The 121,158-nt window shown below is 49.7% G+C and overlaps 2 protein-coding genes across 3 annotated transcripts in view; one reads left to right on the forward strand and one right to left on the reverse strand.

The window, feature by feature from the left end:
* LOC119957684 (THAP domain-containing protein 5-like) overlaps window positions 1–8,252 on the reverse strand; it is a 23,215-nt gene extending 14,963 nt beyond the window's left edge. Inside the window, 4 exon segments of the mRNA XM_038785760.1 lie at window positions 3,924–4,068; window positions 4,257–4,286; window positions 4,288–4,302; window positions 8,170–8,252. Coding sequence (XP_038641688.1) covers window positions 3,924–4,068; window positions 4,257–4,286; window positions 4,288–4,302; window positions 8,170–8,252 — 273 coding nt within the window.
* Window positions 8,253–42,708: 34,456 nt separating this feature from the next.
* On the forward strand, window positions 42,709–85,758 carry LOC119957968 (galectin-9B-like). 2 transcript variants are annotated; one of them, XM_038786210.1, is made up of 11 exons: window positions 42,709–42,899; window positions 47,849–47,937; window positions 61,469–61,676; window positions 68,615–68,734; window positions 70,752–70,802; window positions 73,352–73,414; window positions 75,770–75,814; window positions 77,407–77,439; window positions 79,491–79,576; window positions 80,415–80,580; window positions 85,581–85,758. In XM_038786210.1, the coding sequence occupies exons 1-11, from the start codon at window positions 42,870–42,872 to the stop codon at window positions 85,725–85,727; spliced, it is 1,038 nt and encodes a 345-aa protein (XP_038642138.1). In that variant the 5' UTR covers window positions 42,709–42,869; the 3' UTR covers window positions 85,728–85,758. The 2 variants fall into 2 exon arrangements, with proteins under 2 accessions (XP_038642138.1, XP_038642139.1); XM_038786211.1 differs by lacking the exon at window positions 75,770–75,814 and having other exon boundaries at window positions 42,710–42,899.
* Window positions 85,759–121,158: the final 35,400 nt, after the last annotated feature.

The following is a 121,158-nucleotide window of genomic DNA, read 5'->3' on the forward strand; positions in this document are numbered from 1 at the left end:
AAAGAGCACCCTACCCAAGCCCAAACCTCCATCCTATCCCCGTAACCCAGTAAACCCACCCAACCCTTTTGGACACTAAGAGCAATTTTGCATGACCAATTCACCTAACCCGCACATCTTTGGACTGTGGGAGGAAACCGGAGCACCCGGAGGAAACCCACGCACGCACAGGGAGAAGGTGTAGGCTCTGCACAGACAGTGACCCAAGCCGGGAATCGAAACCGGACCCTGAAGCTGTGAAGCAACTGTGCTAACCACTGTGCTACCGTGCTGCTCACATTCATTATGATCATGGCAGGTCATCCAACTCAATAGCCTAATCCCACTTACCCCCCACCCCCTCCCCATATCCTTTGATCCTGTTCACCCTAAGTGCTATATCTAACTGTTTCTTGAAAACATACAATGTTTTGCCCTCAACTACTTCCTCTGGTAACGAATTCCACAGCCTCACCAATCCTATGGGTGAAGAAATGTCTCCTGATCTCAATCCTAAATGGTCTACCCCGTATCCTCAGACTGTGACCCGTGGTTATGGAATCCCCCACCATCAGGAACATCCTTGCTGCATCTACCCTGTCCAGCTCTGTTAATATTTTACACGTTTCTATGAGACCCCCCCCCACCCCATCATTCTTCTAAATTCCAGCCGATATAATCCTAACTGACCCAATGTATCCTCATGTATCAGTCCTGCCATCCCAAGAATCAGTCTGGTAAACCTTTTCTGCACTTCCTCGAGAGCAAGAACATCCTTCCTCAGATAAGCAGACCAAAACTGCATACAATATTCCAGGTGTGGCCTCACCAAGGCCCTGCGCAACTGCAGCAAGACATGGCGAGATAGTGGCTAGCACTGCTGCCTCTCAGCACCAGGGACCTGGGTTCAATTCCGGCCTTGGGTAACGGTGTGCGTGGAGTTTGTACATTCTCCCCATGTCTGTATGGTTTCCTCTAGGTGTGCTCCCACAGTCCAAAGATGTGCAGGTTAGGTGGATTGACTATAATAAAATTGCCCTTTAGTGGCCAGGGATGTACAGATTAGGTGGGGTTACAGGGATAGGGCGGGGGAATGGGCCATGGTAGAGTGTTCTTTCAGGGGGTCGGTGCAGACTTGATGGGCTGAATGATCTCATTCTGCATTGTAGAGATTCTATCCCAGCTCCTGTTCTTGAATCCTCGTGGCACAGTGGCTAACACTGCTGCCTCACAGCACCCAAATGTGTGCAGGATAGGTGGATTGGCCACGCTAAATTGCCTCTTAATTGGAAAAAAAAATTAATTGGGTACTTTAAATTACAAAAGAAAAACTTTGTCAGCAACACGATTAAGGGCGGCTCTGTGGCGTGGTGGTTAACACTGCTGCCTACGGTACTGAGGACCCGGGTTCGATCCCGGCCCCAGGGTCATTGTCTGAGTGGCGTTTGTACATTCTCCCGGTGTCTGCATGGGTCTCACCCACACAACCCAAAGATGTGCAGGGTGGGTGGATTGGCCATGCTAAATTGCCCCTTAATTGGAAAAAAATAATTGGCCACTCTAAATTTATTTTAAAAAGCACTGCTGCCTCACCGCCAGGGACCTGAGTTCAATTCCGGCCTTGAGTGACTGCCTGTGTGGGGTTTGCACTTTCTCCCTGTGTCTGCGTGGGTTTCCCCCGGGTGCTCCGGTTTCCTCCCACAGTCCAAAGATGCAGAGTTTAGGTGGATTGGCCGTGCTAACCAGACGTAGAGGGATAGGGTGGGGAGTGGGCCTGGTAGGGTGCTCATTCAGAGGTTCGATGCAGACCCAATGGACCAAATGGCCTCCTTCTGCACTGTAGAGATTCTGTGATTCTCTCACTATGAAAGCCAACATTCCATTTGTCTTCTTCACCGCCTGTTGCACCTGCATGCTTACCTTCAGTGACTGCTGTACAAGGACACATTCCCCTCGCCCAATCTATAGCCATTTAGATACGAATCTGCCTTCCTGTTTTTGCTACATTTTCCCAAATTATACTGCATCTACTATGCATTTGCACACGCACTCAACTTGTCCAAATCGGATTGAAGCACCTCTGTATTCTCCTCACAACCCACCCTCGCACCCAGATTTGTTTTATCTGCATAGTTGGAGATATTACATTTAGTTCCCTTATCTACATTATGAATAGCTGGTATCCGAATTAGTCTCTTGAATAAAGACCAGTTTATTGCTCCTCTTTTGTTTCCTTTCTGCCAACCAATTTTCGATCGATTCCAATACACTACCCCAATCCCATGCGCTTTGATTTCACATGAGCAATGAACCAAATATAATGTTAGGGTGAAGCCTTTCCACTCATTACAAAGCTTCAGCATGACTTATTTTTGACCAGCTTGGTGTAGTAAAGTAGCTCAGAGCTTTCACTTAAGTTTTGCATTCAGTTTAAAGAAAATATGAAATCGTCCTTCCCACAACCAAAACATCAAAGGAGCTTGGATAATCTCAACGTGCATGCAACTCGACAGCAATTCATTTGTTTCGCCCATCCCTTCTTTTCATGGCTCCACATGACATCTTACATCAGAACTCTGGGATATGATAGGATAAAGGTGTCATATAAAAGGTGGGGATAAATAGGCGGGTAGTGTCTATGGGAGACGAGCGGGTATGTGCATTATGGTTTGATTGAAGTATTGGTTTTACATTGATGTTTGCATATTTCTGTAAGCTCTAACTATTTACAATGCCAGAAAATACCTCAATAAAATTGTTTGTTGAAAAAAAGAGGTTAGTCGTGAATAATTGGAAGAGCCGAAAGGATGGCTCGTTTTTAAAAAAAAAAGAGAATTAGGGTTGGACAACAAATGCTGGCCTAACCAGCAATGCCCACATCCTGTAAATGATTTGTTTTAAAGCCTAATGCAGGGAGCAGGCAGTCACGTGACATTAGGTTAATTAAATCGTAAGGTCAAAGCAGAGGGAAATTAATATTGCATCGAACCGGGCAGCCTTGTTGCCGCACGGCGCCGAGGTCCCAGGTTCGATCCTGGCTCTGGGTCACTGTTCGTGTGCAGTTTGCACATTCTCCCCGTCTTTGCGTGGGTTTCGCCCCCACAACCCAAAACATGTGCAGAGTAGGTGAATTGGCCACGCTAAATTGCTCCTCAATTGAAAAAAAAATGAATTGGGTACTCTAAATGTATTTTTAAAAACATAGCATCCAACTGATATTTTCCCTAACTTTGATGTTCTGGATGCTTCTTGTTATAGAAATCCTTGAATGAAAAGGCTCAATAATAATAATCTTTATTAGTGTCACATGTAGGCTTACATTAACACTGCAATGAAGTTACTGTGCAAAGTCCCTAGCCGCCACGTTCCGGCGCCTGTTCGGGTACACTGAGGGAGAATTCAGAATGTCCAAATTACCGAGCAGCAGGTCTTTTGGGACTTGTGGGGGGAAACCGGAGCACCCGGAGGAAACCCACGCAGGCACGGGGAGAACATGCAGATTCCACACAGACAGTGACCCAAGCCGGGAATCGAACCTGGGACCCTGGAGCTATGAAAGCAACAGTGCTAACCATTGTGCTACCGTGCTGCCCATAAATCATCCCTCTTCCAGTCCCCCCCCCATCCAGCCCAAAAATACAGATAAATGTCCAAATTGGGAGCTCCTCCGGTTTAAAATATAAATTCCTCAGAATTTATGTTTGCTTCATTTAGTGATTATGCTCATCCCTAAAACTGAGACATGTTAAGTCAGAGAGAAGTTAAGAGTTAACCACATTAATGTGGGCCTGGAGTCACATTCAGCCATCTCTTCAGGCCACTGGAGTCTTATTTCCTGTTGCCCTCATGAAGCAATTTCAGGCCGGTTTCTAGCAATATTCCTGAGATTGGGGGGATAAAAGCATACATGGAGGAATATACAAATCATTTGAGGGCTAACATACCGTGGGCTGCTCCGGAAAAGAAAAGATTGTAGATACAGCATCTGCCTGCAAGTCTTGTGCCCCCCACCTCCATTCAAAGCTGTCAGGAGTAAAATGCTCACTGCAGATGCACTGGTACTCAGGTGGAACCCATTCCTCCCTTTTCCTGGTTTAGCACAAGGCAAAATTGCTGGCTTTGAAAGCAGACCAAGGCAGGCCAGCAGCACAGTTCAAGTCCCGTACCAGCCTCCCCGACCAGGCGCCGGAATGTGGCGACTAGGGGCTTTTCACAGTAACTTTATTTGAAGCCTACTTGTGACAATAAGCAATTTTCATTTCATTTCATTCATTTTCATATTGGAAAGCCACTGTGCGAGTCTCTCTGTCATTCGATGGAAACCTCAATCAAAACCGGCTCAAGGTACCGGCAACCTGGGCAGTCGCCCGGGGCGCCATGTGCTAGGGGCGCCGCGTAAAAGACTCGGGTCCCGCCCTCACAGGCTGCGCCGATCCAGATCCTTTATCTAAACCTGTCTCCTATTTTCCAAGGTCTACTTCCCTCTGTTGCCGCCCGTTCATATATCTGTCCAGATGCATCTTAGGGCAGCAGGGTAGCATGGTGGTTAGCATCAATGCTTCACAGCTCCAGTGGTCCCAGGTTCGATTCCCGGCTGGGTCACTGTCTGTGTGGAGTCTGCACGTCCTCCCCGTGTGTGCGTGGGTTTCCTCCGGGTGCTCCGGTTTCCTCCCACAGTCCAAAGATGTGCGGGTTAGGTGGATTGGCCATGCTAAATTGCCCGTAGTGTAAGGTTAATGGGGGTATTGTTGGGTTACGGGTATACGGGTTACGTGGGTTTAAGTAGGGTGATCATTGCTCGGCACAACATCGAGGGCCGAAGGGCCTGTTCTGTGCTGTACTGTTCTATGTTCTAAAACACAAAGTTGGTTCTGTGAGACTTAAGAAAAAACAAGGGGCTACTCCTGAAGCTGTAGATAACAGTCTGCCCATAGTTTAATAGAGCCATACAGCACAGAAAGGCCCATAGCCTAGTCTGCCCTGGGATCACAATAAACCAGCTAACTATTCTAATCCCATATTCCAGCACTTGGCCCATAGCCTAGTCTGCCCTGGGATCACAAGTGCACATCGAAATACTTCTTAAATGATCTGAGGGTCTCTGCCACCATCACCCTTTCAGGCAGCAAGTTCCAAATGCCCACCACCCTCTGACTGAAGACACTTTGCCTCACATCCCCTCTAAACCTCTTCCCCCCTTTGCTTAAATCTATGCCCCCTGGTCATCGATCCGTCCACCAAGGGTGCTAATCTTTAAAGTCATTTTCACAACAGTTCTACCACTCACACCTTCCAGAGCACTCAATTACATTTGTTTTTAGCCAGGAAATTAGATTTCCTCTGCTACAAAAATGCAGCAGTCCATCAACCATCTTGTACCAAGATCGAAAGAATACTGTAACTTAAAAGAAGTTGTGATGGTTTTTGTAGAGGGAACAAAAGGACAATTTATTTTGGTTGCGGAGCCAGTGGAAAAGGAATCAAATTTCAGTTTACAGAAAGTTCACCCGATTGAGTCATGGGATGAATGGGGTTATCTTAACAGCTCCAGGGTCCCAGGTTTGATTCCGGCTTGGGTCACTGTCTGTGCGGAGTCTGCACATCCTCCCCGTGTGTGCGTGGGTTTCCTCCGGGTACTCCGGTTTCCTCCCACAGTCCAAAGATGTACAGGTTAGGTGGATTGGCCATAATAAATTGCCCTTAGTGTCCAAAATTGCCTTTAGTGTTGGGTGGGGTTACTGGGTTATGGGGTTTAGGTGTTAACCTTGGGTAGGATGCTCTTTGCAAGAGCCGGTACAGACTCGATGGGCTGAATGGCCTCCTTCTGCACTGTAAATTCTATGAAAGATTGGGACTTGATCCGTTTGAGTTCAGAAGAACGAGGTGTGATTTTACTGAAACATACAATATCCTGAGGGAGAATTGGCCAGGACGGATGCCAAGAGGATGTTTCCTCTCGTGAGGGAGACTAGAACCCGGAACATGGTTTAAAAACAAAGGGTCCCACATTTAAGACGGAAGTGAGGGGAAATTCTCTGTCACTGGACATTCGCTGGTGGATGGAATTCCCTTCCCCAGAGAGCGATGGACGGTGGGGGACCGAGTTAAACAGCCCCTTGATCGACGAGGGAGTGAAGGGGCCAGGAAGTTGGGATGAAGAGCAGGTTGCCATCGCCCTGTCGTGAGGGTAAAAGTCAACTCTTCGCAACGTCAAGCCGCCCCGTAGAGCTCAGCGAGGCTATTTTTTTCAAAACATTTAGAACACCCAATTAATTTTTTCCAATTATGGGGCAATTTAGCGTCGCAAATCCACCTACACTGCCCATCTTTGTGTTGTGGGGGCGAAACCCACGCAAACACGGGGAGAATGTGCAAACTCCACACGGACAGTGACCCAGAGACGGGATCAAACCTGGGATCAGTGCTAACCACTGCGCCAGCGTGCTGCCCCGCGAGGTAATTTTTTTTAAGCGCTGAGGTCCGGTCACCATCAAGAGGCAGCTAATGAGATAGAAACTGAGGCCGTGACAGCAGCAACCCGGGAGGGGAGGGGAGGGCGGGAGGGAGGGGAGGGCGGGAGGGAGGGGAGGGCGGGAGGGAGGGGAGGGGAGAGGGCGGGGGGAGAGGGGGGGGGAGAGGGCGGGGGGAGAGGGGGGGGGAGAGGGCGGGGGGAGAGGGGGGGGGAGAGGGGGGGGGAGAGGGGGGGGGAGAGGGCGGGGGGAGAGGGGGGGGGAGAGGGGGGGGAGAGGGGGGGAGAGGGGGGGGGAGAGGGGGGGGAGAAGGGGGGGGAGGGAGAGGGGGGGGGGAAGGGGGGGGGAGAGGGGGGGGGAAGGGGGGGGGAGAGGGGGGGGGAAGGGGGGGGGAGAGGGGGGGGAAGGGGGGGGGGAGAGGGGGGGGGGAAGGGGGGGGGGGGGGGACAAAGACGAAGGAAGTATGGTAGCGGTGGTGGCACGGGCAAGGCCTGCCCGAGGACGCTGCTAGAAATGATAAGTTGGTCTGACTGTCGGTTCGCCGGCGGGGGGGTGGGGGGGACGCGCGAGTAGGGGGGGGGGGGGGGGGACTTTTTTTTTTTTTTTTTGTTAAGTAGGGGGGTTTGACTTTTTTTTTTTTTAATTTAAATGTAAATGTAGGGGGGGTTAAATGTTTGTATTTTGAAAAATTTCTTCAATAAAAATTATTTAAAAAAAAAAAGAGGCAGCTAATAGGTCACAGCAAGATCCCGCAGGCACTGCCACGTGATATCCGGGGAAGCTCTTGGCTGGAAAAGTTCACCCGCCTGAAGCAAAACATACAAGTCTGTGGGCGGGATTCACCGGCTGCTCACGCCCGGTGGGGAATTCCGGTCCCAACGCCGACGCAGCGGTTTTCTCGGAGGCAAGGGGTGCAGCTAACGGGAAATCCCCTTGGCAACGGCGGGGCTGGCCAATCCCGCTGATGGGGCTGGAGAATCCCGCTGACGGGGCTGGCGGATCCCGCTGACGGGGCTGGAGAATCCCGCTGACGGGGCTGGAGAATCCCGCTGACGGGGCTGGCCAATCACGCTGACGGGGCTGGCCAATCCCGCTGACGGGGCTGGAGAATCCCGCTGACGGGGCTGGCCGATCCCGCTGACGGGGCTGGCGGATCCCGCTGACGGGGCTGGCCGATCCCGCTGACGGGGCGGGCCGATCCCGGGGATCCCGCTGACGGGGCGGGCGGATCCCGCTGACGGGGCGGGCGGATCCCGCTGACGGGGCGGGCGGATCCCGCTGACGGGGCTGGCCGATCCCGCTGACGGGGCTGGAGAATCCCGCTGACGGGGCTGGAGAATCCCGCTGACGGGGCTGGTGAATCACGCAGGCAGGGCTGGCGGATCCCGCTGACGGGGCTGGCCAATCCCGCCGACGGGGCTGGCCATTCCCGCCGACGGGGCTGGCCATTCCCGCCGACGGGGCTGGCCATTCCCGCCGACGGGGCTGGCCAATCCCGCTGACGGGCTGGAGAATCCCACCAGTGGGGCTGGTGAATAACTCACAGCGGGTTTTCTCTCTCTCCACAGATGCTGCCTGACCTCCTGGACATTCCCAGGTTTGTGTGTTGTTTTGTTAATGTGTGTTGGGGTGGGGCTCTCACCGAATGTGCTAGGCTGGACAGGGAAGGCCTGAATGGCCTCTTCCCTCAGCCTAGCTGAACAAAAGGCTGCGCACTCACTTGTCGAAGCTGATCTTGCGGTTGTCGGCCGCCAGCTGACCCGCATGCCGGCAGCAATCGGTCACCCTGCAGCTTCTGGGCATGGCGGCGGGAGCCGCCTTCAAAACCAACGGACAGCCTCCGCCGCCCGCGCGGGGGAGGGGAGGAGAACGCCACCACACGTGACTTCCAACCCCACCTCCACCGCTGGCGTCCGAGCCAGTATCAAACATGGCGTCGCTTTCCCCTGCCCCCGGCCGGCGTTCGCCATCTTTGTTACTGGCGTCCCCTCCCCACCATTCCCAGGTCTGGACAAAGGACTCTCCATTGTCACAGTGATCTTTAAACCACCACCGTTATTTTGTGACCCCCCCCCCCCCCCATGCATTGGGTTTGCTAAACAAGGCCAGGTATAAAATAAAGGCGAATTGCTGGGAATCTGAAACAGAAAAAGAAAATGCTGGACAATCTCATGAGGTTTTTTCATAATCTTTATTGTCACGAGTAGGCTTACATTAACACTGCAATGAAGTTATGGTGAAAATCCCCTAGTCGCCACAATCCGGCGCCTGTTCAGGTACACGGAGGAAGAATACAGAATGTCCAAATTATCTAACAGCACGTCTTTCAGGACTTGTGGGAGGAAACCGGAGCGCCCCGAGGAAACCCACGTAGACACGGGGAGAACATGCAGACTCCGCACAGGCAGTGATCCAAGCCGGGGATCGATCCTGGGACCCTGAAGCGGTGAAGCCACAGTGCTAACCACTGTGCTACCGTGTCGCCCCAAGTGGATCTCACGTGGATTCTCATGGGTGCATGTGCCATGGCTCAGACGATGATTATTGCTTCGCATTTCAATCAAACTTTGAAGCCTGAACAGTTTGCCTGACATTTTTTTTCATAAATTTCGAGCACCCAATTCTTTTTACAATTAAGGGGCAATTTAGCGCGGCCAATCCACCCACCCTGCACACCTTTGGGATCGAAACCGGGTCCTCAGCGCCGGTGCTAACCACTGTGCCACCGTGCCGCCCTGCCTGATCTTTCTTTTATTCGTTCCTGGTGTCGCTGGCTGTGCCAGCATTTATTGTCCATCCCTAATTGTCCGTGAGGGGGCGGTTAAGAGTCAACCACATTGCTGTGAGTCTGGAGTCACATGCAGGCCAGACCAGGTACGGACGGTAGATTTTCTTCCCTGAGCGAACATCAATGAACCAGATGGGTTTTAACAACAATCGACAATGGTTTCATGTTCAACATTAAACTTTAATTCTAGATTTTTATTGAATTCAAATTTCACCATCTGCAGTGGCGGGATTTGAACCTGGGTCCCAAGAGCATTACTCTGGGTCTCTGATTTACTCATCCAGTGACAAACCACCAAGCCACCGTCGTCTCCTTCCAGAAGTGTCAGCCCCTTAGAGGCAGCAGCCAACAATCAAACATGCAAGAGCTGGGCTCTGGAGATATCCTCGCGACTAAGTTCCAAGTACTAATCAAAGCTCTAAGTTCATCTGCCTTACCTGTAATACTTCTTGCATTAAAACATATGCACTTCAGGCCACCAGATTCGCTGTGTTCAGCAACATCTCCCCTTCTGCTCTGCCTCAGAGCCATACTGGCCCTATTCCCTAGTTCTCCCTCAATGCTTTCACCTGGTCATTCCCCTTGAGGTCATTCCCCTTAACAGTATCTGTTCTGCAGGGGAATGGCCACAGGAGATTCCTGCCTACCTGCCTAGCTCTCTTGCTCTGTCAGGTGGTCACCCATTCTCTTTCTGCCTGAGGAGTCGGAGCCTGTGGTGTAACCACCTCTCTATACGTGCTATCCACGATACTCTCCGCCTCACAGATGCTCCACAGTGTCTCCAGCCACTTCTCTAGCGCTGAAACCTGAGCTTCCAGGAGCTGTAACTGGAGACACTTCCTGCACACCCTCTGGTCCTGGAAAGTGGAAATGTTCCTGGTCTCGGTTATGTAAAACAGTTATGTGAATTTATGTTACAATTAGAACCATAGAACCCCTACAGTCCAGAAGGAGGCTATTTGACCCATCAAGTTTGCACTGACCCTTTCTGAAGGAGCACCCTGCCTAGACCCACTCCTCTATCTCTATCCCTGTAAATCTGTAACCCCAGGACATAACCACAATAAGTGACAAATTAGCATGGCCAGTCCACCTAACCTGCACACCTTTGGATTTACCATGTGAAGATGTTATGTGAAGGTATGTTATTGTTATGTGAGGTTATGTTACAGTTATGAGAGGTTATGTTATAGTTACGGGAGGTTATGTTAGTTACGGGAGGTTATGTTTCAGTTACGGGAGGTTATGTTTCAGTTACGGGAGGTTAAGTTACAGTTACGGGAGGTTATGTTATAGTTATGTGAGGTTATGTTACAGTTACGTGAGGTTACGTTACAGTTAAGTGAGGCTGTGTTACAGTTACGGGAGGTTATGTTACAGGTACAGAAGGTTATGTTACAGTTACGGGAGGTTATGTTGTAGTTACGGGAGGTTATGTTGCAGTTACGGGAGGTTATGTTACAGGTACAGAAGGTTATGTTACAGTTACGGGAGGTTATGTTACAGTTACGGGAGGTTATGTTATAGTTAAGGGAGGTTATGTTTCAATTCCGGGAGGTTATGTTACAGTTACGTGAGGTTATGTTTTAGTTACGGGAGGTTATGTTACAGTTACGGGAGGTTATGTTACAGTTACGGGAGGTTATGTCATAGTTAAGGGAGGTTATGTTTCAATTCCGGGAGGTTATGTTACAGTTACGGGAGGTTATGTTACAGTTACGGGAGGGTATGTTACAGTTACAGAAGGGTATGTTACAGTTACAGAAGGTTATGTTACAATCACGGGAGGTTATGTTACAGTTACGAGAGGTTATGTTACAATCACGGGAGGTTATGTTACAGTTATGGGAGGTTACGTTACAGTTACGTGAGGTTACGTTACAGTTACGTGAGGTTATGTTACAGTTACGGGAGGGTATGTTATAGATACAGGAGGTTATGTTTCAGTTACGGGAGGTTATGTTTCAGTTATGGGAGGTTATGTTACAGTTACGGGAGTTTATGTTACAGTTACAGAAGGTTATGTTATAGTTACAGGAGGTTATGTTACAGTTACGTGAAGCTTTGATTGGACCCCATTTCATTCAGCTCTCGACACTGTACCACAGGAAAGATACACCTTCCTTGGAGGGTGATACAAAGCAGATTCACCAGAACGATATGGGGCAAAAAGTGTTCAATTATGAGGCCTTTAGGGCGGCATGTGGCGCAGTGGCTAGCACTGGGACTGCGGTGCTGAGGACCCAGGTTCGAATCCCGGCCTTGGGTCACTGTCCGTGTGGAGTTTGCACATTCTCCCCATGTTTGTGTGGGTTTCACCCCAACAACCCAAAGATGTGCTGGTTAGGTGGATTGGACACGCTAAATTGCCCCTTAATTGGGAAAAGAAAAATAATTGGCTACTCCAAATTTAAAAAAAACTATGAGACCTTTTACACAAATTGGCTGCAGGGTTTTGTCACAGACAAAAGTGAGCAGGATTTGAAAGTAATCTGTTGGCTGTGATGTCTCTTGGAAAGTGTTGCATTTGTGCACTGTTTAGTATAACGGCAAGTCCATTTTTCCTTTCAGTAGCTGTACTCTAACAAAAAAGAATGGTTTTAGACAAATGTGTACGGTGTCAAGACCCGGCTAACCCCACCCACATGTTCAGGTCTTGCCCCAGACTTGTTTTTTTTTAATATAGAGAACCCAATTCATTTTTTCCAATTAAGGGGCAATTTAGCTTGGCCAATCCACCTCACCTGCACATCTTTGGGCTATGGGGGTGAAACCCACGCAAACATGGGGAGAATGTGCAAACTCCACACGGACAGTGACCCAGAGCCGGGATCAAACCTGCGACCTCGGCGCCGTGAGGCCGCAGTGCTAACCACTGCGCCACCGTGCTGCCCGACTTGTTGGTTTTGAGGCAATGTCCAAGGTGGTGGGGATGAGAATGGAGCCATGCCCGAGTGTGGCAATCTTCAGGGTATCAAACCAGCCAGATCACTTCATGGGGAGGAGGGTGGACGCCCTTGCCTTTACGTCCCTGATCGCCCGCTGGAGAATCCTGCTCGGTTGGCGATCAGCAGCACCACCCACAGCTGCAGACTGGCTGTCTGACCCACCAGAATTTCTCCAAACGGAGAAAATCAAATTCACCATCCGTGGGTCGGAAGAGGGCTTCCACAAAACGTGGGAGCCATTCACCCAATTGTTCCAAGACCTGTTTGTAGCCAACAGCCAAAGGAAGGGAGAGCGTAGTCACGGTATAACAGTGAGGGGGGGAGGAGGGGGGGGGGGGGGGATAAGGCGTCATGGAGCCCAACCATGCCCAGAAAATTACAAAATACACAGCATCACGCCAACCCCACAGGAACAGCACATAAGAGGTGACATGGGAAGAAGGCCTGCCAGAAGGGGAGGGGGGGCCAGGAAAAAAGGGGGGGAGAGGGGAGCAGGGAACCCAACTTGAACCAAACGCCTACCGAAAAATGAAACACAATAAGCTGTAAACATTGGAAATAACTAAAGGTAACAGATATAAATAACAGAAGACACCGGTGTATATATATATTTCTCTTTATTTTTCTTTTCAATGTATGTCCACATTTTCCTTTGTTCTGTAAATTACAAAAAATCCTCAGTAAAAACATTTAAAAATAATAGTAATTTTAAGGATGGAATGTATAACGAGCTCGCATTGATGAGGTCCTGCCATCAGAGGGCAGACATCTGTCCCCATACAAGGCCAGTGACACGCAGGGACCAGCCGTGATACCTGCTGGAAACGCAACCGACACAAGGCAAAGAGAAAGATAGCCACGTGTTACATTAATAAATAACTAATGTTGGAACTTTGGTCAAATGTCACAGACTCAGGGCAGTAGAGTGGTTAGCACAATTGCTTCGCAGATCCAGGGTCCCAGGTTCGATTCCCGGCTTGGGTCACTGTCTGTGCGGCGTTTGCACGTTCTCCCCGTGTCTGCGTGGGTTTCCTCCAGGTGCTCTGGTTTCCTCCCACAGTCCAAAGATGTGCAGGTTAGGGTGGATTGACCACGATAAATTGCCCTTAGTACTGTGTTATGGGGATAGGGTGGAGGTGTGGGCTTGGGTAGGGTGCTCTTTCCAAGAGCCGGTGCAGACTCGATGGGCCGAATGGCCTCCTTCTGCACTGTAAATTCTATAACTCTCTGGGCTTCCGGTGGGTGTTCGACCTTTGAATGTCAATTAAGAATGTGCTGGTTCTGCAAAGCAACTTTAGCCCAGAGCTAACTATTTCGAAACCGCCTCTACTGGTTCAGTTGGGTTGGGTGACTATTGTGGAACCTGGGATTTGAAGGAAAGGCTTGGTACACAGCTGTACCAAGGTGCTTTACAACCAATTAAGGGCTTTCAAAGTCCAATCGCTGTTGTAAAGTAGGAAAATGCGGCAGCCAATTTGTGCACAGTTATCTCCCACAGACAGCCATGTGATAATGGTCAGATAATCCTGTAATCTACACTTCCTAGGTCCGTATCCCTCTATTCCCATCCTATTCATGTATTTGTCAAGATGCCCGTTAAATGTCACTATCGTCCTTGCTTCCACCACCTCCTCTGGCAGTGAGTTCCAGGCACCCACTACCCTCTGTGTAAAAAACATGCCTCGTCCATCTACTCTAAACCTTGCCCCTCGCACCTTAAACCTATGCCCCCTAGAAATTTACCCCTCTACCCTGGGAAAAAGCCTCTGACGATCCACTCTGTCTATGCCCCTCATAATTTTGTAGACCTCTATCAGGTCAGCCCTCAACCTCCGTCGTTCCAGTGAGAACAAAACAAGTTTATTCAACCTCTCCTGATAGCTAATGCCCTCCATACCAGGCATCATCCTGGTAAATCTCTTCTGCACCCTCTCTAAAGCCTCCACATCCTTCTGGTAATGTGGTGACCAGAATTGAACACTATACTCCAAGTGTGGCCTAACTAAGGCTTTATACAGCTGCAACATGACTTGCCAATTCTTATACTCAATGCCCCGGCCAATGAAGGCAAGCATGCCGTATGCCTTCTTGACTACCTTCTCCACCTGTGTTGCCCCTTTCAGTGACCTGTGGACCTGTACACCTAGTTCTCTCTGACTTTCAATACTTTTTAGGGTTCTACCATTCACTGTGTATTCCCTACCTGCATTAGACCTTCCAAAATGCATTACCTCACATTTGTCCGGATTAACTCCATCTGCCATCTCCCCGCCCAAGTCTCCAAACGATCTAAATCCTGCTGTATCCTCTGACAGTCCTCATCGCTGTCCACAATTCCACCAACCTTTGTGTCATCTGCAAACTTACTAATCAGACCAGTTACATTTTCCTCCAAATCATTTATATATGCTACGAACAGTAAAGGTCCCAGCACTGATCCCTGCGGAACACCACTAGTCACAGCCCTCCAATTAGAAAAACACCCTTCCATTGCTACTCTCTGCCTTCTATGACCTAGCCAGTTATGTATCCACCTTGCCAGCTCACCCCTGATCCCGTGTGACTTCACCTTTTGTACCAGTCTGCCATGAGGGACCTTGTCAAAGGCCTTTCTGAAGTCCATATAGACAACACCCACTGCCCTACCTGCATCAATCATCTTTGTGACCTCTTCGAAAATCTCTATCAAGTTAGTGAGACACGACCTCCCCTTCACAAAACCGTGCTGTCTCTCACTAATACGTCCATTTGCTTCCAAATGGGAGTAGATCCTGTCTCGAAGAATTCTCTCCAGTAATTTCCCTGCCACTGACCTAAGGCTCACCGGCCTGTAGTTCCCTGGATTATCCTTGCTACCCTTCTTAAACAAAGGAACAACATTGGCTATTCTCCAGTCCTCCGGGACATCACCTGAAGACAGTGAGGATCCAAAGATTTCTGTCAAGGCCTCAGCAATTTCCTCTCCTGCCTCCTTCAGTATTCTGGGGTAGATCCCATCAGGCCCTGGGGACTTATCTACCTTTATATTTTTCAAGACGCCCAACACATCGTCTTTTTGGATCTCAATGTGACCCAGGCTATCTACACATCCTTCTCCAGACTCAACATCCACCAATTCCTTCTCTTTGGTGAATACTGATGCAAAGTATTCATTTAGTACCTCGCCCATTTCCTCTGGCTCCACACATAGATTCCCTTGCCTATCCTTCAGTGGGCCAACCCTTTCCCTGGCTACCCTCTTGCTTTTTATGTACGTGTAAAAAGCCTTGGGATTTTCCTTAACCCTATTTGCCAATGACTTCATGACCCCTTCTAGCCCTCCTGACTCCTTGCTTAAGTTCCTTCCTACTTTCCTTATATTCCACACAGGCTTCGTCTGTTCCCAGCCTTCTAGCCCTGACAAATGCCTCCTTTTTCTTTTTGACGAGGCCTACAATATCTCTCGTTATCCAAGGTTCCTGAAATTTGCCGGATTTATCCTTCTTCCTCACAAGAACATGCCGGTCCTGAATTCCTTTCAACTGACATTTGAAAGCCTCCCACATGTCAGATGTTGATTTACCCTCAAACATCCGCCCCCAATCTGGGTTCTTCAGTTCCCACCTAATATTGGTATAATTAGCCTTCCCCCAATGCAGGGGCTGTTTAGCTCACTGGGCTAAATCGCTGGCTTTGACAGAAGACCAGGGCAAGCCAGCAGAACAGTTCGATTCCTGTAACAGCCTCCCCGAACAGGCGCCGGAATGTGGTGACTAGGGGCTTTTCAAAGTAACTTCATTTGAAGCCTACTCGTGACAATAAGCGATTTTCATTTTCATATTTCATTTAGCACATTCATCCTAGGACCACTCTTATCCTTGTCCACCAGCAGTTTAAAACTTACTGAATTGTTACTGTTCCCGAAATGCTCCCCTACTGAAACTTCTGCCACCTGGCCGGGCTCATTCCCCAACACCAGGTCCAGTACAGCCCCTTCCCTAGTTGGACTGATACATATTGTTTTAAGAAGCCCTCCTGGATGCTCCTTACAAACTCTGCCCCATCTAAGCCCCTAGCACTAAGTGAGTCCCAGTCAATATTGGGGAAGTTGAAGTTTCCCATCACAACAACCCTGTTGTTTTTACCCTTTTCCAAACTCTGTCTCCCTATCTGCTCCTCTATCTCCAGCTGCCTGTTGGGAGGCCTGTAGTAAACCCCCAACATGGTGACTGCTCCCTTCTTATTCCTGATCTCTACGCATACAGCCTCTCTGCCCTCTGAGGTGTCCTCCCGCAGTACAGCTGTCATATTCTCCCGAACCAGTAGCGCAACTCCTCCACCCCTTTTACATCCCGCTCTGTCCCGCCTGAAACATCTAAATCCTGGAATGTTTAGCTGCCAATCCTGTCCTTCCCTCAACCAGGTCTCTGTAATGGCAACAGCATCATAGTTCCAAGTACTAATCCAAGCTCTAAGTTCATCTGCCTTACCCGTAATACCTCTTGCATTAAAACATATGCACTTCAGGCCACCAGACCCGCTGTGTTCAGCAACATCTCCCCTTCTGCTCTGCCTCAGAGCCATACTGGCCCTATTCCCTAGTTCTCCCTCAATGCTTTCACCTGGTCATTCCCCTTGAGGTCATTCCCCTTAACAGTATCTGTTCTGCAGGGGAATGGCCACAGGAGATTCCTGCCTACCTGCTAAGTCTCTTGCTCTGTCAGGTGGTCACCCATTCTCTTCCTGCCTGAGGAGTCGGAGCCTGTGGTGTAACCACCTCTCTATACATGCTATCCACGATACTCTCTGCCTCACAGATGCTCCACAGTGTCTCCAGCCACTTCTCTAGCGCTGAAACCTGAGCTTCCAGGAGCTGTAACTGGAGACACTTCCTGCACACCCTCTGGTCCTGGAAAGTGGAAACGTTCCTGGTCTCGGTTATGTAAAACAGTTATGTGAATTTATGTTACAATTAGAACCATAGAACCCCTACAGTCCAGAAGGAGGCTATTTGACCCATCGAGTTTGCACTGGCCCTTTCTGAAAGAGCACCCTGCCTAGACCCACTCCTCTATCTCTATCCCTGTAAATCTGTAACCCCAGGACATAACCACAATAAGTGACAAATTAGCATGGCCAGTCCACCTAACCTGCACACCTTTGGATTTACCATGTGAAGATGTTATGTGAAGGTATGTTATCGATATGTGAGGTTATGTTACAGTTACGGGAGGTTATGTTACAGTTACGGGAGGTTATGTTGCAGTTACAGGAGGTTATGTTATAGTTACGGGTGGTTATGTTACGGGAGGTTATGTTACAGTTACAGGAGGTTATGTTGCAGTTACGGGTGGTTATGTTACGGGAGGTTATGTTATAGATACAGGAGGTTATGTTTCAGTTACGGGTGGTTATGTTACAGTTACGGGAGGTTATGTTATAGTTACGGGAGGTTATGTTACGGGAGGTTATGTTACAGTTACAGGAGGTTATGTTGCAGTTACGGGAGGTTATGTTACAGTTACAGAAGGTTATGTTACAGTTACGGGAGGTTATGTTACAGTTACAGAAGGTTATGTTAAAGTTACGGGAGGTAATGTTACAGTTACAGAAGGTTATGTTAAAGTTACGGGAGGTAATGTTATAGTTATGTAAGGTTATGTTACAGTTACGGGAGGTTATGTCATAGTTAATGGAGGTTATGTTTCAATTCCGGGAGGTTATGTTACAGTTACGTGAGGTTATGTTTTAGTTACGGGATGGTGTCAAGACCCAGCTAACCCCACCCACATGTTCTGGTCTTGCCCCAGACTTGTTTTTTTTTTAATATAGAGAACCCAATTCATTTTTTCCAATTAAGGGGCAATTTCGCTTGGCCAATCCACCTCACCTGCACATCTTTAGGCTATGGGGGTGAAACCCACGCAAACATGGGGAGAATGTGCAAACTCCACACGGACAGTGACCCAGAGCCGGGATCAAACCTGGGACCTCGGCGCCGTGAGGCCGCAGTGCTAACCACTGCGCCACCGTGCTGCCCGACTTGTTGGTTTTGAGGCAATGTCCAAGGTGGTGGGGATGAGAGTGGAGCCATGCCCGAGTGTGGCAATCTTCAGGGTATCAAACCAGCCAGATCACTTCATGGGGAGGAGGGCGGACGCCCTTGCCTTTACGTCCCTGATCGCCCGCTGGAGAATCCTGCTCGGTTGGCGATCAGCAGCACCACCCACAGCTGCAGACTGGCCGTCCGACCTACCAGAATTTCCCGAAACGGAGAAAATCAAATTCACCATCCGTGGGTCGGAAGAGGGCTTCCACAAAACGTTGGAGCCATTCACCCAATTGTTCCAAGACCTGTTTGTAGCCAACAGCCAAAGGAAGGGAGAGGGTAGTCACGGTATAACAGTGAGGGGGGGAGGAGGGTGGGGGGGGGGGGGGGGGGGGGGGGATAAGGCGTCATGGAGCCCAACCATGCCCAGAAAATTACAAAATACACAGCATCACGCCAACCCCACAGGAACAGCACATAAGAGGTGACGTGGGAAGAAGGCCTGCCAGAAGGGGAGGGGGGGCCAGGAAAAAAGGGGGGGGAGAGGGGAGCAGGGAACCCAACTTGAACCAAACGCCTACCGAAAAATGAAACACAATAAGCTGTAAACATTGGAAATAACTAAAGGTAACAGATATAAATAACAGAAGACACCGGTGTATATATATATTTCTCTCTATTTTTCTTTTCAATGTATGTCCACATTTACCTTTGTTCTGTAAATTACAAAAAATCCTCAGTAAAAACATTTTTAAAATAATAGTAATTTTAGGGGTGGAATGTATAACGAGCTCGCATTGAAGAGGTCCTGCCATCAGAGGGCAGGCCTCTGTCCCCATACAAGGCCAGTGACACGCAGGAACCAGCCGTGATACCTGCTGGAAACGCAACCGACACAAGGCAAAGAGAAAGATAGCCACGTGTTACATTAATAAATAACTAATGTTGGAACTTTGGTCAAATGTCACAGACTCAGGGCAGCATGGTAGCATCGTGGTTAGCACAATTGCTTCGCAGCTCCAGGGTCCCAGGTTCGATTCCCGGCTTGGGTCACTGTCTGTGCAGCGTTTGCATGTTCTCCCCTGTCTGCGCGGATTTCCTCCGGGTGCTCCGGTTTCCTCCCACAGTCCAAAGATGTGCAGGTTAGGCGAATTGGCCACGATAAATTGCCTTTAGTACTGTGTTATGGGAATAGGGTGGAGGTGTGGGCTTGGGTAGGGTGCTCTTTCCAAGAGCCGGTGCAGACTCGATGGGCCGAATGGCCTCCTTCTGCACTGTAAATTCTATAACTCTCTGGGCTTCCGGTGGGTGTTCGACCTTGTGAATGTCAATTAAGAATGTGCCGGTTCTGCAAAGCAACTTTAGCCCAGAGCTAACTATTTCGAAACCGCCTCTACTGGTTCAGTTGGGTTGGGTGACTATTGTGGAACCTGGGATTTGAAGGAAAGGCTTGGTACACAGCTGTACCAAGGTGCTTTACAACCAATTAAGGGCTTTCAAAGTCCAATCGCTGTTGTAAAGTAGGAAAATGCGGCAGCCAATTTGTGCACAGTTATCTCCCACAGACAGCCATGTGATAATGGTCAGATAATCCTGTAATGATGTTGGTGGAGGGGTAGGTATTGGATAAGACACTAGGGATAACGCCCCAGCTATTCTTCGACACAGTGTCAAGGCGCACTTCACCTGAGAGAACAGGTGCAGCCTCGCTTCAATATCTCAAACTGAAAATGGCACTTCGATAGGTTCCATAACAGTGGAAGGCCCTACAGAGTCAGGATGTCTCAACTGTAAGGCATCTTGAACAGTGAAGCTGGGGAGGGGGTTAACCCCCAAAAGGGCTCAGGGCCCCAGTTGCTCCTTTCCCCAATCCCACAGGCCACTGCTGGGCCTGGAGGAAGGCTGAGTCCAGGGTCTCATGACTTATGGGGTGGCACAGTGGTTAGCACTGCTGCATCACAGTGCCAGGGATCCGGCTTCGATCCCCGGCTTGGCTAACTGTCTGTGTGGAGTCTGCACGCTCGCCCCGTGTCGGCGTGGGTTTCCTCCGGGTGCTCCGGTTTCCTCCCACAGTCCAAAATGTGCAAGTTGTGGGATTGGCCGTGATAAATTGCCTCTTTGTGTCCAAAGGTGAATTGGGGTTGCGGGGATGGGGCGGTGGAGTGGGCTTGGGTATGGTGCTCTTTCAGAGGGTCAGTCCAGACTCGAAGGGCCGAATAGCCTCCTTCTGCCCTGCTGGGATTCTATGATTAAACAAACTAAGGTTGTATTCTCTGGAGGTTAGAAGGTTATGGGGTGATTCATAAGAACTAGGAGCAGGAGTAGGCCATCTGGCCCCTCGAGCCTGCTCCGCCATTCAATGAGATCCTGGCTGATCTTTTGTGGACTCAGCTCCACTTTCCAGCCCGAACACCATATCCCTTAATCCCTTTTTTCTTCAAAAAAAATCTATCTTTACCTTAAAAACATTTAATGAAGGAGCCTCAACTGCTTCACTGGGCAAGGAATTCCATAGATTCACAACCCTTTGGGTGAAGAAGTTCCTCCTAAACTCAGTCCTAAATCTACTTCCCCTTATTTAGAGGCTATGCCCCCTAGTTCTGCTTTCACCCGCCAGTGGAAACAACCTGCCCGCATCTATCCTATCTATTCCCTTCATAATTTTAAATGTTTCGATAAGATCCCCCCTCATCCTTCTAAATTCCAACGAGTACAGTCCCAGTCTACTCAACCTCTCCTCGTAATCCAACCCCTTCAGCTCTGGGATTAACCTCGTGAATCTCCTCCGCACATCCTCCACTGCCAGTATGTCCTTTCTCAAGTAAGGAGACCAAAACTGAACACAATACTCCAGGTGTGGCCTCACTAACACCTTATACAATTGCAGCATAACCTCCCTAGTCTTAAACTCCATCCCTCTAGCAATGAAGGACAAAATTCCATTTGCCTTCTTAATCACCTGTTGCACCTGTAAACCAACTTTCTGTGACTCATGCACTAGCACACCCAGGTCTCTCTGCACAGCAGCATGCTTTAATATTTTATTGTTTAAATAATAATCCCGTTTGCTGTTATTCCTACCAAAATGGATAACCTCACATTTTTCATCATTGTATTCCATTTGCCAGACCCTAGCCCATTCACTTAACCTATCCAAATCCCTCTGCAGACTTCCAGTATCCTCTGCACTTTTCACTTTACCACTCATCTTAGTGTCATCTGCAAACTTGGACACATTGCCCTTGGTCCCCAACTCCAAATCATCTATGTAGATTGTGAACAATTGTGGGCCCAACACGGATCCCTGAGGGACACCACTAGCTACTGATCGCCAACCAGAGAAGCACCCATTAATCCCCACTCTTTGCTTTCTATTAATTAATCAATCCTCTATCCATGCTACTACATTACCCTTAATGCCATGCATCTTTATCTTATGCAGCAGCCTTTTGTGTGGCACCTTGTCAAAAGCTTTCTGGAAATCCAGATAGACCACATCCATTGGCTCCCCGTTATCCACTGCACTGGTAATGTCCTCAAAAAATTCCACTAAATTAGTTAGGCACGACCTGCCCTTTATGAACCCATGCTGCGTCTGCCCAATGGGACAATTTCTATCCAGATGCCTCGCTATTTCTTCCTTGATGATACATTCCAGCATCTTCCCTACCACCGAAGTTAAGCTCACTGGCCTATAATTTCCTGCTCTCTGCCTCCTTGTTTTTTAAACATTGGTGTCACGTTTGCTAATTTCCAATCCATCGGGACCACCCCAGTATAGACAGGATAGGGTCAAGAGAGAATATCTCCTGGTTGAGGCAACTAGGGCTCAGGAACAAAATCAACAAACAGAGCCAATACTTCTTCACACAAAAGCTGGTAAAAATCTGGAACATTCCTCTGCATTTGATAGATTTTGGTTAACGACAGGCATTAAGGAAGAGGGGGCAAATTTGGATATGTGGAGCTAAATCACAGATGATCTCATTGAAACAGCTTGAGAAGTTAAACGGAGCTTTCACTGTACGGGTTGCTACTGGCAGGTACCTCCTCTGGGGAGTGGTTGGTCCCCTACTGCCCCCTAAAATGGTACCCCCCCCCCCCCAATTTCACCATTGCCCCTCCTGCCCTCTTGAATCTGGCCGGGATTCTCCAACCCCCCCCGCCGGGTCGGAGAATCTCTGGGGGGAGGTGCGAAACCCGCCTCGCCACCCCAACGCCAGCTGCCCTATTCTCCAGCGCTGTTTTTCGGCCGCGGCGAGATTCTCACCACTCCGGTCAGGGGCCGTCGACAGCGGCCCCACTGGCGATTCTCCGGGTCCCGATGGGCCGAGTGGCCGTCCAGTTTTGGACAGTCCCGTCGGCATGAATTACTCATCATGCGCACAGCGGGACCTGGCAGGTGAATATGCGGGGGCGGTCCTCGTGGGGGGGGGGGTGATCCGACCCCGGGATGGGCGTACACGGTGGCCTGGCACGCAATCGGGGCCTACCGATCAGCGGGTGGGCTTGTTCCGTGGGGGGACTTATTTCCTCCACGGCGGGCCTCAGTAGGGCTCCGCCATATTGCCCGGGGCCCGGTGCGGACTAGAGAACCCCCGCGCATGCGCGGAAATGCGCCGGCCGGTCTGCGCATGCGCAAGATCACGTCGGCCATTCTGCGCATGCATGAACTCGCGCTGTTCCTCCGCCGCCGGCTGGAGCGGCGCCAACCCTTCCAGCATCCACCTAGTTTGGTGAATTGCTTACTTTCGGGGGCTGTTGACGCCGGAGTGGTTGACGCCAGCTTTCCCGCCGGTGTGGGGATTTAGTCACCAGAACGGAGAATCCTGGCCCTGAACTCTCACCCTCCCATTTTACACTGCGGTCTGCCAATCATGCCTGTCCGAAATCGCTGGACCCGACCTCAGCCCAAGACTTTACTGGGACCTACTTGTAATTCCATCTGTGGCCACCACTCTCTTCTGGCACTGTTGGGCCTCCAATTGCTGGCCAATCAGATTGGCTGGCAACTCTCTAGGGCGGGGCTTCCTGTTCCTGAGGGACAGGAGTCTGTTCTGACCCAATTATGCCACCTCTCCCCCGTGTATTACTTGTTTAATTTTTAAAAACAAATTTAGAATACCCAATTCATTTTTTCCAATTAAGGGGCAATTTAGCGTGGCCAATCTACCTAGCTTACACAGTTTTGGATTGTGGGGGCGAAAGCCACGCAAACATGGGGAGAATGTGCAAACTCCACACGGAAAAGTGACCCAGAGACATGATCGAACCTGGGACCTCGGCGCCATGAGGCAGCAGGGCTAACCCACTGCGCCATTATTTGTTGATGTGATTGAATGTAAATCATGTGGACGTGCAGGTCGTATGTCTTCATTTAGACTGAGATGTCAACACCAGATATGAAGCTAAATATGGTTTTATTTGATTAAAGATTACTTTTGCTGCAACTGACTTTGCAGACCTATTCATGCATAAGATTAACATGATCACTTAAACCCCGACAAGGGCATTTGACAGAGAAGTTGAAACGAAAGAAAGACTTTCATTGAATACTGTAGACAATAGAGCGGCACGGCGGTGCAGTGGTTAGCACTGTTGCCTCACCCGCCTAGGATCCACGCTTGATCCTGGCTCCGGGTCATTGTCCGTATGAAGTCGGGCAGCACAGTAGCATAGTGGTAGGCACAGTTGCTCCATAGCTCCAGGGTCCCAAGTTTAATTCCCGGCTTGGGTTACTGTCTTTACAGAGTCTGCACGTTCTCCCCGTGTCTGTGTGGGTTTCCTCCGGGTGCTCCTGTTTCCTCCCACAGTCCAAAGACATGCACGTTAGGTGGATTGGCCATGCTAAATTGCCCTTAGTGTCCAAAAGGTTTGGGTGGGGTTACTGTGCTACGGGGATAGGGTGAAGGTGTGGGCTTGGGTAGGATGCTCTTTCCAAGGGCCGGTGCAGACTCGATGGGCTGAATGGCCTCCTTCTGCACTGTAAATTCTATGAGTTTGCACATTCTCCCTGTGTCTGCGTGGATTTCACCACCACAACCCAAAGATGTGTAGGATAGGTGGATTGGCCACGCTAAATTGCCCCTTAATTGGAAAAAAAGAATCGGGTACTCTAAATTGAAAAAGAAATACTGTACTCAATGTTCCAGATGTGGACTGATTTTCAGTCGAAAGATGTACAGGTTAGGTGGATTGGCCATGCAAAATTGCCCCTGAGGGTCCAAAAGTTAATTGGGGTTGCATGGTTACGGTGATAGGGAGGGAGAATGGGACTGGACAGGGTGCTCTTGATGGGCCAGACTTGAGGGGCCGAATGGCCTCCTTCTGCCCTGTAGGGATTCCCTGATTAAACAAACTAAGGTTGTATTCTCTGGAGGTTAGAAGGTTAAGGGGTGATTCGATCAATGTTTAGACAGTCAAGGGACGATAGAGCTCTCCTGGTTGAGGCTCAGAAACAAAATCAAAAAATAGAGCCAATACTTGTTGATACAAAAGCTGGGAGAAATCTGGAACGTTCCCTTGTAAATTAAAATCGAAGATAGAACAATTGTTAATCTTATATTCGAGTTGATTGTTTTTGGTTAACGACAGGTATTAAGGAACAGGGGGCAAATTTGGGTGGGTGGAGCTCAATCACAGATTATCTAATTGAAGGGGGGACCAGTTTGAGGAGTTAAACAGCCTCCTCCTGTTCCTATGTTTCACACACTCCTCTCAGTTTTGCATTCTGTGCCTCTATTAATAAAGGTTTGGATCCTAACTGCTTCCTTAACAACCGCCCCAACATATCCTGCAACGTTCAACATTTTGTGTACATCCATCCCCGGGTATCTCTGTTCCTGCTATCTCTTTGGAATTGTATCTCTGATACCCTCGTTTTTCCCGCCAACTTGTATCACTTTGCACTTCTCCGCATTCAGTTTCATCGGGCATGTGTCGGCCCACCTCACCAGTCTGGACATAACGTCAGGTAGCAGGGCGGCACAATAGTTGGCACTGCTGCTTTCACACCGCCAGGAACCCGGCTTTGGGTGACTGTGTGGAGTTTCCATGTTCTCGCCGTGTCTGCGTAGGTTTCCTCCGGGTGCTCCGGTTTCCTCCCGCAGTCCAAAGATATGCAGGTTAGGGTGAGGGATTGGGCCTGTGTAAAGTGTTCTTTCAGGGGGTCAGTGCAGACTCCCTGGGCTGAATGGCCTCCTTTTGCACAGTAGAGATTCTATGGTTCTATTGTTAAGGAATCTTGTGTTGTGCCTTAACCACGATGTGTCTTTAACCCGTATACAATGGACAAACGACCACAAGTTTATTTGGTACAATAATACACTTTATTTCACACACACTTTAGTTAATATTCTTTTTTTTAAAATTTAAATTATTTTTTCCAATTAAGGGGCAATTTAGTGTGGCCAATCCACCTACTCTGCACATCTTTGGGTTGTGGGTGCGAAACCCACGCAAACACAGGGAGAATGTGCAAACTCCACACGGACAGTGACCCAGAGCCGTGATCGAACCTGGGACCTCAGCGCCGTGAAGCATCTGTGTAACCACTAGGCCACCGTGCTGCCCTCACAATAGTTAATACAGTATTAATCAATCACACACACATGCAAGTTGAACTCTAAGCTAATACACATAAGAAAGACCTTAACTTAACTTAGAGGTGACTGGCAAGTACAGAACAAATATGGCCTTATCTGATATCCGTTGTCTGGTAGTGCTGGAAGAACGTTGCTGGTCGTTGACGTGTTAATCACACCGAGATAACACAGCTGCAACTGAATGCAGCTATAACTGAAATAGACTCCAGACCTTGAACTTAGTTCAATTTGATTTATTGAACCTGTCACACAGTTAGCACAGTTCTCTGTGAGCTCACTCTCTGCTAACCTAAGTGTATCTCTCTGTCTGACTGAACCAGACTGGCTCTTAGCCACGTGCTGTATGCGTTACGTGATATGAACACCGGACTCACTCTGTAGATGTCCCCAGTGGAAAGAGGCGGAGTGTGAGTGCCTTGTGCCTTTTATAGTGGGAAACCACCCCCAAGTGTTCTGCCTGCTGATTGGTTATGTCCTGTTCTCTGCGTTCATCAGCTGCCCGTCTGTATCTCACCATGTGCATGTCTGCAGTCGTCTGTGTCCTGGGCTCTGGTCCCTCTGGCGATGGCGTGGATGGTCTTCCTCTTGGCCGGTGAAAGGGTCACCGTTGGTGTTGGCTGTGGAAAGCTACAGTCCAGAGAGCGACTGGTGGGCTGCGCAGCACCTTTTATCCCTGAAAGTTAACTGATGCCACCAAGTCTGCCACTTATTGTCTACATAGAACATAGAAAAATACAGCACAGAACAGGCCCTTCGGCCCACGATGTTGTGCCTAACTTTTGTCCGAGATTAAGAACAAATTAATTAACACCCCATCATTCTACCGTAATCCATGTACCTATCCAATAGCCGCTTGAAGGTCCCCAATGTTTCAGACTCAACTACTTCCACAGGCAGTGCATTCCATGCCCCCACTACTCTCTGGGTAAAGAACCTACCTCTGACATCCCCCCTATATCTTCCACCATTCACCTTAAATCTATGTCCCCTTGTAATGGTTTGTTCCACCAGGGGAAAAAGTCTCTGACTGTCTACTCTATCTATTCCCTGATCATCTTATAAACCTCTATCAAGTCGCCCTCATCATTCTCCGTACTAATGAGAAAAGGCCTCGCACCCTCAACCTTTCCTCGTAAGACCGACTCTCCATTCCAGGCAACATCCTGGTAAATCTCCTTTGCACCTTTTCCAAAGCTTCCACATCCTTCCTAATATGAGGCGACCAGAACTGCACACAGTACTCCAAATGTGGCCTGACCAAGGTTTTGTACAGCTGCATCATTACCTCACGGCTCTTAAATTCAATCCCTCTGCTTATGAACGCTAGCACACCATAGGCCTTCTTCACAGCTCTATCCAAGATCTCTCTGCTCCTCTACATTGCCAAGAACCCGACCGTTAATCCTGTATTCCGCATTCATATTTGTCCTTCCAAAATGGACAACCTCACACTTTTCAGGGTTAAACTCCATCTGCCATTTCTCAGCCCAGCTCTGCATCCTATCTATGTCTCTTTGCAACCGACAACAGCCCTCTTCACTATCCACAGCACCACCAATCTTCGTATTGTCTGCAAATTTACTGACCCACCCTTCAACTCCCTTATCCAAGTCATTAATGAAAATCACAAACAGCAGAGGACCCAGAACTGATCCCTGCGGTACGCCACAGGTAACTGGGCTCCAGGCTGAATAATTGCCAACCACCATCACTCTCTGACTTCTATTGGTTAGCCAGTTCGTTATTCAACTGGCCAAATTTCCCACTATCCCATGCCTCCTTACTTTCTGCATAAGCCTACCATGGGGAACCTTATCAAATGCCTTACAAAAATCCATGTACACCACATCCACTGCTTTACCTTGATCCACATGCTTGGTCACCTCCTCAAAGAATTCAATAAGACTTGTGAGGCAAGATCTACCCCCCACAAATCCGTGCTGACTATCCCTAATCAAGCAGCGTCTTTCCAGATGCTCAGAAATCCTATCCCTCAGTACCCTTTCCATTTCTTTCCCTACCACTGAAGTAGGACTACCTGGCCTATAATTCCCAGGGATATCCCTATTCCCTTTTCTGAACAGGGGCATGACATTCGCCACTCTCCAATCCCCTGTTACCACCCCTGTTGACAGTGAGGACGAAAAGATCATTGCCAACGGCTCTGCAATTTCATCTCTTACTTCCCATAGAATCCTTGGATATATCCCGTCAGTCCCGGGGGACTTGTCTATCCTCAAGTTTTTCAAAATGCCCAACACATCTTCCTTCCTAACAAGTATCTCCTCAAGCTTACCAGTCTGTTTCACACTGTCTTCTCTAACAATATGGCCCCTCTCATTCGTAAATACTGAAGAAAAGTACTCGTTCAAGACCTCTCCTATCTCTTCAGGCTCAATGCACAATCTCCAGCTACTGTCCTTGATCGGACCCACCCTTGCTCTCGTCATTCTCATATTTCTCACATATGTGTAAAAGGCATTGGGGCTTCCCTGGATCCTACCCACCAAAGATTTTTCATGCCCTCTCTTAGCTTTCCTAATCAGCGCCGGCCCTAGGGTTGCTGGCGCCCCGGGCAAGCTGAACTTCAGCGCCCTTCGGGGGGGGGGGGGGGGGGGGGGGGGCCGAGGGGGGGCGGGGCCGAGGGGGGGGCGGGTCGGGCCGAGGCGGCGGGGGGGCGGGGGCGGGTCGGGCCGAGGCGGCGGGGGGGTGGGGCCGAGGGGTGGGTGGGGCCGAGGGGCAGGCGGGGCCGAGGAGCGGACCGCCCTGGGGAGGGCGGCCACCGCGCATGCGCTGGTTGGCACCGGCCCAACTGCGCATGCGCGGGACCCGAGTCTCTGGCGCCCCCTAGCACATGGCGCCCCGGGCGACTGCCCGAGTTGCCGGTACCTTGGTCCGGCCCTGCTCCTAATCCCTTTCTTCAGTTCCCTCCTGGCTATCTTGTATCCCTCCAGAGCCCTGTCTGAACCTTGTTTCCTCAGCCTTACATAAGTATCCTTCTTCCTCTTAACAAGACATTCAACCTCTCTTGTCAACCATGGTTCCCTCACTCGACCATCTCTTCCCTGCCTGACAGGGACATACATATCAAGGACACGTAGTATCTGTTCCTTGAACAAGTTCCACATTTCAATTGTGTCCTTCCCTTTGTCCCGGGATAACCTTTCCATGGCCTTTTCCATGCTACTTTTGCAAAGTCTGGGCTGCAGCCTTTTGTGTATCTACAAGCTGCAGCCTGTCTGTACCTGACTTTGACCATTTCTCCCAGCGCCCTTTGCAGGCGACCATTTTAGATGGCCACATATCCCTCCTCTTGATCCTGAACGCAAAGGGTGGTGGATCACAGACTCGAACCAATACCTGCCCAGCATCCCCAGTCACCTGTCGGTCAAGTAAGGTCCTAACACCAGCACACAGTTACACCGTACATATTACATAAAGGTAAATAAAATAAAACATCATACAGAGGTAGTCAAGAAGGCATACGGCATGCTTGCCTTCATTGGCCAGGGCATTGAGTATAAAAATTGGCAAGTCATGTTGCAGCTGTATAGAACCTTAGTTAGGCCACACTTGGAGTATAGTGTTCAATTCTGGTCGCCACACTACCAGAAGGACGTGGAGCTGTTCCTGTGCTGTACTCTTCTTTGTTCGAATTAACACAGTCACATAAATGACCAATGTCCTTATCAAATCCAAACAGGTAAACTAAACAAAGGTAACAGTTACAAGCAAAAATAAAGAAAATGTCATTAATAATTTACAAATAGGTAAAACAAATACAAATACAGAGTTCCAGCAAAATTTGTTACCGAGTGCAAAAACAAGCATGAGTCCCAGGGGATCTTCTAATTTGGTTATATCAAAGGGGCCTGTGTCGCAAACATGCGTCCCAAGTCCGGACGTCTGGTTATCTTAGCTTTCCACCTAGGGAATTGGTGGCCATATATGGCATGAACTGAGATACTAAGAGAATAAGGATTGATAACTAAAAATGGTACGAACTGCAAAACTAAGAGAATTGATTGGCTGTATGTAAATAAGAATGCAAACTAATTCTGCTTTGAAAGTGTAAGCCACAGCTCAGAGAGAACGTGTGCTGGCAAGCTGCAGAATCTCAGACCTTTCTCCCAGAGCTCTGTGAACAGTTAATTGCTTCTTTTGCTCACGTTAAGGTCTCTTTGTGAAATATTTTCACCCAACACTTTGTTGATTGAATTTAGGGTCTGTTTAACCTGGCGGGTCAGGAGTCTGCGTTTATTGTCCAAATCAAGGGGGTTAATTGTCAAGACTCCTGCCCCATAAGCTGTGGCTGCGACATATAACAGTCCCCTCTTTACCCTGTCCTGCTTCTCACCTATCGCTACCTTGTGTCCTAGTAGCCTGCAGGTCAAGTGCAGCTATAATCGTTTCAGTTGGGGAGAGCACCACTCTGGTAGTTGGGTCCCAGCTATATCTATCCACCACACAGGTGCCAATTCGTGGTGGATTTTGTCGTATAGGATTTTCCCTGTGCGTTTTAGTACTAATCCATTTTGTGGTCCAGGGGTGGCTTCAGGGCAAATGGATTGGGGTGTGTTTGGGGTTGGCTTTGCTCCTGTACTGATATCGTACAGGGCGAAGTTGCCCTCTATGAGTGTCCCAGGGCATCTTTGCCCAAGTTCCAATCCTTTCTCGGGGCTATTAGCTAAACATCCAATTTCGGGACACCCGTTGTTTGAAAATCCCCACCAGTCCCCTTTCACTGTGACATTCATGTAACATTCAGGTGAGGTCCCGTTGGGCTTTTCGTATATGACCCTTTGATTATTACCCGAACATAATACTTTTATTGGGATTGGATTGGATTGGATTTGTTTATTGTCACGTGTACCGAGGTACAGTGAAAAGTTTTTTTTCTGCAAGCAGCTCAACAGATCATTAAGTACATGGGCAGCACGGTAGCACAAGTGGATAGCACTGTGGCTTCACAGCGCCAGGGTCCCAGGTTCGATTCCCCGCTGGGTCACTGTCTGTGCGGAGTTTGCACGTTCTCCCCGTGACTGCGTGGGTTTCCTCCGGGTGCTCCGGTTTCCTCCCACAGTCCAAAGACTTGCAGGTTCAAAGGGTTCACACAACAGAGAGTCTGTCTGTGACTCTAGCTTGGTTTGATATTCTGTCTTGGCATCTCGGATGGCTTTGCGGAGGTCGTACCTGGATTTCTTTTATAGGTCAGGGTTGTCTGCCTTGAACACCTCAGATGTATCCAAAGCACACCATCCTCACATTCCATAATACCATAAGACCATAAGACATAGCAGCAGAATTCGGCCAATCGGCCCATCAAGTCTGTTCCGCCATTCAATCATGCCTGATATTTTTCTTATCCCCATTCTCCTGCCTTCTCCCCATAACCCCTGATCCCCTTATTAATCAAGAACCTATCTATCTCTGTCTGAAAGACACTCAGTGGGAGCGGCACGTGGCACAGTGGTTCGCACTGGGACTACGGCGCTGAGGACCTGGGTTCGATCCCAGCCCTGGGTCCCTGTTAGGGATGCATGAGTGCCAGACACACCACGCAATATAGTGTGCCGGTCTGTGATGGGTGTGAATGCCAGAGATGAGGGCAGATATAGAACTCTTCCCCTCTGTGCCCATCGCCTGATATTCCATAGGTCTGCCAGTGGGAACCGTTCTCTTGGCCTTCTGGGACATGACCAACCTCGTCATCTCGCCTTCCAGTGAGGCACTCTGCTCTTCCTGGTCCGGGGAGGCGTTTTCTAGGTCCCGTACCGTTGCCTCCTGGGTCCCCAGCCTCCGCTCCACTTTGTCCATTGCCTCCTTTGGGGGGGGGCAGTGTTCAGTTCCTGGCTGCCATGCAGGTCTCCCTGTTCAGAGGTGGCGGTTTTCCTCTCCCTGGTCTTACAGCCTCTGCGGCCTAATTGCTGGCTCGCAGCATCCTTGTTGATAGAGCAGTCGATGTGGGGTTAATCTGGGGAACTTTATGCACTTTTGGTGCCTATTTGGCGAGGTTGAAAGGTCTAGTAGAGTCTAATATGAAGTTGCTAGGAGAGAGTCACCAACGTGCGATTGCTCAGCTCATTGTCGCCAACCGAAATCGGATCTTGCCTGTTTCTTGTGTACAGGACACACCTGGACAATTTTCCACATTGCTGGGTAGATGCCAGTGTTGTAGCTGTACTGGAACAGCTTGGCTAGGGGTGCAGCAAGTTCTGGAACACAAGCCTTCAGTACTATTGCCGGGATATTGTCAGGGCCCATAGCCTGTGCCGTATCCAGTGCCTTCAATTTCTTTTTTTTTCCAATGTTTTTTAAAAATTTAGAGTACCCAATTAATTTTTTCCAATTAAGGGGCAATTTAGCATGCCCAATCCACCTATCCTGCACATCTTTGGGTTGTGGGGGCGAAACCCACGTAGACACGGGGAGAATGTGCAAACTCCACACGGATAGTGACCCAGAGCCTGGATCGAACCTGGGACCTGGGTGTCGTGAGGCAACAGGGCTAACCCACTGCGCCACCGTGCTGCCCTACCCTCTTCAGTTTTTTGATGTCACGCAGAGTGAATCGTATTGGCTGAAGACTGACATCTGTGATGCTGGAACCTCTGGAGGAGACCGAGATGGACCATCCACTCGATACTTCTGGCTGGATTGTTGCGAATGCCTCAGGCTTGTCTATTGCACAGATGTGCTGGGCTCCTCCATCATTGGGGATGGGGATATTTGTGGAGCCTCCTCCTCCAGTGAGTTATTTAATTGTCCACCACCATTCACGGTTGAATATGGCAGGACTGCAGGACTTAGATCTGATGTGTTTGTTGTGGAACCGCTTAGCTCTAATATAGGTGGGAAATATACAATAAATGGCAGAACCCTTCAGAGTGTTGACGGGCAGAGGGATCTGGGTGTACAGGTCCACAGGTCATTGAAAGTGGCAATGCAGGTGGAGAAGGTGGTCAAGAAGGCAGACGGCATACTTGCCTTCATCGGCCAGGACATTGAGTATAAAAATTGGCAAGTCATGCTGCACCTGTATAGAACCTTAGTTAGGCCACACTTGGAATGTAGTGTTCAATTCTGATAGCCACACTTACCAGAAGGATGTGGAGGCTTTGGAGAGGCTGCAGAAGAGATTTCCCAGGATGTTGCCTGGTATGGAGGGCGTTAGCTATGAGGAGAGGTTGGATAAACTCGATTTGTTCTCGCTGGAACGACAGAGGTTGAAGGGCGACCTGATAGAAGTCTGCAAGATTATGAGGGGCATGGACAGAGTGGATAGTCAGAAGCTTTTTCCCAGGGTGGAAGAGTCAGTTACTAGGGGACATAGGTTTAAGGCACGAAGGGCAAAGTTCAACGGAGATGTGCGAGGGAAGTTTTTAACACAGAGGGTAGTGGGTGCCTGGAACTCGCTGCAGGAGGAGGTATTGGAAGCAGATACGATAGTGACATTTTAGGGGCGTCTTGACAAATACATGAATAGGATGGGAATAGAGGGATACGGACCCCGGAAGTGTGGAAGGTTTTAGTTTAGACGGGCAGCATGGTCGGCACAGCCAAAGGGCCTGTTCTTGTGCTGTACTTTTCTTAGCTCTGTCTATTACTTGCTGCTTATGCTGTTTGGCGCACAAGTAGTCCTGTATTGTAGCTTCACTAGGTTGAACCTCATTTTTCTGTCTGCCGGGTGTTGGTCCTGGCATGCTCTCCTGCACTCTTCATTTCTCTTTTCATTTGGAATAGATTTGGACAACTTTAAGTCTTCATCCGCTAGTGATGGCAAAGATGTTTTGATTGGTGGGTGGAGATTTTCTGGGAATGGGTGGGCCGTATTTAGTTATTCTATTTATTCAAAGGTTTATTTATTCAAAATCAACTTTCATTGTGGCCAAGTGCTGAACTGAGGTACGTTTTACAAACAGTCATTTTTCAAAGTGAAATATAAAAATACAAAATATACAGAAAAAGAGAATAAAGTAACATATTCGCCATTCGATTGGGACTCACGGTGCAAGGGACCCGGGTTATCACAGCCGTCTCACAGTGCCAGGGACCCAGTTTAGCACTGCTGTCTCACGGTGCCAGGGACCCGGGTTATCACAGCCGTCTCACAGTGCCAGGGACCCAGGTTAACACTGCTGACTCACAGTGCGAGGGACCTGGGTTAACACTGCTGCCTCCCAGAGCCAGGGACCTGGGTTAACACTGCTATTACTTTGTCCATTGCCTCCTTTGGGGGGGCCAGTGTTCAGTTCCTGGCTGCCATGCAGGTCTCCCTGTTCAGAGGTGGCGGTTTTCCTCTCCCTGGTCTTACAGCCTCTGCGGCCTAATTGCTGGCTCGCAGCATCCTTGTTGATAGAGCAGTCGATGTGGGGTTAATCTGGGGAACTTTATGCACTTTTGGTGCCTATTTGGCGAGGTTGAAAGGTCTAGTAGAGTCTAATATGAAGTTGCTAGGAGAGAGTCACCAACGTGCGATTGCTCAGCTCATTGTCGCCAACCGAAATCGGATCTTGCCTGTTTCTTGTGTACAGGACACACCTGGACAATTTTCCACATTGCTGGGTAGATGCCAGTGTTGTAGCTGTACTGGAACAGCTTGGCTAGGGGGTGCGGCAGGTTCTGGAGCACAAGCCTTCAGTATTATTGCCGGGATATTGTCAGGGCCCATAGCCTGTGCCGTATCCAGTGCCTTCTGTTTCTTTTTTTTTCCAATGTTTTAAAAAAATTTAGAGTACCCAATTAATTTTTTCCAATTAAGGGGCAATTTAGCATGCCCAATCCACCTATCCTGCACATCTTTGGGTTGTGGGGGCAAAACCCACGTAGACACGGGGAGAATGTGCAAACTCCACACGGATAGTGACCCAGAGCCAGGATCGAACCTGGGACCTGGGTGCCGTGAGGCAACAGGGCTAACCCTGTTGCCACCATGCTGCCCTACCCTCTTCAGTTTTTTGATGTTACGCAGAGTGAATCGTATTGGCTGAAGACTGACATCTGTGATGCTGGAACCTCTGGAGGAGACCGAGATGGACCATCCACTCGATACTTCTGGCTGGATTGTTGCGAATGCCTCAGGCTTGTCTTTTGCACAGATGTGCTGGGCTCCTCCATCATTGGGGATGGGGATATTTGTGGAGCCTCCTCCTCCAGTGAGTTATTTAATTGTCCACCACCATTCACGGTTGAATGTGGCAGGACTGCAGGGCTTAGATCTGATGTGTTTGTTGTGGAACCGCTTAGCTCTAATATAGGTGGGAAATATACAATAAATGGCAGAACCCTTCAGAGTGTTGACGGGCAGAGGGATCTGGGTGTACAGGTCCACAGGTCATTGAAAGTGGCAATGCAGGTGGAGAAGGTAGTCAAGAAGGCAGACGGCATGCTTGCCTTCATCGGCCAGGACATTGAGTATAAAAATTGGCAAGTCATGTTGCAGCTGTATAGATCCTTCGTTCGGCCACACTTGGAATGTAGTGTTCAATTCTGGTCGCCACACTACCAGAAGGATGTGGAGGCTTTGGAGAGGGCACAGAAGAGGTTTATCAGGATGTTGCCTGGCATGGAGGGCGTTAGCTATGAGGAGAGGTTGGATAAACTCGATTTGTTCTCGCTGGAACGACAGAGGTTGAAGGGCGACCTGATAGAAGTCTGCAAGACTATGAGGGGCATGGACAGAGTGGATAGTCAGAAGCTTTTTCCCAAGGTGGAAGAGTCAGTTACTAGGGGACATAGGTTTAAGGCACGAAGGGCAAAGTTCAACGGAGATGTGCGAGGGAAGTTTTTAACACAGAGGGTAGTGGGTGCCTGGAACTCGCTGCAGGAGGAGGTATTGGAAGCAGGGACGATAGTGACATTTTAGGGCGTCTTGACAAATACATGAATAGGATGGGAATAGAGGGATACGGACCCCGGAAGTGTGGAAGATTTTAGTTTAGACGGGCAGCATGGTCGGCACAGCCAAAGGGCCTGTTCTTGTGCTGTACTTTTCTTAGCTCTGTCGATTACTTGCTGCTTATGCTGTTTGGCGCACAAGTAGTCCTGTATTGTAGCTTCACTAGGTTGAACCTCATTTTTCTGTCTGCCGGGTGTTGGTCCTGGCATGCTCTCCTGCACTCTTCATTTCTCTTTTCATTTGGAATAGATTTGGACAACTTTAAGTCTTCATCCGCTAGTGATGGCAAAGATGCTTCGGTTGGTGGGTGGAGATTTTCTGGGAATGGGTGGGCCGTATTTAGTTATTCTATTTATTCAAAGGTTTATTTATTCAAAATCAACTTTCATTGTGGCCAAGTGCTGAACTGAGGTACGTTTTACAAACAGTCATTTTTCAAAGTGAAATATAAAAATACAAAATATACAGAAAAAGAGAATAAAGTAACATATTCGCCATTCGATTGGGACTCACGGTGCAAGGGACCCGGGTTATCACAGCCGTCTCACAGTGCCAGGGACCCAGTTTAGCACTGCTGTCTCACGGTGCCAGGGACCCGGGTTATCACAGCCGTCTCACAGTGCCAGGGACCCAGTTTAGCACTGCTGTCTCACAGTGCCAGGGACACGGGTGATCACAGCCGTCTCACAGTGCCAGGGTCCTGGGTTAACACTGCTGCCTCCCAGAGCCAGGGACCTGGGTTAACACTGCTATCTCACAGTGCCAGGGACCCGGGTTAACACTGCTGACTCACAGTGCGATAGACCTGGGTTAACACTGCTGCCTCCCAGAGCCAGGGACCTGGGTTAACACTGCTATCTCACAGTGCCAGGGACCTGGGTTAACACTACTGTCAAAGAGTGCCAGGGACCTGGGTTACCACTGCTGTCTCACAGTTCCAGGAATCTGGGTTAACACTGCTGTCTCACAGTGCCAGGGGCCCAGTTAGCACTGCTGCCTCACAGTGCCAGGGCCCCGGGTTATCACTGCTGTCTCAAAGTGCCAGGGACACGGGTGATCACAGCCGTCTCACAGTGCCAGGGTCCTGGGTTAACACTGCTGCCTCCCAGAGCCAGGGACCTGGGTTAACACTGCTGACTCACAGTGCGAGGGACCTGGGTTAACACTGCTGTCTCACAGTGCCAGGGACCCGGGTTAGCACTGCTGTCAAACAGTGCCAGGGACCCGGGTTAACACTGCTGTCTCACAGTGCCAGGGATCTGGGTTAACACTGCTGTCTCACAGTGCCAGGGACCCGGGTTAACACTGCTGACTCACAGTTCCATGAATCTGGGATAACAATGCTGACTCACAGTGTGAGAGACCTGGGTTAACACTGCTGTCTCACAGTGCCAGGGACCCAGGTTAGCACTGTTGCCTCACAGTGCCAGGGTCCTGGGTTACCACTGCTGACTCACAGTGCCAGGGACTCGGGTTAACACTGCTGCCTCACAGTGCCAGGGATCTGGGTTAACACTGCTGTCTCACAGTGCCAGGGACCCGGGTTAACACTGCTGTCTCACAGTGCCAGGGACCCGGGTTAACACTGCTGACTCACAGTGCCAGGGACCCAGGTTAACACTGCTGTCTCACAGTGCCAGGGACCCGGGTTAGCACTGCTGTCTCACAGTGCCAGGAATCTGGGTTAACACTGCTGTCTCACAGTGCCAGGGATCCGGGTTAACACTGCTGACTCACAGTTCCATGAATCTGGGATAACAATGCTGACTCACAGTGCGAGAGACCTGGGTTAACACTGCTGTCTCACAGTGCCAGGGACTCGGGTTAACACTGCTGCCTCACAGTGCCAGGGACCTGGGTTACCACTGCTGACTCACAGTGCCAGGGACCCGGGTTAACACTGCTGTCTCACAGTGCCAGGGACCCAGGTTAACACTGCTGACTCATAGTGCCAGGGACACAGGTTAACACTGCTGTCTCACAGTGCCAGGGACCCAGGTTAACACTGCTGACTCATAGTGCCAGGGACCCAGGTTAACACTGCTGACTCACAGTGCCAGGGACCCGGGTTAACACTGCTGTCTCACAGTGCCAGGGACCCGGGTTAACACTGCTGCCTCACAGTGCCAGGGACCCGGGTTAACACTGCTGTTTCACAGTGCCAGGGAGTCGGGTTAACACTGCTGCCTCACAGTGCCAGGGACCTGGGTTACCACTGCTGCCTCACAGTGCCAGGGACCCGGGTTAACACTGCTGTCTCACAGTGCCAGGGACCCAGGTTAACACTGCTGACTCATAGTGCCAGGGACCCAGGTTAACACTGCTGACTCACAGTGCCAGGGACCCGGGTTAACACTGCTGTCTCACAGTGCCAGGGACCCGGGTTAACACTGCTGCCTCACAGCGCCAGGGACCCGGGTTAACACTGCTGTCCCACAGTGCCAGTGACCCAGGTTAGCACTGCTGCCTCACAGCACCAGGGACTCGGGTTAGCACTGCTGCCTCACAGTACCAGGGACCTGGGTTAACACTGCTGCCTCACAGTGCCAGGGACCCGGGTTAACACTGCTGCCTCACAGTGCCAGGGACCCGGGTTGACACTGCTGCCTCACAGTGCCAGGGACTCGGGTTAGCACTGCTGCCTCACAGTGCCAGGGACCCGGGTTAGCAGTGCTGTTTCACAGTGCCAGGGACCAGGGTTAACACTGCTGCCTTACAGTGCCAGGGACCCGGGTTAGCACTGCTGTCTCACAGTGCCAGGAATCTGGGTTAACACTGCTGTCTCACAGTGCCAGGGATCCGGGTTAACACTGCTGACTCACAGTTCCATGAATCTGGGATAACAATGCTGACTCACAGTGCGAGAGACCTGGGTTAACACTGCTGTCTCACAGTGCCAGGGACTCGGGTTAACACTGCTGCCTCACAGTGCCAGGGACCTGGGTTACCACTGATGACTCACAGTGCCAGGGACCCGGGTTAACACTGCTGTCTCACAGTGCCAGGGACCCAGGTTAACACTGCTGACTCATAGTGCCAGGGACACAGGTTAACACTGCTGTCTCACAGTGCCAGGGACCCAGGTTAACACTGCTGACTCATAGTGCCAGGGACCCAGGTTAACACTGCTGACTCACAGTGCCAGGGACCCGGGTTAACACTGCTGTCTCACAGTGCCAGGGACCCGGGTTAACACTGCTGCCTCACAGTGCCAGGGACCCGGGTTAACACTGCTGTTTCACAGTGCCAGGGAGTCGGGTTAACACTGCTGCCTCACAGTGCCAGGGACCTGGGTTACCACTGCTGCCTCACAGTGCCAGGGACCCGGGTTAACACTGCTGTCTCACAGTGCCAGGGACCCAGGTTAACACTGCTGACTCATAGTGCCAGGGACCCAGGTTAACACTGCTGACTCACAGTGCCAGGGACCCGGGTTAACACTGCTGTCTCACAGTGCCAGGGACCCGGGTTAACACTGCTGCCTCACAGCGCCAGGGACCCGGGTTAACACTGCTGTCCCACAGTGCCAGTGACCCAGGTTAGCACTGCTGCCTCACAGCACCAGGGACTCGGGTTAGCACTGCTGCCTCACAGTACCAGGGACCTGGGTTAACACTGCTGCCTCACAGTGCCAGGGACCCGGGTTAACACTGCTGCCTCACAGTGCCAGGGACCCGGGTTGACACTGCTGCCTCACAGTGCCAGGGACTCGGGTTAGCACTGCTGCCTCACAGTGCCAGGGACCCGGGTTAGCAGTGCTGTTTCACAGTGCCAGGGACCAGGGTTAACACTGCTGCCTTACAGTGCCAGGGACCCGGGTTAACACTGCTGTCTCACAGTGCCAGGGACCAGGGTTAACACTGCTGCCTTACAGTGCCAGGGACCCGGGTTAACACTGCTGCCTCACAGTGCCAGGGACCCGGGTTAACACTGCTGCCTCACAGTGCCAGGGACCCGGGTTAACACTGCTGCCTCACAGTGCCAGGGACCCGGGTTAGCACTGCTGTTTCCCAGTGCCAGGGACCCGGGTTAACACTGCTGCCTTACAGTGCCAGGGACCCGGGTTAACACTGCTGTCTCACAATGCCAGGGACCCGGGTTAACACTGCTGTATCACAGTGCCAGGGACCCAGGTTAGCACTGCTGTATCACAGTGCCAGGGACCCAGGTTAACACTGCTGTATCACAGTGCCAGGGACCCAGGTTAACACTGCTGTATCACAGTGCCAGGGACCCAGGTTAGCACTGCTGTATCACAGTGCCAGGGACCCAGGTTAACACTGCTGTATCACAGTGCCAGGGACCCAGGTTAGCACTGCTGTATCACAGTGCCAGGGACCCAGGTTAACACTGCTGTCTCACAATGCCAGGGACCCGGGTTAACACTGCTGTCTCGCAGCTCCTGGCCCTCGGATGACTGTCTTTGTGCAGTTTGCACTTTCTGCCCGTGTCCGCGTGGGTTTCGTCCGGGTGCTCCGGTTTCCTCCCACAGTGTAAAGATGTGTAGGTTAGGAGGGGGAACAGGGATATGGTGGGTATGTGGGCCTAGGCGGGGTGCTCTTTCAGAGGGTTGGTGCATTCTTGATGGGCTGAATGGCAATTAGGACCATATATTTCCTACAGTGCAGAAGGAGGCCGTGGGTTCATGGCCAGTTTAGCTCAGTTGGTTGAACAGCTAGTTTGTGATGCAGAGCGAGGCCAGCAGCGCTGGTTCAATTCCTGTAATGGCTGAGGCTATTCAACCTTGCCCCTCGCCTCAGTTTAAACTGCCACCAGTCATCTGTGCCCCTCAAAGCCTCTGGTCATCAGGGACTGTGGCGACTTAACCTTGGGTGGAGGATTCTCAGTCCCACCAAAGACTAATTCCCATTGTGGGCAGTCCCACATGTAGTTTTTACCTCACCACTTTCCTTAGAATTCCCCCTGTACCAACAAGGGTCGGTTTATTCTAGATGGTGAGCAGGGATTCTCACTCCCTGACTCCTATGCAGACTTTGGCGGGTGCTATTCAGGTCAAACTAGTATTTCAAGTTATCCCCCCCCGGTATAACCTGTATCTTCGTAGAATAATTTTATTTACTTCCCACGGGTCCAGCTTGCCAAGTGAAGTAAAGTAAACTTTTTAAAGAAAATAATAATAACCACTCTTTCAGGTTATCAATTTGAACTTAACTTTATTTTCAAGTTAAAAGAGAATAACTACTTTTACAGAAAGGTAAAAAGATCTTTTCTTGTTCGGACCAGTTGCAGACTTTCAAGTCTCTCTTTGACAATCAGTTTTCTTTAACTTTTGGTCTTCTGTTCGCTTCTCTGGGCTGCTCGGTCTGTCGATGTTGCTTGTCCCATCACCGAGCAAGATTGTTCCTCTCTGCTCATTTTGCCCAATTTTTATAGCAATTTGGGGACCCTTAACCTCTGCACCTGGCACCCTTCAGACTGCCTGCTTGACAGTTTGAAAGCTAAGTTTTATCGGTTTAGAAGTGTGGAGCTACTTTAACCGCGACAGTGCAGCTTCATCCTCACCAGCTCGCCATTCCTGACTGTAACTTTCTCGCTTTGCTTGACATGTAATTAATATGTCTGAGTCTTAGCACTTTTTTGGATTTATGTCTTTTTTAATGAGTTTTCTCAGATTCGACCCGGGTCGTCTTTGGGTTAAGCTAATGGCATGTTAGGGTTATCCCCTCTGACTCTAACTTTATCTGCCTTGTTCATCTTCTAAAAGGTTTTAACTTGAAAATGATATAAGCTATAGTGTGAGCTTGTCACCTTTTAATTTTCTTAATTTGTAAATCAGTTGTTTCACTTTATTACCGGTATCAGCAACTTTTCACACTCAACAGTTGTTCCTTATCTCACACTTTAGATTCTGGCTGCCTTTCTTAATTGTTCAATAAAATCCATTGCTTAAAGATTTGTGAAATACTGTTTCCTTTCATATAACTTTTAAGACTTTAAGTCAATCAAAGGACTTTTCTAATTTGTAGATTATAATGAAGCTCCTGTCTGTTTTCTTCCCTGTCTGTGAAATTGTCTGTTTTCAAAACAGGTTGCTGCTGTTAACCCCTTATGGCACTTCTCCCTTTGATTCATAAAGCCTCAGGCACTCTCAGGGTTACTTTCATGTTTCAAATGTCATATTCTTCCGGGTTTTCACAACACACGCCGTCGGGAAATCCCTGGGCGCAACGAAGTATCCCGACAGTGCAGAAGGGGGCCATTCAGCCCATTGAGCCTGCACTGGTTATTGCTCCGATAAAGCACCCTACCTCGACCCAATCCCTGACTCCTGGCCCCGTAACCCCACCTAATTTATGGGCAATTTAGCGTGGCCAATTCACCTAACCTGCACATCTTTGGACTGTGAGAGGAATCCGAAGCACCCGGAGGAAACCCACGCAGACACGGGGAGAATGTAGAAGTCCCACAAAGTCACCCGACGCCGGAATTGAACCCGGGTTCCTGGCGCTGTGAGGCAGTAGTGCCACTCGTGGCCGCCCGGGTCCAGGCCCTTTCCTCTATTGAGCAGAAACGGAAAGATTCCGACATGCCAATGAGATCAAGGGCTGTGTGGGGGGTAGTTGGAGAAAATGTTGCAGAGTTAGACAATCAGCCCTGATCAGTTTGAATGGTGGAAAAGGCTTGACGGGCCGAATGGCCTTCTTTCCCCATTCCTCACAGTTTTATTCAGTTGTTTTGAGGTCTATCCCAATGATCCCGTTCCCATTGAAATACTTTGATAAAATAACACGAATGTATTTGCATTTCCGGCGCCACATTCCGGCGCCTGTTCCCGTACCAGCCTCCCCGAACAGGCGCCGGAATGTGGCTACTAGGAGCTTTTCACAGTAACTTCATTTGAAGCCTCCTCGTGACAATAAGCGATTTCCATTTCATTTGAACAGGAAACCAATTACATTAAAACAAAGTTGTTTTGCTGTTTCTCCTGATGGCAGGAAACCCGATTGACGACGTCTCTGAGCAGAAATGAAACTAAAGCAGAGTTTCGTTTCTGTGTGTAGGTGGAGTCAGCTCCGGATGATCTGGGTTGGCCCTGGGGTGAGATAGCGGAGCTGATCCATTTCACAGTGAAACTCACATCTGTGGATCGTGTTCGAGGTTTGAGAGCTCGGATACAACAGCCGGAGTGAAAGATGGTGGAACAACTGCCCATTTATAACCCGGTAGGTACCCCCTTTTCAACCCCCAGTGCTGCCTCTCTCTAACCCAGTGTGTCCCCCTCTCCCAGTCTCGGGAGCTGCCTCTCAGACCAAGCGCTGAAATAACAAGACTCCGCAGATGTCGTCAATGTTGCATTAAATTCGAGGAATGGCAGATGGAGAGGAAGCGTGCGAGGGAGAAAGGAAGAGTGAGAGAGCCTTGAGGAGTGTGGGAGAATGTGAGGAATCTTTGAAGTGTAAGGGAGACTGGAGGGTGAGGGAGGGTGGGAGGATTGAGTGGGATTTGGAGGAGTGAGGGAGACTGGAGGGTGAGGGAGGGTGGGAGGAGTGAGTGTGATTTGGAGGGGTGAGGGAGACTGGAGGGTGAGGGAGGGTGGGAGGAGTGAGTGTGATTTGGAGGGGTGAGGGAGAATGGAGGAGTGAGAGAGCCTTGAGGAGTGAGGGAGACTGGAGGAGTGAGTGAGATTTGGAGGGGTGAGGGAGAATGTGAGGGAGATTGGAGGGTAAGGTAGGGTGGGAGGAGTGAAGGAGATTTGGAGGGGTGAAGGAGAGTGGGAGGGGGAATGGATGATGCGTTGGCTCTGATGCGTTGAAACTGGACCTTATAGAGACTGAACTTTGCAGCAGCCTATTAATCATAATGATATGTTCACGCACGTTTCACCCCAAATTCTCTAACTCCTCCTTTAACTGACCCGTAACTCTGAGGAGCTACTTCCACAACCAGGAAATCCACCCTGCGCCATTGGCACAGACATCGTCATGCTGCCCTGTGGTTACGGAAAAATAAAGCTGTTGTAATATTTCCCTGGAAAGTTGGGTCGGCGCCAGCTTCAGTTTGAGGAGCTGGAGGCTCAAGCAGATGTAGAGCAAATTGACAGAAGAATTTGCCCAAATTGAAAAACTAAATCTAAATTGATTTAGATCCTCAATTTCACAGACACTAATTAGGCAGAATTCTTGTTATTCTTTCAAAGTCTTTGAGTATTTTACAGAGATGTGCGGGGTTTATTAAACCTGCTGCCCCCAATTTAACTTAACACACGTTTAAAAAAACATTTAAAAAGTTATTTCCCTGTTTTTTGCAATCGGATAGATATATGAGCGGCACAGTGGTTAGCACTGCTGCCTCACAGCGCCTGGGAGACTGGTTTGATTCCAACCTCAGGTGGCTGTCTGTGTGGAGTCTGCACCTTCTCCCCGTGTCCGCGTGGGTTTCCTCCGGGTGCTCCGGTTTCCTCCCACAGTCCAAAGATGTGCAGGTTAGGTGGATTGGCTGTAATAAATTGCCCTTAGGGTCCAAATTGCCCATAGTGTTGGGTGGGGTTACTGGGTTATGGGGATAGGGTGGAGGTATGGGCTTGGGTAGGGTGCTCTTTCCAAGAACCGGTGCAGACTCGATGGGCCGAATGGCCTCCTGCTGCACTGTAAATTCTATGAAAATGAACCCACACGCACTCTGTGTTGGTAAGCAATATGGGTTCCAGCTAGTGTGCAGACACACTGGGGTCTTCTTTTAGGGAAGTGTACTGGACGTGTACATCAAGTACGTCTGTGGTCCTCTCAAATTGAGTTCAGAGAGCCCCATACACGGTCAGTCCTGTGCGTCTCAAACCAGATTGATAAATGTGGGACTTACCCAGTAAGTTTGATGTTCATCAGTGCTGTGAGGTCGACAGTCAGAAACTTCACTCTTTAGCTCTTGTAACAATTTTTATATGTTGCTAATGGAACTCTGAATGCTGATCTAGTAGTATAGGGCGGCACAATAGCACAGTGGTTAGCACTGTTGCTTCACAGCTCTAGGGTCCCAGGTTCGATTCCCGGCTTGGGTCTCTCTCCGTGTGGAGTCTGTACGTTCTCCCCTGTGCCTGCGTGGGTTTCCTCCGGGTGCTCCGGTTTCCTCCCACAGTCCAAAGATGTGCAGGTTAAGTTACGAGCGATAGGGCTGGGTGGGGGGAGTGAACCTTGGTCGGGTGTTCTTTCGGAGGGTCGGTGCAGACCCGATGGGCTGAATGGTCTCCTTCTGCACTGTCGGGATTCTATTATACCCTTATTCAGAACCTACCGATCGAGGATGCGAAACGATTGAGTCATTGCTGTCTGTTTAAAAATCTGACAACTATACCTGTTCCATTAGGGGCAGCATGGTAGCATTGTGGAAAGCACAATCGCTTAACAGCTCCAGGGTCCCAGGTTCGATTCCTGGCTTGGATCACTGTCTGTGCGGAGTCTGCACCTTCTCCCCGTGTCCGCGTGGGTTTCCTCCGGGTGCTCCGGTTTCCTCCCACAGTCCAAATATGTGCAGGTTAGGTGGATCGGCCATGTTAAACTGTCCCTTAGGGTCCAAAGATGTGCAGGTTCGGTGGGGTTCCGGGGGATAGGGTGGGGGTGTGGCCAAAGTTGGGTGCTCTTCGGCCTGATGGGCCGAATGGTCTCCTTCCACACTGTCGGAATTCTATGATAATTTCCTGAAAAATAGCCCAAACTGACTGAGTATAAGGAAATCCACATTCAAGTTCCCAAGACTGTGGAGGCACTGTGTTAAATGAATGTTAATACCTGAAACTGAATTACACCTTCCAACCCTACGACCACTACCATCTAGAAAGCCAGTTGAACTCGCCGTGACAACCAGGAGATATGGGTAGCTTTGCAGACGGGAGTTGTTTCTGATGAACTAGGGGAGTTAGCAAAGAGGGAATGTCACTGGGACTAATAATCGAAAGGTCGAATGCTTTGGTGGAGACACAGGTTGAAATCTCACCATGTTAGTGAGCTAAAGGAATTCAAATTCAATCAATAAAACAAAATCTGGAATTGAAAACTCTCATCAATTGTCTTCAAACCCCCTTTTGGTTCACAAACGCCCCTTCAGGGAAGGAAATCTGCCGTCCTTACCCGGTCTGGCCTACATGTGACTCCAGACCCACAGCGACGTGGTTGACATTTAACCTCCCCTCTGAAGTGACCCAGCGAGACACTCGGTCACTTATTTCTCGTGCTATATTATCCCAATCTTTTTGGTCCTCTTGATAGAGGTAGGTATGGGGGGAGTGGTGGCGGTGGGGGGGGGGGGGGGGGGGGGAATCTTTTAATTGCTGAAGTTCAGAAAAATTACACCTGAATGCGGGCCTCTGTGGTCATATGCTTCATCAATGTAATATTGAAAGTGCATCATTTATTTTTGCCAAAGAAGGGTTGGGAGTGTTAATTCAAGCCAGTTGTTGCGGTGTGAAACTAGACACTAATGCTAATGCTAATGCTAGGTTTATTGACAGAGTGCAGCATTATAGAACCATGGATTCTGTACAGTGAAGAACAAAGAACAAAGAAAAGTAGAGCACAGGAACAGGCCCTTCGGCCCTCCAAGCCTGTGCCGACCATGCTGCCTGCCTAACCTAAACCCTTTGACACTTCCTGGGTCCGTATCCCTCTGTTCCCATCTTATTCATGTATTTGTCAAGACGCCCCTTAAACGTCACTACCGTCCCTGCTTCCACCACCTCCTCCAGCAGCGGGTTCCAGGCACCCACTACCCTCTGTGTAATAAAGTTCCCGCGCACATCTCCTCCAAACTTTGCCCCTCGCACCTTAAACCCATGTCGCCTAGTAAATGACTCTTCCATCCTGGGAAAAAGCTTCTGACTATCCACTCTGACTATGTCCCTCATAATTTTGTAGACCTCTATCAGGTCGCCCCTCAACTTCCGTTGTTCCAGTGAGAACAAACCAAGTTTATCCAACTGCTCCTCATAGCTAATGCTCTCCATACCAGGCATCATCCTGGTAAACCTCTTCCCTACTCTCTCCAAAGCCTCCACATCGTTTGAGTACAAGGAGGCCATTTGGCCCATCAGGTCTCCACTGACCCTCTGAAAGAGCACCCTCCCTAGGGCAGCTCCACCCCCCCCCCCTCCACCCCCCCCTCCCCCCCCCTCCCCTCCACCCCCACCTAACCTGCACATCTTTGGACTGTGGGAGGAAACTGGAGGACCCGGAGGAAACCCACGCAGACACAGGGAGAACGTGCAAACGCCATACAGTCACTTGAGGTCGGAATTGTACCCTGGTCCCTGGCGCTGTGAGGCAGCAGTGTTAACCACTGTGCTACTGTGCTGTCCAGGTCTGCTTCCTCCCTACTACCCCTGTACCCCAGTGGTCTTTCTTTACATGTACTTTAATTAATTAACTAATTAAACAATACCATGCATATGGCTCAGTGGTTAGCACTGGGACCGCAGCGCTGAGGATCCGGGTTCGAATCCCGGCCCTGGGTCACTGTCCGTGTGGAGTTTGCACATTCTCCCCATGTCTGCTTGGGTTTCACCCCCACAAGATGTGCAGGTTAGGTGGACTGGCCACGCTAAATTGCCCCTTAATTGGAAGAAAAAAAAATTGGATACTCTAAATTTATATAAAAAAAACAATGCCATTCACTGTGCGTTTTTGCAATATAATTAACATACCAGGAACAGATCATGAACATATCATTAACAGGGAGTGTCCACCTCCCCTGGTATGTCGACATGACCAGCAGTTTCATGGGTTCACATGGTTCTCTCCACAAGCATGAACTTTCGTCAACTAAAAATCACGGCCATATTTTAAACAAAGGCTTCATTGGCAGTGGGCAAGAGGGATTATGGGAACATGGGTAAAGGGGAGCCATAGGAACTGGAGTGATTTCTGTGCCTGTGCAGAAATTCCAGGGGCTGGTTTAGCACAGTGGGCTAAACAGCTGGCTTGTAATGCAGAACAATGCCAGCAGCGCGGGTTCAATTCTCGTACCGGCCTCCCCGAACAGGCGCCGGAATGTGGCGACTAGGGGCTTTTCACAGTAACGTCATTGAAGCCTACTTGTGACAATAAGCAGTTATTAGATTAAATTCTGCAGCCCCAGAAACATGGGGCAAAATGGATCATTGAACATTTCGCTGTTTCTGTTTCAGATCATCCCTTTCACTGGGGTTATATTTGGTGGACTCCAAGATGGGAAGATGGTGATAATTCAAGGACAGGTGCCAGGACACGCCAAGAGGTAACACTAGCAGGGAAGTCAAAATCTACAAAGCTTCAGCCCCACAGACTCGCAGAGACCCTCTACCCCTTCCTTCCTGCCCATCCCTGATTTTGTCGCATCGACATCGACAGCCCAACCCGACAGCTGCTGGTTCCCGAGGGAATTGTCACCCTCTCCACGTCTCTCTCCTCGTTTAAGATACCCCGACCTCATTGCCCAAGCTTTTGGTAGGCTGTCCGGAAGGAGGGAGAAGTGCTTAGTATCTAAATCATTTCTTTTTTAATAAATTTAGAGTACCCAATTAATTTTTTCCAATTAAGGGGCAATTTAGTGTGGCCAATCCACCTATCCTGCACACCTTTGGGTTGGGGGGGGGTGAAACCCACGCAAACACAGGGAGAATGTGCAAACTCCACACGGACAGTGACCCAGGGCCGGGATTCGAACCCGTGTCCTCAGCACCGCAGTCTCAGTGCTAACCATTGCGCCACATGCCGCTCCCCTGTTAATCATTCCTGAGGCACTGTGCAGTATTTCACTGTTATCTCTGGTGTCCCCAAAGGATCAACCTTTGTCCCCTTCCTATTTTTTATTGCCATGTCCTCCGGGAACATTAGTCGAAAACGCAGTGTTCGTTTTCACATGTACTCTGCTGACACCCATCTTTACTGGGTGACCACCTCACTAGATCCCTCCACAACTTTGAAATTGTCAGACAGATTTTTAAAAATATTCAATACTATGCTGTGTGAGCAGAAACTTTCTCCAGTTAAATATTGGGAAGACCAAAGTCATTGGGCTGGAAACTGGAAGTCTTTGGAAACTGGCGGGGCGGGCAACTCCTGCGCGAAGGAGTGGCATGAACCACTCCGGCGCCAGGCTGCCCCGAAGGTGCGGAATCCTCTGCCCCTTCAGGGGCTAGGCCGGCGCTGGAGTGGTTTGCGCCCCGCTGGCTGGCGGAGAAAGGGCTTGGCGTCACTCCAACCCGCGCCGAAGGGCCTCCGCTGTCCGGCGCGAGTTGGCGCATGCGCGGGAGCGCCAGTGTGTACTGGCGCCATCCCAGCGCATGAGCGCGGCCATTGCAGACCGGTACACCAGCCGGCGTGGAGGAATAGAGTGCCCCCACGGCACAGGCCCGCCCGCGGATCGTGATTGCGGGCTAGACACCATGGGGGCACCCCCCAGGGCCAGATCCCCACCGAGGACCCTGAAGGCCGCCCGCGGAGCCAGGTTCCGCCGGCAAATACCTGTCGTAATATCCGCCGGCGGGACCTGCCAAAAACGGGCGGCCAATCGGCCCATCGCGGGCCGGAGAATCGCCCGGGGGGGGGGGCGGGGGTGCCGCTGCAAGCAGCCGCCGACTGCCGCGGCGTGATTCCCGCCCCCGCCAAATCCCCGGCGCCGGAGAATTCGGCAGCCAGCGGGGGCGGGATTAACGCCGCCCCCCCCCCGGCGATTGTCCGACCCGGCGAGGGGTCGGAGAATCCCACCCGTAATCTTCATTTCTCGTGACAAAATACATTTCCGAGTCGCCAAATTATATCATGGAATTTACAGTGCAGAAGGAGGCCATTTGGCCCATCGAGTCTGCACCGGCCTTTGGAAAGAGCACCCTACCCAAGCCCACACTTCCACCCTGTCCCCGTAACCCAGTATCCCCACCCAACCCATCCCTTTTGGAAACTAAGGGCAATTTAGCATGGCCAATTCACCGAACCCGCACATCTTTGGACTGTGGGAGGAAACCGGAGCACCTGGAGGAAACCCACGCAGACACGGGGAGAACATGTAGACTCCGCACAGAGAGTGACCCAAGCCAGGAATCGAACCTGGGACCCTAGAGCTGTGAAGCAACTGTGCTAACCATTATGCTATCGAATCTACCCCTTAGGGTCAACCGGACTGTTGACAACCTCCGCGCTATTTTTGAGCCAGAGCTCAGCTTTTGGCCACATGTCCGTCCACACGCATCGCCAAGACTTCATGTTTCCACCCTTGTGACATTGCCGGACTGTCCCTTCCTCAACGTCTGCTGATGAAACCTGCACCAAGCCTTTGCTATCTCTACATGTGACTATCCCAATGCACTCCAGGCTGCTTTCCCACATTCTAGCCTCCATGAACTTGTGTTGACCCAATCTCTGCTGCCCATTTCCTAACTAGTTCTGGATTCCGTCACGCCATTTATTGGCTCCTGATGAAACAACATGTTGGTTTGAAAGCTCTCAATCTGCCTATCAAATCCCTCCATTGCCTCACCCTCTCCCTATCTTGGTAATCTCCTCCAGCCCGACAAACCGCCAAGATATCTGTGCTGGGGGGTGGCATGGTGGCACAGTGGTTAGCACTGCTGCCTCACAGTACCAGGGTCCCAGGTTCAATTCCAACCTCGGCTCACTGTCAGTGTGGGAGGTTGCACATTCTCCCCGTGTCTGCGTAGGTTTCCTCCGGGTGCTCCAGTTTACTCCCATAGTCCAAAGACATGCCGGTTAAGTGGATTGGCTAGGGTAAAATTGTCACTTAGCGCTCAAAGTGTAGGAGGGGTTACGGGTTTACTGGAGTGGGCCTAGGTAAGGTGCTCTCTCAGAGGGTCTGTGCAGGCCTGATGGGCCGAATGGCCTCTTTCTGCACTGTCAGGATTCTATGATTCCTTCAATTCTGAATTCCTGGGCATCTCAAGTGGTTCCACCATTGGCAGACGTGCCCTCCACTCCCAAGGTCCAAAGCTGTGGAATTTTTCCCGAAACCTGCCCATCTCTCAACCTCTCTCCTCCACGAATAAACTCCTGGAAACCTAAAGTTTGTAACCATCTGCCCTGACGTATGGTTTGCTATCAAATTTGGCTTCGGGAAGCTCCCCTGACGGATTTTGTGACATTTTAGCATAGCAAAGGAGTTCGATATGTTGCTGTTGCTGATGGCATTGTACACTAACCCAACACTAAGACAATCGTTGCAACAGGAAACTGTTATCCAGAAACCCCAGGGGTATTGTGAAATTTTTTGTGCAGAAAGCTTGTCGCCTGTTGGGGGTTTTTTTTATTTGATTTGTTTGCAGCTTGATGGAGCAATCTAGCAACATGTCTGTATGTGGACATCACATACTTTACCAGTGAAAGCTCGCCACTTCCTCCTCCTCAAAGTGCTCGGTCCAACCAAATTATCCACTGTGAAATTGTACTGTCGCTTAGCTACAGAGGATTCAGATCTGAGTGAGAGGAAATACCAGCGGAGATGAAAAATAGGAATGGAATGTAGTATTTCCTGATGATAATTCCAAAGGCTTTTGTGGACGATGCAAACATTCCCGTGGGAAGAGCCGAGGTTAAGCTGCTCTGGGATCTGTTACCCAACGCGTTAACATCTTGACATCAAGGCAGCGTTTGACCGAGTTTGGCATCAAGGAGCCCGAGCTCAACTGGAGTCAGTGGAAATCAGGAGGAAACTCTCCGGTGGTTGGAGTCACACCTGACACAAAAGAAGATGGTTGTGGTGGTTGGAGGTCAATCATCTCAGCTCCAGGACGTCACGTAGGAGTTCCTTAGGGTAGTGTCATCGGCCCAACCATCTTCCACTGTTTCATCAATGACCTTCCTTCCACCATAAGGTCAGAAGTGGGGATGTTTGCGGATGACTGCATAAAGTTCAGCGCCATTTGAGATTCCTCAGATAATGAAGCAGCTCTTGTCCAAATGCAGCAAGACCTGGACAATCCAGGCTTGGGCTGACAAGTGGCAAGTTTGCACCACACAAGCGCCAGGCAATGACCATCTCCAAGAAGAGAGAATCTAACCATCTCCCCTTGACATTCAATGGCATTACCATCACTGAATCCCCCACTATCAACATCCTGGGGAGTCACCATTGGTCAGAAACTGAACTGGACCCAGCCATATCTTTTTTAAAAAATATTTTTTATTCTCCTTTTTCCCATTTTCTCCCAAATTTACACCCACCAACAATAAACAGTAATCAGCAACAAATATGTCAATCCCCATATCAATAAGAACGATCCCATCCTCCCACCAACCCCAAACATCAGCCCGCATGTTCACACAAACAAATGACAAAAAGGAATTAGGGATCACCCACAGTCGCCATCAACACACACCGCCCCCTCCCTCCAACCCTCCCACCCACACCCCCCCAACTAATGTTCGATCCAGTTCTTGAAAGTGCATAATGAATAATGCCCATGAATTGTAGAACCCCTCCATCCTTCCCCTTAGTTCAAACTTAACCTCCAACAGGTCCCCCCGCCACGCCAGGGCACAGGGTGAAGAGGCTGCTCTCCAACCTATCAGGATCTGCCTTTGGGCGATCAACGAGGCGAAGGCTAAAACATCTGCCTCCGCACCCGTTTCCAACCCCGGCTGGTCCGACACCCCGAGTATGGCCTCCCGGGGGCCCAGAACCAGTTTCACGTGCACCCACCCCTTTAGAAATTACCTTAAAAACCTCCTTCCAGTAATCCTCTAGCTTTGGACAGGACCAAAACGTGATTAGCCCCCCCCCCCCCCCCCACCACCCCCGCAACGCTCACACACATCTTCTACTCCTTCAGAGAATCGGCTCATCCTCGCTCTCGTGAGGTGTGCTCTGTATACCACCTTCAGCTGTATCAGCCCCAACCTCGCGCACGAGGTGGAGGCATTCACTCTCCGGAGAACCTCACACCAGACCCCCTCCTCCAGACCCACTCCCAACTCTTCCTCCCACTTTGCTTTGATCCCTTCCAGTGGCGCCTTCTCCTCTTCCAAAATAGCTCCGTAAACCGCCGACACTACCCCCTTCTCCAGTCCCCCTGTCGTCAGCACCTCCTCCAGCAATGTGGAGGCCGGCTCCACCGGGAAGCTCTGTATCTCCTTTCCGGCAAAATCTCGAACCTGCATGTATCTAAACATTTCCCCCTGCTCCAGCCCACACTTCGCTTCCAGCTCCTTCAATCCTGCAAACCGACCACTGAGAAACAAATGTTTTAGTGTCTTAATCCCCTTCTCCTTCCATTTCCGAAAATTTCCATCCCACCTCCCTGGCTCAAATCTGTGGTTCCCCCGAATCGGCATTTCCCTTGACCCTGCCCCCAACCCGGTGTTGGCGAAACTACCTTCAAATTCTCTATGAAGCTATTATTGCCGGACTCCCTGAGTATTTCCCCGGGGCTATCGGGAGCGGCGCTGTTGCTCGTGCCTTCAGCCCCGACCCCCTGCACAAACTCTCCTCCATTCTGACCCACTGGGAATCAACCCCTCTGACCCAGCTCCGCACCTTCTTCACATTCGCTGCCCAGTAATAATACATCAGGTTCGGGAGACCCAAACCCCCTGCCTGCCTTCCCCTCTGTAGCAGCACCTTCCTCACTCTGGCCACCTTCCCTCCCCATACGAATGAGGTAATCCTTCCCTCAATCTCCCTGAAAAAAGCCTTTGGCAGGAAAATCGGCAGGCATTGAAAAATAAACAGAAATCGCGGCAACACATTCATTTTAACCGCCTGTACCCGACCCGCCAGTGACAGAGGGAGACCATCCCACCTTGCCAGATCAGCTATCGCTCTCCCCACCAAACTAGAAATGTTGTACCTGCGGAGCCCCTTCCCCGCCCCCACACTCCCGGGCAACCTGCACCCCCAGGTACTTAAAGTGAGTCCCTGCCCCACAGAATGGCAGCCCCCCCCCCCATCTCTGCCCCCACCCCCGGCCGAGACACCACAAAATACTCACTCTTCTCTGGATTTAGTTTCTACCCCAAGAAAGACCCAAACACTCGAAGCAGCTCCAATATTCCCCCTATCGACACACTCGGTTCCAACATGTATAACAGCAAGTCATCAACATATACGGACACCCTATGCTCTATCCCCCCCCGCACTATTCCTTTCCATACCCCCAAACCTCTTAATGCGATGGCCAGCGGCTCAATCGCAAGTGCAAACAGCAGAGGGGGACATCGGACATCCCTGCCTAGTCCCATGGTAGAGAGAAAAGTATCTCGAGCTGATGTTGTTTGTGCGGACACTCGCCCTCGGCTCCTTATATAGTAGCTTTACCCAGTTCACAAACCTTGGTCCAACCCAAACCATTCCAGCACTGCCATCAGGTACCCCCATTCTACCCAGTCAAACATCTTCTCAGCGTCCAATGCCTCAACCACCTCTGTTTCCTTCCCCTCTGCCGGTGCCATGACGACGTTCAATACCCATCTAACCTTTGAAAAGAGCTGCCTCCCTCTCACGAACCCCGCCTTATCTTCACCTATCACCTTCCAGAGGCACTCCCCCAGCCTACCTGCCAGTACTTTTGCGTCCACATTCAGGAGTGATATGGGCCTATACGACCGACACTCCGTTGGATCCTTATCTTTTTTAGCAACAGTGAAATCGATGCCTGCCCCAAAGTTTGTGACAACACCCCCTTCCCTATCGCCTCTTCAAATATCCCCACCATCAGGGGTGCCAGCTTATCCTTGAATTGTTTATAATAATCCACCGGAAACCCATCAGGCCCTGCCACCTTCCCCGACTGCACCCTCCCAATCGCATCCTTTATCTGAAATGAAAAATGAAAATCGCTTATTGTCACAAGTAGGCTTCAAATGAAGTTGCTGTGAAAAGCCCCTTGTTGCCATATTGCGGTGCCTGTTCAGGGAGGCTGGTACGGGTAGTGGTGCAGGTATCTCCTGCTCCACTATCGCTCCTTTTAATGTAGCCCTGACCACTCCCCTAACCTCGGGTACTCCAACCCATCTAGAAATTCCTGCATCTCACGGTCTCCCTCGGGTGGCTCTGACCTGTACAACCTCTCATAAAATTCCTCAAAAACCTTGTTAATCAGATCCAGAGCCACCACCAACTTCCCTGCCCTATCCCTCACCTGAACAACTTCCCTTACCGCTGCCTCCCTCCGGAGCTGACCTGCTAACATACACCCATGTTTGAGGTCCCAGGTTCGATCCCGGCTCTGGGTCACTGTCCGTGTGGAGTTTGCACATTCTCCCCGTGTCTGCGTGGGTTTCGCCCCCACAACCCAAAAATGTGCACAGTAGGTGGATTGGCCACGCTAAAATTGCCCCTTAATTGGAAAAAATAATTGGGTAATCTAAATTTTTAAAAAAAAGCATACACCCATGTTCTCCATGTCCATATCTCCATATCTCCATGTTCGTAAACTGCATCCCTTGCTTGTCTCAGTTGGCGCACCGCCTTCCTGGTAGATAGTCGGTCAAAGCTCGTCTGTAGTACCTTCCTCTTTTCCAGCTTTGCTGGGTCCCCATCTTCTGCATAACTCCTGTCTACCTCCAACATCTCATCTCTTACCCTCTGCTGCTCCAACCTCTCCTCTTTGTCCACCCTGGCCTTAAACAAAATCACCTCACCCCTCACCACCGTCTTTCGAGCCTCCCAGACAACTGCCTTCGACACCTCACCCGTACAGTTGAAACCTACATATTCCTCAATTACCTTTTCAATTTTGCCACAGAACCCTTGGTCCCCCAAAAGTCCCACATCTAATTTCCACCCCGGCATCTGCGCTACCCCCTTCTCCAGTACCATATAGACCCAACCATATCAATACTGTGGCTACCAGGGCAGGTCAAAGGCTAGGAGTCCTCTGGCGAGTAACTCACCTCCTGAAACCCCCCCCCCCCCCAAAAGCCTGTCAGCCATCTACAAGGCACAAGTTTGGAGTGTAATGGAATGCTCTCCACTTGCCTGGATGAGCTCAGCTCCAACAACACTCAAGAAGCTCAACACCATCTAGGACAAAGCAGCCCCGCTTGATTGCTCCTCTTTCCACAAACATTCAAACCCTCCACTACTGACGAACAGTGGCAGCCGTGTGTACCATCTACAAGATGCACTGCAGTAACTCACCAAGGTTCCTTTGGCAGCACCTTCCAAACCCACAACCACTGCCATCTAGAAGGACAAGAGCAGCAGATACCTGGGAACCCCACCACCTGGAGGTTCCCCTCCAAGTCACTCACCATCCTGACTTGGAAATATATCGGCCCTTCCTTCACTGTTGCTGGTGAAATATCCTGGAACTCCCTCCCTAACAGCACAGCGGGTGTACCTACACCTCAAGGACTGCAGCGGTTCAAGAAGGCAGCTCACCACCAACTTCTGAAGGGCAACTACTGATGGGCAATAAATGCTGGCATAACCAGCGACGCCCACATCCCGTAAATTAATTTAAAAAACATCAAAGTGCCGTTTAGTGACTGTTAGGAGCTGAAGATCATGACCTTTCCGGATTTGGACCAGTATCTCAGTAAATTGTGCAAGAAAAACCCCTAAATGTTAATTGGGTCATCTCCCTCGCTCATATCAATTAAAAGCTCAAAATCTAAACGAAGGAAAAGACATCAACACCACTCAAAGTGATGTCAAAGTTGCCTGTGTTGAGGGGCATTCTTCAAGTAATGGTACCCCTGCCTTCCCTGGAACCCACCTAAGATTCTCCCAGAGAACCCCTTTCACATAATAGCACATACTCATACACTGAAGATAATGGCACACTCCTTTCAAATTATAGTTGCTCCCTAGAAGCCTCCTTCAGATTTCAGGGAATCCACAGAGTCCCTACAGTGCGAAAGGAGGCCATTTGGCCCAGTGAGTCTGCACTGACCCGCCGAAAGAACACCCTACGTTGGCCCACTCACCCCCCACCCACCGCCCCAAACCCTGTAGCCCTGACTAACCTGCAGGTCTTTGGACACTAAGGGGCAATTTATCATGGCCAATCCACCTAAACTGCACATCTTTGGACTGTGGGAGTAAACCCGGAGGAAACCCACGGGGTGAAAATGGAAACTCCACACAGTCACCCGAGGCCGGAATTGAACACGGGTCCCTGGCGCTGTGAGGCAGCAGTGCTAACCACTGTGTCACCGTGCCGTCAATCCGAATCAATCTGAATGTGAATCTGAATCAATTTGAATGTGAATCTGAATCAACCTGAATGTGATTCTGAATCAATCTGAATGTGAATCTGGATCAATCTGAATGTGAATCTGAACTAATTAGAATGTGAATCTGAATCGATCTCAATGTGAATCTGAATCAATCTGAATGTGAATCTGAATTAATCTGAATGTGAATCTGAATCAATTTGAACGTGAACCTAAATTAATCTGAATTAATGTGAATCAGAATCAATTGGAATCTGAATCTGAATCAATCTGAATGTGAATCTGAATTAATCTGAATGTGAAACTGAATTAATCTGAATGTGAATCTGAATCAATCTGAATGTCAATCCGAATCAATCTGAATGTGAATCTGAATCAATCTGAATGTGAATCTGAATCAATCTGAATGTGAATCTGAATTAATCTGAATGTGAATCTGAATTAATCTGAATGTGAATCTGAATCAATCTGAATGTCAATCCGAATCAATCTGAATGCGAATCTGAATCAATCTGAATGTGATTCTGAATCAATCTGAATGTAAATCTGGATCAATCTGAATGTGAATCTGAACCAATTAGAATGTGAATCTGAATCGATCTCAATGTGAATCTGAATCAATCTGAATGTGAACCTGAATTAATCTGAATGTGAATCTGAATCAATTTGAATGTGAACCTGAATTAATCTGAATTAATCTGAATGTGAATCAGAATCAATTGGAATCTGAATCTGAATCAATCTGAATGTGAATCTGAATCAATCTGAATGTGAATCTGAATTAATCTGAATGTGAATCTGAATCAATCTGAATGTCAACCCGAATCAATCTGAATGTGAATCTGAATCAATTTGAATGCGAATCTGAATTAATCTGAATTAATCTGAATGTGAATCAGAATCAATTTGAATGTGAATCTGAATTAATCTGAATTAATCTGAATGTGAATCAGAATCAATTGGAATATGAATCTGAATCAATCTGAATGTGAATCTGAATCAATCTGAATATGAATCTGAATCAACCTGAATGTGAATCTGAATCAATCTGAATGTGAATCTGAATTAATCTGAATGTGAATCTGAATTAATCTGAATGTGAATCTGAATCAATCTGAATGTAAATCCGAATCAATCTGAATGTGAATCTGAATCAATTTGAATGTGAATCTGAATCAATCTGAATGTGATTCTGAATCAATTTGAATGTGAATCTGAACGAATTTGAATCTGAATCTGAATCGATCACAATGTGAATCTGAATCAATCTGAATGTGAATCTGAATTAATCTGAATGTGAATCTGAATCAATTTGAATGCGAATCTGAATTAATCTGAATTAATCTGAATGTGAATCAGAATCAATTGGAATATGAATCTGAATCAATCTGAATGTAAATCTGAATCAATCTGAATGTGAATCTGGATCAATCTGAATGTGAATCTGAATCAATTGGAATATGAATCTGAATTAATCTGAATGTAAATCTGAATCAATCTGAATGTAAATCTGAATTAAACTGAATGTGAATCAGAATCAATTGGAATATGAATCTGAATCAATCTGAATGTAAATCTGAATTAATCTGAATGTGAATCTGAATCAATCTGAATGTAAATCTGAATCAATTTGAATGTGAATCTGAATCAATTGGAATATGAATCTGAATCAATCTGAATGTAAATCTGAATCAATCTGAATGTGAATCAGAACCAATTGGAATATGAATCTGAATCAATCTGAATGTGAATCTGAATCAATCTGAATGTGAATCTGAATCAATTTGAATGAGAATCTGAATCAATCTGAATGTGAATCTGAATCAATTTGAATGTGAATCTGAATTAATATGAATGTGAATCTGAATCAATTTGAATGAGAATCTGAATCAATCTGAATGTGAATCTGAATCAATCTGAATGTGAATCTGAATTAATCTGAATGTGAATCTGAATTAATCTGAAACTGAATCTGATTCAATCTGTATGTGAATCTGAACCAATCTGTCTGTGAATCTGAATCAATCTGTAGGTGAATCTGAGTCAATCTGAGTGTGAATCTTTCAGTCTGAAATTGAATCTGAATCAATCTGTATGTGAATCTGAATCAATCTGAATGTGAATCTGAATCAATCTGAATGTGAATCTGAATCAATCTGAATGTGAATCTGAATCTATCTACATGTAAATTTGAATCATTCTGAATGTGAATCTGAATCAAAATGAATGTGAATCTGAATCAATCTGAAATTGAATCTGAATCAATCTGTATGTGAATCTGAATCAACCTGAAATTGAATCTGAATCAATCTGTATGTAAATCTGAATCAATCTGAATGTGAATCTGAAATTGAATCTGAATCAATCTGTATGTGAATCTGAATCAACCTGAAATTGAATCTGAATTAATCTGAACGTGAATCTGAAATTGAATCTGAATCAATATGAAACTGAATCTGAACCAATCTGTATGTGATTCTGAATCAATCTGAAATTGAATCTGAATCAATCTCTGTGTGAATCTGAATCAATTTAAATGTGAATCTGAATCAATCTGAAATTGAATTGGAATGTGAATCCGAATCGTTCAGGATGGGAGATATAGGAGGGATGTCTGAGGTAGGTTCTTTACTCAGAGTGGTTAGGGTGTGGAATGGAGTGCCTGCTGTGATAGTGGAGTTGGACACTTTAGGAACTTTCAAGCGGTTATTGGATATGCACATGGAGCACACCAGAATGACAGGGAGAGACCAAGGCAGGCCAGCAGCACGATTCAATTCCCGTACCAGCCTCCCCGGACAGGCGCCAGAATGTGGCGATTAGGGGCTTTTCACAGTAACTTCATTTGAAGCCTACTCTTGACAATAAGCGATTTTCATTTCATTTTCTTGGTTTTGGGCAATGCTCGGCACAACATGGAGGGCCGAAGGGCCTGTTCTGCGCTGTACTGTTCTGTGATCTGAATGTGAATCTGAATCGATATGAATGTGAATCTGAATCAAGCAGTTCAGATCTTGCAGGATTTCGTGTTAGCCAGAGGTGGTTTGGACCAAGCCATGTGGGCTACAGTCAAGGGTCACTGGGACTGCAGCAATAGACCAGCATGCAAGTGGCGAAGGTGTTAACTTGTCCCGCGCCACACTGCGCAATGCAGTGGCGAGCCGAATCCTCCACATAAGGCTCAATGAAAATTGATGCGTGGTCCATTTTTAAAATATCTGGTCGTTGGACAACTCCGGTATTTGGACATCCGTATTTGAGACACTGACATTAGTAGCAGGCTTACAGGAAACCCACTTCAAATAATAGGGCACTCCCAGTGAACACCCCACCCCCGTGCAGATAATGGCACACTCTCAGAGATGCAACCCCCCCTCAGATAATGGCACATTCTCAGAGACCTGCACTCCCCCACTGCAGATAATAGTAAGAAGTCTTACAACACCAGGTTAAAGTCTTAAAGTCCAACAGGTTTGTTTCAAACACAAACTTTAATCCGAAAGCTAGTGTTTGAAACAAACCTGTTGGACTTTAACCTGGTGTTGTAAGACTTCTTACTGTGTCCATCCCAGTCCAACGCCGGCATCTCCACATCACTGCAGATAATGGCACACTCTCAGAAACCCTTCTCCCCACCAACCCCCACTGATAACGGCACACTCTCAAAGACCCTGCTCCCCCCACAGATAATGGCACACTCTCAGAGACCCTATAGTTCCTCCCCCCCCACAGATAATGGCACACTCTCAGAGACCCAGCACTTCCCAGTAGATAATGACACACTTTCAGAGACCCTGCACTTCCCCAGCAGAAAATGGCACACTCTCAGAGACCCTGCACTCCCCTCCCCACAATTAATGGCACACTCTCACAGACCCTGCACTCCCCCCCCCCAAAAAAATGGCACACTTTCAAAGACCCTGCACCCACCCACCCCCCCCCCCCACAGATAATGGCACACTTTCAGAGACCCTGCACCCCCCCCATTCCCACAGATAATGGCACACTCTCAGAGACCATGCACTCCCCTCCCCACAATTAATGGCACACTCTCAGAGACCCTGCACCCCCCAGCCCCCCCCCCCACAGATAATGGCACACTCTCAGAGACCTGCACTCGCCCACATAGATAATGGCGCACTCTCAGAGACCTGCAACCCCCCCCCCCCCCCCCCCCCCCCCCCCCCCCCCACAGATAATGGCACAGTCTCAGAAACACTGCACTCGTCCCAAAGACCCCTTCAAATGATTAGAGTTTCCTGCTCTGGTATTCCCCTTTTGATAATAACACTCCCCGAGGAATCCCCCCCCCCTTCAAATAATATCACGGGCTCAGGCTCCCCCCCCACCTCCCCCCAACCTTCATATAAAGCATTTTCCGAGTGGGACCCTTCTTCGAATAAGAGCAATGGTCCTCTCCCCACCTTTGAATAACAGAATGCCCTCGGATGCTCACCCTGCTTTAGATAATAGGCAGTTGCCGAGACTCCTTCTGAATAACAAATGTGACTGTAATCTGCTGTTACAGCGAGTGTGCTGGTGACTCAGGCCATTCCCAGTACTGGGAGTCAACATTCCGGGCAGTGTGTGAACGTTAAGGATGCAATCCGACTGAATCTGTCCTTGTTGCCTTGTAGGTTTGCGGTGGACTTCCAGTGTGGCAGCAGTGTGAAGCCGCGTGCTGACGTCGCCTTTCACTTCAACCTGCGCTATGACGAGGGGGCGGTGGTCTGCAACACGCTGGAGCGAGAGTGTTGGGGAAGGGAAGAGAGGGCGTCCCAGATACCCACCTCCCGTGGCTCGTACTTCGAAATGATCTTTAACGTGCGCAGCTACTGTTACCAGGTGAGGAGAAAGACTATTCCGCTCCACGGGAGGAGGCGGAGGCCTGGCCAACGCCACTGACATCGAATGTCGAGGTGATCAGAGGCCAATATCCATCTTGCGTTCCTTGTATTCCAGCATTCCTGAGAGTGGACACCAATCAGGATTTGCCGATCCTCTTGGGGTGCCTTGGTCTAATCTCCAGCTGTGTGCAAACCCGGAGAAAAATCAAGGGGGCTGTACAGAAATGAAATGAAAATGAAAATTGCTTATTGTCACGAGTAGGCTTCAATTAAGTTACTGTGAAAAGCCCCTAGTCGCCACATTCTGGCGCCTGTTCAGGAGGCTGGTAATGCTGCTTGTTTTGGTGAGTGTGCTTTACACCAGTGGTTCCCAACCTTTTTTTGGCCATGCCCCACCTAATCACCTCTAAAATCCTGATGCCCCCCCCCCCCCCCCCCCCCCCCCCATGTGGTGATATATAATTCTTATCATTTAAAAAGTGAACTCCGTTTCAGCTGAAGAAGCTTAAAACGCCAATACCTTGGTTTAAACAAGCTTCAAAAGAACATGGCATCCATGAAAAAGAAAAATGAAATAAACAAAAGACAGTTAAAGTTCTGAGCAAGAAATTACTAAAAAATTGTAAAAATAAAAATCGAAAATTTGGACCCAGACCTCCTCAATTGCCCCCCTTAAAAATCAAATTGCCCCCCTGTGGGGCGTACGCCCCACGTTGGGAACCACTGCTTTACACTCAATTGGCTCTGTTTTATTACCTTGCTCTCGAGTCGCCAGGTATCTTTATGATACCACCACGAGGTTCAAGTTCAAGTGCTGATCAATGACTCAGTACACCAGTTAGTAAGGTTCAAATCAAAACACATTTATTATATACACAGTCAATTGCTACTCATGCATAAATACCACAAAACTAGACTACTTCTACCACTTATCTTCTGGAAAAGGAACCCACTGGGTCAGGGAACAATAGCCTCTTGTTCAATTCTGAGACTGCAGGCTTCCAGCTGGTATGGACTAAGGGTCAGGAGCGCCTATCTCGTAGCGTGCGTTGACTGGACACTTACTTGTTGGTGCAGCTGCTAGGCAGGTCTCTGTCAAGGGTTGTTTCGAGCTGCTGGGAGACCCTGCCAAGAAGGACGAGTTGAACTTGGGGACTCTATTTTATAGTCCCCGGGGGCTTCGCGCCCTTTTGGGCGGATCACGTACCTGACTCCAATCGATTGGATCACGTACCAATCGATCGGTTTGAATTCCCCAATACTGGGGCTGTTTCCTGATCGCTGGGCGGTCCTTGGGTGCTTGTTGGCTTATTTTGTCTTGGACTCCTGCTGGCGCCGGGGAGTCTGGCTTTACCGTGGTCATCCTTAATTGTATCTATTGTGCCCGGGAATTGCTCATTTAATATGTATGGATGCTGGTTTCAGTGCTGTCTGCTTTCTGCAGACCGAATACACAGAGAACTCTGCAAACTGCTTGTTTTCTGATACTGTCCGTTTTTCCCTGCGTTCTTTGCGAATCTCCATTTTAACTCGGGAAGTGGCCAACCCAGGTGGCTACAGTACGGGAATTGAACCGTGCTGCTGGCCTGCCTTGGTCTGCTTTCAAAGCTAGCTATTTAGCCCAGTGTGCTAAACCAGCTCTGGTCAAAATATTTTCTATGACTTTAGCTTGTTAGTTCACATACATATTGAATTGCGGGGATGGGGGGTAGGAAGGGCCGTTTGATTGTCAAGATATTGACGGCACGGTGGCACAGCGGTTCGGACTGCTGCCTCAAGCGCCAGGGTTTAGTTCCAGGCTTGGGTGACTGCCCGTGTGGAGTTTGCACATTCTGCCCGTGTCTGTGCGGGTTTCCTCCGGGTGCTCCGGTTTCCTCCCTCAGTCCAAAGATGTGCAGGTGAGGTGGATTGGCCCTGCTAAAATTTGCCCTCAATGTCCAAAGATGTCCAGGTTAGGTGGGGTTACAGGGATTGGGCTGGGGAGTGAGCCAAGGTCGAGTGCTCTTTCGGAGGGTCGATGCAGACTTGATGGGCTGAATGGCCTCCTTTTGCACCAAATGGGTTTCTATGAATCATCTAGTCGACTCGATTTCCAATTGGAAGGTGGGGAGGCGGGGCCAGTGAGCATGGACAAGTCAGTGACCAATAGATGTTTGACTGGCGGGGGGAATGAGCCATGGGAATGGATAAAGAGATAGTACCATTATGCCAGGCTGAGTGGGCCGCAAGTGTGAAATGTGTATCAACCTTAAGTCAGAAGCATGTATGGCAAATGGACTTTGCTTTAATCCGGAATCTCAGGAACTGAATTTAATCTTGGAAGAGGTAGGGAGAGTAATAAATCCAATGGGGAATTCAGGAGAAACCTCTTTCCCTGAGAGCGCGGAGAATGTGGCACTGGCTACAACATTAGTTGTCGATGGGACGGGCAGCATTGTGGCACAGTGGTTAGCATTGCTGCCTACGGCACTGAGGACCCGGGTTTGAATCCCGGCCCTGGGTCACTGTCCGTGTGGAGTTTGCACATTCTCCCCGTGTCTGCGTGGGTTTCACCCCCACAACCCAAAAAATGTGCGGGTTAGGTGAATTGGCCATGCTAAATTGCCCCTTAATTGGAAAAAATAATTGGGAACTCTAAATGTAAGAAAACCCATAAAAATTAGTTGTCGATGGTCATGGTCTGGGCCACCCATAGATGTTTCCCATTTACCCTCTTTTAACAGACGACCGAGTGTCTACTGAAGTCAACCATTTCCTGAAATTTCATACTTATTTCATCTCTACTCCAATCACCAGTTCAAACATAGGAAAGGAAAGTATTTACTCAGACAAAAGTCAATGTCTCTCATTGAGCTGTACATTAACAGGTACAGAGAAATCTTATCGTACTTGTATATTCTAACAGTCACAGTTATATCAGTATGTATCCAGGTTAGAAAATCCAAGCCCAGTGTGAAACCTGGAGCAGCAGAATTGTTCTCAACCACAATCTGTAACCTCCTGGCCCGGCACGTTCCCCCACTCAACCATTACCACCGAGCCAGGGGATCAACCCTGGTACAATGAAGAGTGCAGGAGGGCGACCAGCATAAGCAGCAAGTAATAGACAGAGCTAAGCGACTCGACAACCAATGTATCAGATCTAAGCTCCGCAGTCCTGCCACATCCAGCCGTGAATGGTGGTGGACAATTAAACAACTCACTGGAGGAGGAGGCTTCACAAATATCCCCATCCCTGGAGCCCAGCCCAGCACATCTGTGCAAAAAAACAACTCTGAAGCATTCGCAAAGGGTAGCAGTAGAAGGGTGTTTTTCTGAATGGAAGATTGTGACTAGTGGTGTTTCACAGAGATCTGTGCTGGGACCTCTGTTGTTTGTAGTGCGTGTAAATGATTTGGAGGAAAATGTAGCTGGTCTGATTAGTAAATTCGCCGGTGACACCAAGGTTGGTGGAGTGGCAGATAGAGTTGAGGATTGTCAGAGGAGACAGCAGGACATAGATAGGTTGGAGACTTGGGCAGAGAAATGGCAAATAGAGTTTAATCCAGACAAATGTGAGGTAATGCATTTTGGTAGGTCTAACATAGAGTGGAAATATACCGTAAATGGCAAAGCTCTTAGGGAAGTCAGAGAGATCTGGGTGCACAGGTCCACAGATCTTTGAAGGTAGCAACACAATTGGACAAGGTAGTCAAAAAAGCCTATGGAATGCTTGCCTTCATTGGACGGGGCATCGAGCATAAAAATTGACAAGTCATGCTACAGTTATCTGGAACCTTGGTAAGGCCGCACTTGGAATATTGCGCTCAATTCTGGACGACACACTACCAGGAGGATATAGAGGCTTTGGAGATGGTGCAGAGGAGGTTTACCAGGCTGTTGCCTGGTCTGGAGCGTGTTAGCTATGTGGAGAGGCTGAATAGACTCGGACTGTTTTCATTAGAATGACAGAGGTTAGGGGTGACCTGATAGAGGTCGACAAGATTATGAGGGGCATGGATGGGCAGCCACTCTTCCCCAAGGTGGGTGGGGGGGCAGCACCAGGGAGCATAGTTGAAGGTCCGTGGGGCAATGTTTAGAGGAGATGTGCGAGGCAGGTTTTTTACACAGAGGGTGGTGAGTGCCTGGAACACGTTGCCGGGGGAGATTGTGGAAGCAGATACATTAACGGCGATCAAAAGGCATCTTGACAAATACATGGATTGGATCGGTATAGAGGGATATGGCAAAGGGAAGCGTTGAGGGTTTTGGCCAAGGGGGTATCGTGACCGGTACAGGCTTGTAGGGCCGAAGGGCCTGTTCCTGTGCTGTTCTTTGTTCTTTCTTTGCAATAATCTTCAGCCCGAAGTGCCGAGTGGATGATCCATCTCGGTCTCCTCTAGACGTCCCCAGCATCACAGATAATTGTCTTCAGCCAATTTGATTCACTCCACGTAATAGCAAGAAATGACTGAAAGGCATTGGATACTGCAAGGGCTGTGGGCCCTGACAATATTCTGCCAATAGCATTGAAGATTTGTGCTTCAGAACTTGCCACACCCCTAGTCAAGCTGTTCCAGTACAGCTGCAACGTTGGCATCTACCGGGCAATGTGGAAAATTGTCCAGGTGTGCCCTGCACACAAGAAACAGGACAAATCCAACCCGGTTACCGTCCCATCAGTCTACTCTTCATCATCAGTAAAGTGATAGAAGGAGTCATCAACAGTGTTACCAAGCAGCACTTACTCAGCAATAACCGGCTCACGGACATTCAGTTTGGGTTCTGCCAGGGTCATGCGGCTCCTGACCTTATTACAGCCTTCGTTCAAACATGGACAAAAGAGCTGAATGCCAGAGGTGAGGTGAGAGTGGCTGCCCTGGACACCGAGGTGTGGAAATCAAGGAGCCCTCGCAAAACTTCAGTCAATAGAAATGGGGGGGGGGGGGGGGGGGGGGGGGTGAGAAACTCTCTGCTGGTTGGAGTCATACCTGGCACAAAGGAAGGTGGTTGTGGCTGTTGGAGGTCAGTCCTTCCAGCACCATGATGTGGAGATGCCGGCGTTGGACTGGGGTGAGCACAGTAAGAAGTCTTACAGCACCAGGTTAAAGTCCAACAGGTTTGTTTCAAACACTAGCTTTCGGAGCACTGCTCCTTCCTCAGGTGATGAAGGAGCTACGCTCCGATAGCTAGTGATCCCAAATAAACCTGTTGGGCTTTAACCTGGTGTTGGAAGGCTTCTTACTGATCTCAGCACAAAGACATCCCAGCAGGAATTCTTCAGTGACCAAGGCCCAACCATCTTCAGCTGCTTCACCAATGGCTTTCCTTCCATCGTAAGGCCAGAAGCGAGGATGTTCGCTGATGATTGCACAATGTTCAGCACCATTCGTGACTCCTCAGATAATGAAGCAATCCGTGTCCAAATGCAGCAAGACATGAACAATATCCAGGCTTGGGCTGACAAGTGGCAAGTTACAGTCGCACCACACCAAGTGTCAGAGAATCAACATCCTGGGGATTACCATCGATCAGAAACCTGGACTAGCCATATAAGTACTGTGGCTATAAGAATGGGTCAGAGGCTGGGAATCCTGTGGCAAGTAACTCACCTGCTGACTCCGCAAAGCCTGTCCACCATCTACAAGGCACAAGTCAGGGGTGTGATGGAATACTCTCCACTTGCCCAGATGAGTGCAACTCCACCAACACTCAAGAAGCTCGACACCATCCAGGACAAAGCAAACCCGCTTGATGGCTCCCCCTTCCACAAACATTCACACCCTCCATCACTGACGCACAGTGGCAGCCCTGTGTCCCATCTACAAGATGCACTGCAGGGACTCACCGAAATATCTTAGACAGCACCTTCCAAACCCACGACCGTTACCATCCAGAAGGCCAAGGGCAGCAGACACATGGGAACCGCACCATTGCAGGTCATCTCCAAGAACTCACTTGGGAATATGTCACTGGCATTGGGTCAAAATCCCGGAATTCCCTCTCTAATGGCACCGTGGGCGTACCTGCACCTCAGGAATAGCAGCAATACAAAAAGGCAGCTCACCATCACCTTCTCAAGGGCAATTAGTGATGGGCAACAAATGATGGCCTAGCCAGCGATGCCCACATCCAGTAAATGAATTTTAAAAACCCATGCTGTAGCATGAATAATGTTATATAATCCTAACATTTTGTGAACAATCTTAACCATCATGCTTTGCTGCTTTGTTTGTATTGTATCGTTAACCATAAACAAGACTTTTGTAGTTAGAACATAGAACATACAGTGCAGAAGGAGGCGGCCATTTTGCCCATCGAGTCTGCACCGACCCACTTAAGCCCTCACTTGCAACCTATCCCCGTAACCCAATAACCCCTCCTAACCTTTTTTGGTCATGAAGGGCAATTGATCATGGTCAATCCACCTAACCTGCACGTCTTTGGACTTGTGGGAGGAAACCAGAGCACCCGGAGGAAACCCACGCAGACACGGGGAGAACGTGCAGACTCCGCACAGACAGTGACCCAACGGGGAATCGAACCTGGGACCCTGGCGCTGTGAAACCACAGTGCTAGCCACTTGTGCTACCGTGCTGCCCAAATATAGTTATTTATTAAATCTGATTATCAAATCACATGGATCCTACAAACAGGAAGAACACTCGCCTGAGGGGCTGGTTTAGCTCACTGGGCTAAATTGCTGGCTTTTAAAGCAGACCAAGCAGGCCAGCAGCACGGTTCGATTCCCGTACCAGCCTCCCCGGACAGGCGCCGGATTGTGGCGACTAGGGGCTTTTCACAGTAACTGCATTGAAGCCAACTCGTGACAATAAGCGATTTTCATTTTTCCACCACTGTGGAATGATTGGACTGAGCTGCAATAATATTTAAAATGTTGAGAGATCAGAGGTCTGAGATTTAATGAATAACTTTGTCGCTTTATCTCTTCCAAAGGTCTCTGTGAATGGTAAACATTTCATCGATTTTAATCACAGGCTGTCCTATGGTAGAGTGGACACGCTGAAGATTTCAGGAGATGTCCAAGTCAATGCCATCACCTTTAGGAGCCCAAATGTAAGTAAGCTTTTGCCATTTGTCAGATGCGAAGCAGGACAGGGAGGAAGAAGAGATCAGTGGCATGGTTTGAATTCTGACACTTGCTCTGCAATGTGAACATGTCGTGAGAGTTTTATTTCAAAGCGAGTCATTTTGTCTAAGTTTCCCTCCATTACCCGCATCAGATCAGCAGCATAATAGTTGGAAAAGTGAATGAATTCGATAGTGAGGCCTACTGAAGTTGTAAAGCCCCAGCCTCAATTTCTCTTCCCTTACCGAAGGCCTGACCACTGCTGGTGGCTCTTTCCATCCAAACGCTCGTGGGTAACTTTACCCAAATTGACTGTAAGAATGTGGACTAAATCGGACATACTTTCTTCCCAACTAAAGTCTGAACAATCAGCGGGAAATGCATTTCAGAAATTGGATGCTGCACTGGAGGCACCGTAGAGATTCATTGGCTGGATACGTTAAGATGGGCTGAGTGGCCTTTCATGTCCGTAATGAACTTGCAACCTTCACCCGTGCAGACGGGCCAAGTGGAAATCACGTGTTTAGCCAAGGAAGATGCGAGGCGGGGAGATAAATCCACTCTCTTGGGCATAGCTCAGCGGCCAGTGTTAGAGCGACACTGGCAAAGACTTCAGGGGTGTGGGGGAGGGCAGGAGAGGGATGGGAAGTTTTGGTTGGGGGGAAGTTACTTTCTGTTTTGGTGGGGCAGGGTTTAGAGTTCAGGAACAGGCCAATGAAGAAAAATCAGGGTGACATGCCTTCAAATCCAGTGGGTAGGTTCATGAAGATGAATACACGTCGAATCTTGATTGTGACGCAGGATCATGCCCAAATGCTAGTTTATCTGTCTATCTTTGTTATAACTCTGTACTTCCAGAGGGTGAGGCATTCCTTCCTGCTTTCCACATCCTAACCCGTTTCAATATTTGTTTACCCATCTGCCGTTTATTCGCTGATCTAAATTGGCTCTTAGTCTGTTGTGCTTCGATCTTTTTGCTCCCCTCTCCTTGTCACCTCTTCCTGCCCCTACAGCCCTCCCCGGGACCTCTGCATCGCTCCAACTTTGGCCTCTTGTGCATTCTCAATCCCTCCGTCCGATCATTGGTGGCCGCACTTTCAGCTGTCAAGGCCGGAAGGCTCTGGAATTTCCTCCCTGAGCCACCCGATGTCCACAAATTTGACCTCATCCTAAACTCTGCTGCACCCGTCCTTACTCACACCAAGTCCCATTCGTCCATTAACCCATCGCACGCCAGCCTGGCAGAGTCTCAAATTTAAAATTCTCATCTTTATTTTCGAATCTCCCTGGTGGTTTCACCTCTCCCTATCTCTCTCCCAGCCCCTGGAACCATCCCAGATAACGGTCCTTCTCCATAATTGCCCTCTGGCGCACCCCTCATTTTAACGCCTCCTTATTTCAGTTCCCTCCCTAAACTTCACCAACTCTCTAACTCACCCTCTTCCTGTTAAGACAGGCAGCACGGTAGCATTGTGGATAGCACAATCGCTTCACAGCTCCAGGGTCCCAGGTTCGATTCCGGCTTGGGTCACTGTCTGTGCGGAGTCTGCACATCCTCCCCGTGTGTGCGTGGGTTTCCTCCGGGTGCTCCGGTTTCCTCCCACAGTCCAAAGATGTGCAGGTTAGGTGGATTGGCCATGATAAATTGCCCTTAGTGTCCAAAATTGCCCTTAGTGTTGGGTGGGGTTACTGAGTTATTGGGATAGGGTGGAGGTGTTGACCTTGGGTAGGGGGTAGGGTGCTCTTTCCAAGAGCCGGTGCAGACTTGATGCGCCAAATGGCCTCCTTCTGCACTGTAAATTCTGTAAAGACACACACCTAACTGTTTGACAGTGTCCCTGTCCTAATGTGTTCTTCTTTGAGTTAATATGAATGTTTTTCTGAGAATGTTCCGATGGATTATTAAATGTCCTATCTCATCACAAGTTCCTGTTATTCTGCTGTGGGTATCAGATCTCATTCATCTTCCAGAATCCTGTTATCCTCATCCCGTTTGTGTTACAGGTTCCCCCAGCTTATGCTCCTCCTGCTTATGCCCCAGTTCAAGCTTTCAATGTAAGTCTGGTTATTTTACATTTTTTAACAGTCCATGTTAAGTTTTGTGAATGTGGGTCACTCTGCATCACCCGCACTTTTTAAAAATAGGACATACATTTGGATGTTGCAATCGGTGAGGTGACTGTTGAATTCTGGGGGAATTTGTTGAGGTTGTTGTCATAATATACACACAAGTATATGATGGTGCATAGACAGACACTGACTGACACACTGAATGACCAATCAACACACAGAACACAGCAGCCAATCACCAGACAGGACACGGCCACTATAAAGCCAGGGGGCACTAGTTTTCCCGCTCTCTTGGGATGCAGCCTCTGAGGCAGCCAGAGCCCGTGATCAGCAACCCGAACATCTACCATGTGCTGGCAGTGTAGTCTGGTCAGTTTAGCCTCAGGTCTCCAGTCAACTTAGCACAGTGTCAACCCACAGTGCAAGTATGTTTAACAGCTCATAGTTAAATGAAATAGAGTTGTACTTCTACAAGTGTTGGTAGCCTGTCTCTCTCACTGCTCTGGTAAACGCAGTCCTCGCAGACCCAGCATACCCAACACATCAGTTGTCAGGACACTATTGCATTAACAATTACATTTAATATTTTGAAGATACATTACATATCGAAAATACAGGCTGTGTTTTTTAATCTAGTATCCAGACCCTCGGTCTGCATATATGTTTGTGTGTGCATACTCCATACAAGTATACATGTACAGATATGCAGATGATAATGTTGACCAGTAGGCGGGTTGATCAGTAAGTCAGATGGTGGGGGATGAATGCCCGAGCAGAAACTTATAGCCAAGTTCTACACACATGAGTGCGGCCTCAACTGGGACCTGGGATTCATGTCGCATTACATTCATCCCCCACCACCTGGCCTGGGCTGGCGAAATCCTACCAACTGTCCTGGCCTGAGACAATTCGCACCTCTTTAACCTGGGGTTACCCCTATCTTTGAATCAGTAAAGATTTAATTACCTGCAAATACTCGCATTCTAAGCATTGTCTGGCATCTTTCAATTTGTCTATACATGTGTTTCTGGAACATTCACCTGAGGAAGGAGCAGTGCTCTGAAAGCTAGTGTTTGAAACAAACATGTTGGACTTTAACCTGGTGTTGTCAGACTTCTTACTCTGCTCATCTATTGGCAGCATCTTGATTTGACTGACTCGACGGTCTCCTGGTAGAACTCCAACATTTCACTCGCTGAGGTCACTCAAAACTCTGCTGCCGAGGTCCAAATTTGGAGTAGAATCCATGGAATCCCTACAGTGCAGAAGGAGGCCATTCGGCCCATCGAGTCTCCAACGACCATCTGACAGAGCACCCTATGTTGGCCCACTCCCCGCCCTACCCCCGGCACCCCTTTAGACACAAAGGGACAATTTATCACGGCCAGTCCACCTAACCTGCACATCTTTGGACTGTGGGAGGAAACCGGAGTACCCGGAGGAAACCCACGCAGACACGGGGAGGACGTGCAGACTCCGCACAGACTGTCACCCAAGCTGGGAATCGAACCCGGGCCCCTGGCTAATCCTATTCACACATCACTGCTCTGCACATTGGTTCCAGGTTGAGCAATGTCTTAAAATTCTCATCCTTGTTTCCAAATTCCTCATATCTCCCTATCGTTGTAATCTCCTCAATTTCTAACAGTATGTTACTCCGGTTTGTAATAAAGGGTTGGATTCTCCCCATGCTGGCGTAAAAACGGTGGAGTTTACTCCCAAAATTCCATGGTAAACGTTAGATGTATTCCTAGCCCTGCAGAGGGCAAGCAGGGACCTGTCGTGAATTTCACAGTTTTTGCTGCTGATACACTCCCCCCGCACTTCCGGGTCAGAGGCCGCACATGCACATGGCGACGGCCCCCAGCAGCCGCACACCCGAGCATCTAACCCCGCACATTTAATCGCCGGCCGCCCACAAGGCACCCCCTGGTCGCTGATATGCCCACCCTCAACTGGGGGGCCACGGACTGAGTCCGCAGCCGCCACACCAGCATCCCTACGGGCCGCTCCACGGTTAGTTGCAAGCTGTCGGGAACTCGGCCGGTCGGGAGCGGAGGTTTGCTGACAATGGGCCCCCGGCCGCGCGGCCTACTCCCCGGCGACCCCGGTTTTCGGTGCCTGGAGAATCGGTGCTGGGCCCGATTACGGCGTCAAACTGGATTCTCCGGCTGGCGCTGGCCGTGATTTCTGGGCGGGCTGCGGAGAATCCAGCCCAGATTTTTTGTTGAGGGCAGAGATTTCAGGATGATATTACTGCCACTTACAGGGCCATGTTGACATTGCAGCCAATTGAAGCATTCATAGAAACATGGGACTAGGGAGGCCATTCGCCCTTTGAGCCTGATCCGCCATTCATTTCCATGGTATGACTTGCGGTCCTTGGAGAAAGCTTTGAAACTAATTCCTCAGATCCCAGTTTAGCTTTGTTTCGGCTGAGAGAGATGTGTTATTTCCTAATTCCTCCGCCCCCCCCCCCCTTTTCTCTCTTCGATGGGCCATTGGGATAATGCTTAATTGCATTTTTCTTCCAGCTCCAGTCTGTGTTTGGTGCCAGTCCTGCCTTTTACTCACCTTCCCAGCTGAACAAAGGAATGGTAAGTCACAGCTTTTGAAGTTTAATTTTATTTTGCAAAGCGCCCCACGTTGAACATCAATGTGTCTTTAAGCAAGTGATGGAGTGGTCTTAATAGAAAAAGAGTGACGTGGTTGAGTTGTGATTGGGACTGAGTGCCTGAGGGAGGGGTTCGAGTGTGGGGCGGCACGGTGGCACAGTGGGTTAGCCCTGCTGCCTCACGGCGCCGAGGTCCCAGGTTCGATCCCGGCTCTGGGTCACTGTCCGTGTGGAGTTTGCACATTCTCCCCGTGTTTGCGTGGGTTTCTCCCCCACAACACAAAGATGTGCAGGGTAGGTGGATTGGCTACGCTAAATTGGAAAAAATTAATTGGGTACTCTAAATTTATAAAAAAGAAACAGAAAAAAAGGGACAAAAAAGGGAGGGCTTCGATGTAAAACATCGTCACACCCCAGTTCAAAGCAAGTAAAGCTGACAAAAATACAGGCATGGAAATGACACCCGAATGTTCAGCCTCTAATCAGGAAAGGGGGAGTCCACTTTGGGTAAAATAAAGAACTTTGCTTTATTACTATAACGGTATGCACACTTCCCGGAAGATCCTCCTCAGGTCTGTAGACTATTGGAAAAAGCAAATGGAACTCTGCAAGTTCTCTGCACCATGTGCAGAGTACCCGGGAAGAGAATTTGCTTGGAATCTCTCCTGAGAGTTAGAACATAGAACTTAGAACAGTACAGCACAGAACAGGCCCTTCGGCCCTCAATGTTGTGCCGAGCCATGATCACCCTACTCAAACCCACGTATCCACCCTATACCCGTAACCCAACAACCCCCTCCTTAACCTTACTTTTTGTACGACACTACGGGCAATTTAGCATGGCCAATCCACCTAACCCACACATCTTTGGACTGTGGGAGGAAACCGGAGCACCCGGAGGAAACCCACGCACACAGGGGGAGGACGTGCAGACTCCACACAGACAGTGACCCAGCCGGGAATCGAACCTGGGACCCTGGAGCTGTGAAGCATTTATGCTAACCACCATGCTACCCTGCTGCCCTTAAAGTTCCACCATTAATTTGGACAGGTTGGTCTAGAATGTGTGACTGATCAGCCCCGCCCCTACTCCCCAAATACTCAAAGAACAAGGAAAGGTACAGCACAGGAACAGGCCCTTCTGCCCTCCAAGCCCGTGCCGACCCTGCTGCCCGTCTAACCTAAAGTCTTCTACACTTCCGGGTCCATATCCCTCTATTCTCATCCAATTCATGTATTTGTCAAGATGCCCCTTAAACGTCACTATCGTCCCTGCTTCCACCACCTCCTCCGGCAGCGAGTTCCAGGCACCCACTGCCCTCTGTGTAAAAAACTTCCCTCGCACATCTCCTCTAAATTTTGCCCCTCGCACCTTAAACTTATGTCCCCTAGTAATTGACTCTTCCACCCTGGGAAAAAGCTTCTGACTATCCACTCTGTCCATGCCCCTCATAATTTTGTAGACCTCTATCAGGTCGCCCCTCAACCTCCGTCGTTCCAGTGAGAACAAATCAAGTTTATCCAACCTCTCCTCATAGCTAATGCCCTCCATACCAGGCAACATCCTGGTAAATCTCTTCTGTACCCTCTCCAAAGCCTCCACACTGGTATGTGGCAGAATTGTACGCAATAATCCAAGTGTGGCCTAACTAAGGTTCTATACAGCTGCAGTTGACTTGCCAATTTTTATATTCAGTGCCACGGCCGATGAAGGCAAGCCTGTCGTATGCCTCCTTGAATACCTTCTGCACCTGCGTTGGAGAAGCATCTTGCCCTCTGTCTCATGTCTCATCCCCGCGCTCCCCAGATTCAACACAAGCACAAGCTCACGTTCAGAGCAAATTGTTCGAAGCAGCGCGGTAGCATGGTGGTTAGCATAAATGCTTCACAGCTCCAGGGTCCCAGGTTCGATTCCCGGCTGGGTCACTGTCTGTGCGGAGTCTGCACGTCCTCCCCGTGTGTGCGTGGGTTTCCTCCGGGTGCTCCGGTTTCCTCCCACAGTCCAAAGATGTGCGGGTTAGGTGGATTGGCTATGCTAAATTGCCCGTAGTGTCCTAAAAAGTAAGGTTAAGGGGGGATGTTCTTGGGTTACGGGAATAGGGTGGATACGTGGGTTTGAGTGGGGTGATCATTGGCCGGCACAACATTGAGGGCCGAAGGGCCTGTTCTGTGCTGTACTGTTCTATGTTCTATGAATGCGGCAACAGAAGATCTTGAGCATCTGGCCACTCGACATTTGCCTGAGTGTGACTACTTGCTGAGGAGGAGCTGTTTGGGGGTTGCCTATGTCCCAGGGGAGCTTTGTAAAACCTATTGACTTTCCCTTCCCTCATCATAGGCCTCTCAGCTAAGTTCTGCAGGCGGCAGGCGAAATCGCCCTAAGGTGAGTCACACTAACAGGGAAGTTATGCTGCTCCGAACTCTGAGGGCGTGGAAAGGATGAAACAAAAGTTCTGCCAGATCTGTACAGCCATGTTTATCCGTGTGGCGTTACTATGGCAACAAGCTGAAGCAGTGACTTGATTGCTCAGTAGGTCAAGTGGACAGTGTGTGGCGAACAGGAGAATTCAGGCCTACCAGCCAGAGCTCAGTGAGAAATGTAGAAAATCAATCCCACAAGAAGGAGGCCATTCGGCATGTCGTATCTGTGCCAGCTGAAAGAGAGCTTTAGTAAGTTGAGGAAGCTAGCGGTAGTGGAATAAGGATTTATCGAACTATGCACAATATTCTGCTCACGGCAGTAACGCTCTCCCAATCCACTCCTTGATGGAAGAACCAACCTCACTGGGCCCCGCTTGGGCCAGCTTTCATGTGCAATCCTTAACGAGCTCCAGCTGGGCGTCCTCTGACCCTACCTGGGGAGCTCGTACTCCACGGGTCCCACAGGAAGATCAACACCAGGGGGCAATTGGGCACATCTTTGTACTGTGGGAGGAAACCGGAGCACCCGGAGGAAACCCAGGCAGACACAGGGCGAACTCCACACAGACGGTCACCCGAGGCTGGAATTGAACCAGGGTCTCAGGCGCTGTGAGGCAGCAGTGCTAACCACTGTGCCACCGCTCCACCTGATTCCTGGACTCTAAAGGCATCAAGGGAGAGTGTGGGAATATGAGGTCGAGATAGAGATTCAGCCATCATCCCATTGAATGGTGGAGCAGGCTTGAAGGTGCTCCTCCTGCTCCTGTTTTCTGTTTCAATGTTGTGTAAATGGATGAGGAGTTGGTGAAGGTAGTTTAGGTAAATAACGTTACCCGTACCAACTTCCTGACCTGTCTGCTGATTCCAGACAGAGTGAGGATCCAAACTGAGACTTTGCTGTTCTGTATCAATTAAACTTCCCGGATGGCTGAGTTCGGGGAGGGAGCCTTGTTGCATAATTAAACCCGAGCGACAACACATTGTGGAGATTAATTTGCATTCCATTTCCTCTGGCCCAGAGCCTCACTCAATGCTGGGTCCAAACTGGAGAAACCGTGGAGATTTATCCATCTATTCACCCCCGTCCTCTTTCCCCCAAACTGGTTCGAGACTGGCAGAACCTATTCCGACTCCTTTGGGCAATTTAGATTAAATTTCACACTTATCTCTGGTGTTTGATGTGTGCTTTGCTTTGTACTCTGCTCACTGTGGGTGTGTCTCATTCTGCCATTCTGCTTAGTGTAGGTTAGATGGCCTTTAGTTTTTTTCCATGTCGGTGCAACATGTCGAGGGCCGAAGGGCCTGTACTGCGCTGTATCGTTCTATGTTCTATGTTATTTCCATCTCAAACTGGAGCTGGTGAAAGAATTGTGTCTCATTGCATGTCTGATTCCTCCCAAGTCAGTACGATAATATTAATTATACCAGTGAAAAATCTGAGTTCAATTGGGGATGACAGATTGTAACCCTGGTGGTTGAGGGTTTGTGTGGTCAGTGAGGTGTCACCTGAAACACTCACTTTGAATACTAATCTCATTTATTATTGCATTTCAGAATTCAACCTCCCAAGTGACTGTGTCGAGCCCAGTGAGTGTTGGGTTGGGTTTTTGTAAAATTGTACTGTGTATATCCTTTGCTAAATTGGTGCTAAATTAAAGATGTGTCACATCCATATTCCTGCCAGATGTGACATTGTATGTCTCTCCATTTCTCTCTCTTTCCCTGTCTCTCTTTCCTTTATTTCCCTCCCTGTCTCTGTCTCCCTGTCTCGCCCCCCCCACACTGTTTCTCCGTCTCTTCCTGTCTCTCTCTCCCCATCTTTCTCTCCCTCCCTGTCACTCCCTCTCTCTTTTCCTGTCTCTCTCTCTCTCCTACTTGCCTGTTTTTCTCACTCTCCCTTGTCCCTTTCTCTGTCTCTCTCCCTGTCTCTCTCTGCTCATCTCTCTCCCCCTCCCTCTCTACCTGCCTCTCTCTCTCCCTGCCCCCTCTCTCTCTCTCCCTTCCCCTCCCTCTTTCTACCTCTCTCTCTCTTCCTCCCTGTCTTTCTCTCTCTCTCTCTCCCTGTCTGTCTACCTCCTCCCTCTCTCCCTGCCTCTCTCTCTCCCTGTCTCTCCCTCTCTCCCTGTCTCTCTCTATCTCCCTGCCTCTCTCTCTCCCTCTCCCTGCACCCCCCCCTCTCTACCTCTCTCTCTACCTCCCTGTCTTTCTCTCTCTCTCCCTGCCTCTCTCTCTCCCTGTCTCTCTATCTCCCTGCCTCTCTCTCTCCTTGCCCCCTCTCTCTCCCTCTCTCTGCCCCCCTCTCTCTCCCTCTCCCTGCCGCCCCTCTCTCTACCTCTCTCTCTACCTGCCTGTCTTTCTCTCTCTTTCCCTGTCTCTCTCCGTCGCTTCCCTCTCTCTCTTTCTCCCCTGTCTTTCTCTCTCTCCCTGTCTCTCTCTCTTCAACTTTATACTGCTGTCTCTTTCTCCCCCTCTTGAAATATACATTAAACCTCTCTGTCTCTCTCCTCCTTTAAGATATTGCTTCATTCACTTGTTCTAATCTGTCCTTATACGTTTTGGTGTTGATCATTGTTTGATATTCAGGCTCATGAAGCATCTTGAAAAGTTTTATATAAACGGAGATTATTGCTGACAACTCTTCATAAGGGACGTTCCCCATTTGACCAGTTTGTCATCAATAAAGGAAATGGAAATTTCTTGATAAACCTGTTTGCTCCTTGTTTCTCTGGCTCCATTAATGCTCCTCTCATTTCCTGTGGTTCCCATAATCCCTCCTTAGACTGTGGGAGGAAACCGGAACACCCGGAGGAAACAGGTATTTTCATGTTTCAAAGGATGCTGCAACTGTAGAACAGAAGAGTTGGACAAATTTCGATTCCATATTGTCAGAATTCAATTCTCGAGTGTCTGAACGTCTTCAGGTCCATTTTTATCCGTTTTCTTCTGTGAAAAGAAATGCAGAATTCTTGTTTAAAATATACCACGCCCTACCACACGCAACACCGGTGGTGGATGTACTCGGCCTGGTTTCCTGTGGCACAGTGGTTAGTGCTGCTGCCTCACAGCGCCAGGTTCAATTCCAGCCTCGGGTGACTGTCTGTGTGGAGTCTGCACGTTCTCCCCGTGTCTGCGTGGGTTTCCTCCGGGTGCTCCGGTTTCCTCCCACAGTCCAAAGATGTGCAAATTAGATGGATTGGCCGTGATAAATTGCCCTTAGTGTCCAAAGATGTGCTGGTTAGATGGGGTGACAGGGATGGGGGTGAAGGGGAGTGGGCCTAGGTAGGGGGCTCTTTGGGAGGGTTGATGCAGCTTCATTTTCTAAATAAATGTAGAGTACCCAACTCTTATTTTTCCAATTAAGGGAAAATTTAGCGTGGCCATTCCCCCTACTCTGCACATTTTTGTGTTCTGAGCACGAGACTCGCGCAGACACGGGGAGAATGTGCAAACTCCACACGGACAGTGACCCAGGATCGAACCCGGGTCCTCGGCGCTCTGAGGCTGCAGTGCTAACCGCTGCGCCATCTTGCCACCTTGGGTCGATGCAGATTCAATGGGCCGAATGGCCTCCTTCTGCACTGTGCGGATTCTATTGCCTGGTTCCAGCTTCTCCTCATGTGCCGCCATTTCATTTTCAGGTGGTCCCATACCAGGCCTATCTCGGAAGCATCCGGCCACAGCAGAAGATAAAAGTAGTCGGGACTGTGAAACCGAAGCCTTACAGGTAAACAGTGGGCATGGCTTGACAGGGCTTAAAGCTGAAGTGTTTAATGTTCTTTATAAAAGAGCATGAGGGGCAGCACGGTGGCCTAGTGGTTAGCACAGCCGCCTCACGGCGCTGAGGTCCCAGGTTCGATCCCGGCTCTGGGTCACTGTCCGTGTGGAGTTTGCACGTTCTCCCTGTGTCTGCGTGGGTTTCGCCCCCACAACCCAAAAATGTGCAGAGTAGGTGGATTGGCCACGCTAAATTGCCCCTTAATTGGAAAAAATAATTGGCTAATCTATATTTAAAAAAAAAAAATATTAAAAAAAAAAAAAAGAGCATGAGGATCCCACAGTAGAACATCCTAATATGCCAACAACTCCATTGTACAATTCTCACTTTTATGGTCAAATCCCTCCTCTGGCCTTACCCCTATTTACCTCCGCAACCTCCTTCAGCCAGCTTAAATCTCTAATTCTGGCCTCTTGCACATCCTTATTTCCCTATTCTTTCCAATTTTAATTCAACATGATCCTGCCTTTAATGTAACTTTACTGTTAACTGTTGAGTTTATTGGCCTGATTTTATTACTACATAATTGTGAGATTTTTTAACCTGATTATTTCGTCTATTTTTAAAATTCTAAATCATATTGCAATTCCGCCTTCAGACCGCCAAAGGATTGCTTGAATAAAATACCATTAATGTTATCCCCAATTTTCATTGTATAATCCCTGATGGATCGGGCCTAAGCTCTGGAATTTATCCCAAAACCTCTTGACCTCTCTCCCCCGCTTTCCTTCACGTGTATCCAATCTCTCAGCCTATGTTCTGATGTTCTGCCTATCGTTCTTTTCAGGTTTACCATTAATATGAAGGCGGGCTACTCTGATAATATTGCTCTCCACATAAATCAAAGATTCGATGAAAATGCGGTGGTGAGGAACAGTCGCATCAACCAGAACTGGGGGGCGGAGGAGAGGGACGTACCCTTCCTCCCCTTTGTGCCTGGTCAGACATTTGAGGTATGCTACAAAACTGTGCACATTGAGTCTTCCTGACCAGACTTCCTGCTTTCAAAGAATGAATTTCGAGCCCAGTGAATCAATATCATTGACCACTTCTACCGCCTTGGCACCAGTTTGTTCTGAGCAGTGCGCCTCCTCCTGGCTTGAATTGTTGCTTGGAGGAGTGGAGTTACGTGCGGTGGCACAGCGGTTAGCACTGCTGCCTCACAGCGCTGGGGACCTCGGTCCAACCTTGGGTGACTGTCTGAGTGGAGTTTGTACGTTCTCCCCCTGTCTGTGTGGTTTCCTCCGGGTGCTCCGGTTTATTCCCATAGTCCAAAGGTCAGAGAATCCCTACAGCGCAGAAGGAGACCACTCGGCCCATTGAGTCCACACTGATGCTTAGGGCAGCACGGTAGCATTGCGGATAGCACAATTGCTTCACAGCTCCAGGGTCCCAGGTTCGATTCTGGCTTGGGTCACTGTCTGTGCGGAGTCTGCACATCCTCCTCCCCGTGTGTGCGTGTGTTTCCTCCGGGTGCTCCGGTTTCCTCCCACAGTCCAAAAATGTGCAGGTTAGGTGGATTGGCCATGATAAATTGCCCATAGTGTCCAAAATTGCCCTTAGCGTTGGGTGGGGTTACTGGGTTATGGGGATAGGGTGAAGGTGTTGACCTTGGGTAGGGTGCTCTTTCCAAGAGCAGACAGGATGGGCCAAATGGCCTCCTTCTGCACTGTAAATTCTATGATAATCTACCCACGGCCTCAACCCAGCCCCACAATCCAGCAACCCCACCCAACCATTTGTGCAGGTTAGGTGGATTGGCCTTGCTACAATCTCTCCTCAGTGTCCAGGGATGTACAGGTTAGGTTCCGGGGATAGGGTGGGGGAGTGAGCCTCGGTCGGGTGCTCTTTCAGAGGGCCGGTGCAGACTCGATGGGCCAAACGCCCTCCTTCTGCGCTGTAGGAATTCTATGGCTCTAAGTAGGCCCTAAAAGGGGATTTGCTCATGGAGGCGGGGGGGGGGGGGGGGGGCATTATAAACCCTTGTTTGGCAAAAGACTGCAAAAGCCCAGCAGCTACACGCCAGTTAGCTTCACCGCGGCGCTGGGGCAGCTTCTAGAAATGATAATCCAGGTCAAAGTTAACAATCACTTGGACACTAATTAAGGAAAACCACCACGGATTGTTGAGGACAAACTGTGTTTCACTCAGTCGCTTGAGTGTTTTTGGTGGGATAACAGAGAGGAGTGATGAAGGTAATGCTGTTGATGTGGTGTATATAGACTTTCAAAAGACATTTGAGAAAGGGCCACACCAAAGGTTTGTAAGCAATCTAATGGCTCTTGGAACAAGAAGGACAGTAGAAGATTGGATATGAAATTGAACAAAGAACAAAGAAAAGTACAGCACAGGAACAGGCCCTTCGGCTCTCCAAGCCTGTGCCGACCATGCTGCCCATCTAAACTATGGGCCCTAAACTAGGGCACCCACTACCCTCTGTGTAAAAAACTTCCCTCCCACATCTCCTCTAAACCTTGCCCCTCGCATATTAAACCTATGCCCCCTAGTAATTGACCCCTCTACCCTGGGAAAAAGCCTCTGACTATCCACTCTGTCTATGCCCCTCATCATTTTGAAAACTTCTATCAGGTCGCTCCTCAACCTCCGTCACTCCAGTGAGAACAAACTGAGTTTATCCAACCTCTCCTCATAGCTAATGCCCTCCGTACCAGGCAACATCCTAGTAAACCCCTTCTGTACCCTCTCCAAAGCCTCCACATCCTTCTAACAGTATGGCGACCAGAATTGAACACTACATGTGTGGCCTAACTAAGGTTCTATACAGCTGCAACATGACTTGCCAACTTTTACACTCAATGCCCCGGCCAATGAAGGCAAGCATGCCGTCTGCCTTCTTGACTACCTTCTCCACCTGTGTCACCCCTTTCAATGACTTGTGAACCTGTACACCCAGATCCCTCTGCCTGCCAATACTCTTAAAGGTTCTGCCATTCACTGTATATTTCCCACTTGTATCAGACCTTCCAAAATGCATGACCTCATTTTTGTCCGGATTAAACTCCATCTGCCATCTCTCTGCCCAAGTGCCCATCCAATCCATATCCTGCTGTATCCTCCGACAGGACTCCTGCTTCTCTGCATGTTAATGATCTTGGTGTACAAGGCACAGTTTCTAAATTTGCAGAGGACACAAAGCTTGGAAGTATTATAAACTGTGAGCAGGATAGTGTTAAACTTCTCAAGGCCTTAAGCAGACTGGTGGAATGGGCAGGCATGAGGCAGCTAGAATTTCATGTGGAAAAGCACCAAATGATTAATTTCAGTAGAAAGATTGAGAAAATGCAACAATATGTAAGATACAATTCCAAAAGAGGTGGAGCAACAGAGGAACCTGGGCGTATTTGTTCTTTTACGGACATGGGCAGAGCTCCTCAGTATAGGAAATGCGACCGGGTGGGGCCTCGCTAGGGCGTTCCCCATTGAGGCTCGAAGCAAAGAGTGTCGTTAGATAGCACAACTCCTCTAACCCCTTCCAGTACAGACTCCTTTTTTGTTCGATCGCGCCCACTGTTACCACTTGTGGGTGAAACTAGAACTTGGGGACATCAATATCTTTGAGTCACTGATAAATCCATTGGGGGACTCAGGAGAAACGTCTCTATCAGAGAGTGACAAAAATGGGGAACTCATTCCCACAGGGAGTGATTGAGGTGAATAGCATAGATACCTTTAAAAGGAGGACAGATACACACATCAGGGAAAAAGAAAAGAAGATTATGTTGAAGGTTATAATAACCCTCACGAGCCCCATGGGGGATGGCCCGATTGATGTCCCTGTGAGGCTCGTGGAGTACGAGCTCCCCCTAGGGGTGGAGGCCTAGTAACTAAGGCTCGTTAAATTAACACTTAAAATCCGGCCCGGATTCGGACCGGATTGATCGGGAGTGTCGGCTGGCTGGGACCTAAGTGCTGCGTTGCGGCATTTATTTTTGCTTTACAAATCAACCTACCTTTATATCACCGTCTGGGGACTCCTGAAGGTTTTATAAAGGGGTCAGGTGAAGAGGGGTGAGTGAAGTGTAAACACTGACATGGAGGTATTGGGCTGGAAGAGCAGTGTCTGTGCTGTTCGCACTTTCTAAGGTTTACTGACGGCTTCTCTGAAGGTTAAACCCATCCTGTATTCAGTGGGATTCTGGCTCACAGAGTTGGCAATTCAGGAATGTATCCCTATTCCCATTTCACCTTGAAAGTGGCTCCCCGTTGGGAGGCTGGGAACGGTGACTTAGAATAGAATAGAATCGTAGAATCATAGAAAAGCTACAGTACAGAAGGAGGCCATTCAGCCCATCTTGTCCATGCCAGCCCGAGGACACCCAGGTGCCTTTCTAATTCCACCTTCCTGCACCCAGTCTACAGCCCTGTAGCTTAGAGCACTTAAGGTGCAGATCCAGGTACTTTTAAAAAGAGTTTAGGGTCTTGGGCAGCGAATTCCAGACTCCCACTACCCTCTGTGTAAAAAGGTTCTTCCTCGTGTCTGCTCTCCACGTTCTGTCATGTATCTTGAATAAGTTCCTAAGTTCTAGAATTCTCCACCAAGGGAAACAATTTCATCCTGTCCACTCTATCTACTTTGCTGCTCAGTTCTTATCCTTGGTATAGACGCACCCCAGAGATTGCATCCCAGAGACACATACAGCGTTGCGCACATCGAGGGCCACAGCTGAGGTATGCGTGGGCTGTACCTGGCTTCAGGTTTGGAGTTTGTGTGGTTGAGGCTCCGTTGCCTCTTTGGTGGTTTGGGTGAATGTTAAAAATCCTATAACAAAATTCATATGTTCTCCCAGTGTCCCGGCCAACCACACACCACCCTATGACAACGAACAGTCCCGGGCAACATTCCTCCCTCAACCACACCCCACCCAATGATGTCAAGCAGCGGCACAGTGGTGACATCACTGGACTAGCAATCCTAGACGTGCAGGCTAATGTTCTGGGGGGGGGGGGGCAAAGGTTCAGAAATCTTGCTGTGGCAGCCAGTGAATTTGAATTCAACTAATAACCTGGGATGGAAAAGTGATCCTCGGTGATCATAGATCATAGAATTTTACAGTGCAGAAGGAGGCCATTCGGCCCATCGAGCCTGCCCTGGCTCTTGGAAAGAGCATCCTACCCAAGGTTAACACCTCCACCCTATCCCCATAACCCAGTAACCCACGCACACACGGGGAGGATGTGCAGACTCCGCACAGACAGTGACCCAAGCCGGGAATCGAACCTGGGACCCTGGAGCTGTGAAGCGATTGTGCTATCCACAATGCTACCGTGCTACCGTGATGGTGGCCGCGTAACCATTGATGATAGTCGTGAAAAGCCATCTGTTTCACTAATGTCCTTGAGGGAAGGAAATCTGCCGTCCTTACCCGGTCTGGCCTACATGTGACTCCAGATCCCATCACAATGATGTTGACTCTTAAACTGCTCTTGGAAATTGTCTGCTGGGGCAATTAAGGATGAGCAACAAATGACGACATTTCCAGCGATCCCGTGAAAGAAAAAAGGGGGGGGAAAAAAAACCTTGTATTCCATCTTGTTGCTATGTTTGGGATCTTATGTGTTACTTCAGAGTGATAAAAGTCTTGACCACCCACCCTAAAATAATTGATTTGTGAACATTCTCTGAGGCATGAGAAAGGGCAGCACGGTAGCATGGTGGTTAGCATAAATGCTTCACAGCTCCAGGGTCCCAGGTTCGGTTCCCGGCTGGGTCACTGTCTGTGCGGAGTCTGCACGTCCTCCCCGTGTGTGCGTGGGTTTCCTCCGGGTACTCCGGTTTCCTCCCACAGTCCAAAGATGTGCGGGTTAGGTGGATTGGCCATGATAAATTGCCCGTAGTGTAAGGTTAATGGGGGGATTGTTGGATTACGGGTATACGGGTATACGCCTTTTGATGTGGAATGTTCCTAATTGATCTGGAATTATGTCTCATCAGGTGCTGATCGTGATCCAACCAAACTGCTACAAGGTTTCAGTCAATGGAAGACATTTGTTCAACTACAACCACCGGCTCCAACCCCTGAACCAGATTGATCAGTTAGAGGTCACTGGCGATATCAGTCTTTCTCTCGTGCAGTACTAACATTTTGAATTAAATCATCTGTATTATCATAGAATTTTCATAGAATTTACAGTGCAGAAGGAGGTCATTCGGCCCATCGAGTCTGCACCGGCTCTTGGAAAGAGCACCCTACCCAAGGTTAACACCCCCACCCCCACCCCATAACCCAGTAATCCCACCCAACACTAAGGGCAATTTTGGACACTAAGGGCAATTTAGCATGGCCAATCCACCTAACCTGCACATCTTTGGACTGTGGGAGGAAACCTGGAGCACCCGGAGGAAACCCACGCACACACGGGGAGGACGTGCAGACTCCGCACAGACAGTGACCCAAGCCGGGAATCGAACCTGGGACCCTGGAGCTGTGAAGCAATTGTGCTAACCACTATACTACCCTGCTGCTATCTGTGAAACTGAATCTCTATATGTAAGAGAGTCCCACTTTCATTTACCGCCTCCTTGAAGAAGAATCCTTGGTGTCAACTCCCCTCAACAGAGGCTGAACAACGGCCATTTTGTTTGAGGGCAGGAGGTCACCACCTCTCTTGCCTGGCACATTAGCCAATGAGCAATGATTCATGTGGATTTGCTTTTGGCTTGCATTTGTTCCATAGAATAGAATCCCAACAGTGCAGAAGAAGGAGGCCATTCAGCCCATTGAGTCTGCATCGACGCTCTGAAAGAGCACCCTACCTTGGCCCACTCCTCAAGCCCTATCCCCGTAACCCCACCTAACCTGCACACCTTTGGACACGAAGGGGAAATTTTTACATGGCGAATCCACTTAACCTGCACATCTTTGGACTATGGGAGGAAAACAGAGCACCCGGAGGAAACCCACGCAGACACGGCGAGAACGTGCAAACTCTACACAGACAGTCACCCGAGACTGGAATTGAACCCGGGTCCCTGGAGCTGTGAGGTGGCATTGAAATACCCAATTATTTTTGTTTCCAATTCTGGCCAATTCCGTGAGTTTTCCCCAGGTGCCCAAGTTTCCTCCCACAGTCAAAAGATGTCCAGGTTAGGGGGCTTGGCCATGGTAAATTGCCCTTAGTGTCCAAAAAGGTTAGGTGGCTTTACTGGGTTACGGGGATAGGGTGGAGGTGTGGGCTTAAGTAGGGTGCTCTTCTGAAGGCCTGGTGCAAACTCGATGGGCCGAATGGCCTCCTTCTGTACTGTACATTCTATGATATCCCCTTCACCAGATGACATACAAGATGTCCACGAGCTAACAGGACTGAGGAGAGCCCAAAAGTTTTGTTGAAAACACAGATAAGCCTGCAAAATAGAACCCGCCACGCCCTTTTTAGAGTTAGAGCTCCGGGTCAGGAAGAGGCCATTCAGCCCCTCAATTCTGTTCCATCATCAATTTGATCAAGCCTGTGCTGTGGCTTAACCCCATTTTCTTTCAGTCTTGTTTCCTTTAATATTCACCCCCCCCCCAAAAATTGTACCAACCTCAGTTCTGAAATGTTCAGTTGATTGCCAGTTGTTTCTGGGGGTGGGAGTTCCGGTTTCCACTGTACCTTGTGTGAAGAGGCTCTACTGACGCCATCCCTGAGTGGTCTGTTTCTAACTTCAAGATTCTGCCCTCCTCGTTCTGGACCCTCTCTTGCGAGAGGAAATAATTGCTGCCCACTTTATAAAGCACTAATGTTTAAATAGTGTTATTAGAATTTCAGTGACAACCTTTATGCTGCAGCCTGTTTAATGACAAAATCCTTACCTGCATTGCGCTCATCTCTGACTGACCTTACACATTCGTACCCTCGAAACCAGCTGAGCCAGGACGTCAAATAAAAGCAACGAATGTTGGAAATACTCCGCAGGTCTGGGCTAATCTGTGAAAAACCGAGTTCATGTTTTCAGTCCAGGCCTAGTGGTTAGCACTGCTGCCTCACGGCGCTGAGGTCCCAGGTTCGATCCCGGCTCTGGGTCACTGTCCGTGTGGAGTTTGCACACTCTCCCCATGTCTGCGTGGGTTTCGCCCCCCCACAACCCAAAAATGTGCAGAGTTGGTGGATTGGCCACGCTAAATTGCCCCTTAATTGGAAAAGATAATTGGGTAATCTAAATTTATAAAAAAAAATGTTTTCTGTCCAATGTCCTTCTTCAGAACACGTTTTGACTCGAAGCCTTAACTTTGATTCACCCTGCGCAGAGGCTACCAGATCTGCTGCGTTTTCCCAGCACATTCTGGGAGGGGGGGGGGGGGGGGGGTAGTGGGGTAGTGGTGTTCATTTCAGTTTTCCACCATCTGCAGTATTTTGCTTTTATTGTGAGTCAAAGGCTGATTTTGAAATGGAAGAAGCCTAAACGTGCCTTTTCCAAAATCGGTGATTCCGGAAGATTGCTATTTGGAATCAAAGATTTGACTCAAACTGAGTCACATGACTCCGGGAAGGAAGACACAGGAGTATAAACTGGTGGCCGAAATAATCTGGAACCTTCCGGAATACTGTCCTCGACCTAACATTATTTAATTTTATTTGGGTTGAGGACCTGATATTGTCTTTTTCTTTTTGCATTGCCGCAATTTTAGCCAGAACATAGAACATACAGTGCAGAAGGAGGCCATTTGGCCCATCGAGTCTGCACCGACCCACTCAACCCCTCACTTCCCCGTAACCCAATAACCCCTCCTAACTTTTTTTGGTCACGAAGGGCAATTTAGCGCGGCCAATCCACCTAACCTGCACGTCTTTGGACTGCGGGAGGAAACCGGAGCACCCGGAGGAAACCCATGCAGACACGGGGAGAAGGTGCAAACTCCGCATAGGCAGTGACCCAGCGGGCAATCGAACCCGAGACCCTGGTGCTGTGAAGCCACAGTGCTAACCACTTGTGCTACCGTGCTGCCCCAAAACCAATCGTCGAAAAGTTTGAGGTGAGGTGAAGTCAAAGCTGTCAGTCTTAACTCGTCTGTCTGGTGCAGACACGATGCTGTTGCTCCTGACTGACCCCTGACAGTTATCGTCAGCTTGAAGCATCTCTTACACCCTCGCAATCGCAGCAGGTCATGCCCAGTTTAACTAATATATAGGTCTATAACATTTCATGACATGCAAGGACTTTATTTTACAACTTGCATCTGCCTGTGTAATATTATAATCACTCACTGTCTTAAAAGTAAATGAATACGAGCAAACAGCGCTTTTGTATTTCATTTGGGTTCCTCCGCCTTTGTCATTTTTTTTTGCGCTGTTAACCAAATGAACTGAGAAATCCAAGAGCTTGGGAATCAGTGCCAGAAGCGGGAGAGGATTCTGGGAAATTATGGCAAACCCCCCCCCCCCCCCTCCCCCTCAGCATCTGGAGGAGAAATGAGAGCTCAACATTCCGCCTGAGGACCGTCGCCTGGCAACTAAAAGCAACACTGCAGATGAGCCTGCTGATTCCTATCCCCAAGGGTGGTCCAAGGATGCAGAGTTTGGGAGATTGAGATGGGGGGGGGGGGGAGTGAGTGGTCCCTCCTCCCACCCCCCCAAATTCCAGCCTTTAACATTGGCCACTGATTTTGGTTCCTCAATCCCCGCCCCTTTGCGCTTAAACTGCACCACCTCAGTCATGTCAACATGAAATGGATGAAAATCGCTGACTGTCACAAGTAGGCTTCAAATGAAGTTACTGTGAAAAGCCCCTAGTCGCCACATTCCAGCGCCTGTTCGGGGAGGCTGGTACGGGAATTGAACCGCGCTGCTGGCCTGCCTTGGTCTGCTTGAAAAGCCAGCGATTTAGCCCAGTGTGCTAAACTGATGGTAGGGTGGGGAGTGCGCTGGTTGGGACCATGGGCCAATCTCCCCCAAACTCCCCAATTGCCTGGTATCTGCCAACAAAGGATGAAGGAGGCTGTGTGGTTCTCTGGGGGGGGGGGGGGTGTGAGGGGGGGGGGGAGGTGAAGGGGTGGTTGGCAAATGGACATCTTGGCTGTAGTGCTCTGATCTGGAATCGGACCTGGGCCCCTGGCGCTGTGAGGCAGTAGTGCTAACCACTGTGCCACCCCAAGGCCTCCAAACAGCCTTTCTTTTTTTTTTAAAGAGTTAATGAAATGAAAGAAACGGTACCAAAGTTGTTACTGTGACTGGATTAGCCACCCAGAGACCCGGATAATGCTCCAGTGACATTGATTCTAGTCCTTTCGTGGCAGCTGGTGGAAGTTAAAATTGAATGAATCAATCTGGAAAAGAATTTGAGTCTCATTGAAAATGGAAACAGAGAAAACAGAGCAGGAGGAGGCCATTTGGCCCTTCGAGCCTGCTCTGGTCATGGTCAATCATCCAACTCAATAGCCTAATCCCACCTTCACTCACATATCCTTTGATCCACAAGCAGCGCCGGCCCTAGGGTTGCTATCGCCCCGGGCAAGCTGAACTTCGGCGCCCTTCGGGGGGCGGGGCCGGGGGGGGGGGGGGGGGGGGGGGGCGGGTGGGGCCGGGGCCGGGGGGGGGGGGGGGCGGGGGGGGGCGGGGGGGGGGGGCGGAGGGGGCCCGAGGGGGAGGGCCCGAGGGGGGGAGGGGGGAGCGGAGGGGGCCCGAGGGGGGGGGGGCGGAATGACCACCGGCGAGCCTGGAGCCTGTTTGTGCGGGGCGGCCTGAGGGAGGGCGGCCACCGCGCATGCGCTGGTTGGCACCGGCCCAACTGCGCATGTGTGGGTGGAAAGGGAGTAACTTGTTCATCCTCCCTGTTGCGACACCAACAAGTTCACAAGTGACTACAGCGGTTTGGACTCTGCTATTAATCAGTTCTAGGATTGAATACAAAGAACAAAGAATAATACAGCACAGGAACAGGCCCTTCGGCCCTCCAAGCTTGTACCGGTCATGATACCAACCTTGGCCAAAACCCTCACCACTTCCTAGTGCTGTATCCCTCCATACTCATCCTATCCATGTATTTGTATTTGAACACCGTTAATGTATCTGCTTCCACAACCTCCCCTGGCAACGCATTCCAGGCACTCACTACTCTCTGTGTAAAAAACCTGCCTCGCATATCTCCTCTAAACTTTGCCCCAGGGACCTTAAGCTGATGCCCCCTAGTGACTGACCCCTCCACCCTGGGAAAGAGTGCCTGCCCATCCACTCTATCCATGCCCCTCATAATCTTGTAGACCTCTATCAGGTCACCCCTCAACCTCCGTCGTTCTAATGATAACAGTCTGAGTCTATTCAGCCTCTCCGCATAGCTAACACCCTCCAGACCAGGCAACATCCTGGTAAACCACCTCTACACCCTCTCCAAAACCTCCACATCCTTCTGGTAGTGTGGCGAGCAGAATTGTGCGCAATATTCCTAGTGCGGCCTTACCAAGGTTCTATACAACTGTACATGACTTGCCAGATTTTATACTCGATGCCCCGTCCAATGAAGGGAAACATTCCGTATGTTTTCTTGACTACCTTGTCCACTTGTGTTGCCACTTTCAAAGATCTGTGGACCTGCACGCCCAGATCTCTCTGACTTTCTATATTCCTAAGAGTTTTGCCATTTACGGTATATTTCCCCTCCATGCTAGACCTACAAAAATGCATTACCTCACATTTGTCCGGATTAAACTCCATTTGCCAAAGGCTCCAACCTATCTATGTCCTGCTGTATCCTCTGACAATCCTCAACACTATCTGCCACTCCATCAACCTTGGTGTCACCTGAGAACTTACGAATCAGACCGGCTACATTTTCCTCCAAATCGTTTATATATACTACAAACAACATAATGCAGAGGTCTGGAGGAAATGTGCCCCAGCCGCTCTGTTCCATGATTCAGAACTGCTCGTCATAGAGCAGAAACCTTCTTTGTGACTGTGAGTTGATTCAAGGAGATTGACGATGAAAGCTGGAAACATGCTAAGAATGCCCCTGACTGAAATTGAATGTGGTAATTATGGTACAAGGATTTAAAATGTTTGTATGAGATTCCTGATTCTACCAGTGTAAGGAAATAACCACAACTTATATGTTGAACATTTGACAGCACCTTGCTCGTTTTTCATTGACTTTAATATACGGGAAACTGACAGTTTGAATCTGTCAGCATTTGGAAGATATTTACAGATTCTTCCGGTCTCTCTCTTTTACCCCATATGAGGTGTTAGATAACAGACTTCCGCCTTGTGAATACTGAGTTGGACTATTCGGCCATGATATGTTCATCTTCTTAGGGTCATAAATTCTCTAGAGTGCAGAAGGAGGCCATTCGGTCCATCGAAACTGCACCGACCCTCCAACAGAGCACCCTTCCTAAGCTCACACCCCCTTCCTAATCCACAACCCCACATGGCCTGCACATCTCGGGACACTAAGGGGCAATTTAGCACGGCCAATCCATCTAACCAGCACATCTTTGGACTGTGGGAGGAAACCCACGCAGACACGGAGAGAAGGTGTAGACTCCGCACAGACAGTCACCCAAGGCTGGAATTTGGTGTTGTGAGGCAGCAAAACTGATCACTGTGCCACCCAAATTCTACAGTTCCTGACTCCAAATATTGAATCTTATGCTTTCAGACAGCAGATAATCAAGCTTACAGTGATAAATCATTTTGTATTGATTATATTACCAGCACTGCAATAATATAGAGTATCATTCATTACCTGATCTGGAGAATAGAGGTAATAGTGGATTCAGAATGCTCTACTCCCGAGGTCTGATTTAACAAACTGCAGTTGCCCTGAAAAGGTTTATTATTATTACTTATAGGGCAGTATGGTAGCGCAGTGGTTAGCACTGTGGCCTTACGGCACCGAGATTCCAGGTTCGATCCTGGCTTTGGATCACTGCCATGTGGAGTTTGCACATTTTTGTGAGAGCCACGAAGAATCCAGCACGAGTCTTCAGGATACAAAGAAATAACATTTATTTACAATAACATATATATATATATATATATAGAACATAGAACATAGAACAGTACAGCACAGAACAGGCCCTTCGGCCCTCAATGTTGTGCCGAGCCATGATCACCCTACTCAAACCCACATATCCACCCTATACCTGTAACCCAACAACCCCCCCTTAACCTTACTTTTATTAGGACACTACGGGCAATTTAGCATGGCCAATCCACCTAACCCGCACATCTTTGGACTGTGGGAGGAAACCGGAGCACCCGGAGGAAACCCACGCACACAGGGGGAGGACGTGCAGACTCCACACAGACAGTGACCCAGCCGGGAATCGAACCTGGGACCCTGGAGCTGTGAAGCATTTATGCTAACCACCATGCTACCCTGCTGCCCCCAAAAATATATACAACATATATATGTTGTGTATATATATATAATATATATATATATATATATATACACAACAGCAGCAACTTCCCTTGCAGCTCACTCCTCTCTCCCTCTGGTTCCAAACTGGCCAGCTCTATTTATGCAGGGAGTCTGCTAATGATTTCTCCGCCCCCCTCAGTGGGGAAGCTCATACTCCCACAGGATTGTGGGATATTCATTAGTCCCTAGCCAATGGTAAGCAGGCAGGTTATAACATCCCTCCCCCCCAAAGTCCAAGGAATCCACCGAAGACCCTGGTGAAGGAGGGCGTCGGACTCGTTTGCTGCAGGGGGGGACCCCATTTGCACGAGGCGCTGGATCGGGTGGCGTGTAACGAGATGGAGACGGGCGCTTCCGTGATGAACGGCGTAACGGTTGTCCATCCACGGCCTGTGGGCCCGAGGATTCCCTCTCTGAGGTGTCTTGTGTCTCCATCTCGGAGTCAGAGTCTGCTGCCTCCGTCATCTCGGCGTCTTTATCTCCACGCGGTTCTGTCACGACCTGCGCAGGCTTTGAGTGAGGCACCAGAGGAAGATTGTGAGGAATACTTTCCATTGTGTCTGGTCTCTGTGGCTGTAGAAATAAGCTCCTGGGGCGGAGAATCTTTGGAACTGATAGGCTTCTGGACCGAACATGGTCTACATGTTTGCGCTGGAGACTCCCCTGGGCTTATACCTGGTAAGAGACAGGGCCCGTTTGGCGAACGATTATGCCAGTGACCCACTGGGCACCACCAGCAAAATTCTGAACGAACACTGGGTCTCTGGGCGCAAACTGCCGAATCGGCCGATACCGAGAAAAACCATGTCCCTGCTGTTCTGTGTGCGACGTACTTTTGCGCCAATGTCCGGGAAAACCATGCTAAGGCGGGTGCGAAGTCTCCGGCCCATTAGGAGTTCTGTGGGAGCTACCCCAGTCACTGCATGGGGTTGGTCCTATATGAAAACAAAAAACGAGCCAGTCTCGTGTCCATCGACCCGGAAGACTGCTTCTTTAGGCCTCGTTTGAATGTCTCCACCAACCCATTTGAAGCCGGGTGGTAAGGGGCAGTTCGGATATGGCGTATGCCGTTCATCTTCATGAACCTTGCAAACTCCTCACTTGTGAACGGAGTGCCATTGTCCATGACCAGCACCTCGGGGAGGCCATGCGTACTGAAAGACAAACGCATCTTGATTGTTGCGCAGGACGTTCTGCCTCCCATCTTATGCACCTTTAGCCATTTAGACTGGGCGTCGATTAATAGCAGGAACATGGATCCTTGAAAAGGGCCGGCGAAATCCGCATGCAAGCCCAAGGCCGCCCTGGCCATTCCCAGTGATGTAGGGGCGCGGCCGGCGGAAGCTTCTGATGCTCCTGGCAAATGGAGCAGTTTTGGGCCACCTTCTCAATGTCGGTGTCGAGGCCTGGCCACCAGACATAACTCCGGGCCAACATTTTCATTTTGGTCACACCTGGATGCCCATTGTGTAAGTCTCTCAGTATCAGCTCCTGTCCTTTTTCCGGGACAATCACACGCATCCCCCACAAAAGGATGCCATCTTCCACGCTGAATTCGGACAGCTTGGAGGAAAATGCCCGCAACTCGCCAGGGAGCTGTCTATGCTGCCCAGCATACAGGACTATGTGCCGAACCTTTGACAGGACTGGCTCCGTCTGGGTCCACTCACGGATCTGTGATGCCGTGACAGGCATGGTGTCCATAAAATTTAGGGTTGCAACCACCTCACCGGTCGTGGGGGTCGACATGGGACCGGTCGATAAAGGCAATCGGCTCAGTGCGTCGGCATTCCCTATCTGGGTTCCTGGTTTGTGGTCCAGAGAATACTCGTATGCAGCGAGCAACAAAGCCCAGCGCTGGATCCGTGCGGAAGCAATGGGCGGTATTGGCTTATCCTCTCTGAAAAGTCCCAGCAGAGGCTTATGATCAGTCACGATAGTTAAGTGGCGGCCATATACGTACTGGTGGAAAAGTTTCACCACAAAGACCACTGTTAGGCCCTCCTTCTCAATCTGCGCGTACTTTTTTTCTGCTGCAGTCAGTGTGCGGGAGGCAAAAGCTATCGGCCGCTCGGTCCCGTTCTCCATCTTGTGGGACAGGACAGCCCCAATACCATACGGGGATGCATCACATGTGATGAGCAAAGGAATTCCAGGATCATAGTGGGTTAGTAACCCAGACGACGAGAATTGTTGTTTTACCCGCCGGAAAGCGGTTTCTTGTGGCTGACCCCAAACCCAGGTGTGATTCTTCTTTAGCAGAAGGTGCAATGGGGCCAGCGTAGTTGCCAGATTGGGGAGGAACTTTCCGTAATAATTTACAAGGCCGAGAAACGAACGAAGATGTGAAGTGTCAGTCGGGGCGGGGGCCTGTTGAATCGCGCGCACCTTCTCTGCGACGGGGTGCAAACCTTCGCGGTCTACCCGATAACCCAGGTAGACTACTTCCTTCGACTGAAAAACGCACTTTGTGCGACGTAAACGGACTCCAGCCTCTGAAAAGCGTCTAAGGACAGCCTCCAAACTTTCCAGATGTTCCTGCTCCGACATCCCCGTGATCAAAACGTCATCCAAGTAGATAGCAACACGAGGTAAACCTCTCAAAATGCCCTCCATAGCGCGTTGAAAAATAGCGCAGGCAGAGGATACTCCAAAGAGCAGACGTGTATATTCTTACAGTGTATTAATCGTTACATATGGCCGTGAGGCAGGGTCCAGCTCCAACTGCAGGTAGGCGTGACTCATATCTAATTTTGTGAACGAGACTCCGCCTGCAAGCTTCGCCTAGAGGTCCTCTATGCGAGGCATTGGGTATCGGTCGAGTCGGGAAGCCGTATTCACTGTAGGTTTATAGTCGCCGCACAAGCGACCTGTGGCATCTGGCTTCATTACAGGTACACACTCTCAAGGCAGTTTATTCCCGAACTTATCCACTCGCTGTGTAAAAGACATTTTTCCTCATGCCGCTGTTGCCAATCATCTCAAATCTGCCGTCCAGTTTCAATCCTTCCACTAATGGGAACAGTTTCTCGCTATCAACTCTGTCCAGCCCCCCTCATCAAATCTTCTCCTAATTTTTGCTTTTCCAAAGACAACAGTGATCCTCATTAATACAGCAGTTAGTAACCCCGCCTGTCATACGCGAGACCGGGGTTCAATTCCCCAAAGGGGAGATTTGGATTTGTCCAGAAAAAGCTCCAATCTGTCTGGAGAACTGTAGGTCCTCATGCCTGGGACCATTCTCAGAAATCGTTTGTACACCCACTCCAGCCTTCACATCATTCCTAAAGTTTGCTGCCCAGAACTGGATACAATACTCCAATTGAGACTGAATAAGTGTTTTGTACAGGTTCATTTGTGGGCAGCACAGTAGCATGGTGGTTAGCATAAATGCTTCACAGCTCCAGGGTCCCAGGTTCGATTCCCGGCTGGGTCACTGTCTGTGCGGAGTCTGCACGTCCTCCCCGTGTGTGCGTGGGTTTCCTCCGGGTGCTCCGGTTTCCTCCCACAGTCCAAAGATGTGCGGGTTAGGTGGATTGGCCATGCTAAATTGCCCGTAGTGTCCTAAAAAGTAAGGTTAAGGGGGGGTGTTACGGGTATAGGGTGGATACGTGGGTTTGAGTAGGGTGATCATGGCTCGGCACAACATCGAGGGCTGAAGGACCTGTTCTGTGCTGTACTGTTCTATGTTCTAACTTCCTTGCTTTTGTTCTCTACCCCTCTGTTTATGAAGCCCAAGATCCCAGATGCTATATTAAGCTTTCTCTCAACCTGTCTTGCCGCCTTGAATGATTTGTGCACTTGTTCCCCCAGGTCCACATACTCCTGCACTCTCAGAGAATTATGTTCATTTTATTTTGCCTCTCCACATTCTTCCCATGAAAATGTATCACTTTGCATTTTCTCTATTGTTTTATCTACCGTTCGTTTGAAATCCAATAGCAGCATTCAAGAGGACATTGGATAAGGTGTTGAAAGGAAGAAATGTACCAGGTGATGAGAGAAGATCGAAGAGTCAGAAGCAGCACGAAAGGACAATGGAGAACTGAATGGGGCGGCACGCTGGCACGGTGGTTAGCACTGCTGCCTCACAGCTCCAAGGAACCGGGTTTCAATCCAGACTTGGGTCACTGACTGTGCGGAGCCTGCATATTCTCTCCGTGTCTGCATGGGTTTCCTCCGGATACTCCGGTTTCCTCCCACAAGTGCCGAAAGACGTGCTGTTAGGTAATTTGGACATTCTGAATTCTCCCTCAGTGTACTCGAACAGGCGCCGGAATGTGGCGACTCTAAGATTTTCATAGTAACTTCATTGCAGTGATTTTTAAAAGAAATTTAGAGTACCCAATTCATTTTTTTTCCAATTAAGGGGCAATTTAGCCTGGCCAATTCACCTCGCTTGCACATTTTTTGGGTTGTGGGGGCAAAACCCACGCAAACACGGGGCGAATGTGCAACGTCCACACGGACAGTGACCCAGAGCCGAGATCGAACCTGGGACCTCGGTGCCGTGAGGCCATACTGCTAACTCACTGCGCCACCGTGCTGCCCTTTCATTGCAGTGTCAACATAAGCTAATAAAGATTGATAAAAACGTTGTGCAGGTTATGTGGATTGACCATGAAACACTGGATTGGGCAGCACAGTAGCATAGTGGCTAGCACAATTGTTTCACAGCTCAAGGGTCCCAGGTTTGATTCCCGGGTGGGTGACTGCCTGTGTGGAGTCTGCATGTTCTCCCCGTGTCTGCGTGGGTTTCCTCCGCGTGCTCCGCTTTCATCCCAGTCCAAAGATGTGCGGGTTAGGTGGATTGGCCATGCTAAATTGCCCTTAGTGTTCAAAAAGGTTATGTGGGGGTTGCCGGGTTGTGGGGATAGGATTCCGGCACCTGTTCAGGTACACTGAGGGAGAATTCAGAATGTCCAAATTACCCAACAGCACGTCTTTCGGCACTTGTGCGATGAAACCGGAGTATCTGGAGGAAACCCATGCAGACACGGAGAGAATATGCAGGCTCCGCACAGACAGTGACCCAAGTCCGGATGGAAACCCGGTTCCTTGGAGCTGTGAGGCAGCAGTGCTAACCACCGTGCCAGCGTGCCGCCCCATTCAGTTCTCCATTGCCCTTTCGTGCTGCTTTCTGGCTCCCCGATCTTCTCTCATCGCCTGGTACATTTCTTCCTTTCAACAAGCGAAATTTAGTCAGCACGGTAGCATTGTGGATAGCACAATCGCTTCACAGCTCCAGGTTCGATTCCGGCTTGGGTCACTGTCTGTGTGGAGTCTGCACATCCTCCCCGTGTGTGCGTGGGTTTCCTCCGGGTGCTCCGGTTTCCTCCCACAGTCCAACGATGTGCAGGTTAGGTGGATTGGCCATGATAAATTGCCCTTAGTGTTGGGTGGGGTGACTGGGTTATGGGGATAGGGTGGAGGTGTTGACCGTGGGTACGGTGCTCTTTCCAGGAGCCGGTGCAGACTCGATGGGCCGACTGGCCTCCTTCTGCACTGTAAATTCTATGACCTGATCCAATGTCCTCTTGAATGCTGCTATTGGATTTCAAACAAACGTGGGCTTGAGTGGGTTGCTCTTTTGCAAGGGCCGGTACAGACTCGATGGGCCAAATGGCCTCCTTCTGCACTGTAAATTCTAAATTCATGTTAAATTGCCCTTAGTGTCCAAAAGTTTAGATACATAGAAGATAGGATCAGGAGGAGGCCTTTACGCCCTTGGTTAGGTAAGGTTACTGGGTTCCAGGATAGTGTGGGCTTAAGTAGAGTGCTCTTTCCAAAGGCCGGTGCGGACTCGATGGGCCAAATGGCCTCCCTCATAGGGATTGTGTGGTTACCTTGCTCATGCTAAAGTCATGGGTGAGCTCCCTACCCAGAATGCAGCTGGGGGGAAAGGCCGCACTGCGCAGGCGCGGCTAGTGGGAACCCGGCAGCTGAGCGCGAACGCTACGGCGCCACCGAGTTTCCGGGAGGCGCGCGATGCCGGTCTCCAGCGCATCGTAAACGCGGTGGTTTAGTGCCCACCTCTCCCTCTAATCGAGCCGCCTTTTCCCGGTGTCTCCTGTTCCGAGACGGACTGACAACAAAGGAGCCGCCCAGAATGCACCGCGGCCGGCATTGGGACACATGCGCGGGCCATCAGCGCCTTGGATAGAGCGGTTTCTGGCGCGCAGGGCATTGTGGGAGATGCCGTCGCCATTACCCAGCAGCTATCGTGTTTCATTGCAGACTGGGCTGGAGATGTGGAGCTGCAGCTGTTGGGTTGCGGTGAACTGAACCCTGTGAGCCCGACAGCGTTCATTAATTTTACCTGTGAAATGGTTCAGGGAGATAGGTCCTGGGAGAGATTGGTTTGTGAAACAGGCACTGTCCCTGTCATCTTACAAAGGTAAAAGAGCCTTTTAATCCATTTAATGCACACAGATTTTAAAAAATTAGTTTGAGTATTGCTGACAAACTTTTCGTCTTGCTCTCCCCAGGACAGCTTGCAAGGAAACAATTTATTCTGTGATAATTTCATAGCATTTACAGTACCGAAGGAGGCCATTCGGCCCATCGAGTCTGCACCAGCTCCTGGAAAGTGCACTCTACCCAAGGTGAACACTTCCACCCTATCCCTATAACCCAACCCAACACTAAGGGCAATTTTGGACATTAAGGGCAATTTATCATGGCCAATCCACCTAACCTGCACATCTTTGGACTGTGGGAGGAAACCGGAGCATCCGGAGGAAACCCACGCACACACGGGGAGGATGTGCAGACTCCGCACAGACAGTGACCCAAGCCAGAATCGAACCTCGGACCCTGGAGCTGTGAAGCGATTGTGCTATCCACAATGCTACCGTGCTGTGATGTGGAGGTGCCGGCGTTGGACTGGGGTGAGCACAGTCAGAAGTCTTACAACACCAGGTTAAAGTCCAACATGTTTGTTTCAAACACTAGCTTTCGGAGCACTGCTCCTTTCTGTGTGTGAGAGAGTGCATGTTGGCCTGAAGTTAACTCTTGATAAAGATTGGTAGAGGTGTGGCTCTGGGGAATGCAGCACCAAACTGTTAACTGTGGAGGTTTTCGTTCAAATTCAAGCAAGGCGTTGCTGTGGCAAATGACCCAGGGAATGCCTATCTCCCACGTTTTTGTTAAATTGCAAGTGGTGCAATGCTTGGACATACTCCTTCTGTCCATGAAGGACAAGATTCTGCATGTGAATATCTAGATTCTAGCATGCGTAGGTGCGCCACACTGCGAGCCTGACTGATAATTATAAATTTGTTGGCAGTGTAATTCTTGGTACAATGAGGATTTTTAAATGTGCGTTGTCCAAGCACAGAATCATGCTTAATGTTGGACACGATGTTTTGAGTTTTGCAAATTCTGTGCTTTGGGTACAGCCTGGGGCTAAAGCTGAAATGAAATGCAGTTTGATATAATCTGCCAGTCATGGGATGTAGGGCCTTTCATATTTTCATGGCCTTGCATATTGATAACAATACTGTGTCCATGTGCTTGTTCAACATTGCTCGCACCAATGTACTGCTCAAGGAAGCCGTAGAATCCTTACAGTGCAGAAGGAGGCCATTTGGTCTGCACTGACCCTCGGAAAGTGCACCCTACCTCGGCCTATCGGAGGAAACGCATGCAGACATGGAGAGAAGGTGCAAACTTCACACAGACAGTCACCAAAGGCCGGAATTCAAACTGGGTCCCTGGCCCTATGAGGCAGCTATGCTACCCACTGACCATTTCTCTGTATCATGATGATTTGGACACACTCCCAATGTCTGAATCTGTATTCATTGAACTTATACACTCTGTTAGTAGTTGAGTTGAGTTTTAACAAAACCATGTATCCCAAGTAAATGGTGTTGCTGTGAGATCCCCTCTAGGACCTGCTCTTGCGAACAAGCTTTGTTGGTTTCCACAGGAAATGCATTTTCTTTTGTTTTAAAAAGTATTTTAGCCCAAACATGTTCAACATTGAAACACAATCTTAATATCCAACAGGACGACGCAGTGGCACAGTGGTTAGCACTACTGTCTCACAGCGCCAGGGACCAGGTTCGATTCTGGCTTCAGGTGACTGACTGTGTGGAGTTTGTACGTTCTCCCTGTGTCTGTGTGGGTTTCCTCCGGGTGCTCCGGTTTCCTCCCACAGTCGAAATATGTGCAGATTAGGTGGATTGACGATGGTCAAGTGAGCAAACACCTGGGACTGCTTAACCGGCCCAGTTAGCTGGTGGCCAATCCATGTCACGACTCTCAGTGGAGGCCTCTTGCCCCCCCCCCCCGAATCCGTCATCATCATCCTTGGGCTCTGCAACCCACCCACACCCTTTCCCTCTCTTAATTGGACCCACCCAAGATGGTCCCACGCCCCGTCCATGCCCAAACGTATCGGATATAGGCCGTGTTGCCTCACCACCCATCCCCCCCCTACCCAGGCTAACCACCGCAGCCCCTCCCCCACTTCACTTCCGTTCAGGAGAATTTCTTGCTCGTGTGGCAACTCCCACCTGTAGGCCTTAAACTAAAGATCACCTTCACCACCACCTCTACCCACCCCCCGTCTCTCCTGCACCCCCCCTTTTGTTTCTCTACAGCTCTTCCCGGCCCCTCCCCCAGTACCCTGCACCTAACCCAATGCAAGAAATATCACCCCAAAATATCCCACAAACAGAACATTCTCGACCTGGCCCGCCACCCCAACCCATGACAACCCCTCATGCACAAGGGAAATAACAAAAACAGAAAGAGCATAACAAAGAGAGTATAATGCAATTGAACATCATACCCCCAGCACTGAAGGCCCCCCCCCCTCTGAAAAAGCAGCAATTTAACTTCAGTACAAAAAAGGGAGGTGGGGTGCAACCAGCCCTATATATCAACCTTTCCCAATCGGTAAAAAAAAACATGGGACAAAACTTAACATTGATAGAACTTCCACCCGCGTTTCCCTTCTAGCCCTCCCCCAGCTTATGTTCCTTATTAAAATTTGCTGGTGTTCCAAAATGATATTCCTGGCCCTCGACAGTGACCAGTGACCAAAGTTTGGCCACTACAACACCCCAAACCGACTCTGTCGCCGATACGACACTGCCTCAGTCTTATTCAACGCCGCCCGTCGCTTGACCAACTCTGCACTGATAAACCTGGATTCGATCTCCTTCCCAATCGCAATGCTGCTGTGCGATGGCCTACCTCAGGATCTTTTCCTTGTCCTGGAACTTGTGCATATTCACAATCACCGCCCGTAGTGGCTTCCTTCGGGCACTTTGCTTCTGCCTCAGGGACCTATGGGCCTGATCCACCTCCGGGGCCTTGTCAAGCACCTTTTCCACCAACCCGCCAGCATCCTCGTGACGTAGCCCGTTCCACTTGTTCCCTCCACTCACTTTGGTAGGACCACAATCCGAAGATACTGCCGCCTGGACCTGTTCTCCTGGTCCTCCATCTTTGCTCCATTGGCAGTTTCCCAGTCGACGATGAGCCTTTCCACTCTGCCATTTTTCAAATTGATGCTGTGCCACGAGTCTCTTTAACCATGGCTGTCACTATATCCTGTCAAGTTTGATACCCCATACACATGCCTATCCGGGGAAGAACTGATCCCCTCCACTCACCGCACAACCTTTTTGCCAAAATTCCCCAAAATTCGGGTAAAATGGACCAAAAGCAATGCCTCTGGTCAGGAGCCACCCTGTGTGCAACCACTCGCTCCATGGCCTCCACCCAGGAAACATATTTTCAATGGAATGACAATAAACCTCCTCCCCACTGCATATTTTTGATTTGTAGCTAATATATTTTCAGTATTTGAATCTACAGCTGCATGTCCAAATTTCCTTACACACCTCAATGGGCTCCACCTTGTGCTCAAATTCACCTTTGAAACAACTGTCAAATTAGCTCTCTTTCGTCAAATAGTTGATAATCTGCCAGTGGACTCTCTACTAATGTCGACCGCAAGCCCACCTTCACTGGTCAATATACGGGTTGGGATTTCAGTGCAGAAGGCGGCCTTTCAGCCCATCAAGTCTGCACCGACCCTCCGAAAGAGCATCCTACCCAGGCCCACTCCCCAATCCCATCCCTGTAACGCCACCTAACCTCCACATCGTTGGACACTAATGGGGCAATTTATCATGACCAATCCACTGTGGTAGGAAACCGGAGCACCTGGAGGAAACCCACGCAGTCAAGGGGAGAACGTGCAGACTCCACACAGGCAGTCATCCAAGGCCGGCATCGAACCCGGGTCCCTGACGCTGTGAGGCAGCAGTGCTAACCACTCTGCCACCGTGCTGCCCATTCTCACCGTTCCATACACTATAAGGTTGGCCTTATCAGCATTCTCCTAAATAAGGGTTGAGCCATTTGCTCACTGTGCAAGCTTGATGCTGAAAAAGGGTCGCATCAAAGATGTCTTGCGGGGTAATGGCTACCCAGATCAGACCATTGCTCACTGTAGATCGCGTAAACTCATGAATGCATCTAAGGCCGCCAATTTTAGCTCCTGGAAAGTTCCCAGTCTAGCTCAGATTACCCGAGAAGTGTGAGGCGCCTAAAAGATTTGAACAATGTGTGAAGCTAGTTGTTTCACACTGCTACGATTCCTCAGCTACACGAGCGATGTTATCCACTCACAGGCTTCTGCCTTCAAGTCAAAAGAACATTCTGCCTACCACACAATGTATAATGTGAATTCTTGAGCCCATATGATGCCAGGTATGTAGACCGTCCGTCCAGTGACTGCCAGATCGTATCAAACCATATGTCCCTTCAGCTGGGCGCAACAAGCAAAGTTTTCCTGGCACCAGTTCCACAGATTCCCATTTCATTAAGTTCAGTTGCACACCCTGCTTTTGTATTTTTCTTCCTGCTCACCTCTTTTTCCTGTCCTAATTTCATTTTACAGAGTATCTGAAGGGGATCTTTTGGAGACCGGAAACTTTGCAACGCCTCAAGGTCTGACAGAGTCACTTGAAAAATCAGGAGCGTTGGCCTTTAAATGTAGAATGAAAAAGTGTTTGTCCTGTCGATGGGAAAGGCTTTCAAACATCAGTTTGACTGGAAACCCCAGACGCACACCCTCCAGTCAGAGTGTTCCAGCGCACTGACTGGAAAAAGCTTTTGAAAACAGTGACACAACCAGACAAAAGCATTGTGTCATTGTCGACGTGGTGAAAGTTGTCCTGTTTGTGGATGAGGCCTGAACTGATAATCCAACCTGGAGAGACACAAGGATTGCTGCACCATGGAGAAACCATGGAAATGTGGGGACTGCGGGAAGGGATTTAACTACCCCTCCAAGCTGGAAACCCATCGACGCAGCCACACTGGGGAGAGACCGTTCACCTGCTCCCTGTGTGGGAAGGGATTCACTCTGTTGTCAAACCTCCAGACGCACCAGAGAGTTCACACCGGGGAGAGACCGTTCACCTGCACTGAATGTGGACAGGGATTCACTACCTTATCCAACTTGCTGAAGCACCAACGCATTCACACGGATCAGAGACCGTTTAAGTGTTCTGACTGCGTGAAGAGCTTTAAGAGCAGAAATGAACTGCTGACGCACCGGCGCACCCACACTGGGGAGAGGCCGTTTAGCTGCTCCCTGTGTGGGAAGGGATTCACTCAGTTGTCACACCTTCTGAGGCACCAGCGGGTTCACACTGGGGAGAAGCCATTCAGTTGCCTGGTGTGCGGGAAGGGATTTGCTAATTCCTCTGAGCTTCTTAGACACCAGCCAGTTCACACTCGGGAGAGACCGTTCACCTGCTCTGTGTGTGGGAAGGGATTCACTCGATCGTTCACTCTGCTCAAACACCATCGAGTTCACAAGTGACAGCAGGGGTTGGGTTCTGCTGTTTCCCTGTTGTTAATCATAGACTGGAGTGAATCATTTTCATTGTGCCAGGTGAACAAGAGTAGCCCATTCAGCCCCTTGAGCATGTTCTAGTATTCAATACGATCAGGGCTAACTCCATGTACCCAAATTTGCCCCAAATCCCTCGCTACCTTTCTTCTGATCTTGGAACCCAGGGTGGGAGCAGACTTCAGAAGTACCTAGTATAACTCAGGCTCAAAACAACTACTGAATATCCAAGAGAGAGAGGAATCAGTGAATATAGAATTGAACCCAGCCAGAGTTAGCACTGTATGGGCAGAAGAGTTTCAGTACGGAGGGAGCTTTACCTTGTATCTAATCCACGCTATACCAACCTTGTAAGTATTTTATAGGTCAATGCAAACGACGTTGGGCGGAATTTTCCGCTGGGTCCAAAAATTGCGGAGGCCTTCGTGAACTCGGCCGAGGTTCACGACTGCCTCGGGGGCTGCTCCCCGCACCTAATTCACCCCCACTCGGGGGGCTAGGAGCGGGCCCCCGTCGTTCCCGGCCGCGACCTTGTCGTGCCGGAAATGACGCCCGAACGACGCATCTCTGATGTCATCCGCGTATGCGCAGGTTGCCAGTTCCAACCTGCGCATGCGCGGATGACATCAGCCGTCTTTCTCCACCGCCGCCCGGCAAAACGTGGCGGCTTGATCTTGCCGGGCAGCGGAGGGGAAAGAGTGCGTCCGTTTTGGACGCAGGCCTGACGATCGGTGGGCACCGATCGCGGGCCTGTCCCCTCCGGAGCACAGTTGCGGTGCTCCCGTCCAAATCGGGCCCCTGGATGCCCCAAACGGGCATCTGGCACCCGTTTCACGAATGCAGCGACCAGGTGTGGTTGCTGCCGTGGTGAAACGGGCGTGTAGGGACGTCCGCTCGGCCCATCGGGCTCGGAGAATCGCCGTTCGCCGTGAAAAACGGCTCGCGGCGATTTTTCCGAGTTTGGGGGGGGGGGGGAGAGAATCGCTGGGGGCGCCAGGGGGGCATAAAAAATGTCGGGAGGCCCTCCCACGATTTTCCCACGCCAGGTGGGGAGCGGAGAATTCCGCCCGTTAACTCTGTAACCTGTGCAGTACCTCCCATGGCCTGTTTGATGTGGCAGTCAATGGCGAGCTTTACACTGTATCTGCCCCATGCTAATCATCCAGTCAAATTGTCCAGGCTAATAATAAACTATTTTGATTCGATATTTAATTTTCAAACGTTGTATATGTTGGACAGACTCTGAATATATTTGAGTTGCTTCAGCGGAATTGACAGGCATGTGTCCCAGTCACAGGGTTCATGAGTCATTGAACTTTGTGTGTGGGGTGACAGAGAACATACAATGCAGAAACAGGCCATTCAGTTCAGTCAGTCTGTGCTAGTATTCAGACACCATATTCGCCTTCCTTTCTATCTGTTTGATCTCAGCCTTTCCACTTGCTTTTCTGTTCCCTTTCCCTCGTGCACTTGTTTAGTTTCATTTTGAAAGCATCTCTGCTATTTGTCTCAACCGTTTCCTATGCTTGTCAGTTCTACATTCTAAACACGCTTGGAGTAAATACATTTCGCCCTAATTTCTCTATTGGACTGTATTTGGGGCAGTTTCTTAGAACAATATATTCTAGGACCAATCAGTGATCAGGCAATTTTAAACCTTAATTAATTATCTCATGATAAAAGGGTCTCTACATGGGTAACAGTGACCATAACATGGTAGAATTTCAGATTAGGTTTGAGGGTGAGAAATGTGGGTTTAATACTAGTGGCTTAAACTCAAAAACAAATACCAAGGTATGAAGACAGAGTTGACGAACGTGGACTGGGAAACTAGTTAAAAGGTAAGATAGTAGAAAAGCCGGTGTAGAATCAGTTTGGGTGGAGATAATAATAATCTTTATTGTCACAAGTAGCCTTACATTAACACTGCAATGAAGTTACTGTGATAAGCCCCTAGTCGCCACAGTCTGGTGCCTGTTCGGGTACACGGGGAGAATTCAGAGTGTCCTAATTACCTAACAAGCACATATTTCGGGACTCGTGGGAGGAAATTGAAGCACCCGGAGGAAACCCACGCAGGCATGGGGAGAACGTGCAAACTCCGCACAAACAGTGACCTAAGCTGGGAATCGAACCTGGGACCCTTGCGCTGTTATGCAACAGTGCTAACCACTGCGCTACTGTGCCAGTGCAAGACAGCAAGGGGCCTGTAAGAAAGTTACTAAATAATTGTGGGTGATTATAATCATCTTATTGATGGGAGAATTCAAATGGTAAAGGTAGCTTTGAGGATGTATTCAGGACAGTTCCATACAACACTAAGTTCGACAACCAACAAAAGAACAGGCTATTTTAGACTAGGTAACGTAATTAATTCATTTAATCTGTTGTGTTCTTTTTATTAATTAACCTTTGAAGTTAACGGGCCAAGATACCCATTACCTAGATTTTAATTATCATGGAATCCAGACAGTGCAGAAGGAAGCCATTCGGCTCATCGAGACTGCATTGGCCCTTGAAAAGAGCACCCTACCTAGGTCCAAACCCCACACTATCCCCATACCCCACCTAGGGCCAGTTTAGCGTGGCCAATCCACCTAACCTGCACATCTTTGGACTGTGGGAGGAGAACGGAGCACCCGGAGGAAACCCACGCAGACACGGGGAGAACGTGCAGACTCCGCACAGACAGTCACCTGAGGTCGGAATTGAACAACAAAGAACAAAGAAAAGTACAGCACAGGAACAGGCCCTTCGGCCCTCCAAGCCCGTGCCAACCATGCTGCCCGACTAAACTAAAATCTTCTACGCTTCCTGGGTCCGTATCCCTCTATTCCCATTCTATTCATGTATTTGTCAAGATGCCCCTGAAATGTCACTATTGTCCCTGCTTCCACCACCTCCTCCGGCAGCGAGTTCCAGGCACCCACTACCTTCTGTGTAAAAAAGAAAAACTTGCCTCGTACATCTCCTCTAAACCTTGCCCCTCGTAACTTAAACCTATGCCCCCTAGTAATTGACCCCTCTACCCTGGGGAAAAGCCTCTGACTATCCATTCTGTCTATGCCCCTCATAATTTTGTAGACCTCCATCAGGTCGCCCCCCAACCTCCGTCGTTCCAGTGAGAACAAACCGAGTTTATTCAACCGCTCCTCATAGTTAAAGCCCTCCATACCAGGCAACATCCTGGTAAATCTCTTCTGCACCCTCTCTAAAGCCTCCACATCCTTCTGGTAGTGTGGCGACCAGAATTGAACACTATACTCCAAGTGTGGCCTAACTAAGGTTCTGTTCAGCTGCAGGGGTCCCTGGCACTGTGAGGCAGCAGTGCTAACCACTATGTCACCGTGCCGCTCCAGTTATCCTACTATCCCACTTCCCAAATGTTATCCACACTTACAAAGCAGAACGTCTCTTGAGTGAGATAAAAGTACAACAAAACATATACGTGTACAGATTTAACTGGGTTTACAATCGCACGAGTTGAAAAGACACATTTTCTAATTCAGCACTTATCATAATAAGCCACGACTGATTATATCGGGGGAACCTAAATAGCCCGATACCACCACCTCACTGTCACGAGATTAGATTGTCACTAAAATGACAACACATACTGTGTCCACCCATCGTTCCCCCCGGACTAGAGCTGCCTCACGGTCGGCATCATGGGTCTATGAAGGCAAGGTTGTCCTGTGTCGGCCATCCTGAATTCCAGTGTTCCATAGCTGTCAGGAATAGAAGATCCGGTTTTGTGAGAGTTGCCTCAGCAGAACCAGTCTGAGTGATCCTGTGAACCAGAGGAACACGTGAGTGGGAAGAGGCCATTCGATCATAGACTCCTTAGGGTGCAGAAGGAGGCCATTCAGCCCATCGAGTCTGCACCAACCCGCCGAGAGAGCACCCTACCTAAGCCCCCCCCCCCCCCCCCCCCCCCCCCCCCCGTTTCATCCCCGCAACCCCAATCAACCTGATCACTTTGGACACCTAAGGGGCAATTTTGGCATGACCAATCCACCTAACCTGCACACCTTTGGACTGAGAGGGGAAACCGGAGCACCCGGAGGAAACCCACGCAGACACGGGGAGAACGTGCAGACTCCGCACAGTCACTTGAGGCCGGAATTGAACCCGGGTCTCTGCCACTGTGAAGCAGTAGTGCCACCTTCTAGCCTGTTCCAGCATTCGGTTACATCATGACATGTACCTCAACTATATTTTATCAACAAAAATATATTAATCTCAAGTTTTGACAGTTTCAATGTGCACCCAAACTCGACAGTGTTTTGGCACAGCAAGTTCCAGATTCTCACAACCCTGTGTGTGAGGAAATCATAGAATTTACAGTGCAGAAGGAGGCCATTCAACCCATTGGGTCTGCTCCGGCCATTGAAAAGAGCACCCCACTTAAGTCTATGCTTTCCCCTATCCCTGTAACCCAGTGACCCCACCTAACCCCACTAAGAGCAATTTAGCATTGCCAATCCACCTAACCTGCACATCTTTGGCCTGTGGGAGGAAACCGGAGCACCCGGAGGAAACACACATAGACAAGGGAAGGACATGCAGATTCCGCACAGACAGTGACCCAAGCCGGGAATCGAACCTGGGACCCTGGAGCGGTGAAGCAACAGTGCTAACCACTGTGCTACCGTGCTGCCCCGATGCTTCCTGACGTCACTCCTGAACAGCCGACCTCGAATTGTAATGTTCTGCACCTTGTTTTAGATATCATCCCAACAGAGGAAATAATTATTCTTCATCGACCCCATTAAACCCTTTATATCTTACATCAATTAGATCATCCTTCAATCTTTTTTACTCCCTGGAATACAAGCTTAATCTATATGATGTGTCCTCCCCATTTCACTCTTTAGCCCAGGTATCATTCTGGTGAATGTGGTCTGCACTCCAATTTCTGTATCCCTCCTGAGGTGTAGTGTTCAGGTTTGATTACAGTTACTCCGGATGAGCTTTTATTCAACTGTAACGCATTGGTAGCAAAAATGGAAGGTAGATTATTATTTCAATGGGGGTAAATTGAGAGAGGTGGATACTCAGCCAGACCTTGGTGTCCTCGTGCATCAGTCACTGAAAGAAAGCAGGTACAGCAGGCAGTAAAGAAGGGAAATGGTATGTTGGCCTTCATGGCGAAGGGTTTGAGAATAGGAATAGGGATATTTTAACACAATTGTATCGGCATTGGTGAGGTTGCACCTGGAGTATTGTGGGCAGTTTTGGTGACCTTATCTGAGGAAGGATGTTGTTGCTATGGAGGGAGGACAGCGAAGGTTTACCAGGCTGATTCCTGGGAGGGCCGGACTGTCATATGAGGAGATACTAAATCAGTCCGGATTATATTCATTGGAGTTTAGAACAGTGAGAGGAGACCTCATAGAAACTTACAAAATTCTGACAGCATTAGACAGGGTAGATTCAGAAAAAATGTTCCCGTTGTTGGACATGTCTAGATCTAGGGGTCATAGTTTGAGGATAAGGGGTAAACCTTTTAGGACTGAGGTGAGGAGAAATTTCTTCACCCAGAGAGTGGTGAATCTGTGGAATTCACGACAACAGAAAGTAGTTGAGGCAAAAACATTATGTAATTTCAAGAAGGAATTTGATATCGCTCTTGGGGCTAAAGGGATCAAGGGATATGGAGGGAAGCCGGGATCAGTAGGGAAGGTGGGATCAGGATATTGAAGTTGATGATCAACCGTGATTCAAAAGTACGGATTAAATGCCTCGGTAAATATTCCACCAGCATAAAGAACCAGGAGTCGGGTTAATGAGCCTTCGATATCGAAGACTAAAATGTGACAATTTAAAGTTTTAAGTGCACACAAATGTATTATAATAAAAGACATGCAGTTTTCAAGACGCACTTAGATATAGCATTTGGGGTGAAGGGGATCAAAGGATATGGGGAGGGAAGGTGGAATCAGATTATTAAATTGGATGATCAGCCATGATCATAATGAATGGTGGAGCAGGCTCGAATGGCCGAATGGCCTCCCTCCTATTTTTCCATTTGGTGGTTGTCCAAATATTGTAACACCAGATAAATCCCGAAAATAAAACATAGTCTGTTATTATTTCTATCAGAGAGCTCCAGCTTTAGACTTGTTACAGACATTAAAGATTTAAAAAACGAAGCTAAATATTCACCAAGTGTTAAATTAAGTTGATCCGTGTGTGTGTGAGACTGGAAAGGAGGAAGGGTCTGAATCTAATCTAAATGTCTAACAAGTTTAAAATGATTTGAGTTTGGGTTGAGATATTTATAATGAATTCTGGGGTTGTGTGATGAATGGTTCCATAGATGATGTTTATTTGATTACTCCTAATTTATACCCCATATTTGGTGGTAGGACCACCTGTTTAATAAGAATGGCCATTCAGTTTAGAACATAGAACATAGAACGATACAGCGCAGTACAGGCCCTTCGGCCCTCGATGTTGCACCGACATGGAAAAAATCTAAAGGCCATCTAACCTACACTATGCCCTTATCATCCATATGCTTATCCAATAAATTTTTAAATGCCCTCAATGTTGGCGAGTTCACTACTGTTGCAGGTAGAGCATTCCACGGCCTCACCACTCTTTGCGTAAAAAACCCACCTCTGACCTCTGTCCTATATCTATTACCCCTCAATTTAAGGCTATGTCCCCTCGTGCTAGCCACCTCCATCCGCGGGAGAAGGCTCTCGCTGTCCACCCTATCTAACCCTCTGATCATTTTGTATGCCTCTATTAAGTCACCTCTTAACCTTCTTCTCTCTAACGAAAACAACCTCAAGTCCATCAGCCTTTCCTCATAAGATTTTCCCTCCATACCAGGCAACATCCTGGTAAATCTCCTCTGCACCCGTTCCAAAGCTTCCACGTCCTTCCTATAATGAGGCGACCAGAACTGTACGCAATACTCCAAATGCGGCCGTACTAGAGTTTTGTACAACTGCAACATGACCTCATGGCTCCGGAACTCAATCCCTCTACCAATAAAGGCCAACACACCATAGGCCTTCTTCACAACCCTATCAACCTGGGTGGCAACTTTCAGGGATCTATGTACATGGACACCGAGATCCCTCTGCTCATCCACACTACCAAGAATTTTACCATTAGCCAAATATTCCGCATTTCTGTTATTCTTTCCAAAGTGAATCACCTCACACTTCTCCACATTAAACTCCATTTGCCACCTCTCAGCCCAGCTCTGCAGCTTATCTATGTCCCTCTGTAACCTGCAACATCCTTCCGCACTGTCTACAACTCCACCGACTTTAGTGTCGTCTGCAAATTTACTCACCCATCCTTCTGCGCCCTCCTCTAGGTCATTTATAAAAATGACAAACAGCAACGGCCCCAGAACAGATCCTTGTGGTACGCCACTCGTAACTGAACTCCATTCTGAACATTTCCCATCAACTACCACTCTCTGTCTTCTTTCAACTAGCCAATTTCTGATCCACATCTCTAAATCACCCTCAATCCCCAGCCTCCGTATTTTCTGCAATAGACGACCGTGGGGAACCTTATCAAACGCTTTACTGAAATCCATATACACCACATCAACTGCTCTACCCTCGTCAACCTGTTCAGTCACCTTCTCAAAGAACTCGATAAGGTTTGTGAGGCATGACCTACCCTTCACAAAACCATGCTGACTGTCCCTAATCATATTATTCCTATCTAGATGATTATAAACTGTATCTTTTATAATCCTCTCCAAGACTTTACCCACCACAGACGTTAGGCTCACCGGCCTATAGTTACCGGGGTTATCTCTACTCCCCTTCTTGAACAAAGGGACCACATTTGCTATCCTCCAGTCCTCTGGCACTATTCCTGTAGCCAATGATGACCTAAAAATCAAAGCCAAAGGCTCAGCAATCTCTTCCCTGGCTTCCCAGAGAATCCTAGGATAAATCCCATCTGGCCCCGGGGACTTATCTATTTTCACCTTGTCCAGAATTGCCAACACTTCTTCCCTACGCACCTCAATGCCATCTATTCTAATAGCCTGGGTCTCAGCATTCTCCTCCACAATATTATCTTTTTCTTGAGTGAATACTGACGAAAAGTATTCATTTAGTATCTCGCTTATCTCCTCAGCCTCCACACACAACTTCCCACCACTGTCCTTGACTGGCCCTACTCTTACCCTAGTCATTCTTTTATTCCTGACATACCTATAGAAAGCTTTTGGGTTTTCCTTGATCCTACCTGCCAAAGACTTCTCATGTCCCCTCCTTGCTCGTCTCAGCTCTCTCTTTAGATCCTTCCTCGCTTCCTTGTAACTATCAAGCGCCCCAACTGAAACTTCATGCCTCATCTTCACATAGGCCTCCTTCTTCCTCTTAACAAGTGATTCCACTTCTTTGGTAAACCACGGTTCCCTCGCTCGACCCCTTCCTCCCTGCCTGACTGGTACGTACTTATCAAGAACATGCAATAGCTGTTCCTTGAACAAGCTCCACATATCCAGTGTGCCCAACCCTTGCAGCCTACTTCTCCAACCAACACATCCTAAGTCATGTCTAATGGCATCATAATTGCCCTTCCCCCAGCTATAACTCTTGCCCTGCGGGGTATACTTATCCCTTTCCATCATTAATGTAAAGGTCACCGAATTGTGGTCACTGTTTCCAAAGTGCTCACCTACCTCCAGATCTAACACCTGGCCTGGTTCATTACCCAAAACCAAATCCAATGTGGCCTCGCCTCTTGTTGGCCTGTCCACATATTGTGTCAGGAAACCCTCCTGCACACATTGTACAAAGAATGACCCATCTAATGTACTCGAACTATATCTTTTCCAGTCAATATTTGGAAAGTTAAAGTCTCCCATAACAACTACCCTGTTACTTTCGCTCTTTTCCAGAATCATCTTCGCCATCCTTTCCTCTACATCCCTAGAACTATTAGGTGGCCTATAGAAAACTCCCAACAGGGTGACCTCTCCTTTCCTGTTTCTAACCTCAGCCCATACTACCTCAGAAGAAGAGTCCCCATCTAGCATCCTTTCCACCACCGTAATACTGTCCTTGACTAGCAGCGCCACACCTCCCCCTCTTTTGCCCCCTTCTCTGAGCTTACTAAAACACCTAAACCCCGGAACCTGCAACAACCATTCCTGTCCCTGCTCTATCCATGTCTCTGAAATGGCCACAACATCGAAGTCCCAGGTACCAACCCATGCTGCCAGTTCCCCTACCTTATTTCGTATACTCCTGGCATTGAAGTAGACACACTTCAAACCACCTACCTGAACACTGGCACCCTCCTGCGAAGTCAAATCTGTGCTCCTGACCTCTATACTCTCAATCTCCCGTACCCCAAAACTACAATCCAGGTTCCCATGCCCCTGCTGAATTAGTTTAAACCCCCCCAAAGAGCACTAACAAATCTTCCCCCCAGGATATTGGTGCCCCTCAGGTTCAGATGTAGACCATCCTGTCTATAGAGGTCCCACCTTCCCCAGAACGAGCCCCAGTTATCCAGAAATCTGAATCCCTCCCGCCTGCACCATCCCTGTAGCCACGTGTTTAATTGCTCTCTCTCCCTATTCCTCATCTCACTATCACGTGGCACGGGCAACAACCCAGAGATAACAACTCTGTTTGTTCTCGCTCTGAGCTTCCATCCTAGCTCCCTAAAGGCCTGCCTGACATCCTTGTCCCCTTTCCTACCTATGTCGTTAGTGCCAATGTGGACTACGACTTGAGGCTGCTCCCCCTCCCCCTTAAGGACCCGGAAAACACGATCCGAGACATCACGTACCCTTGCACCTGGGAGGCAACATACCAAACGTGAGTCTCTCTCGCTCCCACAAAATCTCCTATCTGTGCCCCTGACTATTGAGTCCCCAATTACTAATGTTCTACTCCTTTCCCCCCTTCCCTTCTGAGCAACAGGGACAGACTCCGTGCCAGAGGCCCGTACCCCATGGCTTACCCCTGGTAAGTCCCCCCCCCCACAAGTATCCAAAACGGTATACTTGTTACTCAGGGGAACGACCGCAGGGGGTCCCTGCACTGACTGCTTCTTCCCAGTCCCTCTTACAGTTACCCATCTATCTCCAGTCTTTGGTGTAACTACTTCCCTGAAGCTCCTATCTATGACCCCCTCTGCCTCCCGAATGATCCGAAGTTCATCCAGCTCAAGCTCCAGGTCCCTAACACGGTTTTTGAGGAGCTGGAGTTGGGTGCACTTCCCACAGATGAAATCAGCAGGGACGCTGACGGCGTCCCTCACCTCAAACATTCTGCAGGAGGAGCATTGTACTGCCTTCCCTGACATCACCTCTAGATTAAAAAAAAAACAAGAAAAAGAAAAAGAAAGGAAGAGCTTACCTGATATTACTTCAAACCCTGCTCCCGCTGAAAGGAAAGCAAATTTAAAGGCACTCACTCACCTTCACGACAGGCCCCTGCTCCCCAACCACTGTGGGGTGGGGGGGTTGGTTAGAGGAGGAGGTAGGGTGGGAAACACTCACGAAGTGAAATGTTGTGAATTTATTCTTGAATAACTGAATCTTGGGTAACGGTCATGTTGCTCAAGGGTGGGCTCAGCAAGATAATAAGAATTGAGGCCTAGATTTATCTGATGGCAGTTTTAATTTTCAAAACTAGAATTTGTTTGCTTATATGTTATTTGAATAGCAGGAACAACAGAATACTGTTCTTTAGGGGTGTGTATTCCTTATCAACAGCTTCACATTGTTGTGAAGGGAGTTAACCAGCTTGTTTGGCAAGCCAGCTTTGACTTCTGCGAAACTATATACATATTTTTTAAAGTGCCCAATTCATTTTTTTCCAATTAAGGGGCAATTTAGAGTGGCCAATCCACCTACCCTGCACATCTTTGGGCTCTGGGGTGAGCCCCACGCAGAGATTGGGAGAATGTGCAAACTCCGCACGGACAGTGACCCAGAGCCGGGATCGATCCCGGGTCCTTGGGCACCGTGAGGCAGCAGCGCTAGCCACTGCGCAGCCGTGTCGCCCAGACTCCTATTAAAATATGATACACTGCGAATTTCCCCAAACTAAATTTTCATCTAATATTAATTCCAGATTATAGACCCTTATTCCTTCACAACTCAGTTGTGATCTCATGAAACGGCAGGCAGGTTCGATGGGCCGAATGGCCTACTGCTCCCAAGGGGTGGCGCAGTGGCTAGCACTGCAGCCTCACAGCACCAGGGACCCCAGTTCGATTCCGGCCTCGGGTGACTGTGTGAAGTTTGCACGTTCTCCCGTGTCTGCGTGTGTTTCCGGTTTCCAGTCCCAAGTTGTGCAAGTTAGGTTGATTGGCCATGTTAAATTGCCCCTTCGGGTGGAATAGGATACGGAATTGGTGGTCTTTCAAAGGGTTGATGCAGACTCGATGGGCCAAATGGCCTCCTGTGTAGGGATTCTATAAATCTTCTAATTAAAAGTGCCACCCAACGAAGTACTGACACGAAACTCGAATACTAGCTTCTCTGATTCTTCATTGAACTTATTGATAAATGTAGTGGAATGCTGAGGCCTCAACACAGATTCCTGGGAAACCACTAGTCACACCCTGACACCTGGAGTTCATCCCCAATTTTCTACACTCTGTTTCCTACCTCCTAACCAATTCCGTATCGAAGTCTATAATTCCAGGCTCTTTCACCTTTGCTAACAGTCTTTTGAGTGGAACCTTATTGAATGTCTTCTAGAAGTCAATATAACTAGCATTCATAGACATTCCCTCACCCACCATGTTAGTGACCGCCTCAAAAATATAACACGGTGATTAAACACGGTTTAACCTTTTATAAATCCGTGCTGTCTCCCTCTGACCAGTTCATGTTTTTCCAAATGATAATGAGGTGGATGATTCAGACTTCAAAGATCCCCCCCGAACCTCAGACCTCCCCAACTTCACAGACCCCCCCAAAACTCACAGGCACCCCCTGAACCCCGCACACACCCCCTGAACCCCGCCGACACACCCTGAACCCCACAGGCACCCTCTGAACCCCGCAGACACGCCCTGAACCCCACCGACACCCCCTGAACCCCGCAGACACCCCCTGAACCCCGCAGACACCCCCTGAACCCCGCCGACACCCCCTGAACCCCACCTACACCCTCTGAACCCCGCAGACACCCCCCTGAACCCCGCAGACACCCCCTGAACCTCGCCGACACCCCCTGAACCCCACAGGCACCCCCTGAACCCCGCAGACACCCCCCTGAACCCCGCAGACACCCCCTGAACCTCGCCGACACCCCTGAACCCCACAGGCACCCCCTGAACCCCACAGGCACCCCCTGAACCCCACAGACACCCCCTGAACCACGCAGGCACCTCCTGAACCTCGCAGGCACCCCCTGAACCCCGCCGACACCCCCTGAACCCCACCTACACCCCCTGAACCCCGCAGACACCCCCTGAACCCCGCAGACACCCCCTGAACCCCACAGACACCCCCTGAACCCCGCCGACACCCCCTGAACCCCACAGGCACCCCCTGAACCACGCAGGCACCCTCTGAACCCCACAGGCACCCCCTGAACCCCGCATACACCCCCTGAACCCCGCAGACACCCCCTGAACCCCACAGACACCCCCTGAACCACACCGACACCCCCTGAACCCCGCAGACACCCCCTGAACCCCGCAGACACCCCCTGAACCATGCAGGCACCCTCTGAACCCCGCCAGCACCCCCTGAACCCCGCCGGCACCCCCTGAACCCCGCCGGCACCCCCTGAACCCCACCGACACCCCCTGAACCCCGCCGGCACCCCCTGAACCCCGCCGGCACCCCCTGAACCCTGCCGGCACCCCCTGAACCCCGCCGGCACCCCTTGAACCCCGCAGACACCCCCGTGAACACCGCCGACACCCGCTGAACCCCGCAGGCACCCCCTGAACCCCGCAGGCTCCCCCTAAATCACGCCGACACCCCCTGAACCCCACAGGCACCCCCTGAACCCCGCAGACACCCCCTGAACCCCGCAGGCACCCCCTGAACCCCGCAGACACCCCCTGAACCCCGCAGGCACCTCCTGAACCCCGCAGACACCCCCTGAACCCCACAGGCACCCCCTGAACCCCACAGGCACCCCCAGAACCCCGCAGGCACCTCCTGAACCCCGCAGACACCCCCTGAACCCCGCAGACACCACCTGAACCCCGCAGGCACCCCCTGAACCCCGCAGACACCCCCTGAACCCCACCGACCCCCTGAACCCCGCAGACACCCCCTGAACCCCACCGACCCCCTGAACCCCACAGGCACCCCCTGAAACCCGCAGACACCCCCTGAACCCCACCAACAGCCCCTGGACCCCACAGGCACCCCCTCAACCCCGCCGGCACCCCCTGAACCCCACAGACACCCCCTGAACCCCAGAGGCACACCCTGAACCCCGCTGACACCCCCTGAAACCCGCTGACACCCCCTGAACCCCGCAGACACCCCCTGAACCCCACCTACACCCCCTGAACCCCGCAGACACACCCCTGAACCCCGCAGACACCCCCTGAACCCCGCAGACACCCCCTGAACCCCACAGGCACCCCCTGAACCCCACAGACACCCCCTGAACCACGCAGGCACCCCCTTAAACCCACAGGCACCCCTGAACCCCGCAGACACCCCCTGAACCCCGCAGGCACCCTCTGAACCCCACAGGCACCCCCTGAACCCCGCATACACCCCCTGAACCCCGTAGACACCCCCTGAACCTCGCCAACAACCCCTGAACCCCACAGGCACCCCCTGAACCCCGCAGGCACCCCCTGAACCCCACAGGCACCCCCTGAAACCCACAGGCACCTCCTGAACCCCACAGGCACCCCCTGAACCCCACAGGCACCCCCTGAACCCCACAGCCACCCCCTGAACCACACCGACACCCCCTGAACCCCGCAGACACCCCCTGAACCCTGCCGGCACCCCCTGAACCCCGCCGGCACCCCCTGAACCCCGCCGGCACCCCCTGAACCCCACCGACACCCCCTGAACCACACCGACACCCCCTGAACCCCGCAGACACCCACTGAACCCTGCCGGCACCCCCTGAACCCTGCAGACACCCCCGTGAACCCCGCCGACACCCGCTGAACCCCGCAGGCACCCCCTGAACCCCGCCGGCACCCCCTGAACCCCACAGGCACCTCCTGAACCCCACAGGCACCTCCTGAACCCCACAGGCACCCCCTGAACCCCACAGGCACCCCTGAACCCCACAGGCACCCCCTGAACCCCACAGACACCCCCGAACCACACCGACACCCCCTGAACCCCGCAGACACCCCCTGAACCCCGCAGACACCCCCTGAACCCCGCAGGCACCCACTGAACCCCGCAGACACCCCCTGAACCCTGCCGGCACCCCCTGAACCCCGCCGGCACCCCCTGAACCCCGCCGGCACCCCCTGAACCACACCGGCACCCCCTGAACCCCGCCGGCACCCCCTGAACCCTGCCGGCACCCCCTGAACCCCGCCGGCACCCCCTGAACCCCACCGACACCCACTGAACCCCGCAGACACCCACTGAACCCTGCCGGCACCCCCTGAACCCCGCAGACACCCCCGTGAACCCCGCCGACACCCGCTGAACCCCGCAGGCACCCCCTGAACCCCGCCGGCACTCCCTGAACCCCGCAGGCTCCCCCTAAATCACGCCGACGCCCCCTGAACCCCACAGGCACCCCCTGAACCCCGCAGGCACCTCCTGAACCCCGCAGACACCCCCTGAACCCCGCAGGCACCCCCTGAACCCCGCAGACACCCCCTGAACCCCACCAACAGCCCCTGGACCCCACAGGCACCCCCTCAACTCCACAGGCACCCCCTGAACCCCACAGACACCCCCTGAACCCCACAGGCACACCCTGAACCCCGCTGACACCCCCTGAAACCCGCTGACACCCCCTGAACCCCGCAGACACCCCCTGAACCCCGCAGGCACCCCCTGAACCCCGCAGTCACCCCCTGAACCCCACAGACACCCCCTGAACCCCACAGACACCCCCTGAACCCCGCAGGCACCCCCTGAACCCTACAGGCACCCCCTGAACCCCACAGGCACTCCCTGAACCCCACAGGCACTCCCTGAACCCCACAGGCACCCCCTGAACCCCACCGGCACACCCTGAACCCCACAGGCACCCCCTGAACCCCGCAGGCACCCCCTGAACCCCACAGGCACCCCCTGAACCCCGCAGGCACCCCCTGAACCCCACAGGCACCCCCTGAACCCCACCGGCACACCCTGAACCCCACAGGCACCCCCTGAACCCCACAGACACCCCCTGAACCCCACAGGCACCCCCTGAACCCCGCAGGCACCCCCTGAACCCCACAGACACCCCCTGAACCCCGCAGGCACCTCCTGAATGCCACAAAAAGAAAAAGTTAGTTTATTCACTTTATTGCTCTGGAAGTTATGGATGAAAAGATAAAGTTACTGACACATACACCCACAAAGATTAGTTACAAATGACGATATAATACTTATAAACATAAATTAATATTAGTCCGTATTCCAGTGAGATTTCCTGTTATTTTCTCCTAAGTGCTGGCTCTGAAGAGGAAACTGGGGTGCAGCTCCCCGGCTGCACAGCCGGCCGATCTCGCCAATTAATAAGGGATCTGATGGAGCGGCAACGCTGCCAACACAACGATCAGGACGCCCTGTTTAAAGGCTGTCCTGATCTGTCCCCACACAGGAACCTGGGCAATCCCCCAGCACACAAGTGGAACCCCCCATGGAGCTCCCCAGAGGGGCCCCCTTGACACATCCCTCTGGTTACGGGCCTATACTTAACTGTGGGACCCCAGGGATTCCCTTCGACCGCTTGACGTTTTTAAATACCTGCTTAAAAGCTTCATCCCTGGGACAATTTCCATTTAGCACTATTACAATCAAATCATCTTTTCCCTCCTTGTTTGGTTATTTTGTGAAAATGGATGTGCATACAAGTCAGCGACTGTTTAGTCTTTGTGAGATGTGTATAATCGTCTCATTCAGACAGGTCTAATGTATGTGACGTTATGTTGGCAAGAGGGGGAGGTTCTAAATGTGAATGGAGCATAATGGTGGGAAAGCCTGCTAATTATATTAAATGTATTGATAAAATTGTACTACTGCCAAGGGCAGGGGAAAATCGCAGAGCGAGATCTCCCCGACGAGAATCTCATTTTCCGGTTCTCGTGAGATTAGCCGTTTGCCTCCCTAGCGAAGGTGGGCACACAATCGCCCCCTGATGTGTTTTGAGGTTGCAATGCGGC

The sequence above is a fragment of the Scyliorhinus canicula genome, chromosome 27, assembly GCF_902713615.1.
Source record: "Scyliorhinus canicula chromosome 27, sScyCan1.1, whole genome shotgun sequence".
Taxonomy (NCBI): domain Eukaryota; kingdom Metazoa; phylum Chordata; class Chondrichthyes; order Carcharhiniformes; family Scyliorhinidae; genus Scyliorhinus; species Scyliorhinus canicula.

Bases quoted from the DNA above. Each gene is read 5' to 3' on its own strand.
- LOC119957968 (XM_038786210.1), top strand. From the start codon at position 42,870: ATGGTGGAACAACTGCCCATTTATAACCCG. The intron at 61,677-68,614 runs GTGAGGAGAAAG...TCTCTTCCAAAG, and splicing joins TGCGCAGCTACTGTTACCAG to GTCTCTGTGAATGGTAAACA. The intron at 77,440-79,490 runs GTGAGTGTTGGG...TTTCATTTTCAG, and splicing joins AAGTGACTGTGTCGAGCCCA to GTGGTCCCATACCAGGCCTA.